The 144179-nt window shown below is 48.7% G+C and overlaps 1 pseudogene; it reads right to left on the bottom strand.

Moving 5' to 3' along the window:
* Positions 1-63874: 63874 nt before the first annotated feature.
* LOC140391322 (protein ZNRD2-like) lies at positions 63875-115640 on the bottom strand (annotated as a pseudogene).
* Between the last annotated feature and the right edge of the window lie 28539 nt (positions 115641-144179).

Genomic DNA, 144179 nt, shown 5'->3' with positions numbered 1-144179 from the left:
AAGCCCCTAGTCACCACACTCCGGCTCCTGTTCGGGTACACAGAGGGAGAATTCAGAATGTCCACATTACCTAACAGCCCATCTTTCGGGACTTATGGGTGGAAACCAGAGCATCCGGTGGAAACCCACACAGACACAGGGAGAACTTCCAGACTCCACATAGACAGTGAACCAAGGCGGGAATTGAACTTGGGACCCTGGAGCTGTGAAGAAACAGTGCGAACCACTGTGCTACCGTGCTGCCCACGGAAAATATACCTCCCCAGCCACTTCCAGCACCTGCTCCAGCCAGAATCAGTTCACCCAGAATGTTTTGCCATTAAACTGGTTACTGGAGGATCACGGAGCACAACAATCATTTGGGGTTTATACATTATTCCAGAAAATTCATGTGAGAAATGGTGCTTTCCAGAATATTATAGAATTCCTATGGACTTAGTAGGCATAATTTGAGGTCACCTGGCAGAAAGGTGGATTCTCCTCTCTGTCTGGAAAAACGCATAAATAGTCCCTAGAAATGTTCAGTTCCCCTGGTTCAAGCTTCCATGTTGACGTTCCTGGTTCAGTAGGATGTCACTTTGCACCCTCTTTTCTACACAAGTTCAGGAAGGTGGTGCTATACCAGCTTCTCAAGGGCATGAGTTAAAAACTGAGCATATGATAAAGTAAAAGATTCCCTCAGCCAAAGTGATGCATAAGGGCGAGGCGACCCCATCCCACCCAACACCTTGGGTTCCTGTCATGTGGACAAAGCTATTTCAACAAATGATTATTATCAGGTAAACAACCAGCCTCTAGAACGAAAGATTATTAATGCACGCACGGAGGCATGCGGCATTCCTCATCAGGCAGCTGCCTTCCTTAGATGCAAAAATCTTTGGGAAGATGGAGGAAGATTGGAGGGTAGAGTTTTCTAGTACTTTTGCTGGAGAGCAGAAGACTGCCACCACAAGCTGCAGAGATCAACGCTCAATCTGCACCAGCCGGTTCATCCTCTATGATCAATAAATTGGTCTCACCTGCCCCGGGCTTTTAATTTATTCATCATACCTAAACTTATGTTTATGACAAAACTTAATAAACAACTTAAAATCTTTTAGAAAACTATGTTGCTAATGAATCCATAGAATCCCTACAGTGCAGAAGGAGGCCATTCGGCCCATCGAGTGCACTGACCCTCTTAAAGAGCATCCTATCCAGGCCCAATCCCCTGCCCTATCCCATAACCCCACCTAACTTGCATATATGTGGACACTAAGGGGCAATTTAACACAGTCAATCCACCTAACCTGCACATCTTTGGACTGTGGGAGGACACCGGAACATCCAGAGGAAGCCAACGCAAATATGGGGAGAAAGTGCAAACTCCACACAGTCACCAAAGGCCGGAATTGAACCCTTGAGATAGCAGTGCTAACCAGTGTGCCGCCCTTATGTGTTCGGGCCGCTTATTTTGGATGGCTATGCCTCCTGAACCTTAAAGCTTACAATGAAGAATTGGGGCTTTTTTCATGAGAATAAATAAAGTCAGAGTCCTAATAAAGGTGTTCAAATTCATGAGAGGTTTTGATAAAGTAAGCCAGAAAAAGTAATTTCATGGGCTGATGATTGAGAACTTACAGGACATTAATTTTAAATCACCACAAAAAGAGTGAAGAGAAAGGTTAGAAACTGGGTTGGCAGGGAATGCCCTGTCAAAAACAACAGGGGAGCAGGATTTTTATAGGAGCCATCTGCTATGCCTAACCTCGACCGTGATTTCCCACCTACAGTTGTTGACAGGGCCCTCAACAGTGTGCGGTCCATCTCCCGCGCCACTACCCTCGCCCCCACCACTCCCTCCCAGAACAAGGATAGAGTCCCCCTCGTTCTCATATTTCATCCCACCAGCCTCCGTATGCAAAGTATAATCCTCCGCCATTTTCGCCAACTCCAGCATGATGCCACCACCAAACACATCTTCCCTTCACTCCCTCGGTCAGCATTCCGCAGAGACCGTTCCCTCCAAGATAATCTAGTCCACTCCTCCACCATACCCAGTACATCGCCCATCACCCATGGCACCTTCCCATGCAATCACAAGAAGGTGTAACACCTGCCCCTTTACCTCTTCCATGCTTAACATCCCAGGCCCAAAACACTCATTCCAGCTTAAGCAGCGTTTCACTTGCATCTCTTCCAATTTGGTCTACTGCATTCGTTGCTCCCAATGTGGTCTCCTCTATATCGGAGAGACCAAACGCAGACTGGGTGATCGCTTTTCTGAGCATCTTCGGTCTATGCGCATTCAGGACCCTGACCTTCCCGTTGCTTGCCATTTTAACAAAAGACCCTGCTCCCATGCCCACATGTCTGTTCTTGGCCTGCTGCAATGTTCCAGTGAAGCGCAATGCAAATTGGAGGAACAACATTTCATCTTCCGATTAGGCACGCTACAGCCTTCCGGCCTGAACATCAAATTCAACAACTTCAGATGATCAGTCGCACCTCGACCCATTTGTTTTCATTTCATTTAACTGTCTTTTACCATTTCTTTCTTTCTTAATATACATTTAATTTTTCTCCCCCAATCTTATCCACCTTTCCTGCACCTTTCTCCTCTTGCTTCCCCCTTCCCCTCCCCCCACACCTATAGTTCATCCTTTGATGTTAGTTTCCCTGCTGTTTGACCTTCATATCTGTTGTCCTCTCTGGGGACTGCCATTCGCACTCTTTCCCCTTTGTTTCTGTGGCCATTAGCACCCGGTTTCCCTGGGTTTCTGCGGCTATGACGCTTCTTTCATTCTCACTCCACAGTATAAATATTTCCCACTTTCTCCGTCTGTTAGCTTTGACAAAGAGTCATCGGACTCGAAACATTAGCTCTTTTTTCTCCCTACAGATGCTGCCAGACTTGCTGAGATTTTCCAGCATTTTCTCTTTCCTTGCTATGCCGAATCCCTTTCGCCATTAAATGTTATTTTTTATCCAATACTCATTTGAAAGCTATTAGCAATTCTGCTTTCACCATCATCTCCGATGAGGCATTCTAAGTTCTAACACAATATGGAGTATCTAACTTAATATTCTTCACATATTGATATATTAAAAAAAAGATTTAGATATACTCTATCTGGATACAGTGCACTTTACTGAATTAATTCATTTCATTTTTTTCCCCATGAACTTGGAAATCCCCTATCAATTCATTTCTAGATTATAAATATGGCTAATATTCTCTGGAGTGAGACTTATTATGAAAAAATAACACCTAAAAACTCTTTTGTACTCTCAGTCGCTATTTGATCTCTAACGGACTTGATGAGGTAGATTTTCAACTTGCTGCCCAGGGGTAAAACTGGCTAAATAATTGTCACCTGAGGAAGAAGCAGCGCTCCGAAAGCTAGTGATTCGAAACAAACCTATTGGACTTTAACCTGGTGTTGTAAGACTTCTTACTGTAAATAATTGGACACACTGAATAGGTCAGAAATTGTCTGCAAATATTACAGCAGAGCTAATATTCCAGGTCAATAAACTTTCATCAGAACAAGCCATTGCAGATAAGCTGCCCTTTATAGAAACTGCCCAAATGTCATTGATTTCAAAATACTAGTTTTCACTTTAACAGTAAATTGAGCATTTACCTCATAGTATTTATGATTCATTCACTGTCCAAATCCTGGAACTCTCGTCTGTAATATAAGGATCTGAAACATATACAGTTACTGTGGGACTGAATACAGTATTACCCACATGGTGATTTAAGGGAACAAATGCCCCACTCCTAGGGGTCAATCGATTGTTGGATAGAGTTGTATCTACCCACAAGCATGGAGACAGCTCTGAGCTTGAACCCGTTACTGTATATATGTCCATTTTTCTTGTAGTTAATAAATACTACTACAACCACATCTGATGATCCAGCCAGATCTCAGATTGAAATCCATTTTAGCTGATTATAATGGTCTGTTTTTTATTTTTGCAGAAACGAGAAGGGAGAGCGATAGAGTTCAAAAACACAGAACTTCACTGGTAACTTTTAAAATTTGAAGCATTAGAATATGAATTAAAATAAAATATAAACCATTATACACAAGATAAAAGATGCACAGTTAGACAAGATCTTACAAGATAATGTTTTATCTCCCCCTCCCCACCCGTGACGTGTTTTGCTGTGATGGAGGCAGCCCGCCACTGGATGTTCTGGTCCTGCAATTGTCAACAGGGTTTCCCATTGTTCACACCATTTGCCACCAGGCTACCCACAGCGGGGGCCCACCGTCAGCGGGAACGGAAGATCCCACCATCGGGAATAGCCGGAAAATCATGCCCAATGAAACTATCCTTTTGGCAACCGCCCTTATAGATTCCAGGGAGTGGTACCCAAATCATAGAATCATAGAATTTACATTGCAAAAGGAGGCCATTCAGCCCATCGAGTCTGCACCGGTCCTTGGAAAGAGCACCCTACTTAAACCCACACCTCACACTTCCACCCTGTCCGTAACCCAATAACCCCATCTAGAAATTGCCTTTCACTGCAAACAGAAATATAATCTACAATTTTTCAGAATTAAGCATGTTGATGTGGTTTTCCAAAGGCAGATTTAAACAAACTACTTCACAATGCAAAAGTCCTCTTGCCCAAGATTAAATTACTTTCTTTAGTGAAAAAAATTTCAGCTCCAAAACAAAGGAGCTGACCTTCAGTGAGACATACATCAGCGAGAGCAATTCACTCCAGCTGAAAATCTGTTTTCCGAAACGTTTTTTCCTTTTATCTTTGTTCTGCATTGTCTTCACAAACCCCTTTAAACTTAGGTTGCCCAAATATTAAAACATTTCATATTTCCATATCACCTCTATCTTTGATCAATACAATTTAAAATACCTGCCTCTGTTTACTCACAAATCTGTAAAATGCAAATGTTCCTTGTCACCTTGGAACCTCTTTTGAAATGCAAAAGTGCACAATAATTTCAACAATTAATCCCAAATATAAATTTTAAATCTACTCTGTTTACCTATACACTTAAACCCACCAGAAGGCCTCATTACAAATGTAAAGAGGAAATCTCTTTACTCTTTCGTCCCTTACACGCCACAGATAATTTGACTGCAGAAACCTCTATTTTAATTATCCTGGACACACACAAGGCCGGATTATATGCTCCTGTTCGCGTAAAGTGGGTTCGATGATGGCTCATGCCTGGGTATTGCCCTGGTAGTGCCCTGGCTACAAGCTGGTAGCCCTGGACTACCCAGACACTGCGCAGTTAGTGCCAGCTTGATGCCCAGGCACTTCCTGTGTAGGGTAGCGCTGGGGTGCCAACTTAATGCCAGGGTAGCGCCAGGGTGTGCCAGGAGGAATTCCATGGGGGTGTTCCTGGATGAACTGGTTTGCTCACTTTGTGTGGGGCGGCCTTTAAAAATGGCACCCTAGATCATCGAGTGTCTAAGTTGATGGCGAGGCAGGTGAATCAGAGACTGCCCCGTCAGCGATAAATTGTGGGACCTGTGACTTTAACGTTTTTTTCAAGGTGCTGCACTGCCGTTGGTAGCATTGACGCTGCTTTTCCCGCCCGACATCGGGCTTTGCCGATATCAAGGAAAATCCCGGCCACAGACGCAATTTTCTTTACCTGTACAGAATACTTACATAAACACACAAAAATTATACAAATATCATCATGATACATATAGTTAACTATGAAGAACTCATGAAGACCAACCGAGCAGTATCCAACACCCTACACACCTTCTGAACAACACGGTGAGTGTACCTATACCACATGGACTGCAACAGTTCAAAAAGCACTCACCGCCACCTTCTTAAGGGTAATTAGGGATGAGGAACAAGTGCTGGCCCTGCCAGAGATGCCATGAACATCCTGGGCGTGAATCCCGCCCCCGCCGGTTGGCGAATTCTCCGGCACCAGATATTCGGCGGGTGCGGGAATCACGCCGCGCCAGTCGGCGGGCCCCCCCCCCGGCGATTCTCCGGCCCCCGATGGGCCGCAGTCCCGCTGCTGGAATGCCTGTCCTGCTGGCGAGAATCAAACCACCTCTCTTACCGGCAGGACTAGGCGGTGCGGGCTTCGGGGACCTGAGGGGGGGCGGGGCGATCTGGCCCCGGGGGGTGCCCCCACGGTGGCCTGGCCCGCGATCGGGGCCCACCAATCCGCAGGCGGGCCTGTGCGGTGGGGGCACTCTTCCCTCCGCCTCGGCCACAGCCTTCACCATGGCCGACGCGTAAGAGACCCCCCCCCCAGCGCATGCGCGGGGATGACGTCAGCTGCCGCTGACACCCCTGCGCATGCGCGGACTTCCGCCGGCCGGCGAAGTCCTTCGGCCCCGGCTGGCGTGGTGCCAAAGTCCTTCCACGCCAGCCGGTGGAGTGTAAACCACTCCGGCGCGCGCCTAGCCCCTCATGGTGAGGGCTTGTCCCCTAAAGTTGTGGAGAAATCCTTTGGGGCGGCCCGACGCCGGAGTGATTCCCGCCACTCCATCCCGCCGGGACCCTCCGCCCCACCGGGTAGGGGAGAATCCCGGTCCCTATGAGCAAATAAAGACATTGATAACTGTTACTCTTCGCAAAAGTCTTTCTTCAATCCCCTGCTGACCAATGGTGTTCCAACAACCTCCTTTCCATCCCATAATGATCAAGTACACTACTTTAATGTGTTCCCAAGCTTTAACTCTACCTCAATACTCGCATCTTTGAACAGTTTTTTAAACTTACTTTAAAATGTGTGTTTGAACATTCAAGCCTGGGTTTTGAAATTAATCTTTTACTTGATATAAATTTAATTTGTGTACTAACTTTCTGCGATAAGCCTGCTATGTAAGAATTGATTCAAATGTTGTTATCCCATTAAAGTGGCATCCCTAGAAAAAACTAAAGCAATGACTTATTTTTCCTCCACCGACAATCTTTTCTTCATATACATTTAATTAAATAAGGAGGATATTGTCAATGGTCATTACTTCAGTTGGAGGAAAGAGTTTGACAATATGCATGCAAGTAATTTAATTAAGACCTTAATTCCTTGGCTCCGAGGAGAATTGCATAATTGAGTCAAAACAAGACAGAGCAACCTCTTGACATCAATTACAAAAAATGAGTTATTCTACTCTTAGAACATAGAACATAGAACATAGAACAATACAGCGCAGTACAGGCCCTTCGGCCCACGATGTTGCAACGAAACAAAAGCCATCTAACCTACACTATGCCATTATCATCCATATGTTTATCCAATAAACTTTTAAATGCCCTCAATGTTGGCGAGTTCACTACTGTAGCAGGTAGGGCATTCCACGGCCTCACTACTCTTTGCGTAAAGAACCTACCTCTGACCTCTGTCCTATATCTATTACCCCTCAGTTTAAAGCTATGTCCCCTCGTGCCAGTCATTTCCATCCGTGGGAGAAGGCTCTCACTGTCCACCCTATCCAACCCCCTGATCATTTTGTATGCCTCTATTAAGTCTCCTCTTAACCTTCTTCTCTACAACGAAAACAACTTCAAGTCCATCAACCTTTCCTCATAAGATTTTCCCTCCATACCAGGCAACATCCTGGTAAATCTCCTCTGCACCCGCTCCAAAGCCTCCACGTCCTTCCTATAATGCGGTGACCAGAACTGTACGCAATACTCCAAATGCGGCCGTACCAGAGTTCTGTACAGCTGCAACATGACCACCTGACTCCGGAACTCAATCCCTCTACCAATAAAGGCCAACACTCCATAGGCCTTCTTCACAACCCTATCAACCTGGGTGGCAACTTTCAGGGATCTATGTACATGGACACCTAGATCCCTCTGCTCATCCACACTTTCAAGAACATTACCATTAGCCAAATATTCCGCATTCCTGTTATTCCTTCCAAAGTGAATCACCTCACACTTCTCTACATTAAACTCCATTTGCCACCTCTCAGCCCAGCTCTGCAGCTTATCTATATCCCTCTGTAACCTGCTACATCCTTCCACACTATCGACAACACCACCGACTTTAGTATCGTCTGTAAATTTACTCACCCACCCTTCTGCGCCTTCCTCTGGGTCATTGATAAAAATGACAAACAGCAACGGCCCCAGAACAGATCCTTGTGGTACTCCACTTGTGACTGAACTCCATTCTGAACATTTCCCATCAACCACCACCCTCTGTCTTCTTTCAGCTAGCCAATTTCTGATCCACATCTCTAAATCACCCTCAATCCCCAGCCTCCGTATTTTCTGCAATATCCTACCGTGGGGAACCTTATCAAACGCTTTGCTGAAATCCATATACACCACATCAACTGCTCTACCCTCGTCTACCTGTTCAGTCACCTTCTTAAAGAACTCGATAAGGTTTGTGAGGCATGACCTACCCTTCACAAAGCCATGCTGACTATCCCTGATCATATTATTCCTATCTAGATGATTATAAATCTTGTCTCTTATAATCCCCTCCAAGACATTACCCACTACAGACGTGAGGCTCACCGGTCTATAGTTGCCGGGGTTGTCTCTGCTCCCCTTTTTGAACAAAGGGACCATGAGTTGCAGAGAGGCGTAAAGGATAGTTGCACATTGTTATTGGTTGTAATCTTTGAAATACTAGCTGAGGTATTGAAATATAAACCAGAGTTCCAGAGACAACATTATAGGAGTCACAGCGTATAGAATGGTACCTTTACCATCACTTTTCTCCTCCTCTCTTCTAAATGTGCTGACACGTAGTTCAATTGCACCATTAAGAAGAACACCCAAATTGGCCATTCTTAATGTATGAGTGCCAGCAGAATATTTGGCTATCAGAGTCATCACACCAAACCCTATCCAGTCCATGCCCAACATTCACACCTGCACAGTTTCTAACAAGTGTTACCAGATAGTTATTAGAAGAGAGAGAATGGCTGATTTGTTTCTTTCTCTTTCACCTGAAGTTACAACATAGTGAAGACCAATGCCATAGTGGTATTGTCACTGGACTAGTAAGCCAGAGACCCAGGGTAATGCTCTGGGGACCTGGGTTCGAATCCCACTATCACACATGATGAAATTTGAATTTAATAAAATATGGAATTAAATGCCTAATGAATCCATTGTCAATTGTCTGGTTTGCAAATTCCCTTTGGGGAAGGAAATCTACCATTCTTACCGGGTCTGGCCTACATGTGACTCCAGACTCACTGTGGTTGACTCTTAAGTGCTCTCTGAAATGGCCCAGCACTCAGTTGTCGGGTGATTGGACAATGATGCTGTCCCAGCTAGCGACACCCACATCCCCTGGATGAATAAAAAAAAATCTAATTTAATATATTTGAAGGAATGGAATGTCATATTTACTTTGAATGCAATATTCATATCTCTCCTTTATTTAGGGTACTGTTTTAAAAATGATTTTTTAAATCTATTACATCTTTTTTTTTAAATTGTAAAATCAGAACTCCAGTCCCACTTCAGGGGCGTCATTCTCCGACCCCCCGCCGGGTCGGAGAATGGCCGTTGGCCGCCGTGAATCCCGCCCCCGCCCCTGCCTAAGTCTCCGAAGGGAGAAAAGTCGGCGGGGCGTTAATGGCGCCGCTGCCGCGGAGAATGTCACGGGTCTGCGCAAGGCAGCCGATTTTCGGCCTGCCGATATTCTCCCTTCCGGATGGGCCGAAGTCCCGTCGACGTGATGACCGTTCACGTCGACGTGAATCAAACCTCCTTTTCATCGGCGTGACCCGGTGCTCCAGGCTCACGCCGACCAGCGTGGAGGTGAGTGACGGCCTGGGGGGTTGGCTCTGGGCAGGAAATGGCGTGGCCGCAGACTGATTGCCTGAGGAGAGGTGTGTCTCGGCTTGTGTGTGTGTGTGTGCGGCGGGGGGGGGGGGGGGGGGGTGGTTAGAGTAGGCTGGGCTCCGGGGGAGTGCCGGGAGGGGGTCCGTGCTGGGGTGGAGGTTGGGGGGGGGGTCCGTGCCGGGGTGGAGGTTGGGGGTTGGGGGGGGTCCGTGCTGGGGTGGAGGTTGGGGGGGGTCCGTGCCGGGGTGGAGGTTGGGGGTTGGGGGGGGGGGTCCGTGCTGGGGTGGAGGTTGGGGAGGGGGTCCGTGCTGGGGTGGAGGTTGGGGGGGGTCTGTGCTGGGGTGGAGGTTGGGGAGGGGGTCCGTGCTGGGGTGGAGGTTGGGGGTTGGGGGGGGTCCGTGCTGGGGTGGAGGTTGGGGAGGGGGTCCGTGCTGGGGTGGAGGTTGGGGAGGGGGTCCGTGCTGGGGTGGAGGTTGGGGGGGGGTCCGTGCCGGGGTGGAGGTTGGGGGTTGGGGGGGGGGGTCCGTGCTGGGGTGGAGGTTGGGGAGGGGGTCCGTGCTGGGGTGGAGGTTGGGGGGCGTCCGTGCCGGGGTGGAGGTTGGGGGTTGGGGGAGGGGTCCGTGCTGGGGTGGAGGTTGGGGGTTGGGGAGGGGGTCCGTGCCGGGGTGGAGGTTGGGGGTTGGGGGGGGGTCCCTGCTGGGGTGGAGGTTGGGGGTTGGGGAGGGGGTCCGTGCCGGGGTGGAGGTTGGGGGGGGGGTCCGTGCCGGGGTGGAGGTTGGGGGGGGGGGGTCCGTGCTGGGGTGGAGGTTGGGGGTTGGGGAGGGGGTCCGTGCCGGGGTGGAGGTTGGGGGGGGGGGTCCGTGCTGGGGTGGAGGTTGGGGGGGGATCCGTGCCAGGGTGGAGGTTGGGGGTTGGGGGGGGTCCGTGCTGGGGTGGAGGTTGGGGAGGGGGTCCGTGCCGGGGTGGGTGATGGGAGGGCAAATGAGTTGGTCCACCTGGCCAGGTGCCAGCCTCCAACAGTTGGACCCATGCGGTCCATGCCACCTGGCTGGGGGGAGGAGGGGATATGGGCAATGATGACATGTCGTCGTTCCCCTCCCCCCCACCAGGCCGTCATGTTTTCAGACCATCCAGCGATGTTGGCCGCCGTGGTGGCAGCCGCTCATGTCTATGTTGCCCTGGATGAGGAGGACGAGGAGGGGGAGGAGGACGTTTGGGGCAGCACGGTAGCCTTGTGGATAGCACAATTGCTTCACAGCTCCAGGGTCCCAGGTTCGATTCCGGCTTGGGTCACTGTCTGTGCGGAGTCTGCACATCCTCCCCGTGTCTGCGTGGGTTTTCTCCGGGTGCTCCGGTTTCCTCCCACAGTCCAAAGATGTGCAGGTTAGGTGGATTGGCCATGATCAATTGCCCTTAGTGTCCAAAATTGCCCTTAGTGTTGGATGGGGTTACTGGGTTATGGGGATAGGGTGGCGGTGTTGACCTTGGGTAGGGTGCTCTTTCCAAGAGCCGGTGCAGACTCGATGGGCCGAATGGCTTCCTTCTGCACTGTAAATTCTATGATCTATGACGTCGCGGCCCCACGGCAAAGGAGGCACCCGAGGGCGCCCCGTGTGTACCGGCCCCGGCAGTCATACCAGGACCTCACGGACCGGGAATGCAGGAGGAGACTCCGGATGAGCCGGGAAACCGTGGCACACATCTGCCACCTGCTGGCACACCTGTCACCGCGTGGCACTGGCGGGGGACACCCTCTCCCCGTGTCCGTCAAAGTTACGGTGGCCCTGAACTTTTATGCAACGGGGTCATTCCAGGCACCGAGTGGGGACCTGTCCGGCATATCGCAGACATCGGTGCATCGGTGCATCCGGGCAGTGACAGATGCCCTTTATGCCATGGCGCACCGCTACATCCGCTTCCTCGTGGACCGGGCCAGCCAAGATGCCCGGGCCGTGGGCTTCTCTGCCGTTGCCGGGTTCCCCATGGTCCAGGGCGCGATCGATGGGATGCACGTCGCCGTGCGGCCACCTGCAGAGAACAGGGCCGTGTTCACTAATAGGAAGGGGACCTATTCAATGAACGTACAGGTGGTCTGCGACCACCGCATGATGATCCTGCACGTCTGCGCCCGTCACCCAGGCAGTGTACACGACTCATTCGTGTTGTCGCGGTCATCCATCCCCGGCATGTACGAGGGACGCCATCCCCGGCTGAGGGGCTGGTTGCTGGGCGACAGGGGCTACCCATTGCGATCGTGGCTGATGACGCCTATACGGAGGCCACGCAATGAGGCGGAGAACCGCTACAATGATGCCCATGTAGCGACAAGGGGAGTGATAGAGAGGTGCTTTGGCGTGCTGAAGATGCGTTTCAGGTGCCTGGACCTCTCTGGGGGCGCCCTCCAGTATCGGTCAGATAGGGTCGGCCGCATCATTGTGGTGTGCTGCGTCCTGCACAACATAGCCCAGCAGAGGGGCGATGTGCCGCAGGCAGAGGAGGGCGGAGTGGAGGAGCAGCAGGAAGAGGCACAGTCCTCCCCAGATGAGGGGGATGGGGGCAATGGTCAGAGCAGACGGGGTAGACACAGGCGGGTGGCTGTCCACCGTTACCGGCTGGCCCAGCGGGCACGGGACAGACTGATAAACGCCCGCTTCACTGACTAGATGGGCGTGGGAATCGGGTAGTACGGCCACAGACCGCACACCATGACAACAGCCGACCACCCACACCCCCCACCCATCCACCCACCCAGCACCCTCACCCCCCTCCCCAACCCCACACACCCCACCCGCAAGCACACCACCCCCCCCCCAATTGCCGATCCACCGGCGGCACAACGGACCGGGCTCACCCAGTTGCGGGTGGACGCGTGTCTATCGCAGGCCATGGAGGATGATGACAACCCGCCTCCGATGAGCTCCTGGCTCTACATCGTTGGACTATGTCTGACCCATGGCCACAGTACCACCATCCACCCGGACCATCCCTGCATGCGGCTGTGACACTGCAGAGCACGGTCCCGTCCTCTGCCCGGGGGATGTTGATGGCGGCCCAGGGGGAAGGGGGAAGACTCACCTGGGGCTGAGGTAAGACCACCCGTCACACACACACTTGCGCTCAACGTACTTGACACGCCCGCACACTTTGGACAGAGCACAAAGGCAGCTTCGGTAGGTGTAACATTGACTTTAATAACCAAAGGAGTTCATGCATGTGCCCTAGCCCCTAAAACTCATCTGTGCCCTGCACCCGTGCCAACTTACTCAGTGTCTAATTGTTTGGCCTTACGGGCCCTTTGACTACGTCTACGTGGTTCCCCAGACGGTACAGCAGAACTGGAGGTGGACTCCTGTGATTCCTGCCCTCTGACACTGGATCCCTTTGGCGGCCGTTTCCTGGGGCGTCCTGGCCTAGATGGGCCAGGCTGCGGCCCGGGCGACTGGGATGGCGAGCTGCCAGCCTGTCCTGCCCGTTGCCCACCCGATGCACCTGGGACGGAAGGGGGGGAGTCCGAGGTGTCGCGGTGTACCGGGACCTCCCCTACAGAGGGAGCCGGGACTGACCACACCACCTCCTCCTCCCTCGGGGTGCCCGATGGCCCCCAGGCCTCTACATGGGTGGGGGATGCGAACGGACTGGCCATCCGACGCGCCCCCGACATCTGGCGCTGCCAGTACTGGAGGCCCGTGCTGGTATCGACAGGGGTCTGCAGGTTTGCAGCCATGGAGCCCAGGGGGTTGTCGAACCCTGTCTGTGACAGTGCGACGCCGGCTCGCACATGGCCACTGGCGCCGATGCCCTCAGCGATGGCCTGCTGAGACTGGGCCATGGCCTGCAGAGACTGGGCCATGGCCTGCAGAGACTGGGCTATGGCCTGCTGAGACTGGGCTATGGCCTGCTGAGACTGGGCCATGGCCTGCTGAGACTGGGCCATGGCCTGCTGAGACTGGGCTATGGCGTTGAGCGCCTCTGCCATCTGGCGCTGGCACTGGCTCATGGCCTCCTGTGAGAGGGCAGCCATTTCCTGGGCCACAGACGCCGCCTGCACGGAAGGCCCCAGGCCTCGCAAACCGTTCCCCATGTCTGACACCGTCGCACCCATTGCCTCCACCGCGGACGCCACCCGTGCGGTGTCAGCCTGGGTGGCACGCATGACCGGGACCACTCCCAGCTCCTGGACGCGGGTGGACTCCTCCACCTGCGACCGCAGCCGCCGCAAGCCACCCGTCACCCTATTCGCTCGTCTCCGTGTCGGTGGTTGCATCGGATCTATGTGTGGGTGTGGTGACTGCAGGAACCCGGGATCCATCTGGGCGGCAGATGTTCGCTTGGCCTGGGCTGCCCTCCGACCGCCCAGTCCCTCTGCTGCTCCTACCTCCACCTGCTGTACCAGGACGGCTGTATTGTGCGCACCAGTGAGTGTACCAGACGCCTCATCACTAAAGTGCCCAACCGTGGTGAGTGTTTCTGCGATGGTGGAGGGTGTTGGTGACAGCAGTGGCGTTGTGTCGTGCTCTTCGTCCCACTCTGAGTCCATGGCACTTTGGGGTGGGGGTTCGTCTCCACCCATCCACTCTGAGTCACTGTCCGGTATTTCGTCTTCCCGGGTAGGGGTGTCCTGGGTAGTGCTGTCCCGGGTAGTGCTGTCCCGTGTAGTGCTGTCCCAGGTAGTGCTGTCCCGGGTAGTGCTGTCCCGGGTAGGGGTGTCCTGGGTAGTGGTGTCCTGGGTAGGGGTGTCCTGGGTAGTGGTGTCCCGGGTAGGGGTGTCCTGGGTAGTGGTGTCCCGGGTAGGGGTGTCCTGGGTAGTGGTGTCCTGGCTCGGATGTGACGGGGGCCTGTGGCTGCCCCCCTCATCGCTGGGTGGTCGCTCCCGCACGTGACGGGGGTGTCGTCTCCCTGTTGCTCCAGGTCTCTCCATCTCCCGTGGTGTGCGAGGGGCATCCTGCGGGCGTCGCATGCTGGAGGGTCCGTGTCTCTCCGTCTCCCGTGGTCTCCGAGGGTCATCCTGCGGGCGTCGCATGCTGGAGGGTCCGGGTCTCTCCGTCTCCCGTGGTGTGCGAGGGGCATCCTGCGGGCGTCGCATGCTGGATGGTCCGGGTCTCTCCGTCTCCCGTGGTCTCCGAGGGGCATCCTGCGGGCGTCGCATGCTGGAGGGTCCGGGTCTCTCCGTCTCCCGTGGTCTCCGAGGGGCATCATGCGGGCGTCGCATGCTGGAGGGTCCGGGTCTCTCCGTCTCCTGTGGTCTCCGAGGGGCATCCTGCGGGCGGTGTGCATCTGCGGGGATGGGTGCCTGGACGTTTGGTCCTGCGATACACAATGAAGCATGCATGGTTAGACATCAGGCAGTGATCAGGTGATACGGGGGAGGGGGATATAGGGGAGGGGGATATGGGGACGGGCTGTTGGTGGCTCACTTGCTCGTGGGGCCCCGACCTCTGCATCAGCAACCTCCCGGTCCTCAGGTCCGCCAGCCAGTTCCAGGGCCCTTTCCTCGTGTACGGTCAGTGGCCTCTCATCAGCGGGCCCTCCTCCAGTCCTCACATGCTCCCTATTGTTGTGTGCGCGCTTCTCCTGTGGGGGGGGGGGTGGTGGCAGGGGTAAAAGGCAACAGTGTTAGGCAGGTATATGAATGCACGCCATCGGTTGCACGTGCATTGCAGAGGTTAAGGTTAGGGCTGGATTCACTTGGGGATATGGGGGATATGGGGGAGGGGGGATATGGGGGAGGGGGGATATGGGGGAGGGGGGGATATGGGGGAGGGGGGATATGTTGGATATGGGGGAGGGGGGATATGGGGGATATGGGGGAGGGGGGATATGGGGGAGGGGGGATATGGGGGAGGGGGATATGGGGGAGGGGGGATATGGGAGAGGGGGGGTATGGGGGAGGGGGGAGATGGGGGAGGGGGGGGATATGGGGAGGGGTGATATGGGGGATATGGGGGAGGGGGGTATGGGGAGGGGGGATATGGGGGAGGGGGGATGTGGGGGAGGGGGGATATGGGGGATATGGGGGAGGGGGTATATGGGGGAGGGGGGATATGGGGGAGGGGGGATATGGGGGAGGGGGGATATGGGGATGGGGATATGGGGCAGGGGGATATGGGGCAGGGGGGATATGGGGGAGGGGGGATATGGGGAGGGGGTATATGGGGGAGGGGGGATATGGGGGAGGGGGGATATGGGGGGGATATGGGGGAGGGAGGATATGGGGGATATGGGGAGGGTGATATGGGGAGGGGGGATATGGGGGATATGGGGGAGGAGGGATATGGGGGAGGGGGGATATGGGGGAGGGGGGATATGGGGGATATGGGGGAGGGGGGATATGGGGAGGGGGATATGGGGGAGGGGGGGATATGGGGGAGGGGGGATATGCGGGATATGGGGGATATGGGGGAGGGGGGATATTGTGGAGGGGGGATATGGGGGAGGGGGGATATGGGGGAGGGGGGATATGGGGGAGGGGGATATGGGGGAGGGGGGATATGGGGGAGGGGGAATATGGGGGATATGGGGGAGGGGGGATATGGGGAGGGGGATATGGGGGAGGGGGGATATGGGGGAGGGGGGATATGGGGGAGGGGGGTATGGGGGAGGGGGGATATGGGGAGGGGGAAATGTGGGGGAGGGGGGATATGGGGGAGGGGGGTATGGGGGAGGGGGCATATGGGGGAGGGGAGATATGGGGGAGGGGGGATATGGGGGATATGGGGGAGGGGGATATGGGGGAGGGGGGATATGGGGGATATGGGGGAGGGGGGATATGGGGGATATGGGGGAGGGGGGATATGGGGGAGGGGGGATATGGGGGAGGGGGGATATGGGGAGGGGGGATATGGGGGAGGTGGATATGGGGAGGGGGATATGGGGGATATGGGGGAGGGGGTATGGGGGAGGGGGGATATGGGGGAGGGGGGATATGGGGGAGGGGGGATATGGGGGAGGGGGGATATGGGGGATATGGGGGAGGGGTATATGGGGAGGGGGAGATATGGGGGATATGGGGGAGGGGGGATATGGGGGAGGGGGGATATGGGGGATATGGGGGAGGGGGGATATGGGGAGGGGGGATATGGGGGATATGGAGGAGGCTCACCCTGCCTGCTCTGACGAGGTCGTTCACCTTCTTGTGGCACCTGGTGCCTGTCCGTGGTGTTAGGGCCACAGCGGTGACGGCCTCTGCCACTTCCCTCCACAGACGCCGGCTGTGGCGTGGGGCAACTCTGCGGCCGTGCCCGGGATACAGGGCGTCCCTCCTCTGCTCCACCGCGTCCAGGAGCGCCTCCTCATCGCGTGACTCGAACCTCGGGATGAGCGACGGCTAGCCATCCAGTCGGGTGTTGCGGTCGGGTGTTCCGGTCGGGTGGGGGGGAGCTGCGCGGCCTTATGAGCCGTCACGCCGTGCAGCGCGTATGACGCTGCACGGCGTGAACCATTGCGCAAGCGCGGATCCCGTCACGTCGCTGCTAGCCCATTTCGGGCCGGAGACTATCGGCCCATTTTTATGACGTGACGCAAGTGGGATTTGCGCCGTTTTTTGCGCCGATCGGCGGACTTTCCGCCGTTAACGGAGAATTTCGCCCCAGATATCTGGGGCGAAATTCTCCTACCCGCCCCGCCACATTTTTGCGCTGACCGGCCGGCAGGAGTCTCCGTAACGCCGGCCGGTCAATGGGGTTTCCCATTGTGGGGCACCCCCACGCCGTCGGGAAACCCCCGAGCGCCGGCAGAACGGAGACTCCCGCCGGCGGAGAATGACGCCCCAGATTCTATATGACAGTCACATTAAAGATCTTTTAATCACCAAATTGTTGAAATTTCAAGAAAATGTTTTTGCCTTGATGAGCTGATAGATAGTGTTACGTTTTAAGGGGTTTTAATTTTAATTTGCAGTACAGACAAAGAATAACCAGGTTGTCACAACATAGGTTAGTTAACCAGACATCAGACTTTATTGCAGAGTTGTTGCTTACTCACAGTCCTAGGTGAAAGAGGGGGATAATCCTTCAAGTGCCTCTGGGGATGTCACATGTATCAGGCAGAATCCGTCGTTCAGTAGTCTCGCTAGTTTGTCCCACAATTGGCTCAGGCACATCATCTAATCAAGTTGGTTCTTCTTCAATTCTACAGATGCTGTTGCAGAATCAGAATGTGTGTCAATCGCAATCATAGGTCCAGGGATTTCCTAACCTTGAGTGTCAAGTGTTGGCCTTTCAGATACTGACTCTGCAAATTCTCTTATTGAAACAAGGATTTGATCGGTGTGTCTTCTCCAGACTCTCTTGCCATCAGTTTGCACTGTATAAGAACACTGTCTTTGAGAGTATTGTGGCAGGTGCTCACTTCTCACTTGAGGAGTAGTTTCTTGTTAAAACTCTTTCTCCTTGCTCAAAGCTTCTTGGTTTGAACGTCTGTTTACGGCAAGTAACTCGGTTTTGTTGTTATCGTTCTACTATGGTAGAAATGTTGGGCAGTAAGATCAAATAAATGTTGATTCTCCATAGAAGTACTCCGTTTTGTACCATCAGTTCAAGTTCCCTTATTCGGTACGGCTTGAATTCTGGATTCTTCCTCTGTTTATCCAGTGGTATACCTTTTAAGATCACGTCCATGATCTTCCCCGTCACCGGATCTGACCTTGTGTGATTTTGCACTTGAGATGCAGTCACAGGTACACTCTCCACCTGGGAAAAGTACACATGGTTTACATAGTTCTCCTGTGATTTGGCTTTGTCCCACATTGGTATTTACATGTTGGCCCGATCTTCTGCATTTAATCTCGAAATTATGCACTGATAAGAGAGAGACCATCTCTGCAAATAGTTTGCAGCCAGAGGCGGTATTCCTTTGTATGGACAAAAATTGTTGTCAAAGGCTATTGTCTGTTAACAAAGTAAAATGTCTTCCATGCAAGTTGTGTTGAAATTGTTTGACTCCAAAAATTATACTCAAAGCTTCTTTTTCCAATTGAGCATAATTTTGTTTTGCGCTGGTCAACGTTCTTGAAGTTGTAGCCATCTGGGATGGCCACTTCCACAATACAAAATTGATGTTTGCAAAGACTGTAGGGAACTATGGACAATGCTAAGAAAGCAGGCAGGCACAGAGCCTGTCTGCATATTGGAGAAACAGCTCCTAGACGAGACTGAAACTGTAGGCCCATTAGTATATGGATGGCCCATCTCCGGGAACAAAGGAAGATACTTAAGTAACCGATCTGGCCCCAGACCTCGCGGCGCCAGTTCCCCAAACCGAAAACAGAAAACAAAGCAGGTCAACGGCCACCTAGGACACGCCCAGCCATCAGGGCACCCACCCCTTTATTGGTCAGGATCAATACGAATGATCAAGAAATGGCCCAATTGATTGGGGCCAAGTTCGAGGCCCGCCCAAAAGCGGGCAAAGCCCCCTTCGGGTATAAGAAGAAGGCCCCAAGAGAGAATCGCTCTCTTGGACTTGGCTATCACAGCGGAGAGACCCGTCCACCAGCTACACCAGAAGCAAGTAGTCCAAGGTCAACGCTCGCTACCAGACAGACGACCTTAGCTGTTCCCCTCTACCACTTCGACCCCAACAGCCTCAGAACCGAACAACGCCATTGTTCCTCTGACTGAGTGGGTGCCCGAAGCTAAGTATAGGCTTTAGCAGTAGGGATAGTTTAGTCTGTAGTATTTTGTGCATGAGTAGGTATTGCTGTGTGTGTAAATAAATAGTATTGCCTTTGAACTAACTAACTGGTGTACCGACTCTTGATCAGTATTCGGGTTTGAACCTTGTGGCGGTATCGAGAGATACCTGGCGACTCTAAAGCAAACATAATTAGGATTAAGCAAGGCAACCATATTGACTGCCATATTTAGAAACAACCAAAGAGAGCAACATTCACTGGCGACTCTGGTGGGACTTGACCTAGAAGTGGCCTAGTCACTCCGAGAGAACCCAAATTTGAATTGGAATCCAATTGGAAACAGAAAAACCACAAGTGTGAGAATGATACTGATCAAACCTCCAAGACTCGGAAGTGTGTTAATGCATGCGTACTAACAGGGATATAAAGTAAACCTGAGAGATTTTGTTGCGTAAAACTGTTGTGAGTTTTGTAGGCCGGAAATTAGCGTAAGCCGTACCGTGTTTACATCACCACTTTATCACCCCCTGTTCCAAATTCGGTAGAGACCACAGTGATAGAGAATAATGGCAATGAAGGCAATAGGACGCCAGATGAACCCCCAGGAATTCGAGGTCGCAGCGACCAGTAGAGTAGGACAGTGTCCCGTATGGGAAGAAGAGATCAGAAAATATCTCAAAGGGAAAGGATGGCCCCTTTGGAGTGAATTCTGCGCCAATGATGAAACAGGTCCCGGAAGTATAGGGTATACTTGATGGGAGAACCTGACAGAGATCCATAAGAAGAGCATAGGGAAAGCTCGCAAGCTGATGGCAATCGTGTCCTGCTTGGCACAATTGCGAGCCACAGAGGAGATCGTTAGGATGCTCCGTAGAGAGATTGAGGAGAGAGAGAAGAGTAGTGAAGGAGATGTGAACGGTTATGAGACAGAGAACAAGAGAGCAGTTAGCGGCGAGGGACAAGGAGGTGGAGGATGCCAAGCGGGCACACCAGTCTTGTCCCTCCCATCTGAGCAGCTTTCAGTCCCAATATGACAAAGCCTACCAGGACACGCAACGCACAGTGTTGGTAAGACAGGAAACCGAACAACAGGCCGAGAAGTTACAGAAACAGTGCAACGACTTAAGAGAAGCCCTACGAGCACTCCACACTTCCACAACGGAACAAAGGCAGAGCTCGGTAGATCACGCAAAGTGCCGGAAGCAAATTGCAGAATTGCAATCTCTGCTTTCTGTTCAGAATGGGTTTCAGAGCACGTTTGGACCCCAGTTAGACCAGGAAAATGGCCCCGATTGGCAGGAGTTAAATGAGACTGCCCATAGATATGTACATGTGACATGTACACAGGGAAAATCCAGAAACGAAAAGCACCCCAACCCCGACTGCACAAGCAGAACACAACCCTTTGAACCCTGTAATCATACATCGCAGGGCCGCAGCAGAAGGAAACTCAGATTTCCTATACACTACCCCGTTAACCTTCACCCAATTAAGAGACGTGTGTGATAAAATAACACCGTTCCTACCTACATCGGACCCCCATCAGTTCTTTGCTAGAGTAAAATAGCAGGCGACCATGTACGGCCTGGACGAAAAGGAGCAAGTAAAGCTCAGTTTTAAGCCTCGACTCTTCAGTCGTGGCAGCCCTTCCCGACCCACAAAATTTAGGAGGCGGCACACAAGAGATGCACACAGCGATCCTAGATGTGATCGGCTATAACAAAGGAGACCCCATAGAAGGCCTAAACAAGTGTAGGCAGAAGAAGACAGAGCACCCCACAGCGTTTGCAGGATTCTTGTGGATACATTTTACTGCAGTGTTTGGAGAATTAGCCCGCGCCCATTTGTCCCCAGATAATATGACCAAATGGACCCGCATCCTAGTCTCTCATGCAACAGAGGCAGGACAGAGAGCTTGCGCAAATTACGACCCCTCAGACGAGGCCCACAATGAGAAATGGGTTTTAAAGAGATTGTCCCGCACTTGGGAACAGTCCATCCAAGGCAAAACCGCATTTGTTAAAGCAGAGGAAGAGCAGGCAGACATGCATCCAGTTAAAACGCACCAGAACCCCGCATGAGTAAATAAGGGAAGAAACAGCCCACAGCAAACCAAATCCCAGGAGTGTTCTAGTTGCGGCCAATTAGGACACTACACACGAGAATGTCAAGCGCCCCCCGAAACAGCAACGGAATCAGCACACCAATGCCCCCCGAACCAGCAACGACACCAACAGCACGAACCCCCCACCCAGGGAACCATACCCAAGGGAGCAATGCACCAGAGAGCCTGCTCCACCTTATGTGCCCCAGGCGTCATGTTACAACTGTGGGCAGTCAGGACACTTCACTCGAGATTGCAGGAGACCCCCACCACCAGCTAGACTAGCCCCCAGATATGAAAGAGAACACCACCCACAGTAGCTGCAAGGTCCCAGCTGCCCCATGCAAACTGTGAGCGCTTACCCACCATTTCTCATGGCAGGGATACTTCAGCAATGCCACTTCATTTTTGTTTCTCTCCTCCTTCCTCTCTTCTTCTTCCTCTCTTCTTCACACTACATTGACCCCATATGCTAGTTACACCACAAGCCAAATGTGATTTACGGTATCCTACTCTCTGATGGAACCTGCACGATTTTTGTTATGTTTGTGTGTTATGGTAAATGTTTGTTACTGTGTATGTTAAATGGTGTTTGTGCACTTGAAGTTTATCCATGGCGCCACGCCACATCTTGATGCAGTCAGAACTACCCTTTTGATGCCAAATGGCTGTTAAAGGAACAAGTTTGTCCGCAGACAACTGATCATAGCTACTCTTCTGCTTTGAAGGTAGAAGATGGCCACAATAGGCAACCCCCATGATGACCACAAATTCTTATCGTTCTTGACGGTCGCTCAGGCAGTGGAGAAGTGGCACTGGTCCCCGCCCTGCCTGAGGAACCCCCTCTCTGGTCAGCTACGCTCGGGTAGAGCACATACCGCACTGGTCACCATCCTACCCAGGGATTTCACCCATTCTTACCCGCCGCGGCCCATATGCACCCCATTTTGGCTCCTTTAGTTCAAAGCTCTTTTGTTTCTTTATGGCAACCCTTAGATTGCTTCCAGATGCTATTTACATCCTCAAACACTAGGATGATAGATCACACAGGCTGCGAGATGGCTCGCACTGTGTCAGTATTTTTCTCGGATGTCTTGTCCCCAAATATTTGGTTTAAAAAAAAATGAGGGAGTCACAGATGGTGACCAATTATAATGGGTAATTGGCAAGAAAAGGACAGACAGACAGACGAGATCTTAAACAAGATAATAACAGAAGTTATGCTTGTCCATAGAACTCAGGAACCTCAGGAACTTCAGAAAAAGAAAAGAAGATCTTAGCGGGATCCCTCCAGTTGCGCACGGACACTACCCCCCTGACCCATACCACACAGGCCGTGAATGTTTCCCACCCCTGCCATACACCGTACCCCGAGGTAGTTACCGATACACCGACCTGGTATGACAAGTTCATCACCTGGTATTCCCTGTCCTACGTTGTGGAAGCACGGTTAGTACTGGCGATACTCTGCAGTGTCATTCAGACCCTAAGACTCAGGAAATGGCGGAGGAAAGCCTCCCGCAACCCGGTATACACCTTCAGATCCCCTATTTTCAGACTTGAACAGACCCCCCCAACCCCTTTAATTGAATTAAAGTACATCCGTTTTTTGTGTGTGTTTGTTTCGTTCTAATAAAGACATGTAAAACTCTGTGCTTGACTGCCAAGCCAGAGAGACCAGTGTTGCTGCTATTGTACAGTTTAAAATGTTGTAAATTATTTTGATTGATTGAGGATAGTTTAGTTAAGGACAGTTAGAGGTTCCAGTATTTTGTATAAAAACATTTCTATTGGTCATGCATGCTTGAATGTCATAGCGCCCTGTAGAATTTTATAATAATGTGTGTACATAAAGTAAATTAGGTAAAAGTTTTGATTCATAGGACAGAGTAGTGTAGTGCCTGTCCTTGCTTATGGGTGCCCGACTTAGGAGGAGAACGAAGAAGATGAAGTAATTTGATCCTTCACACTTCGCGTTGAGGATCACAATGAGGGAGTGTAGCCATCTGGGATGGCCACTTCCACAATACAAAATGGATGTTTGCAAAGACTGTAGGGAACTACGGACAATGCTAAGAAAGCAGGCAGGCACAGAGCCTGTCTGCATATTGGAGAAACAGCTCCCAGACGAGACTTAAACTGTAGGCCCACTAGCATATGGATGGCCCATCTCCGGGAACAAAGGAAGATACTTAAGTAACCGATCTGGCCCCAGACCTCGCGGCTCCTGTTCCCCAAGCAGAAAGCAGAAAACAAAGCAAGCCAATGACCACCTAGGACACGCTCAGTCATCAGGGCACCCACCCCTTTATTGGTCAGGATCAATGCAAATGATCAAGAAATGGCCCAATAGATTGGGGCCAAGTTCAAGGCCCGCCCAAAAGCACGCGAAGCCCCCTTCGGGTATAAGAAGAAGGCCCTAAGAGATAATTGCTCTCTTGGACTTGGCTCTCACAGCGGAGAGACCCGTCCAACAGCTACACCAGAAGCAAGTAGTCCAAGGTCAATGCTCACTACCATTAGCTGTTCCCCTCTACCACTTCGACCCCAACAACCTCAGAACTGAACAACAGCCATTGTTCCTCTGACTGAGTGGGCACCCAAAGCTAAGTATAGGCTTTAGCAGTAGTGATAGTTTAGTCTGTAGTATTTCGTGCATGAGTAGGTATTGCTGTGTGTGTAAATAAATAGTATTGACTTTGAACTAACTAACTGGTGTAGCGACTCTTTATGAAAAGATTATAGGGGCCCTCGATGGATTGCAGAGAAGATTTACAAGGATGATACTATAAGTGCATGGAATTGATCGGCTGGGTCCGTTCTCTGTTGAAGAGAGTACATTGAGAGGTGAGCTAATCATGTTATTTAAAATTATGGAAGGTTTTGATACAATGAATATCGAGAGAATGCTTCTTCTTTTGGGGATGAGCAGGACTAGAAGCTATCAAGTATAAGAAAATCACCCGGAAATCCAATAGGAAATTAAGCTATCGCAGGGAGTGGTTCAAGTGAATAGGATAGATGCATTTAAGGGGAGGCTAGACAAGTATTTGAGGGAGAAGGAGAGGGTTATGATAGATTTAGATGAGGAAAGATTGGAAGAGATTTAAGTGGAGCATAAACAAAGGCATTGGCTGGTTAGGTGGATGGTCGGTTTCTGTGCCACATATCCTATATAATCCTGTGTAATTATTTTCCTCATGTTTCTGCTCCTTCTCCTCTTCCTCCTGTGTTACTCCTCAGCTGTTCAACCTATAACTGGTGTCAGGGCTGTCCCCTTATGATGGCGAGGTTGTGCGGCATGCAGCAAACCACCATGACTCCTAACACCTAATCTGCCAAGTGCTGCAGAACTCTTCCAGAGTGCTCCAAGTTGTGGAAACCTTGTGGCAGTCTGGCTTTTATGGTGTGCACACTATCCGTATGTGCAAGTGATATAAGCCACATTGTCAGCCCAATAGTCACCCATTAGGTCTGCCTGATGGCTCAAATGCAAATGGCAAAGCTGCAGAATGAAGGCATCATGGCTGTTGCCAGGATGTGGATATTAACCTTCATTAGAACCGACTTCCGGTGGTGTCTGCGAGCGGAGCGGCCATGTTTCATACTGTCGCATGCGAGTCGCAAAAAGTTGGTGTGCAGGTGCAACAGGTGATTAAGAAGGCTAATCGAGTTTTGTCTTTCATTGCTAGAGGGATGGAGTTCAAGAATAGGGAGGTTATGCTGCAATTGTATAGGGTGTTGGTGAGGCCGCATCAGGAGTATTGTGTTCAGTTTTGGTCTCCTTACCTGAGAAAGGACATATTGGCACTGGAGGGAGTGCAGAGGAGATTCACTAGGTTGATCCCAGAGTTGAGGGGATTAGATTATGACGAGAGGTTGAGTAGACTGGGACTGTACTCATTGGAGTTTAGAAGGATGCGGGGGGATCTTACTGAAACATATAAAATTATGAAGGGAATAGATAGGATAGATGCAGGCAGGTTGTTTCCACTGGTCGGGGAAAGCAGAACTAGGGGGCATAGCCTCAAAATAAGGGGAAGTAGATTTAGGACGGAGTATAGGAGGAACTTCTTCACCCAAAGGGGTGTGAATCTCTGGAATTCCTTGCCCAGTGAAGCAGTTGAGGCTCCTTCTTTAAACGTTTTTAAGAAAAAGATAGATACCTTTCTAAAGAATAAAGGGATTCGGGGATATGGTGTATGGGCCGGAGAGTGGAGCTGAGTCCACAAAGATCAGCCATGATCTCATTAAATGGCGGAGCAGGCTCGAGGGGCCAGATGGCCTACTCCTGTTCCTAGTTCTTATGTTCTTATGTTTAGAAGAAGCTCCCGCCGGTCCGCGATATTGTGGTCTTTTTTGGGGGTTCCCCGCAAATTTTTTGGGAAAGAATAAACCTCTCTGGGGTCGGCCCTGCCTCCCTCGCCCGGGGATAGCATCAAAGCTCCGTTTCATGGAGCGGGAGGGTTGAAAGGCCGGGAGGCGAGAGACTGTTCCCGGTGGGTTTGGCGGGGTGGCTGCAAGTGGAGGAGGAGCAGGGATCCCGACTTATTCCCCTGGGAGCATCCTGAAAGCCGAAGGGCTCAAAGAGCACGGAGAGGAAAGGAGAATTTTTATTTTTATTTTTCTGTTTTTTCTCTCTCCTGAAAACTTGATGGTAGCAGCGGGGCGGAGGCTGAGGCTGCAGGCCAGAAGCCAGGGCACGATGTAGGAGAGATGTCCCACATCGGATGGCTCCCGCCTAGAATGTGGTAAGAAGACTGAAGCCCGGTCCCAGGGAAATTCTGGAGGTATACAAAAAAAAAGAAGAGAAAGAAGTTTTAAAGAAATTTGAGATTGAAGAAGGAAGAAATGAAATGAAATGAAAATGAAAATGAAAATGAAATGAAAATGAAAATGAAAATGAAAATCGCTTATTGTCACAAATAGGCTTCAATGAAGTTACTGTGAAAAGCCCCTAGTTGCCACATTCCGGCACCTGTTCGAGGTGGAACTGGACTGAGCTCATCGGTCATTAAGGCCGAAGCCCAAGGTGAATGAGCCGCCAAGAGCAGTAATCATCTGTTTGCTTAAGTACTGCATGAAGGAGAAGGTGTTAAGCTGGGTGAAGCAGAAGCGCGAGGTGCAGTGGGATTGTGCCGGAGTTCGGATCTACCAGGACTTGACGGTGGAGTTGGCAAAAAGACGAGCGCCGTTTGGGCGAGTTAAGGTGGCACTGTACAAGAAGGGGGTGCAATTTGGTATGGTATACCCGGCGAAACTGAGGGTGATGTACGGTGCCAAAGACTTTTATTTCGAGACAGCGGATGCGGCTGAGGCGTTCGTGAGGGCAGAAGGCTTAGGACAGAGGTGAGAGGCGGAGCTGGAAGAGAGACTATGGACTGTGATTGGGGAGCTAGAAAATGTATAAATGTTATAACTTTCTTTTTACTGAAGAGTGTTGTAATTTACTTCTCTTCACATTGTTACAGAGTTCAAGTTATTAGTTGGGTTGATTGGCATTCTGTGTTGCGACGGTTCTATCTTAGTTTAATGAATTGTATGGGTTAGATTGTTGTTTTTGTTGTTTCTTTCTCTGGGACTGGGTGGGAGGGGACGGTATATCTTGGCGGGGGGAGCCACCCGCGCTAGCTAACTAAAGTCGGCTAGTGAATGGAGGTGAGGTGAGAGGACGGCTGCGGACATTGGGGGCTGGCTGGCAGGTTTCGATGGGCCTACGAGGCGAGCGAGGGCGGGGGAAGGAATTGATGCTGGGAGATGTTTTTTCGAGAGGAAATGTAGGGGGGGGGTTTTGGGAGGGGGGGGGGTTCGATGTTAATATTGAATAGGGGTGGGTCAGGCTTATGGGGCAGGGCCCGGAGGTATGATGATAGCGGATAAGAAGAGTTGAGGGGGTGAGAGACCCCCAGTTAGGATAGTCACGTGGAACGTGAGGGGGTTAGGAGATCCGGTCAAGAGGTCAAGGGTGCTTGCACATCTTAAAAGTTTGAAAGCAGATGTAGCAATGCTGCAGGAGACTCACTTGAGGGTGAAGGACCAGGTGAGACTTAAAAAGGAGTTAGTCAGGTGTTTCACTCTGGACTTGACGGAAGGGCTCGAGGAATAGCAGTAATGGTCAGCAAAAGAGTACGCTTCCGGATGGAGAAGGTGGTGGCAGATCAGGGGGGTAGATATGTGATTGTGACAGGGGCGCTGGAGGGGAGGTTAGTGGCACTGTTAACTGTATACGGTCCCAATTGGGACGATGTGGGATTCGCGAAGAAGGTCTTTGGGGCCATCCCCGACTTGGACACACACAAACTGATAGTGGGGGGGGGGGACTGGAACTTGGTGCAGGAGCCAAGGTTGGACAGATCATGGCTGCGCTCGCTGGTCCCATCAGGGGGGGGCGAAGGCGCTGGCTGGGCTAATGGTGGAAATGGGAGGGGTGGACCCTTGGAGGTTTCTGCACCCGAGGGAACGGGAGTACTCGTTTTTCTCAGCAGTCCATAAGGTATACTCACGGATCGACTTTTTTGTGGTGGGGAAGGCTTTGTTGGCTGGGGTTAAGGGGTCGGAATACTCAGCAATTGCAGGGTCAGATCACGCTCCGCATTGGGTTGATATGGTGCTGGAGAAGGGGGTAGCGCAGAGGCCGGGGTGGAAATTAGATGTGGAACTTTTGGGGGACCAAGTGTTCTGTGACAAAATTGAAAAGGTAATTAAGGAATATGTAGGTTTCAACTGTACGGGTGAGGTGTCGAAGGCGGTTGTCTGGGAGGCTCTAAAGGTGGTGGTGAGGGGAGAGGTGATCTCGTTTAAGGCCAGGGTGGACAAAGAGGAGAGGCTGGAGCGGCAGAGGGTAATAGATGAGATGTTGGAGGTAGATAGGAGTTATGCAAAGGATGGGGACCCAGCAAAGCTGGAAAAGAGGAAGGAACTACAGGCGAGCTTCGACCGACTGTCCACCAGGAAGGCGGTGCGCCAACTGAGACGAGCAAGGGGTGCAGTTTACGAACATGGAGATAAGGCGGGTGTCCTTAGCAGCTCAGCTCTGAAGGGAAGCAGCGGCAAGGGAAATTGTGCAGGTGAGGGATAGGGCAGGGAAGTTGATGGTGACTCCGGATCTGATTAACAAGGTTTTTGAGGAATTTTATGAGAGGTTGTACAGGTCAGAGCCACCTGGGGGAGATCGTGAGATGCAGGAATTTCTAGATAGGGTGGAGTACCCGAGGTTAGGGGAGGGGGACAGGGCTACATTAGAAGGAGCAATCGTGGAGCAGAAGATAAAGGATGCGATTGGGAGGATGCAGTTGGGGAAGGTGTCAGGGCCGGATGGGTTTCCGGTGGAATATTATAAAAACTTCAAGGATAAGCTAGCACCCCTGATGGTGGGGATGTTTGAAGAGGCGATAGGGAAGGGGGTGTTGCCACAAACCTTGGGGCAGGCATCGATTTCACTGTTGCTAAAAAAAGATAAGGATCCGACGGAGTGTGGGTCGTATCGGCCCATATCACTTCTGAATGTGGACGCAAAAGTATTGGCGAAGGTACTGGCGGGTAGGCTGGAGGAGTGCCTCCCGAAGGTAATAGGTGAGGATCAGACGGGGTTCGTGAAAGGGAGGCAGCTCTTTTCAAACATTAGGAGTGTATTGAACGTCATTATGGCACCGGCAGAGGGGAAGGAAACAGAGGTGGTTGTGGCATTGGACGCTGAGAAGGCGTTTGACGGGGTAGAATGGGGGTACTTGATGGCAGTGCTGCAGCGGTTTGGGATTGGACCAAGATTTGTGAACTGGGTAAAGCGACTATATAAGGAGCCGAGGGCGAGTGTCCGCACAAACAACATCAGCTCGAGATACTTTTCTCTCCACCTTGGGACTAGGCAGGGATGTCCTATGTCCCCCCTGCTGTTTGCACTCGCGATTGAGCCGTTGGCCATCGCATTAAGAAGTTTGGGGGTATGGAAAGGAATAGTGTGGGGGGGATAGAACATAGGGTGTCCTTATATGCCAATGACTTGCTGTTATACGTGTCGGAACCGAGTGTGTCGATAGGGGGAATATTGGAGCTGCTTCAAGTGTTTGGGTCTTTCTCGTACAAGCTGAATCTAGACAAGAGTGAGTATTTTGTGGTATCTCGGCCGGTTGTGGGGGCAGGGGTGGGGGGGGCAGGCAATCACTTTAGGTACCTGGGGGTGCAGGTTGCCTGGGAGTGGGGGGTGCTCCGCAGGTACAACATTTCTAGTTTGGTGGGGAGAGTGAAAGCTGATCTGGCAAGGTGGGACAGTCTCCCTCTGTCACCGGCGGGTCGGGTACAGGCGATTAAAATGAACATGTTGCCACGATTTCTGTTTATTTTTCAATGCCTGCTGATTTTCCTGCCAAAGACTTTTTTCAGAGCGATTGAGGGAAGGATTTTGTCATTCATATGGGGAGGAAAGGTGGCCAGAGTTAGAAAGGTGCTGCTACAGTGGGGAAGGCAGGCAGGGGGTTCTGAACCTGATATATTACTACTGGGCGGCGAATGTGGAGAAGGTGCGGAGTTGGTTCAGAGGGGTTGATTCCCAGTGGGTCAGAATGGAGGAGAGTTTGTGCAGGGGGTCGGGATTCAAAGCACTAGCAACAGCGCCGCTCCCGATAGCCCCGGGGAAATACTCAAGGAGTCCGGTAATAATAGCTTCATTGAGAATTTGGAGGCAGTTTCGCCAACACTTCGGGTTGGGGCAGGGTCAAGGGAAATGCCGATTCGGGAGAACCACAGATTTGAGCCAGGGAGGTGGGATGGAAATTTTCAGAAATGGGAGGAGAAGCGGATTAAGACACTGAAAGATTTGCTTCTTAGGGGTCGGTTTGCAGGATTGAAGGAGCTGGAAGCGAAGTATGGGCTGGAGCAGGGGGAAATGTTTAGACACATGCAGGTTCGAGATTTTGCCAGAAAGGAGGTACAGATCTTCCCGGAGGAGCCGGCCTCCACATTGCTGGAGGAGGTGCTGACGACAGGGGGACTGGAGAAGGGGGTAGTGTCAGCGGTCTACGGAGCTATTTTGGAGGAGGAGAAGGCACCGCTGGAAGGGATCAAAGCAAAGTGGGAGGGAGAGTTGGGAGAGGATATGGAGGAGGGGTTCTGGGGTGAGGTGCTCCAGAGAGTGAATACCTCCACCTCGTGCCGCGAGGTTGGGCTGATACAGCTGAAGGTGGTATGCAGAGCACACCTCAAGAGGGCGAGGATGAGCCGATTCTTTGAAGGAGTAGAAGATGTGCGTGAGCGTTGTGGGGGGGGGGGGGGGGGGGGGCGCTAATCACGTTCATATGTTTTGGTCCTGTCCAAAGCTACAGGATTAGTGGAAGGAGGTTTTTAGGGTAATTTCTAAAGTGGTGCACATGAAACTGCACCCGGGCCCCTGGGAGGCCATATTCGGGGTGTCGGACCAGCCAGGGTTGGAAACGGGTGCAGAGGCAGATGTTGTAGCCTTCTCCTCGTTGATCGCCTGAAGGCGGATCCTGATGGGATGGAGAGCAACCTCTCCACCCTGTGCCCTGGTGTGGTGGGGGGACCTGTTGGAATTCTTGACTCTTGAGAAGGTTAAGTTTGAACTGAGGGGAAGGATGGAGGGGTTCTACAATTCATGGGCATTATTCATTATGCACTTTTAAGAACTGGATAACATCGAACATTAGTTGGGGGGGTGGGTGGGAGGGTTGGGGGGGAGGGGGGCGATGGGTGTTAATGGTGGCCATGGGTGATTCCTGATTCCTTTTTGTCAGTTGTTTGTGTGAACATGTGTGTGGCCTGCATCCAGGTTCGCACGCGCGGGATTGCCGCTAGAGGAGCGCCTTCTGGACACCTGGGCCACCATTTTGACGGGCTCAACCTCGTGGTGAAGATCTTGGTCCTGGTAAGTAAACTCCTCATATTCTTCTTTACTTTTTTCATAAGTAGAGCACCTTTGCATGGCTGTTTCTAGGGTTAGGTCTTTTTGTTTAAGTAAGGATTTTCTAAGTCCCTCATCAGATATACCATTGACTATCTGGTCTCTATGAGGGAGTCACGGAGGTTTTCAAACTTGCAGGATTGAGCTAGTAATTTTGAATCAGTTACAAACCTGCTGAAAGATTCTCCCGGTTGTTGCAAGCGCCTGGAGGAATTGAATCTTTCAAATATCTCATTGCCTTCAGATTGACAGTGGGTTTCAAATTTTTTGATGATTATTTCCAGCTTGCCCTTGTCCTCCCCTGCCAGGTAGGTAAAGGAATTATGTATATCTAGTGCCTGCGACCCAGCCAGGGATAAGAGCAAGGCTATCTTCCTGGCATCAGACGCTGAGGTTAGATCCTTAGCTTCTAGATATATTTTGAACTGTTGTGTAAAAAGTTTCCAATTGGAATGCATATTACCAGTGGTCTGGAGCAGGCATGGAGGTTGGATTGGGTCCATCGTGCCGATTGGTATCTGAAGGGTCCGAATGTTGCGAGGCCTTCCGTGGTCGATTGTCTGGTTTAAGTCCTCTTTTCTTGCTGTTGTCTAGCTAGCTTGCTGAAATCACACCTGGTACCATTGTAGCCACCTGGGTTGGACAATTCCCGACTTAAAATGGAGGTCCGCAAAGACTACAGGGAAATTCAGCCAACACAGGGAAAAACTAGCAAGTGCAAAATCCTGTGTATTAGAACTTGCAAAAGCCCAGACAGCACTGAAACTCACAGCCATCTGCATACTAATGAGCGATCCCCGGGTACAATTGAAACATGTAAGGTGAATAAGGCCAAGCCAGACTCCTCGGCGCCAGCAGGAGCCAAGGCAAAGGAAGGCCAACGGACACTCAGGACCGCCCAGCGATCAGGGAACAACTCCAGTATTGGAGAAATCGATCCAAGTGATCAGAACGTAGTCCAATCACTTGGAACCAGATACGGGGTCCGCCCCGAACGGCGCGAAGCCCCTGGGGACTATAAAGTAGAGTCCCCAAGTTCAAATCTGTCTTCTTGGCAGGGTCACTCAGCAGCTCGAAACAACCCTTGACAGTGACCTGCCTAGCTGCCGTAAGTCTCCAGTCAACGCACGCAACGAGATAGGCACTCCTAGCTACCAGTCCATACCAGCTTTTGAATCCTGCAGACTCAGGATCAAACGAAAGGCCATTTGTTCCCCTGACCTGGTGGGCCATTTCCGAAGCTAAGTATAGGCCTTTTAGTGGTAGAGATAGTCTAGTAAGTAGAGTTTTATGCATGTGTAGTGATTTACTGTGTATAATAAATGTGTGTTGATTTGAATCTTACTAATTGTTGTGTTGAGTTATTGATCAGTACTTGAACTTGAACCTTGTGGCGGTATCATAAAGACACCTGGCGACTCGAGAGCAAAGGTTATAGAAACAGAGCAAATTCAGTAAAGATCCAACGGGCAACGAATTAAGAGCCAACCAAAGTTAGCAACACCATATGTTATTCTTTAAGTCTGAATGAAGGCTGAAGACTTACAGTTAACACAAGCTCTTTATTTAAAGAGTTTGTTCTGCTTCTAGAGCTCAACTAGATGTAAGACAGTCAAGAGGTATGACCAGTGAAACTAAGGTAAACTGCCTATGCTGAGCTGTCTCTGTCTGCTGCTGCTCCGTAGCTCTGTGCTTCTCAAAGAGGCGGATCCTACCTTGGGCTCGACCCTTTATACCCGTCTCTGATGCTGCCCTCTAGTGGTGCTGTGACTGTTACATCTGTGCTGCAGTCCCTGGTGTATGTGCAGATGTATGTACAGATGTACAGATCACTACACAGGTGGGCGAATGTTTTGGGGTTTGGTGGGAGGATGGGATCGTTGGTATTGTTATGGGGATTGACATATTTGTTACTGATTATTGTTTATTACTGATTATTGTTTACTGTTGGTGGGTGTAAATTTGGGAGAAAATGCGAAATATTTTTTTTTAAAAACCCTTCATTCGAACCTCTGAACATAAGAAATCGGAGCAGAGAAAGGGCATTTAGCGCTTCAAATCTGCTTGACCATTCACCAAGGTCATGGTTGACATTCTACCTCAATTCTACCTTCCCGAACTGTCCCAAATCTCTTCATACCTGAAAATCCATTGACTTATTTCTTGATTGTATTCAATGACTGAGCATACTGAGCTCTGTCATGTGGAGAATTCCAGAGATTCAGAACCATTTGAGTGAAGACATTCCTTATTTCAGCCCCAAATTGACTGATCTTTAATTCTGACACCATGATCCTGTATTCTAGCTTCCTCAGCCAAAGGAAATAGGATTGAATTTCCACAGATTGGCCATCAGAGTCAGATTGCCACTTTGCTCCGAGACTCCTACCTCAAAATCTAAACCTTTCTCGCCTGATCGTCTGACTCAGGCCTCTTCACCACTTACTCTCCCACATAGCTTTATATTGTCAGAAAACTTTCATACATTACTCAAAGTCCCCTCATCTAATTCATTAATATAGATTGCAAACAGCTGAGGTCCCAACCCCATGCGCTATTCTGCTAATTACAGCCTGCCAGCCCCAAATCACTCTTGCTCCGTTTTCTGTCCATAGCCGAATCCTCAATCCAAACCAATATATAACCCTAATCCCAAGAGTCCGAATTTTGTATAAAAACCTCTTGTGTTATCAAATGATTTTTGAAAATCCAAGTCTCCATCAACCAATGCCGGAATCGCGAACTGTGATTGGGCAGACAATCACCCGTGAGCAAAAGTCGAGTCCAGTGCCGGACACCCGACGGAATGCCATGCTCTGGAGCCTCAACAGCAGCGTGAATGCATTCTACGCCACACTCTGGTACGGATGCAAATCGTACGGTAGAGGCCGTTGCCATATCTTTAACAGGCCTGACCTGGCAATCTCCATTAGGTGTGTTCACTTGTGGTATGTAAAATCGGGAAACAGGCACCGTGACTGATGAGGGTAAGAGAGGAGGTAAGACATGGGGTGGGGTGCTCCTTGGGACAACTCCCAAATCCCAAAACACGATTGGACGGAGAACAGGGGCGTCATTCTCCGACCCCCCGCCGGGTCGGAGAATGGCCGTTGGCCGCCGTGAATCCCGCCCCCGCCGAAGTCTCCGCTCCCGGAGATTGGGCGGGGGCGGGAATCCGGCCGCGCCGGTTGGCGGGACCCCCCGCTGGATTCTCCGGCCCGGATGGGCCGAAGTCCCGACCAGGAATTGCCTGTCCCGCCGACGTAAATCAAACCTGGTATTTACCGGCGGGACCAGGCGGCGTGGGCGGGCTCCGGGGTCCTGGGGGGGGGGGGGCGCGGGGCGATCTGACCCCGGGGGGTGCCCCCACGGTGGCCTGGCCCGCGATCGGGGCCCACCGATCCGCGGGCGGGCCTGTGCCGTGGGGGCACTCTTTCCCTTCCACCTCCGCTACGGCCTCCACCATGGCGGAGGCGGAAGAGACTCTCCCCACTGCGCATGCGCGGGAAACTGACAGCGGCCGCTGACGCTCCCGCGCATGCGCTGGGAAACTGACAGCGGCCACTGACGCTCCCGCGCATGCGCCGCATTTCCGCGCCAGCTGGCGGGGCAACAAACGCCATTTCCGCCAGCTGGCGGGGCGGAAATCCCTCCGGCGTCGGCCTAGCCCCTCAATGTTGGGGCTAGGCCGCCAAAGATGCGGAGACTACCGCACCTTTGGGCCGGCGCGATGCCCGTCTGATTGGCGCCGGCTTTGGCGCCAGTCGGCGGGCATCCCGCCGTTGGGGGAGAATTTCGCCCCAGGTTCCAACGGCAAAATCGCGGCGGGAGACAATGTGAAGCCAAATCGCATTTGCCGTTACCTCAACAGCGGTGTCAATGTGGTCCGGAACGCACATACAGTAAACACCGTTTGCATATCATTAGCAAGCCTGACCCGGTATTCTCTGGGGCCTTCGCGATTCCCAGCCTCCGACGAGCCCAGTTCCCGATGGCGCGGTTCACTTGCGCTTTTAAAAATCATGAAACAGGCGTCACGACTGATGAGGGAGAGAGAGAGGAGGTAGGACACAGAGAGGCGCGACTGTGGCTTGCCGGGCCAGACACTGGCCAGACTTACTGGGGTGGGGGGAGGCCTTGCCAGTGCCAGGGGAGGGGGAGGGGGGTTGACGGGGGAACAGACTGCGTGGCTGGGGTCACCCCCCCACGGGACTGGGGCAGTGCCCAGACATGCATCACCATTACCGTGGCCATCTTGCTGTGCACCTCACTGACTGCCCACCTTGGCCCCTGGTTCTGCAGAGTGATACCGGCCGTATGGGTGCCCCCACCCCCTCAGCCTCGCACCCCACCTCTGGCACACACCCCCAACCTGGCCGCCACCCGCAGGCAGCCCACCCAGGGCAACACCCACAGAAGCCCCTATGGGGGCTGCAGTGCATACCCCTGGCGAGGGCAGTGCCAGCCGACAGTACCCTGGCATCAGGGACGGGCATTTACCGTGTACCGGCACTGTCTGTCATTGATGAGGGTAAGAGAGGAGGTGAGACATGGGGTGGGATGCTCCGTGGGACAACTCCCAAATCCCAAAACACGATTGGACGGAGAACAGGTTCCAACGGCAAAATCGCGGCGGGAGACAGGACCTGCTGGACTGGGTATGCCATTGAAGGCTCAGGCTGGGCAGAGAGACAGTACAACATATCTGCCAGATGATGACACACCTGGCACCACAGGGTATGGAGGAGGACACCCTCTCCCAGTGGCCGCCAAGGTGACGTTTCCCAGAACATTTACACAACGGGTTCCTTCCAGGTGCCAAGTGGGGATCTGTGCGAGATCTCACAGATCTCGGTGCACAGGTGCATCCGTGCCATCACAGAGGCTCTATATGCCCAGACGGCTTAATACATCCACTTCAATGTGGACCAAGCCCACCAGGCTGCGCAGGCAGCGGCGTACGCCGCCATCACCGACATGCTCCGTGTCCAGGGGTGATTGACGGGATGCATGTTACTCAACGAGCACCTGCAGACAGGCTGCTCTACACCAACCGAAAGGGGTTCAACTCGATGAATGTGTAGCTGATATGTGACCATCAGATGTGCATTATTCACCTCTGCGCACGGTACCCGGGAAGTGTGTGCAACGCCTTCATCCTGGCACACTCGATGAGTCCTGGCATGTTCGAGACGCTCCCCACCCCTCTCCGGCTGCGGGTTGGCTCGTGGGTGACAGGAGTTAGCCACTGCGGTCGAGGCTGATAACACCTATCTGGAGGCCACAGACCGAAGGCGAGACCCGCTACACCGATGCCCGTACATCAACCAGGGCGTGATTGAGCAGTGCTTCAGCCTCCTAAAGATGTGGTTCAGGTGCCTGGTCCGCTTTGGAGGGGCCTATCAGTATGATGCTGAGAGGGTCGCCCACATCGTGGTGGCCTGATGCATCCTCCACAACAGCGAGCAGCAGAGCGAACAAAGATGTGCTGGAGTAGGAGGAGGATCTCCGGGCCTCACCCGATGAGGAAATGCAGGGGAGGGGGAGGATGGGCAAGATATGGAGCCCAGGCAGGCATGGAAGGCTGTGCACGGGATGCTCTGATCACCTCCAGGTTAACCAACTGAGTGGAGGGAGGCGGAGACTGGCCAAGGGCACGGACACCACATACCACCCTTACACCCCCTGACTGCCCCCTCCCCCCCCTCCGTGATACATACCTGCCACACTACGGGGTGTGGGCCCTGGGTTAGCAGTAACACTGGGACTGCTCCATGGGATAGAGGATAATGACAACCTGCTTTGCGATAAGCTTTGGTGCTCCGCATTGTTTGACAACGTCTGACTCCTGCCCATGGTAGCACTTTCCACCTGGGTGATCCCTGCATGCAAGCTGGCCATTCCCTCTCATGGTGCCATCGAATCCCTGGTGTCATGTGAGTGTCCCTTTCAGAATGGTTTTGTTTTACCACATGACTCGTATCACGGCTTCAGTGATGTCATTTGTGGGTGGAGCTGGACTGCGGCTGTCAGGGAGAGGGGACTTAGTTTTTTGGTTTCATTTTCGGTTTGTTTGTTTGGACTGCAGGAGGTTTTCCCTGTTTTCTCTGCTTCATTTTCAAGCTGTTCCAGTGAACTGGAAGCACATTGGGTGTGGCAAACTGCCTTGGTAACCTTCAATCTAGGGTTGCTTTCATGAAAGAGTTTGAATCTGCTGGTTGGAGGCTGGACCAGAATCTCAGGGGAAGGACCAGTTCCATTCAAATGTGATTACAGTGTGCTGGGCCATGCTCTTGAAAGGGATTTTGGTTTTATTGGATTTTGTATTGAATTGGAACAGCTAAGAGGGATTCATTAAGAGTTATATACATAGATTACTGTAGCTGTTGTTGTTTTTTCATGTTTGTAATTGATAAATTCTTGATAAGTGTTTTATATATGTTAACTACATTCTTATAATAAACTTTGTTTTGATAAAATGGCCTCGGAAGTCTGATGAATCACACCTTCAGTGAAGGCTCTTGTGGTCATCCTAGCCAAATTTAACATCAAGGTTATAGGTCAGGTAATCTTCATAATGCACTTTGGAGTTTCCAAGCCCTGGCCCATAACACTAGGGTGATGGTGGTGGGGATGGGGAACGGGGTCGGGGAGCCCGGGCCACCCACAATGTCCGCCCATTTTCCCCCAATCCTCCTGCGCCCCCTCTCTAGCCAGTCCAGACCAGACCATCCCTCACACACATCTGACAGACCACCGAGACAGGTTGTAACAGTGTGAACAAGTGTTTAATATGACAACGTATGTACACATTTTTGCCCTAGCCTCTATAATTAAACTGTGACATGCACCTGTGCCAACTTAACTGGTGTCTAACTTTCTGGCCTCATGGGCCCTAATGCTGCGTCTTGGCGAATGCCCAGACGGTACAGCAGGAGTGGAGGTGGCCTACTGTGATTCCCACCCAGCAAACTGGGTCCCCATTGGCGGGCATCATCTGGGGCGACCGGGCCTAAATGCACCCACCTGTTGCTCGGGTGTCCCAGGTGGCATGGTGTTGCCCTGTTCTTCCCGCTGCCCACCTGATGTGCCAGAGACAGGAAGGGGGGAGTCAGTGGTGCTGCAGTATTCTGGCACCTCCCCTGCACCTCCGTCCCATGGAGTAGCCCAGAAGCTATCGGGCCCCATCACCTCCTCCTCTTTGGGGTGCCCGATAGCTCCTGGGCTACTCCATGGGACGGGGGTGCAAGCGGAGCTATCTGCTGAGGCTCCCAACCACGTGGTACTGCCTGGAGGCCCGCTCTGGTCTGAATGCTCGTTGCCATGGAGCACAGGAATGGACCATCTCTGTCCGGGACTGTGCTGCATCACCCATTCAATGTGTCATCACCTTCTGGATTTGTGTCAAATCAGCCAGTGACTGCGTCATCTCCCTCTGGGACTGGGCCACCTCTCTCTGTGTTGGCGCCATGTCGGTCAGTGCCTGGGCAATGTTGCCGTCATTCCCAGCCATGGCCTGCTGTGACTGGGGCATACTCAGGAGCACCACTGCGATTTCAAGGTGTCTTCTGCACATGGTTGCTTGTGAGGCAGCAACCCTGTTCTGTAGCCAAACCCATCGCCCCCAAGGCCTCCACTGTGGACTCCACCCATGCGATGTTGGCTTGGGTGGCATGCATGGTCGACACAACCTCCTGCTCCTGCACTCCTCCAACTGCACCTGCAGGACCCGGATGCTCGCCGACAACCCCTCATGTAGTCCCTGGTTCTGTGACTCTGGACCCGACCTACATCCAGCAGGTCCTGCAAGACATAAGACAAGATGCATGATTAGACGGCGGGCCGGAGGGGAGTGGAGGTGGTGGGGGTGAGGGTGAGATGGGGGTGATGGTGAGGTAGTGTGGAGGTGAAGGTGGTGTGAGGGTGATGTGGGAATGGTGTTGACACAGTGTCATCGCAACTCGGCAGGGTCTCACTTCCTCACCCATGACTGAAATCTGCCCCGGCGATCTCGCTTATCTCTGGGCCGCCGACCACGTCCAGGTTCCGTTGCTCTACCACGGTAAGCAGCCACAGGTCCGGTGGTCCCTCTCCAGTTTTCTCCCACACCTGACAGTTATGGGCAACCTTCTTCTGGGGGAGGAGGGAAACAGAAAATGGTAGTGTTAGACAGTCCAACGATGCAGCGCAGGGTGTGGGTAGTGTCATAATATCCACTCATGTATATAATGAAGTGCAGACAGGCAGTGACTGACACACATGATGACCAGTAAGCAGACAACACAGTGCAGCCAACCACCAGACAGGACACTACCACTATAAAGCCAGAGGGCACTAGGTTTCCCGCTGTCTCTGGACCCAGCCACTGAGACAGTCAGAGTCCACGAGCTAGCACAGTGCAAACACCATGCGGTAGCTAGTAAGTCTGGTCAGGCTACTGCAAGGCCTCCAATCAATTCAGTATAGTGTCGACCCACAGATGAATATGTATATCAGCTCTATCGTTGAATAAAACAGTGTTGGATCTTCTCCAGTGTTAGACGTCTGTTTCTAGCTTCCCTGCATCGAGTGCAGCCAACATCGAACCCACCTGCCTAACACATCATGGTACCAGAGTGATATTGATCTTGACGGACCAACCTTGAGTGAATCAGCGTTGACCAGCAAGCAGCCATCCAGTGAAATGGAAAACATCCAGCCTCCTCCGCAACTCCGCATCTCCGGCAACCTCGGCGCCAATTGGAAAATCTTCAAGCAAAAGTTCCCCTTGTACATTGAGGCCTCCGACCTCGAAGCAGTATTGGATGCCAGGAAGATCGCGCTATATCTCTCCACCGCGGGGGACCACACCATCCATATCTACAACTCCCTTACGTTCGCTGATGGCGAAGACAAAACAAAATTCAAAACAGTCCTGCTGAAGTTTGACAGCCACTGTGACATTGAGATGAATGAGAGCTTTGAACAGTACATTTTCCAGCAGAGGCTTCAGGGTAAAGATGAACCTTTTCAGTCCTTCGTTACCCATCTCCGCATCCTAGCGCAGTCATGTAACTATGACTCGACGGCTGATTCCATGATCCGGGATCAGATCGTTTTTGGGGTTCACTCCGACTCCTTCGGCAGCAGCTCCTGAAAGTCAAACAGTTGACCCTCTCTGTCGCTATCGAGACGTGCGTTGTCCATGAGCATGCTAAGAATCGTTACTCCCACATCAGGGCGGCAGAAACTGCAAAGCTGGCCTCCCACGAGGCGGAACGGGTGCAGGCCATTGCACAAATGCAGGGCCTGAGCATCGAGGAGAGTGGCCGTTTAACGTGCTTTTCCCGGGTCCCTGCGCATGCGCGCTACGACCGAGTGGACGACGAGCCCGACAACCCAACTGCGCAGGTGCGTACGTCGACCGACCGCACTGCGCAGGCGCGATGGCGCACGGAACGCGCTGACGTTAGCGTCATGACGTGTCCAAATTGAGGCTCCGCCCATTTAAAGCGGCAATGTCTGACAAAAGAAGCCGGTGTCTACAGTGTGGCAAGCTTGGCCACTACGCAGCCCTTTGCAGATCTGCTCCACTGCTCAGCAGCCAGCGATCCCAGCTGCGGCGCAGAAGTGTCCGCTCAATACAACAAGGCATGCCAGATTCCGATCCCGACAGCCCAACAGACCCTGATGCTGAGTGCCTCATCATAACTACACATGCGCTGCCTTCCACCACAACGGCAAAACGCCTCTCGTTCCTCAGTGTGGATCCCGACGACGAGTGGTGTGCTGTCCTCACAGTTAACAAGGCTCACATCCGATTTAAACTGGACACCGGCGCATCAGCGAACCTCATCTCAAAATCCGACCTTGACACCATCCGCGTCAGACCAAGCATTCTTCCACTGGCCTGCCAGCTCCTTGACTACAATGGCAATGCCATAGCTGCCAGTGGCTCCTGTCAACTAGGGGTATCCAACGAGGCGATCAAGGCAACACTGTGGTTTGAAATCGTCAGGCCTGACAGAGTGTCCCTGCTCGGTGCTCGACCCTGCAAGCTCCTGAACCTGGTTCAGTGAATCCACACCATGTCATCATCACCGGCGACGGCCTCGCCTGATGGAAACTTGCGAGCCGACAAAGATGACATTATTACGCAGTACCACAGCGTATTCGATGGGATGGGCACGCTCCCATACCGATATAAAATCCTGCTCAAGCCGAACGCCACCCCATAATTCATGCACCACGCCGGGTGTCGGCACCCCTCAAGGATCGTCTGAAGAAGCAAGTACAGGACCTCCAAGACCAGGGCATCATATCGAAGGTCACAGAGCCCACAGACTGGGTCAGCTCCATGGTCTGTGTTAAGAAGCCGTCAGGGGAGCTTTGCATTTGCATTGACCCTAAGGATCTAAACCGCAACATCGTGCGGGAGCATTACCCGATACCAAAACATGAAGAGTTGACCAGTGAGATGGCTCATGCCAGATTCTTTACTAAGCTCGGCGCCTCCAAGGGTTTTTGGCAAATACAACTGGACGCGTCCAGTCGCAAGCTGTGCACGTTCAACACCCCGTTCGGTCGCTACTGCTACAACTGGATGCCTTTTGGCATCATATCTGCCTCTGAAGTATTTCACCGCATCATGGAGCAGATGATGGAGGGCATCGAGGGGGTGCGAGTATACGTTGACGACGTAATTATCTGGTCCACAACGCCCTAGGAACACATCGCTCGCCTCAAGAAGGTATTCCAGAGAATTCATGAACATGGGCTCCAGCTCAACAGGGCCAAGTGTTCATTTGGTCAATCGGATATTAAGTTCCTGGGTGACCACATCTTGCAGCAGGGCGTGCGGCCAGATGCCGACAAGGTCTCGGCGATCAATGCCATGAAGACCCTGGAGGACAAGAAGGCGGTCCTCCACTTCCTCGGGATGGTCAACCTCCTCGGGAAATTCATTCCCAATATGGCACCCCACACCACGGCCCTCCGCCATCTCGTCAAGAAGTCGACAGAATTCCAGTGGCTGCTCATGCATGAAGAGGAATGGCATGAGCTGAAAGCAAAGCTCACCACAGCCCCGGTTCTAGCATTCTTCGACCCAACCAAGGAAACCAAGATATCGACTGATGTAAGCCAGGATGGCATTGGGGCGGTGCTCCTTCAGCGAGATGACTCCTCGTCCTGGGCTCCAGTGGCGTAGCCTCCAGGGCCATGACGCCCACTGAGCAACGGTTTGCTCAGATTGAGAAGGAGTGTCTGGGCCTCCTGACAGGGATAGTCAAGTTTCACGACTACGTTTTCGACCTGCCAAAATTTACGGTAGAAACGGACCACAGGCCTCTCGCCCATATAATCCAGAAGGATTTAAATGACAGGACACCTCAGTTGCCGCGAATTCTTCTTCAGCTACGACTTTGAATTTGTTTACACGCCAGGCAAAGAGCTGATCATTGCAGATGCCCTATCCAAGTCTGTTACCACACCGTGTGAACAAAGTGACTTCATCTGCCACATAGAAGCGCAAGTGCAGTTGTGTGCCACCAACCTTCCGGCCTCTGACGAACGGGTCGTCCAAATTCGTGAGGAGACAGCCTCGGATCCTCTGCTGCAGCGCGTGATGCAGCACCTTACCAATGGCTGACAGAAGGGACAATGTCCCCAGTTCTATAACGTAAAAGATGACCTGACGGTGGTGGAAGGAATCCTTCTGAAACTCGACACGATCGTAATTGCTCAGAGCATGCAGGCTATGGTGCTGGGCCAACTCCATGAGGGTCACCTTGGGGTTGAGAAATGCTGACGCAGAGCTCGGGAGGCGGTCTATTGGTCGGGCATCAGTCAGGACATTGCCGACACAGTCCTCAACTGCCCCACCTGTCAGAGATTTCAACCAGCTCAACCCAAGGAAACGCTGCAACAGCACAAGATCGTGACCTCTCCGTGGTCCAAAGTAGGTGTAGACCTTTTCCACGCCAAGGGGCATGACTATGTACCCCTGGTCGACTACTTCTCCAGTTACCCAGAAGTGGTGAAACTGTCCGAGGCGGTAATCAAAGCCTGCAAAGAAACGTTCGCCAGGCATGGGATTCCGCTTACGGTAATGAGTGACAATGGTCCTTGCTTTTACAGCCAGGTAAGGTCTGATTTTGCACAGCCCTACAACTTCCATCACGTAACCTTCAGTCCCCACTACCCGCAGTCAAACGGGAAGGCCGAGAAAGGGGTCCATATTGTAAAGCGGTTGCTCTGCAAAGCTGCAGACTCAGACTCCGACTTCAACCTGGCGATGCTGGCATACAGGGCAACCCCACTGTCCACTGGGTTGTCTCCAGCGCAGATGCTCATGAATCGCACTCTGAGGACCACAGTTCCAGCCATCCATGTTCCAGACCTTGACCACCTCATGGTCTTACAGAAAATGCAGCAGTCACGGGCCCAACAGAAGACCACATATGATGCTCATGCCATGGATCTATCCGAGCTGGCCCCAACTGATCATGTTCGTGTCCAGTTGCCTGAGGGCGGCTGGTCAGCCACAGCTATTGTGATCAAACAAGTGGCCCCAAGATCTTTCCTTGTCCACATGGCTGATGGCTCCCTGCTACGGCGCAACAGACGGGCACTGCGAAGAGTTCCATGCTCGCTACCTGACCGAAGTGCCCCGCTGCCTACGATGCTTCCTCCGGACATACGCTGCCACGAGGCTACCGATCTACCAGCAATCCTGCCGGCCCATGCGACCACCGTGATGGCAGCGATCCCGCCTATCCACGTGCAGGCGGCTCCTGATCCACCTCTGCGGCGATCGACAAGAATTCGTCGCCCACCACAAAGACTGAATCTGTAGACTGAACTTTTGTACATTTTGTGACTTCATCGATTGAACCTCTGTAAATATTGTTTCGTTTGCCATGTATCTGCACCATCGACACCTTCCTATGTATATCCGTTCATTTAGACACCTTTTGTATATAGTCAGGCATATATATATATATATATGCACGCATACCTTAGTATTTATTTATCTAAAAAAAAATGGGGGGAGCTGTAATAATATCCACTCATGTATATAATGAGATGCAGACAGGCAGTGATTGACACACAGGATGACCAGTAAGCACACAACACAGTGCAGCCAATCACCAGACAGGACACTACCACTATAAAGCCAGAGGGCACTAGGTTTCCCGCTCTCTCGGGACCTAGCCACTGAGACAGTCAGAGTCCACGAGCTAGCAAGTGCAAACACCATGCGGTAGCTAGTAAGTCTGGTCAGGCTACTACAAGGTCTCCAGTCAGTTCAGTATAGTGTCGACCCACAGCTGAACATGTATATCAGTTCTATCGTTGAATAAAACAGTGTTGGATCTTCACCAGTGTTAGACGTCTGTTTCTAGCTTCCCTGCATCGAGCGCAGTCCACATCGAACCTACCTGCCTAACGCATCAGGTAGCTGGTGGCTTCAGTGGCCAGGGCACCCGGCCATGGCACCCAGTATGGGTGCAGGTATGTGGTGCAGGATGGGGGTGCAGTTGCCCTCCGGCTTGGGGCAGGGTCAGGTTTCGAGTGTGTGGGACGCAGGTAAGTGGCACGGGCACAGTGCTGCCTACTCACCCTGGCCGCCCTGAGGAGGACGTGCAGTTTTTTCTGGCACGGCTAGCTGGTCTGGACAGTGTTCCCCATGGTGATGACTGCCTCTGCCACCTAGGCCCAGGCACGATGAATGGCGGTGGCTGGCAGACTCCTTCCCGGGCCGGGGTACAGGGTCATCCACCTCTGCTCCACCGCGTCCAGGAAAGTCTCCAGCTCGGTGTCGGTGAAGCGTGGAGCTGCTCTCCTCGCTGCCATCTTGTTGGCTGGGATGGTGTGTGGGGAGTGAAGTGTGCATATGTGGCGGCAGCTTGTCATCCTCCTGAGTGTCAATTGTTAAACCGGCAAATCCAGCCCCGTTTCTCATTGCAATCGATTGTGTTCCACGTGGCGCCGGCGCTAGCCCCGCAACAGTAGCAGAATCAGTCCACGTGCAGCACCGGTTTTGCTGTTGTAGAACTCCACGAATACTGCGCCGGCGTCAAAAATTAGGGCGTGGTCCTCCGTCCATGCTGCACCGGAAAAGCCGCTCGCGGCGGCGCAGCGTGGCCGCTGAAAGCCAGGAGAACCCGCTCGCAGGATCCACCCAGCTCGCATTACCTCGCGAGATTAAACCAATCTCACGAGACGTTGCAAGTAGATTCCTGCCCACAATAGGGGTCACTTTTCACCAAATCTGCATGTTAGAGCGAGGCATTAAGCCTTACTCTAATGTGCAGATTCCTGAGGTCCCTGAGGCTTTGGGATTCAATCTCTTCACCGCAGCAACTTCGGGCGAGCGCTATTTAGTACTGGTCCCCACAAATGGGGACCAGACAGAACGGAACTCATGGGGTCTCCAAGGGGATCGGATAACCCCAGCCGCATGCCATTTGGGGAGGGTGGAGCCCTGACATTGTTGGTACTACCTGGGTAGCCTGGCAGTGCCACCTGGGTGCCCAGGTGGCAATGGAATGGGCACTGCCAAGGTGCCAAGCTGGCATTTTCTGCACACGTTTGTGCCAGGGTTGCCTGGTGTGGGTGTTGGGTGGGTGTGGTGGGGGTCTGGGGACACCCCCCTCCTCCCATGTTGTGTTCAGGCTGCGGGGCAGGTCAGGCATTCCTTTGGGACTCTCGGAGATCGGGACGCCATTTTTAAATGACGTCCCGATCTCTCACTACAATGAGTTCCGGCGAGCGGAGCCCCCTGTTGTAAAAAACGGGGCTATGTGCGGCTTCAGCTGTATGTTCCTCGTTCAGGCCCCTTAATCAACGGCAGCCATGTTGAATAGCAATGTGCTTCTCGCCACTGCAAGTGCCGGGAATCACACTGCTAAATGCGCTCACTAGAAGACTTTGCTCCTTTTTGGGAAGATCGCGCCCTTAGTCTCAGAAATGGAGAATCCAGCCCCATGTAGATACCTGACTTGTAGCTGTGAATGATAATGTATGTAAGTTGTTTTCTTTCTATGAAAAGGGGGATATTTGGAGAAGTGCCTTTGTGCAATGTGGCTTGCCATCGACTTGCCCTAATTATGTGACCCCTCATCTTTATTTTCAAAAGCGTGAAAGCAGAGGCTATTGTCATAATAGCCACTCATGTCTATAATGAGATGCAGACAGGCAGTGATTGACACATAGGATGACCAGTAAGCACACAACACAGCACAGCCAATCACCAGACAGGACACTATCACTATAAAGCCAAAGGGCACTAGGTTTCCCGCTCTCTCGGGACCCAGCCACTGAGACAGTCAGAGTCCACGAGCTAGCAAGCACAAACACCATGCGGTAGCTAGTAAGTCTGGTCAGGCTACTACAAGGTCACTAGTCAGATCAGTATAGTGTCAACCCACAGCTGAATATGTACAGCAGTTCATCTAGTTCAATAAAACAGTGTTGGAGCTTCTCCTGTGTTAGACGTCTGTTTCTAACTTCCCTGCACCGAGTGCAGTCCACATTGAACCAACCTAACACATCAGCTATTTCATCCACAACTTGGAACAGTATGTGCACAAGTCTCAAAGTCAGCAAAAACTGCATCAGCACCTGCCTGATAAAGTGCAGAAATGCTTTCATTTTATTTTAAAATTGCTACTGTGCACTTAAAAATACTGTAATGTTGGATATATTCCTATAATCGCAGCTGACATATCAGTTTTATTATGTAAAAAATTGCAATCAGGGAAATTCAAAAGCCAAAGACTTAAATCAAATTTACCATTGAGCTTGCAGCATGTGAGAGCAGTCAGATTAAAATGCTGCTCATCCACTGAAGTTCTTCCAAATTATGTATCAGATTCCACTTATGTACACCTATATTTATTTGAGAAGTTTAAGTTACAGTAAAGGCACCATAATCTTCCCAAACTGTACTAAATTGTTTCAATGTAACATCTTGAATGGTAATAATCCTTATACTCTCCCAGCATACAAGGACCTGATTATACCAATGAACAAGCATTAGTGTCGAGTAATCCACTTCCCAATGACAGCAATATCAAAACCTATCACTTACAATTTAATACCTTTTAACCAGCAACTTTCCTTTGACACACATGTGACTGAAAAGCATTGTATCCACAATGTGATTTATTGCTGCAATCTAGTTTCAGTGTCAAGCTTCTTCCTAAATGTTTAATGTCAGCTAATTTAGTAAATAACCTTTCCTCCCTCACTCTCTGGCCTCTACCCTCCCCTATAGCAAGGGCATAAAATATATTCATTTTCTGACCAAAAGGTTTGGGAAAAGGATTCTAATGACAGCTATATGTTCTGTTTGTAGCTAGGGTCATGTATTGTCTGATGTGTCCTTTTCAAGCCCATTGGGAGCCAGTTCATAATAGAAATGCTGTTCTAACCTTGCACGTATGTGAGATTTTTGTACTTGTACATTATTCATTGCAACAGCCTTTTACATTGGGGAGTCTCTCTAGTGAATAACTAAAATCTTATAAAATAAAAATTTGCTATCCGACTTTGTATTAGATAATTACTGGAAGAGCTAGCTTGGCTCCTGAAGCATCTCATTGCATTATTTTCATTGTGCTACTGAATTGTTTTATTTCAGTATTAAAATTGATGCATTACATGAACCGAAAATGTCCGATGCCACCAGTTTTTGTTCACCTTTCAGGGCTCCACCATGCACTGCAGCTCTCTTATTTCAAAAATGTAGCAGAACGCTTTGTTGCATATTTCTTCAATGAGAAACAATAAACAGAAGCACAATGACCCCAGTAAAATGTGAGACTATAAAATCGCTTTACAAATTCTTATTCTGGTCATCTACAATTGGGCTACCACTCCCCTTCACACAGAAGTAGAGGCTTTAGCATACTTAGCATTCCATATCCATGAATCACATAGAGAATATAAAATTGGTTATTTGGATAAGCCAAGTAACTCAAGTTAAGATTTCAATGAGTAATTATTAGTTTGCAATATGATTAACTATCCTTTTTTTTATTTTCATACTTTATGTCATGGTGGGTGGTTGAACAGAAAATGCAAGCTATAGCTTTTCCTTAAAACTGTGGAAGATTCACAAAATGCTCTTCTGTTCAAAATCTGGGGCCTTTAAATGTTCCATCGAATGGATTCTGGTTTATTTTCTTTCATTTTGTGTATCATTTACTGTTTTTTCCAGCATTGGCAGCCTTTACTGGCTGGTAAAGAGGTTCAGTAGGGTTCAATTTACTTTTGAATATTTCTCTGAGTAAAACTACATCATATTGGAGTCACCCCTGTCACTGGCATACCATTTGTTTTTGAGCTTCTATGTTTACATTTGTTTGAGTGACTATGGCTACAATAATCAAAAGAGTCAAACACAATGGGACATGAATTCATCATGGCTGGTAACACAAAACGGATAATGAAAAATTGTTTATCCCTTTTGCACTCTTTTCGATTGGCTTCAATTGGAAAGGAAATCAGACAAGGCTCACAAGAGCACATCAATTCACTATTGCCCATTTTGGCTACTGACCAAGAAGATTTTATAACTCACTGTTTCTAATCTGGTTTTGTTTAAGGTCACCTGTGCACTGCAGCAACAACAGTTCCATTTGACATATACCCGATACAACGTGCAAGAAATCTGCCACTATACATGACAGGCTGTATGTTATTCAAGTCATTTTGCCACTCTTTGTATTTTATGTGCATTTTGTTTTTGTACTGTGTGACTAGTTATGGATATTATCCTTAGGGGCTTTTTTAAAGCAGCCGAATGGGAACGTTTTATTTTAGGCAGCACTCTGATTCTCATTTTCCACTTCTCATAGTGCTACTAAATAATGCCCTTTTGCCCTTTGTCATCATATTTAGCAGTAGTAGTCAGCGGAATTGCTTTCACGTACATGAAAAAAGTTGGGTCTGTGTCAGTTTTCCTTCCCTCTTTTCCTAAGATCATCACCTCCTTTTTAAAATGAAATATGTTATATATGCTTACATGGTTGCCATTCTATCTACCACTGCTTGAGATGAAATCAGAAAACAAATAGCTGCTGACTAGAACTATTACCTCAAGTGAACAAGCATCAAACACGAGTTCCATATTAATATTCAACCTCAATGATTTCTCTTCCTGCTTCTCATGAAGATGTTGGTTGCTGAGTTAGGCTGTCAGTCTCCTCCAGTACTTTACCGAAATAACTATTATTCATGTGCTAGTTCTGACAGTAAGTAGGTTTTCCAATCTGATAGATACCAAGCAATGAGTGGGCAGAACAATCACACTAACTGCCTGATTATGTAGGCAGAATGCTGATCTAATGTACAAGCACTGACTTACATACATATAGTTGAGGATGATGGATGAGTGGAAAGGCTCCACTAGCTGCATCTGCTTTACACTGCAGGAGATTTGCCAGGTTATACAGCGACCCTTGGAGATTGTTGAAGCCCATGAGATCTCTGGGGAAACACAGCACCATTAAAAAAAAGGTAGTCATTCGCAATATCAGTGTCCTTTTTCACCCTGCCGAGTTACGAATTTCCATCACAGGTTCACCCTTCGCTTCCCTGACTGTCACATTTCCCACATTTTTAATGTCAGCCAGATTTGCCACTGGGCCAGTCCATCTGCTGCTGAAACTGCCATCCAAGGCTGTGTGATCCTGAATATTCCAGTGGTATCTTGTGTGTCCTCCCATGCTCCACCTTCTAGAAACATCAGTTCATCCAAACATCTGCCGCCTGTACCCTCTCTGCCAACAAGTCCCATCAACCTACATTGGTTCCTGAGCACCAGGTGCAGCTAATTAAAATTTCCCGCAGTGTGATTATGGCACAGAAGGAGGGCATTCAGCCCATCAAGCCATCGAGTCCTTACCAGCTCTCCGATGAACAATCTAATCAGTCTTCTCTCCTGCTCTATCAGCCCTGTAAGTTTACTTCCTTTAAGTGCCTATGTCATTTACTTTGAATTAATTGATTTTCTCTGCTTCCCCACCTTCATAGGCGCGATTTCCAGACTTTCACCATTTCCTGTATAAAGAAATGCTTCTTCATATCTCTCCTGCATCTCTTGCCAAAACCTTAAATCTGTGCCCGTATTCCATGTGCCATTAATTAATGGGAGCAGCTTTTTCTTCTCTACCTTATCTAAGCTTGTCATGATCTTGTACACATAGAGCCATATCATAGAATTTACAGTGCACCTCTAAAAAAATCTTCCCTTAATCTCCTTTACTGCACGGAGAACAAACGCCAGCTTTTCCAACCCAACCTTGTAGTTAAAATCCCTCATCTCTACATCATCTCAATGAAATTCACATGAATCCCAAATTGTGGTGAACGGAAATGGATTCAATAATTAACCTGAGACTTAATCAGAGTTTTAAAACGGTTCAGCATAACTTCCCTGTTTTTACACTCAGTGCCTCTATTTATGCATGATGTGGAGATGCCGGCGTTGGACTGGTGTGAGCACAGTAAGAAGTCTTACAACACCAGGTTAAAGTCCAACAGGTTTGTTTCGATGTCACTAGCTTTCGGAGCGCTGCTCCTGCCTCAGGTGAATGAAGAGGTATGTTATAGAGCCAAATTCAAAGATGCAAGACAATGCTTGGAATGCGAGCATTTGCAGTTAATTAAGTGTTTACATATCCAGAGATAGGGGTAACCCCAGGTAAAAGAGGTGTGAATTGTCTCAAGCCAGGACAGATGGTAGGATTTTGCAAGCCCAGGCCAGATGGTGAGGGGTGAATGTAATGCAACATGAATCCCAGGTCCCGGTTGAGGCCGCACTCATGTGTGCGGAGCTTGGCTATAAGTTTCTGCTCGGCGATTCTGCGTTGTCGCGCGTCCTGAAGACCGCCTTGGAGAACGCTTACCCGGAGATCAGAGGCTGAATGCCCTTGACTGCTGAAGTGTTCCCCGACTGGAAGGGAACATTCCTGCCTGGTGATTGTCGCGCGATGTCCGTTTCTTTGGCACGCAGTCGTCCACACATTTGCTGATGAAATATGTGACTGTGGTGGCATTCTCATTTCAGCTGGCCGCTGAGTTCTTAAATATGGACCAGTCCACTGTCTCTAAGTAGTCACGTAGTAGCTCTTCTGTCTCCTCGGACCAGCACTGCACGACCTTCTTAGCTGGATTCTCCCGCTTGAGTTTTTGCTTGTATGTCGGGAGAAGGAGCACCGTCTTATGGTCTCTGATTTCCCAAAGTGCGGTCGGGAGATGGAACGGTTGGCGCCCTTGATTTTTGAGTAGCAGTGGTCAAGAGCGTTGTCGCCCCTGGTGGGACAGGGGATGTGCTGGTGGAATGTTGGAGGTACACTCTTGAAGTTGGCCCTTTTGAAGTCCCCGGCCACGATGAACAAGGCCTCCGGGTGTTCTGTTTCGTAGTTATTTATAACTGTGTACAGTTCATCCAGCGCCTTCCTCACTTCTGCCTGGGGTGGGATGTAGACCGCTGTGATAATGGCTCAAGTGAACTCACGTGAAAGATAGTATGGCCGGCACTTCACGGTCACGTATTCCAGGTCTGGGGAGCAGTAGGTCGTCAGGGTCACCACATCCAAGCACCAGGAGGAGTTGATGAGGAGGCAAACCCCTCCACCCTTTGCTTTGCCTGATGATGCCGTGCGGTCCGCCCGGTGAATTGAGAAGCCTTCAGGTTGTATGGCACAGTCCGGTGAGGCGGGGGTGAGCCATGTCTCTGTAAAACAGAGCTCACAGCAGTCTCTTACTTCCCTCTGAGAGGTAAGTCGAGCGTTAAGTTCATCCAGCTCGTTTTTGATCGCTTGGAGTTTGCCAGGTGTATGCTGGGGAGAGGAGTCTTGAGACCGCGTTGCTTCCTCAGTCTGCAGCTGCGGCTGGATGGTCCTGGGATGTGATGGGAGAAGTCAGCCCTTATGGAAGGTAGGTGATTGCATCTGGCAGGGGCCGGGGCGCTGGAGGGGACCAATGCGCTGGTTACATTTCCAGTGTCGCGTCTGGCAGTATCCCGGGCGCTGGTTGAGGTAGTGGGGTTACTGTGGGGGCATTTGTGCAATCTGGGTGGGTCCCAGCGTTCTGCAAGCACGGGAATACCTTACGGCACGTTCGGGTCCTCACGCGAGGTCTCTGCCGTTTCGGGTCTTGGCCTTGGTTTCCAACTTGGCCTTCCAATTCTGTCAAATATGGGCGGCACAGTAACACAGTGGTTAACACTGTTGCTTCACAGCACCAGGGACCCGGGTTTGATTCCCGACTGGGCCACTGTCTGTGCAGAGTCTGCGTGTTCCCCCGTGTCTGCGTGGGTTTCCTCCGGGCGCTCCGGTTTCCTCCCACAAGTCCCAAAAGACGTGCTTGTTAGGTGCATTGGACATTCTGAATTCTTCCTCCGTGTACCCAAACAGGCACCGTGGTGTAATGGATTGAGGCTTTTCACAGTAACCTCATTGCAATGCTAATGTAAGCCTACTTCTGACACTAATAAAGATTATTATTATCTTCCCTGTCGAGGGAAAGTTGAAAGATTGGCAAATCCTTCTGTTATCTCCGCTTTCCTCAGCAACCTGGCTAGCAAGGCAATCAAATCAGGCAACTTAGCCACTCTTAAGCGCAGCCAGTCTTTCCAGTATTTCTCGCTCATAATTTTCACCCCATTCATTGTTTCTACCATTTCAATTTCTACCAGCATTTTGTCAACAGCTCAAAATGCAAATGCAAAGTTCTCATTCAATTTTCCAGCCTTTCCATGCGCCTCTAAGCTTATGTACAACCCTCTCTGTTCCTTCTGTTATGGGCGAGGCCTTTTTAGAACCCCAAAATGTATCATGGAGTTCAACAAATCTCACCCTTTAATGTATTTGCTGCTTTTCCGAGCACACGGCTTTTTCCCTAGGTGTGGGATTACAATTATGGACACGTGGGTTTTTAAACACAAAACACTGTTTATTCCATGAACTCAACTTAACATCTTAAATAAACATTGGATCTCTTAACACCCCTTGCTTCAAAGATAACTTTGCAACAGTAAATAACTCTTTAAAATGTTCCTTCAAACTTCCAAGAGACTTAACACCTTTAAACAGTATCAGATCAGGTTAAAGGATATATATTTTTTCTGTAGAATGGCAGAGATATATTGGTTGATTTCAGCTCCAGCACCTTGCTTTCTTCTTGCAGCTCTCTGGGCACACACAAACACACGCCCACTGCTTTTTAAAGTGAAACTAAAAACCTGCAAAACTAAACTGCAAAATGGCTGACCTGACCTCAGCCCCACCTACACTCTGACATCACTGTTTTCTTAAAGGCACTTTACTTAAACATCCAGTTCTAAAAGGCATGACACCACCCCCAAGAAAAAAAAATAAACCATCAACTTCAAGATGGTTTCATTTTTCACTTTTGCACCATCCACTAAGAAATGCACACAGTAAAAATACTTTTACGTTTCACAAAAAAAAACACATGCAAACAGGTATAATAATATGGTCCATTTTTCTTTGTTCTTCTTCCTCCAACCGAAATCCTTCTCGATTGACAGTCTTTTTGAACAAAGTCTCTGCACGATCCATCCATTCCTCTACTCCTCGGCATTTCTCTTTAGAATCAGATACTTTAGTTCAATCTGACGACAGAGTCCCTTGCAATTCTCCAATACAGGAACATTGGTGATCACAGCTTTCAGGCAGTCAAATGCCTGTTGAAAGTCCGCTGTCCATTGAAATTTTTTGCGTTTCTTCAGCAATTCCATCAGTGGAGTAATCACGCCACAAAACTGTTGCACAATTGTTCGATCAAATTCATTCATGCGAGGAGATCGCATTATTTCCCTTCGTCTTGAGGGTATCGGAAACTCCGCAAGGAAAGTGATTTGGGCTTCCCCAAATTCACTTCCAGCTAGGTTCATCACCAAACCCGCCACCTGAAGTCGATCGAAGAACTCGATACGATGGTTTAAATGTTCTTTCCAGGTCTGTAAGTTGGAAATAAAAGCAGATTGTCCCACTTTCTCCATGCAATCCTTCAATGGTGGGACAGGATAAGAGTCCGTTCTTGTAACTGCATTCCCCTTTCGATAGTCCACACACAACCATTGGGTACCGTCTGGTATAGGTACCATCACTATGGGTGAGCTCCATTGGCTGCAACCCACTTCAATTATGCCATTCTTCAGCATACTCTCAATCTCTCTGTTAACCTGTGCCAATATTAAAGGATTAAGTCTATATGGATGTTGTTTGATAGGAACAGCATTTCCCACATCTGCATCATGTATAGCAATTTTAGTACTTCCCAATTTATCTCTACAAACTTGCCCATGTATTATCAATAACTCTTTCAGGTCAGTTCATTTCTCCTCTGGAAGGTAGCTTAACAATTCATCCCAATTTTTAAGAACATCCTCATTTTCCAATTTAATTTGAGGGATGTCAAATTCACAGTCAACTGGATTTGGTTCGTCACTTTGAGTTAGAATCATTAAAACCTCCTTTTTCCCTCCTTCCCTTTCAAAGTGCCTTTTAAGCATATTCACATGGCACACTCGGTGAGTCTTCCTTCTATCTGGCGTTTTACCACATAATTCACCTCACTTAATTTCCTTTCAATCTGATATGGTCCACAAAACCTAGCTATTAAAGGCTCCCCTACCACTGGTAACAACACTAAAACTTTATCCCCACTGGCAAAAGTACGAACTTTGGATTTCTTGTCCGCTACCCGTTTCATCACATTTTGTGCAACTTTCAAATGTTGTCTAGCCAATTCACCTGCTCTATTTAATCATTCCCTAAAATTTGACACGTAATCCAAAAGTGTAATTTCCTATTTCTCACCCACCAATTTTTCCTTAATCAATTTAAGTGGTCCTCTTACCCAAAAGTGGTCCTCTTACTCATGACCAAAAATTAGTTCAAAAGAACAAAATTTGGTAGACTCATTAGGTGCATCCCTAATTGCAAACAATACGAATGGGATTCCTTTACCCCAATCCTCTGGATAATCTTGACAATACGCCCTCAACATTGTCTTTAATGTCTGATGCCACCTTTATAATGCTCCCTGCGATTCTGGATGGTACACAGTTGATTTAAATTGTTTTATTCCTAAGCTATCCATAACATCTTTGAATAACTTTAAAGTAAAATTTGTCCCTTGATCCGATTGAATTTCTGTGGGTAGTCCATATCTAGTAAAGAATTTAAGTAACTCCTCCACAATCCTTTTAGCTGTAATATTACGTACTGGAATGGCCTCTGGAAACCTAGTAGTCACATCCATTACAGCCAAAAGATATTGATTCCCACTTTTTGTTTTAGGAAGCGGTCCTACACAATCGATTAGGACCCTTGTAAAAGGTTCCTCAAATGCTGGAATGGGTATTAAGGGCGCTGGTTTTATCACTGATTGTGGTTTTCCTATCACTTGACATGTGTGACATGATTGACAAAATTTAACTACATCTTTATGTAGTCCAGGCCAATAAAAATGTTTCTGGATTTTAGCTTGAGTTTTCCTTATTCACAAATGACCTCCCACTGGTACCTCATGTGCAACTCGTGCGACACCTCCTTTCGGTACCCTACCGGCAATACTACTTGATGAACTTCTGCCCACTTTTCATCTGCCTGCATATGTATAGGTCTCCATTTTCTCATCAAGACATCATTTTTACGGTAATAACACTCTGGTATACTCTCAGCTTCCTCTTCCATATTTGCTGTCTGATATATCCGTTTTATTTCTACATCTTTCTGTTGTAACTCCGCCAATTTTCCTGAACTAAAAATATCCACCTCATCCTCCACCTGTTCTTGTTCTCTTTCAACCATCTGATCAAAAATTGTTTTTGATAATTGCACTTCAACTTCATCTTCACTCTTTGATTTCTCCTCTTGTCTTAACCTGCGACTTTGCGACCTTGTTACTACACAATCCAGAAAAATCCCAGGATATTCAACCTTCAACACTTCAGTTGACTGATTTTCCACTGGCTTATGAACCACAGTAGGCATCACTCCCACCTGCGATCCAGCTATATCATTACCCAAGATAAATTGTACTCCTGGACAAGATAGTTTATCTATTACTCCTACTACCATTTAACCACTCTTCACTGGACTTTCCAACCTTACCTTATATAATGGAACGCTACTCCTCTCACCCTGAATTCCACATATCACCACCTTTTCTGGCAACATATTTCCCAAACTACATAATTCCTCATCTCTTACAATTAAATATTGACTAGCCCCTGTATCTCTTAAAACTGTGACTTCTTTACCTGCTCCTCCTGATACACATGAGTAAACTTTACCCACACAAGTAAATTCTTTAAAGACATCTGGCACCTTCTTAACAATTACTTCTTGAACAGGCTGTACAACCATTTGCACCTCCTTCGCTTCCCTTGGGCTTTCCTTTACCACTCTAACAAACCCACTGTCTTATCCTGTTTTACCACATCAGCCTTCCCAGTGCTTTTCTTCAACCACCAACACTGTGACTTTACATGGCCTAGTTTATTACAGTGAAAACATCTGAAACCTTTCATTTCTTTTCCACCCTCCTGGATTTCTTTTTTAATCTGAGGTACACTCTCTTTATTGTCTCCCATCAGATCACCTTTACCTTTACCACTTGAGTATTTCTCATGTCCCAGTTTCTATCCCTCACTGGCTGAAACTGATGTCGGAAACCAATCTTTGATTTATGAACTAATTCATAATCGTCTGCCATTTCCTTTGCTAATCTCGCAGTTTTAACCCTCTGTTCTTCCACATGAGTTCTCACTACATCAGGAATTGAATTTTTAAACTCCTCGAAAAGTATAATGTCTCTGAGAGCTTCATACGTTTGGTCTATTTTCAAAGCCCTTATCCACCTATCAAAATTACTCTGTTTGAGCCTTTCAAACTCCATGTATGTTTGACCAAATTATTTCCTTAAATTTCTAAACTTTTGGCTGTAAGCTTCAGGCACTAGCTCATATGCACTTAAGATGGATTTCTTCACCTCCTCATACGTTCCAGATACCTCCTCCGGTAGTGATGCAAACACTTCACTAGCTCTACCTACCAGCTTTGTTTGAATCAGTAACACCCACATGTCCTGTGGCCATTTCATTTGTTTAGCTACCTTCTCAAATGAAATGAAAAAGGCTTCCACTTCCTTCTCGTCAAACCTTGGCAATGCTTGGACATATTTAAATAGATCCTCACCACGTCTTCGACGATGACGCTCTGTCTCATTATCCTCATCCATCTGTACTTTTCCTGTTACGTCTGCCAATTTTAACTGATTGTCATGTTTCATGGCCATTTTCAGAATTTCAAATTCCCTCTCTTTATCTTTTTCCCTGATCTGTATCTCCCTTTCTTTTTCTTTTTGTTCTGCTGGGGCTATTCTTTCTTTTCTCCTTTCTTCTCTCTCCTTTTCTTTTTCCTCTCTCTCTCTTTCTCTTTCCTCTCTCTCTCTTTCTTTTTCTTTTTCCTCTCTCTCACTCTCGTATGCAAGCTGCTTTAATTCTTTCTCATGTTCCATTTGTTTAATTTGCAACTGAATTTTTGCCATTTCCAATGAATCAAACTCTATCTCAAGCAACTTTAAATGCTTAACCACCGCCATAATTACCTCATATTTTGTCAGGTAATGTTAACTGCAATGTTCTTGCCAAATCTAACAGTCTGCTTTTCATTTCTGTCTGTAAAGTACTACGTGTGACCTTCTCCACCCCCAAAAACTTCTGAGCCTCTGAAAGAGCCATTGTTCACAACACTCTCCCCACTTAAACTAAAATACCACACCGGAAAAGCAACAATCCTTCACTGTCTTTAAGTTCACAAAAGCCAATCCAATAGATAGACTTTTATCCCTCTCGAGCCCCCAATTGTTATGGGCGAGGCCTTTTTAGAACCCCAAAATGTATCATGGAGTTCAATCAACCTCTCCCTTTAATGTATTTGTTGCTTTTCCGAGCACACGGCTTTTTCCCTAGGTGTGGGATTACAATTATGGACACGTGGGTTTTAAAACACAAAACACTGTTTATTCCATGAACTCAACTTAACATCTTAAATAAACATCGGATCTCTTAACACCCCTTGCTTCAAAGATAACTCAGAAAATATTGCAACAGTAAATAACTCTTTAAAATGTTCCTTCAAACTTCCAAGAGACTTAACACCTTTAAACAGTATCAGATCAGGTTAAAGGATAGATATTTTTTCTGTAGAATGGCAGAGATATATTGGTTGATTTCAGCTCCAGAACCTTGCTTTCTTCTTGCAGCTCTCTGGACACACACAGCCACCCACCCACTGCTTTTTAAAGTGAAACTAAAAACCTGCAAAACTAAACTGCAAAATGGCTGACTGACATCAGCCCCACCCACTCTCTGACATCACTGTTTTCTTATCGGTACATTGCTTAAACATCCATTTCTTAAAGGCACTCTCGCATGACGTTTCATTGTCCCACCAATCTTTAACCCTTTAATCTCTGATAGGACAACTCCTTCCACAGTCTCACTCCAACTCTTCCACCTCATTCTCCCACCTCCAGTCTCTTGAACAATCCATTACTCCTTCCTACCTGAGCACCAACTCTAAAATTTCTTCTCTCAACGCCTCTGACTCTTCATGCCTTCTCTTTCTTTAAGGTCGCCCTTAAACTCATGATTTCTACTCAGCTTTTGGTTACCCATCCTCATAGGCCAGCATTTCTTTATTTTATTTCTCTTCTGTGATGTACCTTGGGGCAGTTTTTCTGTGTTATACAAATGTGACTTACTACTCTAACTGTTTTTCTATTCTTCTGAACTTTCAGGGAGTATGTCAGCTGGAAATAATTTTGTGTCCTCCCCGATTAGTGTCTCCTTGTTAATGGGAAATTGATAAAAATGTTCACCACCCACGGCATCAATCAATTATGGACTGATTTTTCGAGCCAACGTCCATGCTTTCATGAGTAAAAATGCCATTGCATTAAAGCTTGAGGCAGCATTACAGTTCTGAAACAACTATTCCTGTCATTGCGATTTCCCTCAGAAAACTTGCAGCAACTGGCTCATATTGGTCACTATATTTGTGTCAGAGAAAGCAGATGTCCTCAGGCACTCCAAGATAGGAGAATATTGCCTTTAAAGATTGATGCTCGAGTATTGACTTGAATGAACATGACTCCTCAGTACCTGAAGATTTTTGTCATCCAGGGGAAATTGTATTCATCTAATACAGACACAATGGCCGGGATTCTCCGATCCCACGGCCAAATTCTGACGCCAGCATCAAAAGCGGTGCGGGCCACTCCGACGTCAATGGGCCGCCAGGCCCGGGTATGCACCCCTTCCTAGGGGGTTAGTACGATGGCAGAATGGTGTCCGCTGCTCCGGCGCTCGAAAGCCGGCACGCCACGGCCGGCCCGGGTCCGCGCATGCGCACCACGGCTGGCACGGGCCCGCGTATGTGCGCCACGGCGGCCGCGAGGCCCCCCACGGAACTAGCCCACCCGCCGATCGGTAGGCCCCGGTCGCGGGCCAGGCCACCGTGGAACCCCCTCCCCAGAGTCGGATCCCCCACCAGCCAGAACTCCGAGGTCCCACCGGGTGGGACCATACGTAACCCACGCCGGCAGGACTCAGCCGAACTCGGCGGGTACTTGTTCCGACACTGGCACGGGGTCGGAGAATCCCGGCCATTGAGAGTGGTTTACAAAACTTTAAACTTTTGCAAAAAATACAGATATTCAGATAGTACAGAAGATATGTAAAATGTTAATTGTAGAAATAGCTAGATAATCATGGCCAACAAACTAGAGTTCACATTAACTCAAGCAACAAAAAACCCTCTTCCTGAATTGAACTAAACCAAACCAGATCTAATAGGGATTAGGAACTCCTGGGGATGAGTCTCATCCAGGGTTATGAATTTCGAAGCTAGATTTATATTCGGATCTGGAGTTGCTGCAGTGGATTTCCAAATGATCCTACCAAATATAACAATGTGTTTCTCTGTTTTCAGGCCATTTGTGAGGTTGGCTGATATAGTTTGGATAGAAAACTGGTTGGCAGCGAGGAAATTAAGAGTAGGAATTAATGGGTCCTTTCAAATTCACAATATATATTAATGATTTGGATGAGGAAATAAAATGTAACATCTCAAAGTTTGCAGATGATACCAAGTTGGGTAGGAGGGTGAACTGTGACGAGGATGCAGAGATCTTACAGCAAGATCTGGACAGTTGGGCAAGTCAATGGCAGATGCAGTATAATTTGGATAAGTATGAGGTTATTCACTTTGGAAGCAAAAACAGGAAGGCAGATTAGTACCTGAATGGTTGTAAATTGGGAGAGGTGAGTGTGCAGTGGGACCTGGGTGTCCTTGTGCACCAGTCGCTGAAGGTAAGCATGCAGGTGCAGCAGGCGGTAAAGAAGTATGTTGACCTTCATTGCTAGAGGTTTTGAGTACAGAAGCAGGGATGTGTTGCTGCAATTATACAGGGCTTTGGTGAGGCCACACCGAGAATATTGTGTGCAGTTTAGGTCTTCTTTTCTGAGGAAGGATGTTCTTGCTCTCGAGGGAGTGCAGCAAAGGTTTATTAGACTCATTTCAGGGATGGCGGGACTGTCATATGAGGAGAGATTGACTAGGTTAAGAATGTTCTTGCAGGAGTTCAGAAGAATGAGGGGGGGATCTCATTGAGACTTATAAAATTCTAACAGGACTAGACAGGATAGATGCAGGGAAGATGTTACCAATGATGGGTGTGTCCAGAACCAGGGGTCACAGTCTGAGGATTCAGGGTAAACCATTTCGGACAGAGATGAGGAGACATTTTTTCACCCAAAGAGTGGTGAGCCTGTGGAATTCATCACCACAGAAAGTAGTTGATGCTAAAACTTTGAATATATTCAAGAGGAGGCTGGATATAGCACATGGGGAGAATGGAATCAAAGGCTATGGGGAGAAAGCAAGATTAGGCTATTGAGTTGGATGATCAGCCATGATCGTGATGAATGGCGGAGCAGGCCCGAAGGGCCAAAAGACTACCTCCTGCTCCTATCTTCTATGTATCTAGATATGTATCTATGACAGTTAGGCAGGTAGGTCTTAGGCACCAGGCTACAGCTAGAGAACACAAAGAAGGGAAAGGGATCAGAGGCCTGGAGGATCAGAATTCTTCGGAGTGGGTAGGGATGTTGGAGATTGGAGGTTGAGGGCTGAAGGGTCAGAGGCAAGATGGTTTGCAAAGATTGGGAACCTCTAGGTGGGGTTGAGGGAAACTGGAGAGTTGGGGGGTGATGTCTGGTCCCAGTAGTTAGCATAGAAACATACAAACTTGTAGATTAGGAGCAGGGGTAGGCCATTCAGCTTGTAGGCTAGATCCAGCAGGTAAGTGGGAAGGCATGTGCCTCCTGGATTTAGCAGTGCTTGCCTTGCTTCAGGGTTGGGTTTCCTGAGGCCTGGGAAAGCTGGCCAACCAGAGATAAATTTGAAAATAGGTAGAATGACCGACAGCAAGTATTACATTTCATATTGGCTGGCAAGAAGCTACAAATTTTAGAAATGTTCAAAATATCATAGATGGATCATAAATCTTCCCCATTTCCCTGTGGGTGCTTGTATATATCTCTCAATAGTTCCAACTGGTATGAAATCAATTTATGACCACACGCAAATTCACTCAGACCACTCATTATTCTACATCTAAAAATCATTGTACACTTGAGACCGTGCTTTTAATCCAAAGAGCAATATTTTACCACTTGGAGCCTGAAAATGTCAAGTTCCAGTCAGTATTTATTTTAATACATCCTTGGGCTCCATAAACGAAAGATCCTGAGAAGCACTACAGTGAGGAAATAGTTTCTACTCTGTAACCATTACTGCATTTTGTTCTGAAGAATAATTGTCTTCCTTTGATTGTCTGTTGGGCAAACTGACTGAAAATGTAATGGGGTATACATTTGTCTTGGATGACATCCTAAGGGCAGCACGGTAGCACAGTGGTTAGCATTGTTGCTTCACAGCATCAGGGTCCCAGGTTCGATTCCCGGCTTGCGTCACTGTCTGTGTGGAGTTTGTACGTTCTCCCCCTGTCTGCGTGGGTTTCCTCTGGTTTTCTCCCACATGTCCAGAAAGACGTGTAGTTAGGTGAATTGGTCATTCTGAATTCTCCCCCTGTGTACCCGAACAGGTGCCAGAGTGTGGCGACTGGGAACTTTTCACAGTAATTTCATTGCAGTGTTAATGTGAGCCTACTTGTGACAATAATAAAGAATATTATTATTAAGAGTGATATATTCCATAGGCCACCTTTCATACCCTCAGCCCAGTATTTATTTCAATTAGAAACATAGAAAATAGGAGCAGAAGTAGGTCATTCGGCCCTTCGAGCCTGTTCCACCATTCAATATGAACATGGCTGATTCTCTGTCTCAGTACTATACTCCTGTGCTCTACTCGTGCATCTTGATGCCTTAAGGGTCCGGAAATTTATTTGCTTCTTAAATATATTCAATAACTTGGCCTTCACAGCTTTCTGTGGTCGCAATTCCAAAGGTTCACCACCCTCTGAATGAAGAAGTTTATCCTCATCTCAGTCCTAAATGGTCTACCCCGTATCCTGAGACTATGACCACTTGTTCTAGACCCCCAGCCAGAGGAAACATTGTCCTGCATCCAATCCACCAGCCCTGTTAGAACCTTATATGTTTCAACGAGATTCCCTCTCATTGTTCTAAGTTCCAGTGAATACAGGCCAAGCTGACCCAATCTCTCCTCACATGTCAATCCTGTCACCCCAGGAATCAGTCTGGTGAACCTTCATTGTACTTCCTTCATGGCAAGTATATCCTTTCTTATGTAAGGAGACCAAAACTGCACGCAATGGATTGGTCTCACCAAAACCCCGTATAGCTGCAGTAAGATATCCTTGCTCCTGTACTCCCGTCCTCTTGCAATGAAGACCATCATACCATTTGCCTTCTGAACTGCTTGCAGCACCTACATGCTTGCTTTAAGTGACTGGTGCACGAGGACACTTGGGTCTCTTTATACATCAACATTTCCAAATCTATCACCATTTAAATAATTCTCTGCCATTCCTTTTCTTTGTCTGAAGTGGATAACTTCACCTTTATCTACATTATACCACATCTGCCATGTATTTCACTCAACTTGCATAAATCACCTTGAAGCCTCTTAACATCCTCCTCACCACTCACATTCCCACCAAATTATGTGTCATCAGCAAACTTGGAAAGATTACATTTGATTCTCTTGCACTTGGAGGATGTGCCGGAGCCAATGTAAGAGAGAACTGTGCCTCCTGCAGTTCTGCTGTGGAATGCACTATTGTATTCAGGGCGGATCCACTGCGATGGAGACAAAGCCCTGAACAGAGACCATCCCCATCCCTCAACGCTCCCCCTGCCCTCATTGTGTGGAACTACATCAGCTACCTCAGGTTCTGCAGGGAGTTGACGCAGTTCCTGATCAAGGTGCAGAGCTGAGAGCGGTACTCTACAGACGAGGTCCGCTCCAACTCACTGCTGGCCCAGCCAGCTTCTGTCGGCAGGCTTGCTTGGCCTCCCTGAGGGTGAAGACCCGCAGGTCTCCCCCTGTGGGCAGGGAGGGGTTTGTGTCTCCCTCAGCATGGGGAGGGGCTGGTTCAGGGAGTTCATGAAAAGGGCATGCAGCCCTGGCATCAGTGGAAATATCCGGAGTGGAGTGGGAGGGGAGCGGCTTCTCGTGGCCATTGAAAACGTCACTCCCACACATGACAGGACCAAAAGTGGAATTTTCCTTGTCAATGTTAGAATCCAGCTCCTGACAGGTGACCCAGTAGTTTTTTTTCTATTTCTTGTATGTCAGCATTGTGTATCCTTTCAGCAGGTAATGACCCATCAGTTTGGAGACCTTGGCCTGGAGGTCATGACGGGCCTCAATCACCTTCATCTCCGGCTCAGACGGGCCTCAGATGTGGGGAGGGGGTGGTTGTGCAGGGTCCATGTAAACTCTTCATCCCCACTATTCAAAGCCATGCTGCTGCCGGAAATCATGGTGAGCACTCTTAAAATGTGATCACGGCTGTTGGGCATTCTCCTGCGATCGGGAATGCCGTGACCGATCGCTCCGTGACCCTCCCAACATCTGCCAGTGACCATCCCCATGTCATGACCTGCATTTTGAAAAACTCTGCCCAAAGGTCCCAGCCCAACTAGATTATTAATTCACCGCTTCTCATTGCACAATACCTTGCTACAGTAGTGAACTCGCCAACATTGAGGGCATTTAAAAGTTTATTGGATAAACATATGGATGATAATGGCATAGTGTAGGTTAGATGGCTTTTGTTTCGGTGCAACATCGTGGGCCGAAGGGCCTGTACTGCGCTGTATCGTTCTATGTTCTATGTTCTAATACCAAATCTAGGATAGCCTGTTCCTGAGTTGGATCCTTGGCACATTAGTCTAAATAACCATTTTGTACACACTCCAGGAATTAATTCACCACAGTTTTGTTGTTAATTTGGTTTGCCCAGTAGATTATGTCATATCCCTGTTATATGCCTCTCTAATTTCCTGTCAATGCCATCCCCTACCTTAGCACTACTATTTGGAGGCCAATAGCCAACTCCCACTAATGTTTTCTTCCCCCTGTTATTTCTTAAGACTAATTCTACATGTAGATTTTCTGAGCCAATATTCTCTCTGACTGTTGCACTGATTTCATCCTAAACCAACAACACCATCCCATCTCCTTTTGTTTTTTGCCTGTCCTTTCTAAATATCAAGTATCCTTAGATACTCAGTTCCCAGCCTTGGTCACCCTATAGCCAAATCCCAATAATCACAATCATATTGGAGATGTTTATATCCGTTCGCATTGTTAATTTGTCTACCTTATTGTCAATGTTCTGTGCATTCCGATACAGTGCATTTAGACTTGTTTTTGTGAAACATTTTTGGCATCGATTTATGTACTATGGCCCTAATTGCTGCTGGCTCTGGTTTCCTCTGCCGTCCACTTTTGCTTTCTACTTTTCTGTCTTTCATTTTGTTCTTTGTTTGCCTCTTTTTCCACTCAGGTTTCCAACCATGCCACTCTAGTTTAAACCCTCCCAACAATGCTAACAAATACCCCTACGAGGATATTGGTCCCAGTCCGATTGGCGTGCAACCCGCCCAGTTTGTGTAGGTTCCATCTTCCCCAGATTCGGCTCCAATGCTACATTAATCTAAGTTCGTCCCTCCTACACCATATCTCCAGCTATGCATTCATCTGGTCTATTTGATTACTGGTCCTGCTAAGGGGAGGTAGTGGAATAGTCACTAGACATGTAATCCAGAGACCCAGGGCATGATCTGCAGACCCGGGTTCAAATCCCACCATGGCAGATGGTGAAATAAAAAAATAAAAGTTTAACGATGACCATAAAACCATTGTCTATTGTCATAAAACCCCATCTGGTCAACTAATGTCCTTTGGGGTGAAATCTGCTGTCTTTACCTACATGTGGCTCCAGGTCCATAGCAATGTGGCGATTTTCCAATGCCCTCTGAAATGGTAGGCAACTAGGGATGAGCAATAAATGCTGATCCAATGAATTAAAAATACAACATGGCACTGGGAATAATCACAGCTCTGTATTTTCTGCTTTCAGGATCTCATCCCTTTTTTTACCTACATTGTTGGTACTGATATGCCCTCTGACTGTTCACCCTTCCCCTTCCGAATGTCCTGCAGCTGCTGTTCAGTGGCATCCTTGATCTTGACACTGGGAAGGAAATATCTATATGTTCCCCTCACAGTAGAATCTCCTATGACACCAACCCCCCCCCCCCCCCCCCCCCCCCGCCCCCCGCCCCCCCCACTCCCACCCAAAACCCCCACCCTCGCTGCTCAGTGCAGCTGAGCCACTCACGGTGCAATCTGGCTCTTGCTGCTTTCCCCTGAGAAACCATCTCTCCCATCAGTGTCCTCAATGGAAAATCTGTTAGAGAGGAAAATGGGCCGAGGGTATTCCTCACTCCCTGCCGAATTATTTTATATTTTCCAGCTCCGAAACCCAGATTTTGAGCAGCTGAAGCTGGAGACAAGTCCTGTGCCTGTGAGTGCCTTGGATACTGGAAGTGTTCCTGACTTCCTACATTGCACAGGAGAAGCATCCCATAAGGTCAAGCTGCCCTGCCATGATTTACCCTTAAATTACTCCCTTTACTTTTATTTCCTTTAGTTTAGAGAATATTGAGGACAGTAGAAATACTCACCAGGTCCGACTTGCCAAGGGTAGGAAAGGAAAGGAATACCTTGTTTCCTCTTCACTAAACTCACTCAGTAACCAAACTCCAATGTAAGCAATCTAGTGCAACCCAAAGCAGCACTCCAATGACTTTAATAGACTGAATATTGGGCAGGGTGTATGCGATATTTTCTGTTTTGTGCTACTACCTGAGACATATTTCTACTCTAGTCACAAATTACAGAAGTGTTACATTACAGAGAGTACACGGAGCATTCGTACAATTGGGACACAGTAAAAGAACCAAGAGTTAAGCCATGTTGAGTTCCAAGGGACTAAGGCAAACTTGGATGGCCTCTACTTTAATGCTAGGTGTATTACAGAAATCTGGTGAGTTAAGTGGGTGGATTGACATGTGGAATTGTGATATTGTTGCTATCACAGGGACGTGGTTGTGGGAGCGGCAGGACTGGCAACTCAACATTCTAGGGTGGAGAATCTTCAGGCGAGCCAGGGAAGGGGGTAAAAGTGAAGTTGCATATTAACTAAGGAGTCAGTTACTGCAGTCATGAAGGATGATATCCTGGAAGAGTCTTCAAATGAGGCTTTGTGGGTAGAGCCTAGAAATAACAAGGAAGCAGTCACGCTGCTGGGAGTGTATTATATGCCCCCAAACAGTCAGCAAGCAATAGAGGAGCAGATGTTTGGACAATTCATCTCCCAACATTAATTGGGATTGTCACAGTGTAAAGAGTTTAGAGGAGGCAGATTTATTGAAATATTTTCAAGAGAGCTTTTTATGTCAACATAAATGTTGATGGCACAACAAGGGATGGCGTAATGCAAGATCTAATTCTGGGAAGCGAAGCTGGACAGATGTTTGAGGTGGCAGTGGAGGAGCATTTAGTGATAGCGATTCACAACATATTACAATTTAAGTTTGTTATGGAAGAGGAAAAAGACGATCTTCAAAAAACAGTTTTGGGTTTGGGGAAGGCAGATTTTATTAAAATAAAGCAGAATCTGGCCAAAGCAGACTGGGAACAGTTTCTTTTTAGAAAATCTACGGAAGAGCAATGGGGTGCGTTCAAAAAGAAAATGGGGAGAGTACAGATCCAACATGTTCCCTTTAGGTTGAAATTTCAGAGCAACAAGCCCAGACAGTGGGGTCCTCCCCCACCGCACGCACCCATGAGGGTGACATGATCCCCCCAAACCGTCCCCCATCAGAACCCCCCCTCACAGACCCCCCATCAGAGATCCTCATCCATGATCCCCATCAGAGACTCCCATCAAAGACCCCCAACAGAGACCCCTAACAGAGACCCTGCCTGAAAGCTGCAGAGCAGTCCAGGCAGTAGAGTGATGAATCATTGCATTTCCGCCTAACATCTGCTGCCTCAGACAAAAGTGTTCAAAGCAGCACTTGTTACAAGTATCAGAGGCTTCCTCCAAAGCCAAGTACACTTCAAAGGGCTTCAAATCCCTTGACAGCCTTTCAAAAGGAAAACTTCCATTCAATTTGATACAGCAATACATTGCACTAGCCAGTGATCGACAATTTAAAATGTCCAGACACAGCTGCTTAGAAGGTATGTTTATTTTATTTCCCTTCGCACCTGAATGCATCTCAATTACCCTACTTTGATGCTAACTGCAATGTTTATAAACGCTCTTGCTATGATTGACAGCTCCTTACCACATCAATAAAAGTGAAATATTGTCTAATAAGTAAAAGAGGAAGTCTGACTCTGTGACTCCAGAACAGAAGGAGACCATTTGACCTATAGTGTTCGTGGTGGCTCTCTGATAGGGCAATTCACCTATAATAAAAGCAAAATACTATGGATGCTGAAAATCTGAAATCATTCTGTTGCGGTTCCATAATACACAATTGCAATAATAAACTGCCTTTCAACCAATTTCAGAAAATACTTGAACGACCAAATTAGATTAATATTTCCTGTCTGAGCTTTCATCAAGTAGTACCACTTACAAACTGAAATAAGTTTAAAATGTGTACAGTTGCTGACTGTGAACCAAATGAATTTATAATTAACAGACCTGATATTTGAGAATAGTGTAAGCTGTTGTGAAGTATATAAGGCTAGTTTTTGTGAGACTCCACTCCCAGGATATAACAGGGTGTGAATTGGACAGCCAGGATTGGAGATCAATATATCCAATTGGCAAAAATATGCTGATCCCTCCAATTCTCTGAAAACAAGACAGGAGCAAATTGCTTGCATTAAACTCCACAGCCAGGTCTCTAGACACTCTTGTAAATCGAGGCATCTCTGCAGCTAAGGCAAACAATTTCTTGTTCTATAAAGGTAACATTTTGGGCATTTACTGTTTGGAGAAAGAATGGGGCAGAAAATATGTGTTATCCTAAAAGTAATGATGGCACATGTAAGTGACAGGAAGAAGTTCAACATGATTTCCATTTTTATATCTTTGAACAAATGGGTAATAAACATCTACCAAGAACTTACGCGCATAAAGCGTCCTTTTAGTAAAAAAATGCATAAGTCTGGTAACCTTGTATTGCATATGCACGGTACTGCAAGCCAGAGTGAATCTAACCATCTCCCTTGACATTGAATGGCACTCCCATTGCTGAAACTCCCATTATTAACATCTTGGGGGTTGCCATTGACCAGGAACTGAACCGGACCAGCCATATAAACACTGTGGCTATCAGATTAAGTCAGAGGCTGGGGATTCTGTGGCGAGTAACTCACCTCTTGACTTGTTAAAGCCTAATCATCAACAAGGGACAAGTCACGGGTTTGATGGAATACCCTCCACCGGCCTGGATGAGTGTAACTTCAGCAAGGCTGAAGAAGCTCAACACCATCCAGGACAAAGCAGTCCTCTGGATCGATACCATATTCACCACCTTAAGAACTAATTCCCGCCCCCACCAGGCACAGTGACATAAAGATGCTATGCAGCAACCCACCAAGGCTCCTTCAACAGCACCTTCCAAACCTGTGACCTCGATCACTAGAGGGGCAAGTGCATCTGTTGCAAGGGAACTCCACCAGCTGCAAGATCCCCTTCAAGCTACACACTATCCTGACTTGGAAGGATATCACCAATTTTTCGCTGTCGCTGGATCAAAATCCTGAAACAATCTTTCTAACAGCACTATGGGTGTATACATACCGCATGGTTGCAATGGTTCAAGAAGACGCCCTTCCATCACCTTCCCAAGGATAATTAGGGATGAGTAACAAATGTTGGCTTTGCCAGCAACACCCACATCACATGAATGATGGAACAATAAAAAAAGGTTGTCTTCAATTGCACAGGAAATAGGTGTCAGCCACTCAGTCAGATCCTTGAAAGCATCCACCCAATATACGCCCTTGAAATACACGATAGCCTTTCCAGCTGCGAACTAAGCTGCTGCAAAACTAATGATGTAGCCAAATTCTTCTCCGACCCCCTTTCTAATTTCATATGACTCTTTGTCTATGATGAACAGGCAGGGTACAGTATTAGCAAATATTAAATTTAAATACATTGTCTTCCCCTAAAATCAGAAGTTTCAAATTTGAGCTCCAGATTTAATTGTGTTCATTTATCAGGTCACTGAATTTCACCAATGTGGGTGAAATATTATAACTGTTATCTGTTTCAGTTAAAGACATGCATGCACACATCCTCAGTTACACACCCACTCAAATGTAGACAGATGGACAGGGCGTCACAGCATTTTATTCTTTCTAGTCTTAAGCAAGTAAATCAGACAATGAACGAAGTTTGAGCCAACATTTTGCAGCAGTCAGAATGTCATATTATGGTGATACATTTTAATAAAACACTCAAAGACTGTGAAGGTCATTTTTTTTCCACTGTTCACAAAAAGTAACAAATACTTTGTGTGCTTTCTTTACAGCGATTCAATATGTATACCTATTTATTCAATGTCATTTGGAATAATCAGTCTGAACCATTTAATCACTAACAAGAAATGAAGTAAACTGAGTGCTGAGCCATTCCGTGAACTCACTTCTATAACATAGAAGACACACTTTCCAACTAGTCACGTAAGTGTAGAAACAGAGAGGCTATAAAAATATTGAATGTATCGGTAGTATACCCTTAACACCTACCACTTTGACCACGTTTTAGTCCCCTCTACTAATGTGCCAGCCATCTCAATTGCTATGCCTGGGCATATCTTGTCCCAACAGCAGAGGTAGTGGCACAGTGGTATACAGTCAGAAGTGGTCCTGAAAGTCCCCAATACTGACTGTAGGCCCCATGAAATCTTATCCCATCAGGTCCAAGACTGACAAGGAAATCGCCTGCTGATTACCACCCAGCAGCCTCCTCATCTGTTTAATTAGTGCTCCTCCACGTTGCACAGTATTTGGACCGAGGGTAGTAAAAGCCATTACGAAGAGCGGTTGGGTAGCACCGCTAGTGACCAAACTGGCCGAGACGGGAGGAGGTATCCACCAGACCGGTGTTATAATTCCTACAGAGATTGATAATTTTAAAAATATATTCAAATTTCCACTGGCTAACTGAAAGGATCCCATGACAAAGCTTTCTAGTTTTATGCCATTTACTATAAAAAACAACAGAAAGTAATTCTAGCCGTACGCTGGCGATGGGATCCTCAGGTTCTGCCAGTAGCACAGCGTGGAGTGGCGTCAATGGGAATTCCCACTGACAGCAATGGGAGCAGAGATTCCCACCACCAGCGAACAATGCGCTGCCTCCCGTCACCAGGGAACAAGCGGCTGGGAGGCCGGAGAATCACACTCAACATTGCCTAAACACCATTCAGTTGGCAACTTATGCTCTAAACTACAGAGAAATAAAGATCGGCTATTTAACATCATCAAATTATCCCACCACTATTGTACAGAACTCTGTCTATTAAATGAACACTTCTTCTCCAGGAAGCAGTCCAAAGCTATTCTCTGTTCCTGATGGCTTGCTCCCTTTTGCCTTTTCCAAATGGATAGGCTTGAACCCCTGAATTAACTTTCACAGCAAAGGTTACCTTGGCGATTCCACCCTTTAGCCAAACTAGGCAAATCTACCAATCTCAGTTAAATCCTTATGAACCTGATGTTGGATTTGATGGGTTCTAACAACTTAATTTTAATGAGAATGTACTGTCAAAACGTTCAGTTGTGAAACTACTTTAAAGGTCCTGGTAATGTTGCTTGTCATTATTTTATTAACTCAACATCATCACCTCTTCTATACATTGCCCATTGGCATGTTTTCCCACTTTACTATTATAAAAGAAGACTATCTAACAAAGTTATGCTGGTTCTTAATAATGTTTCTTAGTTTCTAAGATGTTAGCTTCTTATTAGCAATATGGTTAGAACCTAAAAATCTTACACTGGTCTCCTCAATTCAAGTGTGATGTCCCACTCATATTCTGTGTGGGGAACATTAAAGATAAGTTGCCTCTATCTCTCTGAATTTTTTCTCTCTCAGATTCTTGCTGACTGATTTGTCTGTGAGGTTCAGGGATATTTCAAAAAAGCCAATACTACAATGGCTTTTTATGGATCCATCCCCTTTCAAAGCCTATCTTCAAGAATCACAGGGCCTTGTATCCAGGTAGAAATGCTGATTAGCTATCCTCTGATCCCAAACTCTATTCTACCTTGCAATTAAATGGACAGGTTACAGCATAATACTTTTAAAAACCTGACAGTCGTCACACCTCCCTGTGAGACTTGGAGACGCTACCCATCAGCACAACAGTGCTGGTTTTTGTTTACAGGTATGAAGATCATGCACCTTTTTCCCAGTAAGACAACTGCACTACCTATCCCCACCCTCCTGCTTAACCATTAATAACTAAACCACCCAAGCTTGCTGTCAGGAAGAATTCAGAATGGTCACATGAAATCACTGCTTCATCCTTCCATTTTAATCTTGAATAAAAAGGCAGACCTAACACATAATCTTACAAACTTTATATTTGTAACACAGGGCCTATGGCAGGTAGTGAGAGAACCAACATGAGGAAAAATCTTACTTGACCTGACCCTCAGCAATCTACCTGTAGCAAATGCATTTGCCCATGACAGCATTGGTCGGAGTGACCACTATCCATGTTGAGAAAAAGATCTGTCTTCACACATAGAACACCCTTTATTGTGTTTTGTGGCATTGCTACTGTGATAAATGTGAGATGCAGTCGGCCATCCACAGAGCAGATTAATCTTCCACCACACTCTGTAATTTCATGACCTGGCATACCATTGCTATCAAGCTGGGGGACTAACCTTGGTTCAATGAAGAGTGCAGGAGAGCACATCAGATACAGCACCAGACATACCAAAAATTAAGGCCAACCTGGTGAAGTTACTACACAGGACTATATGCATGTTATACAGCAGAAGTAGCGTGGTCTAGACAAAGCTAAGCAATCCCACAATCAATGCATTAGTTCAAAGCTCTACAGTATTGTCACATCCATTAGGAATGGCGGTGGATAATTAAACAAACCAGAGGAAGAAACTCGATGAAACTCCTCATCCTCAACGATGAGGAGCCCAGAACCTAACAGCAAAATGAAATACTGAAGCATTTGCAACCACCTTCAGCAACAAATGTCAAGTGAATGATCCAAGGTTGGCCCAATTCTAAGGTCCGCAGCATCACAGATGTCAGTCTTTAGCCAATTCAATTCAACCCACATGATATCATGAAATAGCTGATACAGAAAAAGCTAAGGGCAGCTTCCTGGCTTAACTACTGAAGGCTTGAAACCATAGAACCACAGAATTCCTACAGTGCAGAAAGATGCCATACGGCCCACCAAATCTGCACCAAACCTCTGAAAAAGCAACCCACTTCTTGGCCCTAGCTGCGTGACCCCACAGCCCCACCTAACTTGCAAATCTTTGGGCACTGAAGGGCGATTTAGCATGACCAATCCACTTAACCTGCATCTCTTAGGACTGTGGGAGGAAACCAGTGCACCCGGAGGAAATCCACACAGACACGGGGAGAACGTGCAGACTCCAAACAGTCACACAAGACTGGAATTGAACCTGGGACCCTGGTGCTGTGAGGCAGCAGTGCTAATCACTGTCCACCATACTGCTTGTGTTCCAGGAATAGCCATGCCTTTGGTCAAGCCACTCTAGTCCAGTTACAACACTAAGATCTACCCAAAAATGGACAAATCACATTCAGCCAATTACTACCCTATTCGTCTACTCTCAAACATCAGCAAAGAGATGGAAGGTGTCGTGGACTTTGCTGTCAGGTGACTTTTGCTCAACAAAAATCTGCTCATCGATACTCAGTTTGGGTTCAGCCAGGGCCATTTCAGCGATTCAAGAAGGCAACTCACTATCACCTTCTGAAGGGCAATTAGGGATGGGCAATAAATGCTGGCCCAGCCAGCGACATCCACAATCTGTCAATGAATGAAAAAGGCCACAGACATGCAGAATATAAAAACACATAAGTGAGCAAACAAAGCAGGATTTTGGGTTTTGGACATGAGTGATTTTTAAGTCTTTATGTGCAGTATACGCAATTGTCAAATGAAGAGTATTTAAGGATCTTAGGATTGTAAAAAAATCTTGAATTGCTGTTTGTCTTGATATTCTTAGTTACATAAGGGCAAAACCAAATTGAGGGCATTCAGAGGACTGGGTGATGTCAGTGGAGTGTGTCATGATATGCAGACATTCACATAATAAGATACAAACAGGCAGCTAATGAATACAGAGAACAGGACATAACCAATCAGCAGGCAGAACACTTGGAGGTGGTTTCCCATTATAAAAGGCACGAGGCAGTCACACTCCGCCTACTTCCACTGGTGACATCTACAGTGTGAGTCAGGGTGTACATACCATATAACTCCTACAGCACGTGGCTAAGAGCTAGTCTGGTTCAGTCAGACAGATTAACCACACTAGGTTAGCAGAGAATTGAACTCACAGAGGATTGAGCTAACTGTGTGACAGGTTCAATAAATCATATTGAACTAACTTCAAGGTGTGGAGTATCTCTCGGGTAAAGCTGCATCCAGTTGCAGCCCGTGTTATCTTACTGTGCTTAACACGACAGAGTGTTTGTTGGTGTATTGGAGAAGGGAGGGAATGTTCCTGAACATCTTTAATCAATGCATTGTTCCTAAAATCTTACACAGTGCCACTGAGCCCTGCTGATCCTCTATAGCCTCAGCCTTATGATACACTCATAGGGCATAGAAACATAGGAGTGGAAAAGGCCATTCAGCTTTTGGAGTCTGTTCCATCATTCAATAGATCGTGGTTGATCTGGTTCTGTCTCAACTCTGCTTTGTTGTCTGCCCCCCATAACCCTTGACTCCCTTGCCTGTCAATAATCTGTCTAAATGTTTCTTGAATAAATTCAATGACCCAACTTCCACTGCTTTATGACGAAGAGATTTCCACACACCAATGTCCCTTAAAAATGAAAACAAAATCTCATCATCTCTTTTTAAATGGTAGAACTTTTTATTCAGCATGTGCCATCTGGTTTTAGTCTCTTCCACAAGTGGAACCTGTGGTAGTATGTATTAGGGGTCATGTGGGACTGGAAGCCCTAATGTCATTGGCTGACAGATCCCGGGTCCTGGTTGGCCGTTGACCTCTAGCTCCGCCCTGAAGGCGGAGTATAAGAAGCCGGAGTCCTCCCCCGCAGGCCATTCTACTATCGAGCTGCGGGGGAACAGACACGCTTAATAAAGCCTCATCGACTTCACTCTATTCGTCTCACGGAGTCTTTGTGCACTACAATTTATTAAGCGTGCCTAAAAAGGACTATGGAGCTCAGGATCATCCCGGAATGCCTGAGGATCAGCCCCCACGCAGTGAACGCGGCAGCAGCCTTCAAGCACTGGCAGACTTGTTTCGAGGCCTACCTCAGAACGGCCACCGGCCGGGTCACAGAAGACCAAAAACTACAGGTCCTGCACTCGAGGGTGAGCACGGAGATTTTCTCCCTCATCGAAGACATGGAGGGATTCCAGATGGCGTTCGCAGCACTGAAAAGTCTCTATGTCCGCCCAGTTAACCAAATCTACGCTCGCTACCAGCTCGCGACGAGACGGCAAGGTCCCGGAGAATCGATGGACGAATTCTACGCCGCGCTGCTGATTTTGGGACGAGCCTGCAGCTGCCCTTCGGTGAACGCAAATGAACACACGGACATGTTAATGCGCGATGATTTTGTGGCAGGTACGAATTCCTCCCAAATCCGGCAAAGACTTCTAGAAAGAGAGTCGCTAGGACTCTCAGAGGCCCGGGCCCTAGTAGCCTCCCTAGACGTGGCCGCGCGTAATACCCGCGCCTACGGCCCCGACCGCGCGGCAGCCCATTACGTACCCGTCGTGACAAACCCACCCCCCCCCCCCCCGGACACCCCACAGGCATGCGCGGTCCAAACGGCAAGTCGCACCGGGGGCGCCCGCTGCTATTTCTGCGGCCAGGCGAAACACCCCCGGCAGCGCTGCCCGGCCCGCGCAGCGATCTGCAAGAGCTGCGGGAAAAAGGGCCATTTCGCGGTTGTGTGCCGGTCCCGCGAGGTCGCCGCTGTCCCGGGAGAACAGGGAGCACTGCAAGCCGTTTACGCTCCCCAACCCCCCCAGCGCCCGATGTACGACCCGCAGGCGCAGCCGCTCTGGGTCCCGACCACCGCGGTCCCGGGAGAACAGGGAGCCCTGCACGCCGCTTACGCTCCCCAACACCCCCCCCCCCCCGCCCGTCCCCACGTATGACCCGCCGGCGCTTCCACTTTGGGTCCCGACCACCGCTCTCCCCGGAGAAGAGGGAGTTCTGCACGTCTCTAACGCCCCCCAAACCCCCCCTCCGCGCCCCACTTCTGCCCCGCCGGCGCTACCAACTTGGGTCCCGACCACCGCTGTCCCCAGAGATGAGGGAGCCCCGCGCGGTCCTAACGCTCCCCAACCCCCCCAGCGCCCCATGTGCGACCCGCAGGCGCCGCCATTTTGGGTCCCGGCCACCACGAGGGGAGGAAGGGCGCCGCCATCTTGGACCACCCCAGACCTGTACGATGCATGGGGGCGGCCATTTTGTCCACCCCCGCCGCCATCTTGTGACCCCCCAGCCATGTGCGATGTATGGGGGCAGCCATTTTGTTCATCACCGACGCCATCTTGGATGGCAACAACGGACCCCACTCCACTACTACAACCACGTCTCGCTTCAATTACGCTCGATCAAGCTCGGCCCCGGACACTCCAGACGACGACTACAACGGTGCTAATAAACGAGACACCATGCCTAGTCGACTCCGGGAGCACGGAGAGCTTTATCCACCCCGACACGGTAAGATGCTGTTCCTTGACCACCTATCCCAGCGCACAAAAGATTTCCCTAGCTGCAGGATCCCACTCCGTACAGATCCAAGGATTCTGCATAGTTACCCTAACGGTGCAGGGGAGGGAGTTCAAAAACTACAAACTAAACGTCCTTCCCCAACTCTGCGCCCCCACTTTACTGGGATTAGATTTCCAGTGCAATCTACAGAGCCTTACGTTCAAATTCGGCGGCCCAATACCCCCACTCACTATCTGCGGCCTCGCAACCCTCAAGGTGCAACCCCGTCCTTGTTTGCGAACCTCACCCCGGATTGCAAACCCGTCGCCACTAGGAGCAGACGGTACAGCGCCCAGGACCGGACCTTCATTCGGTCCGAAGTCCAGCGGCTACTAAAGGAAGGCATAATCCAGGCCAGCAATAGTCCCTGGAGAGCGCAGGTGGTAGCAGTGAAGACAGTGGAGAAACAAAGGATGGTCATAGACTATAGCCAGACTATCAACAGGAACACACAACTAGACGCGTACCCTCTCCCCCGCATATCCGACATGGTCAATCGGATTGCCCAATATAAAGTCTTCTCCACCGTGGACCTCAAGTCCGCCTACCATCAGCTCCCCCTTCTGCCCAAGTGACCGCAAGTACACAGCCTTCGCGGCAGACGGGCGATTATACCATTTCCTAAGGGTCCCATTTGGCGTCACAAACGGGGTCTCGGTCTTCCAACGGGAGATGGACCGAATGGTTGATCAACATGGGTTGCAGGCCACGTTCCCATATCTCGACAATGTAACCATCTGCGGCCACGACCAGCAGGACCACGACGCCAACCTCCAAAAATTCCTCCAGACCGCCAAAGCCTTGAACCTCACGTACAACGAGGACAAGTGCGTTTTTAGCACCAACCGGCTAGCCATTCTGGGCTACGTAGTGCGCAATGGGATAATAGGCCCCGACCCCGAACGTATGCGCGCCCTCATGGAATTTCCCCTCCCGCAATGCCCAAAAGCCCTGAAACGCTGCCTGGGGTTTTTTTCATACTACGCCCAGTGGGTCCCCCAGTACGCAGACAAGGCCCGCCCCCTAATACAGACCACGGCCTTCCCTCTGTCGACAGAGGCTTGCCAGGCCTTCAGCCGCATCAAAGCGGATATCGCAAAGGCCACGATGCGCGCCATCGACGAGTCCCTCCCCTTCCAGGTCGAGAGCGACGCCTCCGACGTAGCTCTAGCGGCCACACTTAACCAAGCGGGCAGACCCGTGGCCTTTTTCTCCCGGACCCTCCACGCTTCAGAAATCCGCCACTCCTCAGTGGAAAAGGAAGCCCAAGCCATAGTGGAAGCTGTACGACATTGGAGGCATTACCTGGCCGGCAGGAGATTCACTCTCCTCACCAACCAACGGTCGGTAGCCTTCATGTTCGATAATGCACGGCGGGGCAAAATCAAAAACGACAAGATCTTAAGGTGGAGGATCGAGCTCTCCACCTTCAACTACGAGATTTTGTATCGTCCCGGAAAGCTGAACGAGCCGTCCGATGCCCTATCCCGCGGCACATGTGCCAACGCACAAATTAACCGCCTCCAAACCCTCCACGAGGACCTCTGCCACCCTGGGGTCACTTGGTTTTTCCACTTTATCAAGTCCCGCAATCTCCCATACTCTGTAGAGGAGGTCCGTACAGTCACAAGGGACTGCCACATCTACGCGGAATGCAAACCGCATTTTTTCAGGCCGGATGGTGCGCACCTGATTAAGGCTTCCCGCCCCTTTGAACGCCTTTGTCTCGATTTCAAAGGGCCCCTCCCCTCCACCGACCGCAACACATACTTTCTTAATGTGGTGGACGAATACTCCCGCTTCCCATTCGCCATTCTCTGCTCTGACATGACCGCGGCCACAGTCATTAAAGCCCTGAACACCATCTTCACACTGTTCGGTTGCCCCGCATACATCCACAGCGACAGGGGGTCCTCTTTCATGAGTGACGAGCTGCGCCAGTTCCTGCTCAGCAAGGGCATAGCCTCAAGCAGGACGACCAGCTACAACCCCCGGGGGAACGGGCAAGTAGAGAGGGAGAACGGCACGGTCTGGAAGACTGTCCTACTGGCCCTACGGTCCAGGGACCTCCCAGTTTCCCGGTGGCAGGAGGTCCTCCCGGACGCTCTCCACTCCATCCGGTCGCTATTATGTACGAGCACTAATCAAACGCCTCATGAGCGTCTCCTTGTCTTCCCTAGGAGGTCCTCCTCTGGAACGTCGCTGCCGACCTGGCTGGCGGCCCCAGGACCCATCTTGCTCCGAAAGCATGTGCGGGCCCACAAGGCGGACCCGTTGGTCGAAAGGGTTCACCTCCTCCACGCGAACCCGCAGTACGCTTACGTGGAGTACCCCGACGGCCGACAGGACACGGTCTCCCTGCGGGATCTGGCGCCCGCCGGCAACACACACCCCCCCCGACACCATTCACCCAACCCCCCCCCCTTCCTGCCACCGCCGCACTCCGCGACCGCCCCCTTCCCAGGAGGATCGGTTCCCCTCCCCTCAGGCCCGACCAAGAATAAAGCCCAAGCTGAAACCGTAAGGCTCCCGGAGACGACAACACCGGTACAACCACCACCACCACCACCGGGGCCGAGGCGATCGACACGGACGACCAGACCGCCCGACCGACTCGTGGCGTCGATCTAAATCAATATATGGACTTTTCACAAGAACATTTTGCTTTTCTCCCGATGCCTTCTGTAAATAGTTGAAACAGGACAAAATTGTACAATACTGTATTGCCATGTGAATGTTTTCCTCCCAGGACCAGCCCTGTAAACCCTTACCACCATACGAAGCATCACCCCGCCGGGTTCATTTTTGACAAGGGGTGAATGTGGTAGTATGTATTCGGGGTCATGTGGGACTGGAAGCCCTAATGTCATTGGCTGACAGATCCCGGGTCCTGGTTGGCCGTTGACCTCTAGCTCCGCCCTGAAGGCGGAGTATAAGAAGCCGGAGTCCTCCCCCGCAGGCCATTCTACTATCGAGCTGCGGGGGAACAGACACGCTTAATAAAGCCTCATCGACTTCACTCTATTCGTCTCACGGGGTCTTTGTGCGCTACAGAACCATACTCTCGGTATCTACCCTATCATATCCCCTCAGTGTCATATTATACACATCAGTATATGATGGTGCAGAGAAACACACTGACTGACACACTGCAAGACCAATCAGCACACACAACACAGCAGCCAATCATCAGTTAGGGCACGGTCACTATAAAGACAGAGGGCACTAGATTTCCCGCTCATTCGGGATGCAGCCTCTGAGACAGACAGAGCCCGCAGTCAGTAGCACAAACATCCACCATGTGCTAGCAGTATAGGCTGGTCAGGTCGGCATAGGTCTTCAGTCAATCTAATATAGTGTCAACCCACAGTGCAAGTATGTTAAATAAAATAGAGTTGTACTATTACAAGTGTTGGTAGCCTGTCTATGTTACTGCTAAGGTAAACGCAGTCTCCACAGATCCAGAGTACCCAACACATCATGGTACCAGTATGTGATGTTCAAGTTTAATAGACCTACCTTCAAGTGATCTGCCTTCGACCAGCAATCAGCCATCCGGTAGTATGGACAGCATCCGCCCTCCCCCACCACTCTGCATCACCGGCAACCTCCGTGCGAACTGGAAAATCTTTAAACAACGATTCCAGCTACACCTCGAAGCTACAGACCTGGAAGCTGCCTCAGACGCCAGGAAGATTGCTCTCTTCCTTTCCACGGCTGGGGGGACCACGCCATCCATATCTTCAACTCTCTCACTTTCGCTGAAGGTGAAGACAAGTCCAAGTTCAAGACAGTCCTGCTCAAATTCGACAGTCACTGTGACATCGAAGCTAATTAAAGTTTTGAGCGCTATGTCTTTCAACAGCGTCTTCAGGGTAAGGATGAACCTTTTCTATCTTTCCTCACCCACCTTCGCATCCTCGCGCAGCCCTGTAATTACGGCCCCACCTCCGACTCCATGATCCGTGACCAAATCGTTTTTGGTGTGCAATCGGACCCCCTACGCCAGCAGCTCCTCAAGGTTAAACAGCTCACCCTTGCGACAGCCATCGAGACCTGCATTCTGCATGAACACGTCACTAACCGATACTCGCACATTCAAGCAGCTGAAACGGCGTGGCAAGGTCCCCACGAGGCAGAGCGGGTGCAAGCCATCAAACAACTCCAGGGCCTAAGCCTGGATGAGTGTGGCCATTTCACGCGCTTTTCGCGGGCTCCCGCGCATGTGCACACTGACCGAGGGGACGGCGAGGCCGACCACCGCACTGCGCAGGTGCGCACTACATACAACCGCACCGCGCATGTGCAGTGGCGGACCGAACGTTCTGACGTCACGATGTGTGGCAACTGTGGCTCCTCCCACTTAAAGCAGCAATGTCCTGCAAAATCCCGACGCTGTCTCCAATGTGGCAAGCTTGGCCACTATGCAGCCCAATGCAGGTCTGCTCAACCTACTACCTCTCGTCGCGCCAACCACCCATGCAGGGATGTCCGAACCATCCAGCCACCGGTCACCGATTCCGACTCCGACTTGATTTCGGACCTTGACACCAAGGACCCTAAAGCACCATTTCGGGTGGGCATCATCACCAAACACAAGATGCACCAGAAAGCAAAAGCCAAGTCTCTCCCAATATTCAGCATTGATCCGGATGACGAGCGGTGTCGGTCAACCGATCCCGCATCTGATTCCGCCTGGACACTGGCGCTTCAGCCAACCTCATTACGCGGTCTGACCTCAAAAGCCTCCATGTCAAGCCAACCATCCTGCCATCCGCCTGCCAGCTTCTGGACTATAATGGTAACGCCATTGCTGCCAGTGGCTCTTGCCAGCTTGAAGCTTTGCACCGGTCATCAAAGGCTAACCTGCCATTCGAAATAGTGGGATCCACTAAAGCCTCCCTGCTTGGTGCTCAGGCGTGCAAACTTCTAAACCTTGTCCAAAGGGTTCACTCCCTGTCACCCGCTGATGCTTCCGCATCTCAGGACGCTGACTTTCGAACACAGCTGAACGCCATCATCACCCGATACCATGGTGTATTCGAGGGCATGGGCACACTCCCATACACTTATAAAATCTTGTTAAAACCAAATTCCACGCCTGTGGTGCACGCACCTCACAGGGTACCAGCACCCCTCAAGGACCGCCTCAAGCAGCAGCTGCAGGACCTCCAGGACCAGGGCGTAATTTCGAAAGTTACAGAATCGACTGACTGGGTCAACTCTATCGTTTGCGTGAAAAAAATCATCTGGCGAATTACGCATATGTATTGATCCCAAGGACCTCAACCGCAATATTATGAGAGAACACTATCCCATTCCAAAGCACGAAGAACTCACCTGCACGATGGCTCGCGCCAAATTTGTCACCAAGCTAGACGCATACGAGGGATTCTGGAAGATCCAAGTCGACACATCCAGTCGGAAGCTCTGCACCTTTAACACCCCATTTGGCCGATATTGCTACAACCGGATGCCGTTTGGCATCATTTCTGCATCGGAAGTGTTCCACAGAATAATGGAGCATATGGTGGAAGGTATCGAAGGGGTTCGCGTGTATGTGGACAACATCATCGTCTGATCTACCACCCCACAGGAGCACATTGATCGCCTCCAACGCGTCTTCCGACGAATCCATGAGCATGGCCTCCGCCTCAACAGGGCCAAATGCTCCTTTGGTCAAACAGAACTTAAATTCCTCGGAGACCACATTTCACAGTTTGGCGTGCAGCTGGATGCTGACAAGGTATCTGCCATTAAGGCCATGAAGACACCGGAGGACAAGAAGGCGGTCCTCCGCTTCCTGGGCATGGTGAATTTCCTGGGGAAATTCATCCCTAACCTCGCCTCCCACACCACGGCTCTCAGGAACATGGTGAAGAAGATGACCGAGTTCCAATGGCTCCCCACCCACTAACAAGAATGGCGGGAACTGAAAGAGCTCATCGTCGCCGATGCACTCTCCCGATCTGTCATCACACCCTGCGACCCAGCGGGCTTCGTGTGCCAAATTGATGCTCAGTTGGCATTTGCCGCATCCAATCTGCCCGCCACAGACGAACAACTCATCCATATTCGTCGTGAGACGGTCAACGATCCCCTGCTCCAACGTGTCATGCGCCACCTGACAGACGGGTGGCTCAAGGACCAATGCCCTCAATTCTGTAACATTAAAGATTACCTGGCGGTGGTAGATGGAATTCTACTAAAGCTGGACAGGATCGTCATTCCATACAGCATGCGGAACCTCGCCCTTGAGCAGCTCCATGAGGACCACCTGGGAGTGGAGAAATGCCGCCGACGGGCCCGTGAGGCAGTGTACTGGCCTGGAATCAATGAGGACATTGCCAACACCGTTCTTAAATGCCCAACATGCCAGCGTTTCCAGTCTGCTCAGCCAAGGGAGACCTTGCAACCCCATGAGTTGGTCACGACTCCCTGGACCAAAGTGGGCATGGACCTGTTCCATGCACTTGGCCGGGACTACATCCTCATAGTGGACTATTTCTCAAACTACCCAGAGGTAGTTAGGCTACACGACCTCACCTCAACTGTGGTAATACGTGCGTGCAAGGAAACCTTCGCTCGTTATGGCATCCCGTTCATGGTCATGTCCGACAATGGCCCGTATTTTGCCAGTCAGGAGTGGTCCAATTTTGCCAAATGATACAACTTCACACATGTCACGTCCAGTCCCCATTACCCCCAATCCAATGGCAAAGCTGAAAAGGGGGTGCACATTGTCAAACGACTCCTGTGCAAGGCGGCCGATGCAGATTCCGATTTTTACCTCGCCCTGCTTGCTTACAGATCAGCTCCATTGTCCACCGGCCTGTCACCGGCTCAATTGTTGATGAATCGCACGCTGTGGACGACGGTGCCGGCCATTCATGTCCCAGACTTAGACAACCTTCCGGTCCTTCATCGAATGCAGTTGGCTCAGGCCCAACATAAATCGGCATACGACGCCCGCGCCAAGGATCTCCCTGCTCTGGCTCTTGCTGACGAGGTCCGTGTCCAACTTCCCGATGGTGGTTGGTCCACCACCGCTGTGGTGCTCAGACAAGTGGCCCCCAGGTCATTTTTGTTTCGTCTGCAAGACAGCTCTCTTCTTCGCCGAAATAGGCGGGCACTACGACTCCTTCCTCGCTCGCCACCAGATCATAATGTCCTGCCTCGCCGTCACAATGAACCCATCACGGACTTTGCAGATCTCCCTTTCGCTCGGCCACCCTCTGAGTCTGACACAGTGCCGCCCATTCCAGAACAGACGGCCCCTGACCCACCCTTGAGGTGGTCAACTGGAATTTGTCGCTCATCTCAGAGACTGAATTTATGAACTGCCTGAATTCATGGACTCTTTGAACTCATGAACTGATTGTTTCGTTACCCTGTTTGATTAACTCACTGGTTTGTACATACTGTTGTTAAAGTTATTTTTTGTGTTGCATGCTGTCCATCTGCACTGGACACCTTCCAATGTAAATATCTTAGAGTTTCTGTACATATTCCTGTAAATATGCTCGCATGTGCCACACATAGTTAGGAACATTCACACACTACATTATTTATGGCCACGAACACACATTTGTTTTAGAAAGGGGGGAATGTCATAATATACATATCAGTATATGATGGTGCAGAGACACACACTGACTGACACACTGCAAGACCAATCAGCACACACAACACAGCAGCCAATCACCAGTTAGGGCACGGTCACTATAAAGACAGAGGGCACTAGATTTCCCGCTCATTCGGGATTCAGCCTCTGAGACAGACAGAGCCCGCAGTCAGTAGCACAAACATCCACCATGTGCTGGCAGTATAGGCTGGTCAGGTTAGACATAGGTCTTCAGTCAATCTAACATAGTGTCGACCCACAGTGCAAGTATGTTTCACAGCTCTTAGTTAAATAAAATAGAGCTGTACTATTACAAGTGTTGGTAACCTGTTTATGTTACTGCTAAGGTAAACACAGTCTCCACAGATTCAGAGTATCCAACACATCACTCAGGATCTAATATTTTCAATAAGATAAACTCTCATTCTGCTAAACTCCAATGGGAAAGGCACAATTTACCCAAAAGTTTCTTATCCCAGGACTGAGTCCATACTTCTTTCCTGTTCTTATGACTCCCAGTGCTTGCCTCCCCTTACCAACCTTTAGAGGGGTGTACTTGTCAGCATGCAGTAACAAATCTTGACTACATTGAAATATGTCTCTGGATCTATTAGACCATAAGACATAGGAGCATAATTAGGCCATTCGGCCCATCGAGTCTGCTCTGCCATTCAATCATGTCTGATATGTTTCTCTCCCCCATTCTCCTGCCTTCTCCTTATAATCCTTGATCCCCTTATTAATTAAGAACCTATCTATCTCTGTCTTAAATACACTCAGTGACTTGGACTTTGATTCCGTAGCCTTCTGTGGCAATGAGTTCCACAGATTCATCACCCTGTGGCTGAAGAAGTTCCTCCTCATCTCTGTTTTAAAGGATTGTCCCTTCAGTCAGATTCTAGTTTCTCCTACTAGTGGAAATCTTCACTCTGTCTCGGCCTCGATTGAGATATTTTAAATGAGATGCTGGATGGTCTGCTCAGAGAGATTTCTAGTTCTTATGTGCCTCTCATTGTACGTATGCTGTTCATCTGTGCCTGTGACCTTGACAGAAGTAATGAACCAATGGTTTGGAGGTTAGTCCTTGCCATCAAGCAGCTAGCCTGACATTTGTGTAGGAGAGTGGACTGATGCAAACTCCAAGGAGCTGCCACGATACTTAGCATGGCTAGCATAGTGTAGTACCTAATGTCGCAGAAGTGTAGTACCTAAGATCACATTTAAACAATAGCGACCCTTTCTATTGTAACCAATGGCTTTGTTTTTGCAGGAGTACAAATGGCCACATGGATACAGTCCACCTGCACTCAAAGAAATTCAACAATTCTTGCAAAGCCAGTGAACATTCTTCTTCTGTGTTAAAAGTAGTGCTTTTACTGCAAGTTGTTGGAAAATTATTTTCCATTCTGAGAAGCAATATAATTTCTGGGAGATGATCCAGGAATATTTCCTCACATGAGATATTTTTTAATTCAAACACCAGTTCTGTTTATTTCATCTTAGCTAAACAGGGTGGGGGAGGGAGGGGGGGGGGGGGGTGATTGGAGTATATTCAGAGCCTTTTGCATGCACACATATATACAGTAAGCAGCGGGACAGAAAATAGGACAATTTACAACCCCAGGCAACAATAATAAAAGAGCAACAGATATGAATATTATTTCACGTGATTTCCAAAGTACAAGTCAAAGGCGTAAGAATGTTTCTTTCAGGGCCCAGTCCAGGTGAGTTCCTGGTTGGTAGCAGCAAACAAAAAAACCCTTGGAATGAAGTATGTTGCAGAATGATTCACGTGTGTTTAGACTGCCTGACAGGTGGTGATCAGAAACTTTGGAACTCAACCAGAGTTGGTGACTGACTGCTTGGTTCGCTGGATTGCTGGAGGTCTTTCCAGTTGTTTTTAAAAGAGCAATCTGAGGGTTTCTCGGTTCTCAATGGAATATAGAGATTTCAAAATGGTCACTCGAGTGACCATTTCTCCACAATGATGTATAAAGGGATCTTTATCCATTGTCTGCAAATGGCTTTTGGCTTCACAACTGATAATGCCCCAGCCATTAGCTTTTTGAAAGAGTTAACATCTATACGGATGTCCTTGTATCAGGAAGCCATTGTCTAGGCAGACCCTCTGACTCTGCTGAAGGTGTAAGCTTATCAAGATGCAAATGACATCTATTGTCCACTCAGTGGCCCACTTTTGAAATTGACATGGAGAATCCCAGGTGTGAGATGGGCCTGTTAATAGCTCTGCAGACATAACGAGTTTTGATCTGAGTCCCCTGGTTGCATGCTTATAATGTTCCCACAATTGGGTTTGAGATGCCACAGTGATGAGAGGAGGATTTTGTTCTTGAAGCACCTGCTGGTACTTTCCAAAACTAGCGCCCAATCCTGTCGTCATGTGACTTGCAGCAGCCAGTTTTTTGGTTCACCAGAAAATCCATTTTATAGAAAGCAAAAAAGAATCGAGTTTTAACGCACCTATTTCTTTTCCTGTCTTATTGGCATAATAAAGGTTAATACTCTCAGCTAAAGCTGATGGACTGTACTGAATGTTGTCACCATTAGTTTCTGTGGTGTTTTTCTGGGATTTCTGCAAACACATTTATCGCAGGTGAACAGGAGAAACCCACAGAAATTCACCCCCTATGTACCTGCTGTTTCTCAGGGTTGTGTTTCAAGCATTGCAGGCTCACACTGCACTACTTAAAAGGCTTTCTTTTTTAAATTCTACAAGCAATTAACAATCATCCAAATACTACGGGGAGGTAACATTCTGGTAGGTTTTGAAAACATATGTAACTCTTTAATCCAAATATCTTCAAACTATAACTTATTTCAGTCCTTGTACCTCAAATTTTCATTCCATAATTTCAATCTAAAACATTTTTTAAAGCAGAAATCACACATCAGAAACAAGATTGGTCTGGTGGTGGATTAGTTTGCTAAGTACTGAAGTTAGAAATGATAGGGGACATCAAACAAACATAGCTCAAATAAACATTGGCATTTAATTGTCATGCATCAATGATCAGAAATTCTGTACAAAGGAATTGAATGGGAAAATATTTGGTTCAAAATAATTCTATGATTGGATTGGAACTATGAATACATGATGAACATATTGATCTGTATTCAACTATATAAATAGTTTGTTCATTGGGAAACTAAAATATTTATTGTTTGTAGTGAACTGAAGCTCTGGTGTTCAATATAATATCCATGCTGGTAACATTATGGAACTAGGGTTCATGGTATCAGAGCAAGCAATATTACATGATTGCCTATTAATGCACTTTTGAAGTTGTAACTAGTAGGTGTTACTTAACATTTATTTTTTGACAATTTATTTCATGATGCTTAAGTTAATCGTCTCAGGCTAACAATTTTCTGCTTTCAAAGATAATTTAGTATAGCAGAGGCAAGTTCTACATGTATACTTAACCGATCAAGGGTGGGCGTAGCCTCAAAATAAGGGGAAGTAGATTTGGGACTGAGTTTAGGAGGAACTTCTTCACCCAAAGGGTTGTGAATCTATGGAATTCCTTGCCTAGTGAAGCAGTAGAGGCTCCTTCATTAAATGTTTTTAAGATAAAGATAGATATTTTTTTGAAGAATAAAGGGATTAAGGGTTATGGTGTTCGGGCCGGAAAGTGGAGCTGAGTCCACAAAAGATCAGCCATGATCTCATTGAATGGTGGAGCAGGCTCGAGGGGCCAGATGGCCTACTCCTGCTCCTAGTTCTTATGTTCTTATGTTCTTATGAATCTTACCATATTTTTTTCAAGTATCAGGCTAAGACTGAAAACTGGTGTGTAGCTCTCTAGTTGCATAGACCAGTTTCCTCTCCAGATCTTCAGCCTCTTTAAAGAGCTAAAATTAGTGGGTGTGGCTTATGCCTCACTCTGGCACGGCAGAGCCTGATAGAGCCAGCACCCAGCTCCACAGAGATTGGTGCGCCATCTTTAAAGGACACCTCAATCAGAACAGAAGTGTTAATCCACAATCCTCCTCCACCACTATGGAAGTATTGGGGGCTACACACCCCCTTACAATCATCGGGGGATTCCCCCACAAGGGCTCCGCTAGACAATCATTGGGCCCACCCCCTGCCTACCCCCAGGGCAATCATTGGTGGCTCCCTGGCACTGCCTGGCACAAGTTGGAGCTGCCAGGTTGGCACTGCCATTGACAAAGCAATGTACCAGAGTGCCGTGCCAGGACAGGGTATGTTCCTCTTCCCTGTACTTACCTTTGCATCTCCGGATGGATTCCCTCAACTGACTCAAGTTTTTAAAAACCTGTTGTACACTTCACCGACAGGATGTCATGTCGGCGAGGTATGAATATTTATTGAGGGGTATAATGTGCTGGAGAGGCCCATTAGTAATAGTGTAATTTATTATAATTAATTTAAATGAGGTTCCTGCCCTTTGTGGGCCAGAACACGGTGACGCCGTGAGGTACCCTCAATAATGATGCTTAGAGATTAAACTGTAAAGAAGGCTTTATTAGGCTAATAACTATGCTACAGATTTGGACGAGAGCTGACTGCTTGCTATACAGACCATGAGGCAGGCCTTTATGTATGGCGCCCAGATGGGCGGAGCCAGAGGCAGAGTCCCCAGGGTTCCAAGCCTGGTCTTAAAGGGGACATCACCTTACATGATGATAAGGCAGTAACCGTTCATCACATTCACCCCCTGTTTAAAAAGGAGTCCGGCGGGGGTGAAGTGCCATCATAGGTCCATCCGTCTTGGCGGCCGGGTCGTCCTCCTCGATCTCCTCAGTTCGGGCGGTGGTGCGGCGGGCACGGATGTCCCGGTTGAGGGCACATCCGGGAGCACAGCGGTCGGAGCTTCGGTCCGGGTCGGGGTAGAGGAACTAGGCAGGGCCGGGGGTAGCGGAGCCGGTGCCAGCGGGGTGTGTAAAGGGGCGCAAGGGGGGGCGCACGGTAGGAGCTCACCAACGGGTGGTAGGGCCGGAAGGGGGTATGTTGTAGGGGGCGACGGGTCCTGCAGGGGAGCGGCGCGGGAAGGGGCGTCTGTGGTGGAGGATCCAGCGGGCGCCAGATCCCGGAGGGAAACCGTATCTTGCCTGCCGTCGGAGTACTCCACGTAGGCGTAACTGAGGTTGGCGTGGAGCAGTCGGACCTTTTCAACTAGGGGGTCCGTTTTATGGCTCCTCGCGTGCCTCCGGAGAAGAACAGGTCCCGGAGCCGTCAGCCAATGTGGAAGCGAGACCCCGGAGGTAGACTTCCTGGGGAAGAGAAACAATCGCTCATGAGGGGTCCCATTTGTGGCCGTGCAGAGGAGTGACCTAATGGAGTGTAGGGCATCGGGTAGGACCTCCTGCCAGCGGGTGGTTGGGAGATTTCTCGACCGCAGGGCCAGAAGGACAGCCTTCCACACGGTCGCGTTCTCCCTCTCTACCTGCCCGTTTCCCCGTGGGTTATAGCTGGTCGTTCTGCTCGAGGCGATGCCTTTGCTGAGCAGATACTGACGCAGTTCATCGCTCATGAACGATGTACCCCGGTCGCTGTGGATATAAGCAGGGAAACCGAACAGGGTGAAGATGCTGTGCAGTGCCTTAATCACCGTGGCTGAGGTCATGTCGGTGCAGGGAATGGCGAATGGGAAACGGGAGAACTCATCGATCACGGTGAGGAAATCGGCATTACGATTGGTGGACGGGAGGGGCCCCTTGAAGTCCACGCTCAGTCGCTCAAAGGGGCCCGAGGCCTTCACGAGCCGAACCTTGTCTGGCCGATAGAAGTGCGGTTTGCACTCCGCACAGACCTGGCAGGCCCTGACCATAGCCTTGACCTCCTTGGTTGAGCAAGGTAGGTTGCGGGACTTGATGAAATGGACGAGCCGGGTAACTCCCGGGTGGCAGAGGTCACTGTGGATGGCTTGCAGGCGGTCCTCCTGCGCATTGGCGCATGTGCCGCGGGACAGGGCATCTGGGGGCTCGTTGAGCTCCCCTGGATGATACTTGATATCATACGAGTAGGTGGAGAGTTCGATCCTCCACCTCAAAATTTTATCGTTTTTTATTTTGCCCCGTTGCGTGTTATCGAACATATAGGCGACCGACCGTTGGTCGGTGACGAGGGTAAACCTCCTACCGGCGAGGTAGTGTCTCCAGCGCCGCACAGCCTCCACAATGGCTTGTGCCTCCTTTTCGACTGCAGAGTGCCGAATCTCGGAGGCGGCGAGGGTTCGGGAGAAGAACGCTACTGGTCTGCCTCCTTGATTGAGGGTAGCAGCCAGGGCGATGTCTGATGCATCGCTCTCTTACCTGGAAAGGGATGGTTTCGTCCACTGCGTGCATGGCGGCCTTGATGATGTCGGCCTTGATGCGGTTGAAGGCCAATTGAGCCTCAGCCGAGAGGGGAAAAGTGGTGGTCTTTAGGAGTGGGCGGGCTTTGTCCGCATACTTGGAGACCCACTGGGCGTAATAGGAGAAAAGCCCCAAGCACCGTTTGAGGGCCTTGAGGCTGCGGGGGAGAGGGAGTTCCTTAAGGGGGCGCATGCGGTCGGAGTCGGGACCTAGGACCCCGTCTTCCATGACATAGCCGAGGATGGCCAGCCGGTTGGTGTGGAAAACGCATTTGCCCTCGTTATAGGTGAGGTTAAGGGCTCGGGCGGTCTGGAGGAACTTTTTGAGGTTAGCGTCATGGTCCTGCTGATCATGGCCGCAGATGGTGACATTGTCCAAGTACGGGTATGTAGCCCGCAAACCGTACTGGTCCACCATTTGGTCCATCGCCCTTTGAAAGACGGAGACCCCATTTGTGACACCAAAGGGGACCCTGAGGAAGTGGAAGAGCCGGCCGGCTGCTTCGAAGGCAGTATAGAGGCGGTCTTTTGGTCGGATGGGGAGCTGGTGGTAGGCGGATTTGAGGTCGACCGTGGAAAAGACTCGGTATTGGGCGATCCGATTTACCATTTCCGCGATGCGAGGAAGGGGGTACGCATCAAGCTGCGTGAATCGGTTTATGGTCTGGCTATAATCCACGACCATCCGTTTCTTCTCCCCGGACCGGACTACCACCACTTGCGCTCTCCAAGGGCTGTTGCTAGCCTCGATGACCCCCTCTCCCAGTAAACGCTGGACCTCTGACTTGATAAAAGCCATATCTTGGGCACTGTAGCGCCGGCTCCTGGTGGCGACGGGCTTACAGTCGGGAGTGAGGTTAGCGAATAGCGAGGGGGGTGCGACTTTCAGTGTCGCAAGGCAGCACACCGTGAGGGGGGCAAGGGTCCGCCGAACTTCAGTGTCAGGCTTCGGTGGCTGCACTGGAAATCCAGTCCGAGCAGCAGGGGGGCACAGAGGTGAGGGAGGATATAAAATTTGAAACGGGTGTATTTGGCACCCTGGATCGAGAGATCCGCAATACAGTACCCCTTGATTTGTACCGAGTGGGACCCAGATGTGAGGGCTATGGTTTGGGATGTGGGATGGGTGCGTAGGGAGCAGCGCCTTACTGTTTCAGGGTGGATAAAGCTCTCCGTGCTCCCGGAGTCGAAGAGGCATGCAGTGTCGTGCCCGTTGACCTGGACCTGCATCATGGAGTTCTGCAGGTGTTTTGGCCGAGTTTGATCGAGGGTGATCGCACCCAGTCGCGGGTCGTCGGAGTCGTAAAATGGCCGCTGCCGTTGGTCGCACGTGTCGGGTCGAGAAGATGGCCGCCGACCAGATGGCCGCTCCCATGATTCGCACAAGGCTGATGACGCGTCAGAAGAGGACGTGTCGGGTCGGTGCGCAGCAGCATTGCGAGGCCTGCGGGCCTGAGAGCCTGATTTTCGGGCTGGCTGTTCTTTGTTTGTTCTGGCCCCTGGGTCTGGCCAGGCAGACCCTCGCAAAGTGCCCTTTCTTCCCGCAGTCGCTGCAGATCGCGGAGCGGGCTGGGCAGCGTGGGCGTGGGTGCTGGCCCTGCCCGCAGAAGTAGCAAGGTGTGCCCCCATGGTGAGCGGGTCGCCGCGTGGCGCAGGCCTGTAATACGGGCGAGTCTGAGGAAGTCCGGGGGGGGCTGGCAGAGTCCGCGGAGTACGTACCCAAGTTATGTCGGGCCACCTCCAGCGAGGAGGCAAGCGTTAGCGTCTCCTGGAGGTCTTTTGCCCCGTTTTCGAGCAGTCGCTGCTGGATGTAGGTCGAGCGGATGCCGGACACGAAAGAATCTCTGATGTGCAGGTTCATATGGACTTCCCCTGTCACATCCTGATGGTCACAGTCCCTGGCCAGCGCGGTGGGTTTCTCAACAAACTCGTCGAGCGATTCCCCCGAGCACTGCCGGCAGGTAGAGAGCAGATGCCGGGCGTGCACCTCATTGACGGGTTTGACAAACCGCTTGCGGAGCAACTCAATCGCTTCCTCATAAGTCGTCGCCTTTTCGAGCGTGGCGGAGATTCTGTGACTCTCCCGGGCGTGGAGTAGACGCAGTTTGCGTGGCCCCAGGATGGGAGTCTCTGCGGAGTCCAGGTAGGCCTCGAAGCACCGCAGCCAGTATTTAAAAATTTCCTTTGCCTCCGGCGTGCGTGCTTCCAGATTGAGCTTCTCTGGTTTTAGGCCTGCGTCCATCCTGAATCTAGTTTAGCCTAATAAATTGAGGTACCCTCAATAATGATGCTTAGAGATTAAACTGTAAAGAAGGCTTTATTAGGCTAATAACTATGCTACAGATTTGGACGAGAGCTGACTGCTATACAGACCATGAGGCAGGCCTTTACGGTATGGCTCCCAGATGGGCGGAGCCAGAGGCGGAGTCCCCAGGGTTCCAAGCCTGGTCTTAAAGGGGACATCACCTTACATGATGATAAGGCAGTAACCGTTCATCACACGCCGCCAGCGGGGAAAATCAGGAAACGCGATTCTCTCCGGACTTTCTGCCAACATCGCCGTTCTCTCCGACGACAATTGTGGGCTGAAAATTGCCCCCAATAAGTCTCATTTTCCACTCACATTTTCCCACTTTCTTCACCCCCACCATTGCAAACCCTGTTCAATACCCCAACACCAAACTCCCCAAACAACTTGGAACTTGGTCGCAGATTCCCAGGTTTACAGTGGAAACACTTCACAGATTATCTCAAAGCATCCCTGAAGAAGTCAAACGTAACTGCCAACTCATGGAAGATCCTGGCTTGTGACAGACCAAAATGGAGAAGGCTCATTTAGGAAGGCACCAAACACACCAAGACACTTTGTCAGGAACCTGCAGTGGCAGAGATGAAGTTTCCGAGGGAGAGCGCAAAGCTCCAATCAACCCTTCTACTCTCGAGTTCAAGCACCACCTGCCATTTGTAACAGAGTGTGCAGATCATGCATTGCACCTATCAGCCATCTTAGAACACATTAAACCAGAGTGGAAGCAAATCGTCCTCAATGCCAAGGGGCCAACTATGAAGAAGTCACCGTAAATCACCATCTTTATTGTCTGCTCAACCTTCAGCCAACATATCACTGCTCTGTCTGAAGGTAGGACAACAAAATTTGCACATTTTCCAAATATGGGCTCAGTGTTGATCAATTTCAATGTAAAATAACTCATTTTGACTTACAATCAAATTACTGAAGTTCCCAAGTATTGTAGTGTGTTTGATGGAAGCTTTATTGAGGATAGATAATAACATCCATATTATTTTCATTTTCTAGCTTTTCTCATAGTTTCCTTGATGTTTCCTCTTCCAATGTGTATTTAGTCACTCACCATCCTGACTCAGAAATATATCACCGTGCCTTCACTGTCACTGGGTCGAAATCTTGAAACTCCCTCCCTCACATCACTGTGGGTGCACCTACATCTCAGGGACTGCAGCAGTTCAAGAAGGCAGCTTACCATTGCCTTCCCAAGGGCAATTAGAAATGGACAATAAATGGTTAACAATGCCCACATCATAAATGAATTGAAAAAAACCCTACATTCATAAGGTCACAAAACAATCAGGACATTGATTGTTGAGTGGCATGGCGGCACAGTGGTTAGCACTGCTACCTGACAAATCCAGGGACCCGGGTTCGATTCCGGTCTTGGGTGACTGTGTGGAGTTTGTATGTTCTCCACATGTCTGCGTGAGTTTTCTCCGGGTGCTCCAGTTTCCTCTCTCAGTCCAAAGATGTGCAGGTTGGTGGATTGGCCATGCTAAATTGCCCCTTAGTGTCCAAAGATGTGCAGGTTAGGTGGGGTTACGGAGATAGTACAGCAGAGTGGGCCTAGCTAGGGTGCTCTTTCAGAGGGCCAGTGCAGACTCGAGGGGCTGAATTGCCTCCTTTGGCACTATAGGAACACTATGGCACCTGATTGTTTCCTGAATGATTGCTGGGTTTTTAACCTCCCATTCAAAGTTTATTCTACAAGCTTATTATTCTTTAAGCAACAAAGAATTTCCTGATATCTACTTTTAAGGTGCTCTTCTCTAATTTAAGCCTATGTTCTCTAATTTGACACCAATAGTTTAATGAAAGCAAGCGGTGGTGCAAGCGAAGGTGATGATGTAGTGGTATTGTGACTGGATTAGTGATCCAAAGACCCAGGGTATTGATTTGGGGAGCTGGGTTTGAATCCCACCATGGCAGGTGGTGGAACTTGAATTCAATTAAATATCTGGACTTTAAAGTCTGATGATGACCATGAAGCCACTGTTGTAAACATCCATTTGGTTCACTAATGGTGCATTCCTGCACAAAAATATAGGGTGCAATAGGTTTTCAGCTATTTTTGTCACTCTAAGGATTACTGGCCAGTTCACTCAATACCAATACAAATCAGTTCAGGTTGCTTATCTCAAAATTTGCAAATGCTGTTCTATCTCGTATAGCGTCTCGTAGGTATCCTTTCAGGTTCAACCTTATCTATTTCAAGACTATTCATGGAACAATTGCATTGTCTATTCCTTTTTCCCATGTGTAGCTCCATATATTCACCTGCATTAATCTGTTCTTTCATTGTTCTGCATAAATCAGTGTGTCGTCCAACTCATTTCTGCTCTGCTTCTTAGAATTCCATACATTTCGCTACATTAAATCCCACCCATCACTGCTTATGCCATCGTCTTAATTGATGCAAATCCCTTTGTATACTATTTGTCTTATTCATAATCTTGGGCAAATGCTTCTGGATTCTGTAATTTAAACCGATTTTATCGAAGAATACAAATTATTCTAAATATCTTATTGCCTTTAAAATCCTTGTTAATTTAAAATTTATCTGCAACTTAAAAAGAAACATATTTGTAAATCATTTATTATTAAACTGAGTAATGTCTGGAGGATAGGATATTAGTCTCATGAGTTTTATGTAAAGACAGGTATAATTTTAGATAAAGCACAATGGAATTTTCAGTAATGTTTTTGCCTATGTGCAGCTGATGTTAGAATCTGCAGATAAGTGATCAGGGCCATTTCTGTAGTGTGCTGTAAATGTTTAAAAAGCTGACCTACAACTAAAGCTACTTAACTTAAAAAACCCCCTCAGCATGAAGTCTCTCAGAGCTAAAATATTTAAATTGCTCAGACTAAATGGCAAAATAGCAATTATAAAGGCCACTGGGGAGAAAGAGATTCCTACTATCAAATCAGGATGCTTATTGTCTAAGATCTCTCTTCAATTTTAATGAAATGGCACTGCCAGCCTAATGATCTGAAGGAGAAGCTGTGAATGGAAGGCGATGAGTATAGCCTATTGTGATGTGCTTGATTAAAGGTGAAAATCAGAGGATCCTTAATTGTAATCTTGGTTTGAAAGTATGAAAGCACTAGTGGGAAAGGAGTTGTCTTCTTTTTTTGGTTAAATGATCGAGAACAAGTCTTAATAAAATGGCAAATGAAATCTGTGGCCACTGCTATTATTTCAGTACTTCTCATCAAAAGAAAAGGATAATTCTGCTGTATACACTGTACACTGCAGGAGTTAACTATGCTCCAGTTTGGAATGTGTATCTTAATCAGTTTCGTGCAGAAAAGCACAACATTTCCTGGCACCATAAACTCTATCGAGAATGAGGCCACCAATACCATCACCCCCAAGTCTTACGGCATACTCTCCTGAATAAATATTCCTTCATCATCACTAGGATTGCATAAGTGAGACTTCCGGTTGCGGCTATGCTGAGCTAAGTTGCACGTTCGGCAGCTTCCACCAGAAACGGACTTTTGGGCTCTTTTTAGGGGCCCCAGCAGCATTTGTTCGACGGTTCCCAGTGTGGGAAGGTGACAGTACGATTTCCCCGGCACTGTATGGATTGGACCAGGAGTGGAGCGGTGAACAAAAGTAATTTTGGTGTAGCGAAAAGTGCAAGGGAGGAAAACCAAGATGGCGGCGGGTGGTGACCAGGCAGCATGGGCGCAGTGGTCGCAAGAGCAGCAGGAGTTTCTCAAGCGCTGCTTCACGGAATTGAAAGCAGAGCTGCTGGAGCCGATGAAGGCTTCGATCGACAAGCTGGTCGAGACCCAGAAGGCCCAAGGGGCGGTGATCCGGGAGGTGCGGCAGAAGGCCTCGGAGAATGAGGACGAAATATTGGGCATGGCGGTGAAGGTGGAGGCGCACGAGGCGCTGCATAAGAAATGGAAGGAGAAGTTCGAGGACATGGAGAATCGGTCAAGGAGGAAGAACTTGCGGATTCTGAATCTCCCAGAGGGATTGGAGGGGTCGGATGCTGGAGCATATGTGTTCACGGTGCTGAACATGTTGATGGACGCGGGTGCCTTCCCGAGGCCCCTGGAGCTGGATGGGGCCTACCGAGTCCTGGCAAGGAGGCCCAAGTCTAACGAGCCGCCGCGGGCGGTATTGGTACGGTTCCACTGCTTGGTGCACAGGGAGTGTGTCCTAAGATGGGCAAAAAAGGAACGGAGCAGCAGGTGGGAGAATGCAGAGGTCCGTATATACCAGGACTGGAGCGCGGAGGTGGCCAAGAAGAGGGCCGGGTATCATAGCATTTACAGTGAAGAAGGAGGCCATTCGGCCCATCGTGTCTGCACGGTTCTTGGAAAGAGCACCCTACCCAAGGTCAACACTTCCACCCTATCCCCATAACCCAGTAACCCCACCCAATACTAAGGGCAATTTTAGACACGGGGGGGCTACTGTGGTTACTGTGCTTTGGGGGATGTTGGGGGATGTTCTGTTCTGTTTTGTATTGTTTCCTTGGGTGCTGGGTGGGGTAGGGTGAAATGTTTCGAAGTGGGGGTTTTGTGAGAGTGTGGGCGTCGGTGGTTGGAAGTACGGGGCCCCGTTGGAGGGGGAGGGGAGATGGGAGGCCCGAGGTGGGGTAGCTGGGATTAGGCCGCAAAAGGAATCTGCGCCAGTGAGGGCGGGGCCGGTTTGATGGAAAGCGCGGGCTTTTTCCCGCGCTAGGGAAGGAAGGGGGTGGGGCCAGGGGGAAGGGCAGTGTTGGAGAGGAGCGCCTGCTGATGGACAGGAGGGGGGGGACTACCACACTGGGGGGTCGATGGAGTGGCGGGAGTGGCTGGGGTCAGCAGGAGTCAGCTGACTTACGGGAGCGCTATGGGGGGAGCAACGCAGCTAGTGGGCGGCCTAGCCGGGGGGGGGATGGGGGAACTGGGTTGCTGCTGCATTGGCCAAAAGGGAGCTGAAGCTCGGAGAGAGAGTCGGGGCGGGGGTCTGCCGCTGGGGGGAACGGAGAGTGCGGGAGGCGCGGGCACGTGGCTGGCCTAGAAAAGGGGATGGCTAATCGGCCGGGGGTGGGGGGGGTTGGGCAGGAAGTCCCCTGATCCCGCTGATAACTTGGAATGTGAGAGGCCTGAACGGGCCGGTCAAGAGGGCATGTATGTTCCCGCACCTGAAAGGACTGAAGGCAGATGTGGTTGTGCCCCAGGAGACGCATTTGAGGGTGGCAGATCAGGTTAAGCTGAAAAAGGGGTGGGGCAGGTTTTCCACCCAGGGTTGGACGCAAAGAATCGAGGGGTGGCGATTTTGGTGGGGAAGCGGGTGTCGTTTGAGGCGCTGAACATCGTGGCAGACAATGGAGGTAGGCATGTGATGGTGAGTGGTAAGTTGCAGGGGGTGCGGGTGGTATTAGTGAATGTATATGCCCCGAATTGGGACGATGCCGGATTTATGCGGCGCTTGTTGGGCCGGATTCTGGACCTGGAGGCAGGGAGCTTGATAATGGGGGGGGACTTCAACACGGTACTGGATCCAGCATTGGACTGCTCCAGGTCCAGGACGGGTAAGAGGCCGGCGGCGGCCAAGGGGTTTATGGATCAGATGGGAGGAGTGGACCCATGGAAGTTTGTCAGGTCGGGGGCCAGGGAATTTTCTTTTTTTTCCCACGTCCATAAAGCCTACTCCCGGATAGACTTCTTTGTTATGAGCAGGGCACTAATCACGAGGGTGGAGGACACGGAATATTCGGCCGTAGCCATCTCAGACCATGCCCCACATTGGGTGGAGCTGGAGCTAGGGGAGGAGAGGGACCAGCGCCCGCTGTGGCGCCTGGATGTGGGCTTGCTGGCGGATGAGGAGGTGAGCGGGCGGATCTGGGGGTGCATTGAAAGCTATCTAGAGGCTAACAATAATGGGGAGGTGCAGGTGGGGATGGTCTGGGAGATGCTGAAGGCGGTGATTAGGGGAGAGCAAATCTCCACTGGGGCCCACAAGGAGAAGAAGGAGAGGAGGGAGAGGGAGAGATTGGTGGGGGAGATTTTAAGGGTGGATAGGAGGTATGCAGATGTTCCCGAGGAGGGACTACTCAAGGAGCGACGAAGCCTCCAGGCCGAGTTCGACCTGTTGACCACCAAGAAGGCAGAAGTGCAGTGGAGGAAAGCGCAAGGGGCGGTGTATGAGTACGGGGAGAAGGCAAGCCGGATGTTGGCACACCAGCTTCGGAAGCGGGAGGCAGCGAGGGAGATTGGGGGAGTTAGGGATAAGGGGGGAACACGGTGCGGAGTGCGGTGGGAATAAATGGGGTATTTAGAGACTTTTATGAGGGGCTGTATAGGTCTGAGCCCCCGACGGAGGAGGGGGGGATGCGTCGATTTTTGGATCGGCTGAGGTTCCCGTGGGTGGAGGAGGAGCAGGGGCTGGGCTTGGGGCACCGGTAGGGCTGGAGGAGCTGATTAAGGGGCTGGGGAGTATGCAGGCGGGGAAGGCACCGGGGCCAGATGGGTTCCCGGTGGAATTTTACCGGAAGTACATGGACCTAGTGGGCCCTCTATTAGTGAGGACTTTCAATGAGGCGAGGGAGGGGGGAGGGGGGGCACTACCCCCGACGATGTCCAGGGAGGGGGGGGTCTACCCCCGACGATGTCCAGGGTGCTGATCTAGCTGATCTTGAAGCGGGACAAGGACCCATTCCAGTATGGGTCGTATAGGCCAATCTCTCTCCTCAACGTGGACGCGAAGCTGTTAGCGAAGGTGTTGGCTACCAGAATTGAGGACTGTGTCCCGGGGGTGATTCATGAGGACCAGACAGGTTTTGTGAAGGGAAGGCAGCTGAATACCAATGTGCGGAGGCTCCTTAACGTAATCATGATGCTTGCAGTGGAGGGGGAAGCGGAGATAGTGGCGGCGATGGACGCGGAGAAGGCCTTTGATAGGGTGGAGTGGGGGTACCTTTGGGAAGTGTTGAGGAGGGTTAGGTTCGGGGAGGGGTTCATTAGTTGGGATAGGCTACTTTACGGAGCCCTGGTGGCGAGTGTGGCCACGAATCGGAGGAGGACGGAATACTTTTGGCTGTACCGGGGGACGAGGCAGGGGTGCTCCCTACCGCCCCCCCCCCCCCCTTGCTATTTGCATTGGCAATTGAGTCTTTGGCTATGGCTCTCAGGGAGTCCAGGAACTGGAGGGTGCTGGTACGGGGGGGAGGAGTGGGGGGGGGAGGAACACCGGGTATCGTTGTATGCCGATGACCTGTTAGTGTATGTGGCGGACCTAGCGGGGGGGGGGGGGGGGATGCCGGAGGTGATGTGGATCCTCAGGAAGTTTGGGGACTTTTCCGGGTGTAAGCTCAACGTGGGGAAGAGTGAGCTCTTCGTGATACACCCAGGGGACCAGGGGAGGGGGATAGACGAGCTTCCATTTAAGAGGGCGGAAAGGAGTTTTCGGTACCTGGGGATCCAGGTGGCCAGGAGCTAGGGGGCCCTCCACAAGCTCAACTTGACGCGACTGGTTGAGCAGATGGAGGAGGAGTTTAAAAGGTGGGATATGCTGCCACTCTCCCTGGCGGGTAGGGTGGAGTCGGTGTAAATGACGGTGTTCCCGAGGTTCCTTTTTATATTCCAGTGCTTCCCCATCCTGATCCCTAAGGCCTTTTTTAAGCGGGTCAGCAGGAGCATCATGGGATTTGTGTGGGTGAAAAAGACCCTGAGGGTGAGAAGGGTGTTTCTGGAATGGAGTAGGGACAGAGGAGGGTTAGCGTTGCCTAATCTGTGTGGGTATTACTGTGCTGCCAATGTGGCGATGATACGCAAGTGGGTAATGGAGGGGGAGGGGGCGGCGTGGAAGAGGCTGTAGATGGCGTCCTGTGTGGGCACGAGTCTGGGAGCGCTGATGACAGCACCGCTGCCGCTCCCGCCGACAAGGTACACCACGAGTCCGGTGGTGGCGGTGACTTTGAAAATTTGGGGGCAGTGGAGACGCCACAGGGGTGAGGTAGAGGCTTCGGTTTAGTCCCCAATCCGGGAGAACCATCCATTCGTCCCGGGGAGAATGGATGGAGGGTTCCTGAGCTGGCACAGGGCAGGAATTAGAAGGATGGGGGACCTGTTTTTAGATGGGACGTTTGCGAGCCTTGGGGCGCTGGAGGAAAAATTCGGGCTTCCCCCGGAAATGCCTTCAGGTACATGCAGGTAAGGGTGTTTGTAAGACGGCAGGTAAGGGAGTTCCCGCTGCTTCCAGCACGCAGGATCCAGGGTAGGGTGCTCTCGGGGGTGTGGGTTGGAGAGGGCAGGATCTCGGCGATCTACCAGGAGATGCAGGAAGAGGAGGAGACCTCGGTGGAGGAGCTAAAGGGTAAATGGGAGGAGGAGCTTGGGGAGGAGATAGACGAGGGTTTATGGGCAGACGCCCTGGGTAGGGTTAATTCTTCCTCCTCTTGTGCCAGGCTTAACCTGATACAATTTAAGGTTCTTCACAGAGCGCATATGACAGGGGCGAGGCTGAGCAGGTTCTTTGGGGTGGAAGACAGGTGTGTGAGGTGCTCGGGGAGCCCAGCAAATTACACCCACATGTTCTGGGTGTGCCTGGCGCTGGATGGGTTCTGAAGGGGCATTGCGAGGACGGTGTCTTCGGTTGTGAACACCCGGGTTAAGCCGAGCTGGGGGTTAGCACTATTTGGGGTATCGGACGAGCCGGGAGTGCAGGAGGCGAAAGAGGCCGCTATTCTGGCCTTTGCGTCCCTGGTAGCCCGGCGGAGGATTCTGCTACAGTGGAAAGATGCGAGGCCCCCAAGCGTGGGAGCCTGGATCAGCGACATGGCAGGATTCATTAAATTGGGGAGGGTAACATTTCCCTTGAGAGGGTCTGTGCAAGGGTTCTTCAGGTGGTGGTAACCGTTCCTAGACTTTCTAGTGGAGCATTAGGAGGTGGTCAGCAGCAGCAGCAACCCAGAGGGGGAGGAGGGGGGGGGGGTGTACTTTGTGTTTTCTGCTGTGTTTATTATTGCTTAATGGGGGGTTTGTATATTGGGGGAATTCGGGATGTAGTTGTAAGATGTTTCTTTATGTGTTCTTTGTTTTTCTTTTTTCTGTAAGGGGGGGTTGTTGAAAATATGTAAACATTTGAATAAAAATATATTTTTTAAAAGATTACAGAAGTGAAGTTAAATATTCTTTATCAGAGAGGAACAACATTTCATTTAAGATCTTCCAAAGCGCTTGACATCTGGGAGACTACAATATTCTTTCCTTCTCACTTTTCCACTCTTTCTCTCTTGTCAGGCGGCACTGAGGTCCGATCAATCTGTACAAAGTTGTTAAATTATTCAATAGTTGCTTTAGAAAATGGAAGAGTGGCCTCACAACACACAATAATCATCCAGCATTGGTTAAATGTCATGGCATAGAGTGCAACCTGAACAGAATGCAGGGACTAAACAATGGGGATCAAAATTTGGAAGATGTGGGGCGCGATATAATGAAAAATAAAACAGTCCTGTCTTGGGCACGTGCAGCCTGCAACACCAAGAACAAACCCACTATCAAACGGGATTCTTATTTTGGCCTCATTGCACTTCATGAATTCATTTTTCCCGCTAACTTTTGCTGTCCTGTTGATGAATAAACTGAAGGATGAAGGCCTATAACAGTGCTATTTTCTTCTTCAGCCTCTGAATGTTTAAGATGGGGAAGTGGGAGAGGCCCAAGATCTGTAATGAGGGTTTTTTGAGGTTTTTGTCAATGCCCTCACGCTGTCTCCTTAGGGATCTTTCGTGAGACCTGTCATAATATACACCAGTATATCATGGTGCAGACACACACTGATGGACACACAGTGGGACCAATCAACATACACAACACCGCAGCCAATCACCAGTGAGAGCACATGCACTATAAAGACAGGGGGCATCAGAGTTCCCGCTCATTCGAGTAGCAGCTAGCTAGGAGCACAGAGGTCTTTAGTTAAAGCTAGTATCGTATTTACCCACAGTTCAAGTATGTTTAAATAGTTAACCTTTCAATAAAATAGTGTTGCACTACTTCAAGTGTTGGTGACTTGTATGTGATCCAGAACACCCAACACATCAAGACCTGTGACACCCTTACCTCCCTGGCTCCAAGAATCTCGTGCCATGCCAGTTCCTCCAAATAACCCTGTGGCTAACTAGATTCATAATCTAGGACTTGGAAATATATCGCCATTCCTTCACTGCCGCTGGGGCAAAATCCTGGAACTCTCTCTCTACCAGCACTGTGGATTTACCTACACCTCATGACTGCAGCGATTCAAGAAGGCAACTCACCACCACCTTCTGAAGGGCAACTAGGGATGGGCAATAAATGCTGGCCTAACCAGCGACGGCCACATCCCATAAATTTTTTTAAAAAAAATCGGTGCCACTGTTAGATTCCTCCTCTGATTTTCATTCTTCCAAGTCATCTTCCTCCAACTCCTCATCCCAGGAAATAACGAGAAAATACAACAGCTATCAGTGAACCAGTGGATGCTGCAGAGAGTCTGCAGACTGGTCCAGGCACCAGAATCTCACCTTAAGGAGACCAACCACCCTTTCAATAGTGCCCCTCTCGTCAGCAGGGGATTGTGGAAAGCTAATTGTTAACCTTTTCCCCTAGCTGCCAATTGAGCAGGGGGTTAAAATGCCTTGGAACTCAGAGGTGCGAAAATGCACAGGTATCATGGAAACTCCCAGGTTAGTGTGTACAAACCTGGAGAATTTGTGATCATAATCAATCTCCAAATTCAGGGAATGATGGTCCTTCACACTACACATGACTGTACACACACGACTGCGTGGCAAAATTTGGTTCCAACTCCATCTACAAGTTTGCTGACGATACAACCATAGAGGACCGGATCTCGACTAACGACAAGTCAGAATATAGGAGGGAGATTGAAAACCTAGTGGAGTGGTGCAGCGACAACAATCTCTCCCTCAATGCCATCAAAACTAAAGAACTGGTCATTGACTTCAGGAAGCAAAGTACTGTACACACCCCTGTCAGCATCAACGGGGCCGAGGTGGCGATGGTTAGCAGTTTCAAATTCCTAGGGGTGCACATCTCCAAAAATCTGTCCTGGTCTACCCACGTCGACGCTACCACCAAGAAAGCACAACAGCGCCTAGACTTCCTCAGGAAACTAAGGAAATTTGGCATGTCCACATTAACCCTTACCAGCTTTTACAGATGCACCATAGAAAGCGTCCTATCTGGCTGCATCACAGCCTGGTATGGCAACTACTCTGCCCAGGACCGCAAGAAACTTCAGAGAGTCGTGAACACCGCCCAGTCCATCACACAAATCTGCCTCCCATCCATTGACTCCATCTACACCTCCTGCTGCCTGGGGAAAGTGGGCAGCATAATCAAAGACCCCTCCCACTCGGCTTACTCACTCTTCCAACTTCTCCCATCGGGCAGGAGATACAAAAGTCTGAGAACACGCACGAACAGACTCAAAAACAGCTTCTTCCCCACTGTTACCAGACTCCTAAATGACCCTCTTATGGACTGACCTCATTAACACTACACACTGTATGCTTCATCCGATGCCGGTGCTTATGTAGTTACAATGTATATCTTGTGTTGCCCTATTATGTATTTTCTTTTCTTCCCATGTACTTAATGATCTGTTGAGCTGCTCGCAGTAAAATACTTTTCACTGTACCTCGGTACACGTGACAATAAACAAATCCAATCCAATCCAATCATTCACAGAAGTCCCTGACTGGCCAGTGAATGTCATGATTTCCACATGTATACAATCAATGGTGCCCTATACCTCCTATATCTTGGAGGGCCGAAGGGCCTGTCCTGTGCTGTACCTTTGGGAAGCCAAAGATTGCCCCCAAAGTCTCTCTCTTGCTCTGCTTGGCTTTCCTCATCAGGGTTAAATTGGACTGGATGGAGGCGCTATTATTCTGTGAAATGTATCGGTCACACTTTTTATGCAGTTGTGGGCAGTGGGTTTGACACTCCAAAGAGATCCCTGGCAGAACTCTGGAATGAGTCAGAATTGTATAAGGGTGGTAGTCACTTTCAAAGCATTTGTCATTAGGTGTCTCCCAACAGAGTTTGAAGCTCTCTTTGTGCAAATTATATTACAAATGGAGGTGGCTGCCTCCCTAGAAAGGCAAAGCCTTCTTCTACTTTGCATCTCACTTGTGTCCAGGTAGATAGAGCTGACTCTGTAGATTCTGCCAGCAGCTTTGTGTCACCTCCACTGGCCTCTCCCCTGACACAACTCTCGCTGGTCTCCAGCCCCTTCAGCATTTGTTACTTTTTCTTGTTGGCTGCTGCTCTCCTCCTCTCCCTCCTTCGCATCTCCTCCTCCTGATAAAAATGAGCAAAAATTGAAGGTAACCAAACCCGTAACCTATGATGCAAACTTCTGCCTCCAGACTGTTCCAACACTCTATGGCCTTTTACCCTGCCCTGTTTGTAGAAAATTACACCTGAGGACATTGTTTCCCAACCATGCTGCCCATGCACTGACTGTAAAAGCACAGGTTTTGTAAGGGCCACGAAGAATCCAGCACGAGTTTTAAGGATACAAAGTAATAAAATTTATTTACAATAACATATATATATAACAGCAGCAGCAACTTCCCTTGCTGCACACTTCTTCCTGCTGGTTCCAAACGGGCCAGCTTTATTTATACATGGAGTTTACGAATGGTTTCTCCGCCCTCCTCATTGGGGAAGCTCATACTCCCACAGGATTGTGGGATTGTCATTAGTCCCCAGCCAATGGTAAGCAGGCAGGTTATAACATCCCTCCCACGCAAAGTCCAAAGAATCCACCGAAGACCCTGGCGAAGGAGGGCGTCGGACTCGTTTTGCCGCAGGCTGGACACCATTTGCACGCGGCGCTGGATCAGGCGGCGTGTAACGAGACGGAGACCCACGCTTCCATGATGAACGGCGTAATGGTTGGACATCCACGGCCCGTGGACCCGAGGATTCCCCCTCTGATGCGTCCTGTGTCTCCATCTCGGAGTCAGAGTCTGCTGCCTCCGTCATGTCAGCGTCTCTATCTCCATTTGGTTCTGTAACGACCTGCGCAGGCTTTGAGTGAGGCACCAGAGGAAGATTGTGAGGACTACCTTCCATTGTCTCTGGTCTCTGCGGCTGTAGAAATGAGCTCCGGGGGTGGGGAATCTTTGGATGGGATAGTCCTCTGGACCGAACGTGGTCTACATGTTTGCGCTGGAGACGACCCTGGGCTTGCACCTGGTAAGATATAGGGCGCGTTTGGCGAAAGATTACGCCAGGAACCCACTGGGCACCACCAGCAAAATTCCGAACGAACACTGGGTCACCGGGCGCAAACTGCCGAATCGGCCGATGCTGAGAAAATCCCTGTCCCTGCCGTTCTTGTGTGTGGCGTACTTTTGCGCCAATGTCCGGGAAAACCATACTAAGGCGGGTGCGAAGTCTCCAGCCCATTAGTAGTTCTGCGGGAGCTACCCCAGTCACTGCATGGGGGGTGGTCCTATACGTAAACAAAAAGCGAGCCAGTTTCATGTCCATTGATCCGGAAGACTGCTTCTTTAGGCCTCTTTTGAATGTCTGCACTGCGCGCTCTGCCAACCCATTCGAAGCCGGGTGGTAAGGGGAAGTGCGGATATGGCGTATGCCGTTCATCTTCATGAACCTCGCAAACTCCTCACTCGTGAATGGAGTGCCGTAATCCGTGACCAGCACCTCGGGGAGGCCATGCGTACTAAAAGACAAATGCATCTTTTCAATTGTTGCGCAGGACGTTGTCCCCTGCATCTTATGCACCTCTAGCCATTTAGACTGGGCGTCAATTAATAGAAGGAACATGGATCCTTGAAAAGGGCCTGCGAAATCTGCATGCAAGCGTGCCCAAGGCCGCCCTGGCCATTCCCAGTGATGTAGGGGCGCGGCCGGCGGAAGCTTCTGATGATCCTGGCAAATGGAGCAGTTTTGGGCCACCTTCTCAATGTCGGTGTCGAGGCCTGGCCACCAGACATAACTCCGGGCCAACATTTTCATTTTGGTCACACCTGGATGCCCATTGTGCAAGTCTCTTAGTATCAGCTCCTGTCCTTTTTCCGGGACAATCACACGCGTCCCCCACAAGAGGATGCCGTCTTCCACGCTGAATTCTGACAGCTTGGAGGAAAATGCCCGCATCTCGCCTGGGAGCTGTCGATGCTGCCCACCATACAGGACTATGTGCCGAATCTTTGACAGGACTGGCTCCGTCTGGGTCCACTCACGGATCTGTGATGCCGTGACAGGCAAGGTGTCCATAAAATTTAGGGTTGCAACCACCTCACCGGTCGTGGGGGTCGACATGGGGCCGGTCGATAAAGGCAATCGGCTCAGTGCGTCGGCATTTGCTATCTGCGTACCTGGTTTGTGCTCCAGAGAATACTCGTATGCAGCGAGCAACAAAGCCCAGCGCTGGATCCGTGCGGAAGCAATGGGCGGTATTGGTTTATCCTCTCAGAAAAGTCCCAACAGAGGCTTATGATCAGTCACGATAGTGAAATGGCGGCCATACACGTACTGGTGGAAGTGTTTCACCGCAAAACCCACTGCCAGGCCCTCCTTCTCGATCTGCGCGTACTTTTTCTCCGCTGCAGTCAAAGTGCGGGAGGCGAAAGCTATCGGTCGCTCGGCCCCGTCCTCCATCTTGTGGGACAGGACGGCCCCAATACCATACGGGGATGCATCACATGTGACGAGCAAAGGCTTTCCAGGATCATAGTGGGTTATTAACCCAGACGACGACAATTGTTGCTTTACCCGCCGGAAAGCGGTTTCTTGCGGCTGACCCCAAACACAGGTGTGATTTTTCTTTAGCAGAAGGTGTAACGGGGCCAGCGTAGTTGCCAGATTGGGGAGGAACTTCCCGTAATAGTTTACGAGACCGAGAAAAGAACGAAGATGCGAAGTGTCAGTCGGGGTGGGGGCCTGTTGAATCGCACGCACCTTCTCTGCGACGGGGTGCAAACCTTCGCGGTCCACCCGATAACCTAGGTAGACTACTTCCTTTGCCTGAAATACGCACTTTGTGCGACGTAAACGGACTCCAACCTCCGAAAAGCATCTAAGGACAGCCTCCAGATTTTCCAAATGTTCCTGCTCCGACGTCCCTGTAATCAAAACGCCATCTAAGTCGACAGCGATGCGTGGTAAACCTCTCAAAATGCCCTCTATAACACGTTGAAAAATAACGCAGGCAGAGGATACTCCAAAAGGCAACCGTGTATATTCATACAGGCCCCGGTGTGTATTAATCGTTACATATGGTCGGGAGGCAAGGTCCAGCTCCAGCTGTAGGTAGGCGTGACTCATATCTAATTTTGTGTACGAGAGTCCGCCTGCAAGCTTCGCGTAGAGATCCTCTATGAAAGGCATTGGATATCGGTCGAGTCGGGAAGCCGTATTCACTGTAAGTTTATAGTCGGCACACAAGCGAACTGTGGCATCTGGCTTCATTACAGGTACAATTGGTGCTGCCCAGTCAGTAAAACGGACGGGCCTGTTAATACCCAAACTCTCCAAACGAGTGAGCTCCCGTTCTACCTTCTCGAGCAAGGCATAAGGCACCGGGCGCGCCCGGAAATAACGTGGCGTGGCTCCTGGTTCGACTTGGATATGGGCTACGACCCCTTTTATTTTCCCCAAATCAGGCTGGAATATATCTGGGTATCATCCTAGCACCTCAGTCAACCCTCCAGAAACTGTTTGGAGGATGTGCTGCCATTGCAACTGCAAATGGCGCAACCAGTCCCGACCCAACAGGCCGGGCCCCTGGCCGCGCTCCACGATCAGTGGGAAACGCCCCTCCTAGCGTCCATAAACAACAGGGGTCATTGTAGTTCCTGCAATGTCCAGTAGTTCCCCCATGTAGGTGGCCAACCTGGCCTGTGAGTCGGTTAATGTAAGGGTCTGTATACCCTGCTTGATGCGGTCAAATGTCCTCTGGGTGATCACGGAGACCGCTGCGCCAGTGTCCAACTCCATCTCAAGCGGGTGACCATTGACCCGTACGGTCACCGTAATGGGGGCCAGACGGGGAGCTGCCACACAATGCAGCTGCAGGCAGTCGTCCTCCGTCTCCACGTCCTCAGGAGTAGTTGCCGCAGGTTCATCCACATGGAAGGTATGGCCACTGGGCTGGTCCCAGTTTCGGTCCGAACGACGGCGCCTCTGGCGCCCCAGGACCGGCGTCCGCGACGGGGTCGGCGCCTACAAGTCTGACACGGACATGGCTCCTCGTCCATTGGTTCTGGAGAAGGCTCCCTTCGGGGAGGAATGTCCGACGGCCACTGGCGTCGGTCCGGACGTCTCCTCGCCCAAGGTACCGCAGGAGTGCGGGGGGACGTTTTCGGACGGAAGGGGTTGCGCCCCAAGGCATGCACTTCCATTCCCTGTAGCTCCTGCACTCCTCGTTCTGCGCTCTCTCGGGACAATACTATTTGAATGGCCTGTTGAAAAGTCAATGTTGGCTCAGCTAACAACTTTCTCTGGGTGGCCTCATTGTTAATACCGCAAACCAAACGGTCGTGTAACATTTCTGACAAGGTCTCACCATAGTCACAGTACTCCGCAATCCTGCGTAGCCTGGATAGAAAGTCGGCACGGGATTCTCCAGGGGTCCTCTCAGCGGTATTAAACCGGTAACGCTGGACTATCGTGGACGGGGTTGGGTTAAAATGTTGCCCCACTACATTCACAAGTTCATCAAGCGTTTTGGTGTCCGGCGCAGCTGGGTACGTAAGGCTCCTAATCACCCCAAACGTATGCGGGCCGCAGGTGGTGAGCAATATGACCACCTGGCACTCGTTTTCGGTGATATTGTTTGCCCGGAAATAGTAACGCATCCATTGTGCGTACTGGTTCCAGCTTTCCAGCGGAGCATCAAAAACATCCAAACGTCCGTACAGAGGCATGGTATAATAGAAAACAACTTCCAACCTGTATCCAACAAAAATCCAGGGAGGTGGCTTCAGCAGTGTAGACAGCTATTCACTTTAACCCTCGTCACCAGGTTTGTAAGGGCCACGAAGAATCCAGCACGAGTTTAAGGATACAAAGTAATAACATTGTATTAGCAGAATGTCTCTTGGTGTCCCCAGGCATGTTTACTTGATCTCAGATTTTTAGCATTTACAGCAATGACTTAATTAAAGAAATAGAGAGTTGCTCCAAATTTGCAAATGACATGACGTTAAGAGGTATAATAAGTTGTTGCGAAGGAGAGGGGGTAAGTATTAAGACCCAGGAAGCCAAGCGGTAGGGTGAACGCCAATTTATTTAAGGTCACAAAATGTCTGCTTAAGGCAGTAAATATATATACAGAGTACAGTCCCTTTGAGACCACCAACATGCTGGTCCCTCTCCGGGCCAGACTTTACACTGTGTTCTTATGAGCTCCAGCTGGACGGACCTCTGTCCACTTGGGGGGAAGCTGGTACTATACGAGTCCCGTGGGGAGACCCATCAGGGTATCCCCATGGGCCTCGTGGAGGTTATTACAGTAAGTCACAAAGGGATATAGACATGTCGAAAGCAGGTGAAAAGCTCAAGGGTCCAGACTACATAAAGCAACCAACAGAAGGCGACGGCAATACAAGGGACATTTTAAATACATGGCCTACTTGCCAGTGAACCTATGCACAATTTAGATTGTGTGCCATTAAAAAGTATTATTTTAATCATGGATTGCATAGCTTTCATGTGAGAAATAGAAATGAGATCTAGCGTGCAATTTAGCAGACAAAAGTTTGCTTTTGGGCGCATTTGACAGGATTTTTCACGGTGGCTGAAACGTTGAGAATCACCCCATTATTCAAGGGCACTTTGCCGGTTCTTTTGTCCATGGGGAGTTTTTTGCAGCTGAAAACACACTCGGAGAGATTTCCTGCTGGCGAGCTGATTTCGCCAGCAGAAAGGATTCCTCACAGATCAAGGTGCCATTTTAGACTACAGCCGCGATCATCCCCCTCTCCTCAGCTTAATTGACTGCCTCTTCATGCCCCCAATCTTGTCAAGGCCCCTGGGAACCCCCCTCACCCCCCTCCAATGGGCAAGGCTCCCCTGGGCCTGAACACTGGCACTGCCAGCCTGGTACACTAGCAGTGCCCCTCACACCCTAGCAGTGCTCCATTGGCAACCTGGCAGCATCTCCCTAGTGTCCGGGTAGCAATGGCAGGGTGTCAAGCTGGCAATGCCAAAGTGCCCAGGTTCCACTGAGAGTGCCAAGGTACTACCCTTCCCTGTACCGACCACCGGGGGCGGGAGGGGAGTCTCCTATTGGTATGAGAGATCCCCCAAGATGCGGTCATGCCTGGTCCATGTTGGGTAGACCAGTACTAAATGGTGCCCTGGCGAGGTCCTGCAGGCATGGCCGTTGACTGCTGGACACCAATGAATACGATATCCGGGTATTTAAGTGAGCCTAATGGCTCAGATAAATATGCAGATCGGGATCACACCCAGCAAGAGCAAGATCCAGATCGCGGCGGGCACAGTGAGTCCCCACCCAGCACAGAGCCCGATTTGGGGCGATTGTGCGATTCACCCATTGCGCCCACATCCATGCCGGGCCACTGAATCGCACCCCTCAGCTTTAAAATTTGAGTTTTAAAGTTGCCCAAATCCAATGACCTGGATCAAAGAAGGGTAGCTTTTAGAATTTAACGTTCCTGGCTATGACATATTCAGGACAGGTAAGGAGGGAAGGAAAAATAGGATGGCATAGCAGTATTGATCAAATGCTCTGTTATAGTACTAAAAAGGAATGATACAGCTGAAGGGTCAAAGACAGATTGATTAGAATTAAGGAATAATAGAGGAGCTATTTCATTACTCGGTGTACAATAAAATCCAGCAAAGAGGGAGAAGCAGATAAAGGAGAAAATTTATAGGTAATTTGGCTTATGTGTAACAAGCATCTTGGGTTATCCTTAGAAATCTGTATATATATGTAAAAGTGTTGCTGGGGTGAAGGAGTAGAGTATTATAGTTAATCTTTCCTTGTTCAATAAATGTTTATTTCTTTTGTTAAAAGTGATTTGACAGCCCTGTGATTCTGTTCATCCACGTCCTTAAAGAAAAAGAAAAATTAGGATCTATCGAGAAAAGTTCCACTCTGAGGCCTGCCTTGGCACTCTCCCTGAAACCTCGGCACCAATAGTGACATCAGCTGGGATTGTAATAGGCCCACTTACGAGGTTGCTGACGAGTCTAATCCTGAAAGACGTGCTGTTAGGTGAATTGGACATTCTGAATTCTCCTTCAGTCTACCCGAACAGGCACCGGAATATGGCGACTGGGGGATTTTCACAGTAACCTCATTGCAGTGTTAATGTAAGTCTACTTGTGACACTAATAAAGATTATTATTATTATTATAATTTTATATCACATGGAACTATAGGAATCCTGACGTGCGTATTAACCAGTAAAGGTAACTTGTGGGCAGTCGTAGAGAATCCACTGGCAAATGTCTCAATTAATATCTGCTCAGAATTAGTTGTTGCAACTCGTCCAACTATTTAACCAATTCATGCTGTGCAGAACTAATCATAAATAAGATATGGTGTAAAGGGATATCACTTTTGTGCATCTTGGACAGCCCAGCCATACACGGGTGCAGTGAGCCGTGAGGACAAATCTTACCCTATATATTGAAAGTCACCATAGTCCCAGAGGACCATTGGCTGCTCTCCCCTTTGAGGGGGAGCTGACTGCTGTTGATTTAACCTGAGGAACACCACACCTCAGGTGATGTACAATGTTGAGAAGGTGGGGCCTTCATGGTAACCTCTGCTGGTACAGCAATTGAACCCGCACTGTTGGCATCACTCTGCATCACAAACTAATCATCCATCCAACTGAGCTAACACCTCAATTATTACTGCTAGCTAAGTGCATAAATCATGATAATGAGCAGGCAACACATAAAAGCCATGCTGGGGAATCCTGTGGTGCAGTGGGTAGCATTCCCAACTCTGCCTGGAAACTCCAGGTTCAAGTTCCCATCAAGGCTTGTTCACCATGGAAGGAGTGTCCATGGCATGGTTCAATGGACTGATAATCAGCCCAGCAATCCTTTGACCATTTCTCCATTCTTCACCAGGAGGGAAAAAAGTTGTGTGTGAAGATATGATTTAAAAAGATCCTCCTCTCGCCATAGCCGTACGCGGTTAATTGGATGGGAGCAGGGAGTTTGTAAGGGATATTATAAAGCGTTAGAAGCCATGCTGTTTGAAATACATTTAATAGACATAGTGTAATCCCATATTATCATCCACATTTTTGAAGGCTATCCAATCTAGCACCCATTAATTCAGGACAATATTTAGGCATTTGGAAAACTATTGGATAAGAAAGTCAACATGTCTATGTGGAATGACAATTGTGTTTGACTGGCTTGATTAAATAATTTGATGATGTAACAGAGAGGTAGTACAGTTGATGGTATACCTGGACTCTCACCTGGCCTGGGACAACTTGCAAAAGGGCAGGGACGATCACCCCTGAGGTCTCAAATGACACTCTTAACGTAGTGTCACTTTATTAAACTTTGTTGTTGAAATTTAGGTATATTCTTCCAAAACTGTACAAACTATTCCAGGTGTGGTCTCAGCAAAGTCCTAAATAATTGCAACTTCCATATGCATATTCCAACTCCTTTCAATAAAGGCTAACATAGCGTTTTCTTTCCAAATTGCTTGCTGTTCATGCACATTAACTTTCAGTTATTAGTGTTGAATGTCCCCCAAATAACTCTGAATACCATTTAGTTTGACCTTTTAAAAGTCATTCTGTTCTTTCGTTCTTCCTCCCAAAGTGGTAATTTTATATTTTCACATATTATACTCCATTTGACACTTTCTCACCCAATCTTAGCCAATTTATATTCCTTTGCAATTTCTTTGCATTCTTCTGACAGCTTAATTTCCCAAACACTTTTCTATTGTCAGCAAACCTGCCCTCATCTAAGTCATTGATACAGGCTGTCACTGGTGAGGGTCAAGCACTGACTCTCATTTATCATCCAAAAAATGATCTGTTTGTTCTCACTCTTTCACCCGCAAATTCCTGGCTCCTCAGTGTCGGATTTGGGAGGTATCCCAATGAAGTCCTGGGGAATCCCTCTCAGAGGTTCCCAGGTAAGGGTTCACATGGCAATTGTCCAGAAGCACTAACTTCCCCTGGACAATTGTGTTGTGCTGGGAACCATCTGACAAAATGATTTAAATTATTAACTTCAGATGGTTCTTCTGGTTTTACCCTCATAGTTACTCTGAAAGAATTAGAAAGAGAAAAAGCACTTCTAACATCAGAGTAACTGCTTTAAAGACCCTGACAATATCTCGCACAGGACACCCCTCCACATCCCTGACTCCGCAGGGTACCTCCCACCTCCTGCCCCCAACTAAGTACTCCACCCCACATAGAATTCCCCACCCGCACGGGATTCCATACGCCACCCCCCTCGACCTGATCTGACCAGGCCCGACCCCACATTGGACTGGCCACCTCCCTGACATGAATGACAAGCCCCGCCCCTGATCGGACTCCCCCCCCATGACCCAACCTGGCCCATTGCCTCTCAGTCTTACCACCCGATGTCCGGCTAAGTCCCACTATAGTCTGACTCACTCCCGAGATGTGCAACTCTGTAGCACCCAGAAGCCCAAACCTCCAACCTCCTTGATGTCTGTACCCTTAACCCTGAGGTACAAACCGCCGACACCCCCCCCCCATGTTTGAACCCCCCGACCACCCCGATGCCCAACTCCTCAACTGCAATGTCCAAATACCCTGCACTCGGAAGTCTGAACCCCTCACCCCTCGATGTGCAACCCCTCACCCTCTGATGTCAGAAACTCCCGCCCTCCAATGACCGAAGCCCCCACTTCCAATGTCTGAATCCCCCACCCCTTCAGATGTCCAAATCCCCTTGATGTCTGAATCCCCATCCCACCGACATCCAGCTTCACCCCCCCCCATTTCTGACCCCTGATGTCTGAATCCCCCACCCACTGATGTCAGAATCCCCCACCCCACTGACATCAAGCTTCACCCCATGTTCGACACCCCCAATCTCCAAACCATCCAGGTTCCCCAAATGTCTTAAATCCCCAGCCTCATGCCTCGATCCCTTCACTCACCCGCCGATATCTGAATCCCCACCCCCGACATCCGATTCACTTACCTTCGAAACTTACCTTCTCCCTTTCAATGGGATCTTTGAACTCACCTGTTTTACAGTAGCTGGTGCTGTAAAAAGGAGGCGTGTCCTCCTTCACTTTGCTCCTTTTATACTTGGCCGCTGGAGCCAAGGACATGGTTCGCTGCCTATCTCACTCAGCCTGAATCAGGAAGGTCGGGCGAGGCAGGCTGAGTGAGATAATTGTAGATAACTTTGTAATTGAAGTGCAGGTAAGTCAGTATAGAGTGGCAGTCTGTCGCTGATTCCCACTCCAAGGATGTAATGGCTCTTGAATTTCTGTGATTAACCAAACCTCAATCCATGAGAGTAAATAACCCCCAGAGCCGGATTCTCTGGACCCCCAGCCACATGTTTCCTGGTGGCACGCCATTCGCTGGCGGCGGGATTCTCTGTTCCCGATGTTGGGTTTTCCCATTGAAGCCTCCCCACGCTGCCGGGAATCTTGCAGACAAGATCCAGATCTCAATATTTAAATTAGTCATATTGTTCTTTAAAGTCCCTGGAAGTCGGATTCATGTGGCGCCCAGGACACATCAGCCATGCCTGGGAGACTTTGCCGGGGCACTGTAAAGTACTGGTCCACAAAAATGTTGATAAGTCGTAACGGCACCTGGAGGGGGAGCGTCTCCCAGGTCATTGGAGACCCCTGGGTTGTTGCGACAGGACTGCGTGGTATCCTGGCACTCCCCGGCAGCTGGGCATCTTGGCACTGCCATGGCTCTGTCAAGATCCCAGGGTGATAGTGCTTGGGTACCTGAGCGCCAGGTTGGCACTGCCAGGCTGTGGACCCAAGGGGGCCTTGCCAGGTCGAGTGTGGTTCCAAGGGACCTCCCCAATGTTGGGGGGTGAGGGGGGTCACAAAAAGGGGGGACCCTGAAAGAGCTGGGAAGGTGGAATCAGGGCTGCCTTCCAAAGTGGAGCCCGATTTCTGAGGAGCCTTTCCTTTAACTTGAGTCTGTAGAATCCCCCCCCCCCCCCTCCCAGTTTTTTCTTTATAATACCATAATTACTTTACCTATTCATTTTGGCCCATGTTTCCTGGTCAGCGGTGAAGCAGAGACAAATGCTGCTGACCATGTATGAAGATGCGCTTTTACCTTTTTTGCGCTAGAGTAGCCAATACTTCCTCTCTCAGCTGCAGCACAGAGCAATTGACAAAGGAACTCTGCAAGAGGCACTGATGTGGCAAGGCCATACCCCCTTTGTTGTTCTTGGTGAAAACTGCGTCCATTGAGGTCTAGCGGTGTTCCAGTATTCCGGTTAGAAATGTTTGCAAGCATTTCAGTGTTTTAACTGTTTACATGGGAAGTGTTCTCATATGTTCACAAGTGCCATTAAGGGAGTTAAGTGCTTTCCAATTTGCTTAAAGTGTTTAAAACCTTGTCAGGGATTTTCAGTGTACTCGGCTGAGAACAAATGTTATTAAGGATTTTGAAGTGCTTTCAATATTTCCTTTTTCACTTGTAATTCTCCCTGGCCCTGCTCAACCTGTTACCATTCTCCATCCCTGCACACCAGTTTCTCAAAGGAAAAATCCAGCCCAACTATTTGTTGAATGTCTTGACCGTTACTTTATTTTCCAATATAATTTCTCCTGTATCTGCATTCAAGGGACCCCCATTTACCTTCACTAATGTCTTTTATTTTACATGCTTATAAAATCTAACACAATCTATTTCTTCGGAGCTTACACATATGTTCTATTTTCTCGCTCTTTAATAATAATAATAAGAATCTTTATTGTCACAAGTAGGCTTACATTAACACTGCAATAAAGTTACTGTGAAAAGCCCCTATTTGCCACATTCCGGCGCCTGTTTGGGTACACGGAGGGAGAATTCAGAATGTCCAAATTACCTAACAGCACGTCTTTTGGGACTTGTGAGAGGAAATCGGAGCACCCGGAAGAAACCCACGCAGACACGGAGAGAACGTGCAGATTCCGCACTCAGAGTAACCCAAGCTGGGAATCGAACCTGGGACCCTGGTGCTGTGAAACAACAGTACTAACCACTGTGCTCCCGTGCTGCTTTATCAATTCCTCAGCCATCTTTTGCTGATTTAAACAAAAACTTTAGATCCTCACTAGTCTTACACATTGTAAACTTTCTTCAATCTAATACTGATTAGGTTGTCATTAACTGCTCCCATTTGCCGTAGCTGTACCAATTCATGCCTTTGTAATTAGTTTTGTTTAAATTTAAGACTGTAGTTTCAGATTAACCACATCATTCTTAAACTGAACATTGAGGCACGATCAATTGGACAAAGATGATAGTTGAATCCAACTGAGGCTTTATTGCTATCAGATGTGTGGCCTCCCACAGCAGCTGGTGAAATGGCTGCTGGCTGGAGGACATGCATATTTATACCCCGCCTCCTGGGTGGAGCCAGCAGGCAGGAACTACCGGCAAACCTGTAGTACAGGTCCTACCGTACATCATCTAATAATGGTGCAACAGTGGTTTACCACAAACATGAAATACTTGTTCGTGTATGATGCTCATTCCTGTGCAGTGGTTTCTTTTTAACTATGTTTAACAAGTGACATTGTCCAATTACATAATGCTAGATTGGAAATAATGTGTTTCCTTTTTAGTTCTTTGAAATATTGGGCGAAATTCTTAGCCTCGCGACGCTGCAAACACGAACTATGATCAGGCGGAGAATTTGGCGTCCGACCAAAATCAAACTCGGCTACCAGTGCCAATTTGGACACCCTGCTCCGGTCCCTCACCGGTGGTAATAACAAAGTTTATGCCCCGTGTCAGCAGCGGCAGGCAAAACCAGCATTTGCAAGTATTTAAAAGTGATTAGTGGGTTGAATGCAGTGTGCTCCGCCCTTCCATGATGCTGCGCTCCTCGCAGGCAGAATTCGTGCAGGCGTGAATTACTACAAGTATTTACAAATGTGGACTGGGCACCATGGCTGTGAAGGGGAGCGGGAGGCTAATAAAACACTGAAAATCCATCAAAAACCTTTGAGCCTGCTGGGGGATGGCGGCCCAGGTCAGGGGCAGCAGCGGGTAGTGATTTGGTGCTAAGTACATGGCCTTGAGGTGCCCCCTTGGGCTGAGGGTGGCCTGGCTCAGACTTACATTGCCGCAGTCTGTCTTTTAAATACACCTCTTTGGTACAATGCACAAGCTCCTGACTGCCCACACTGCTGAGTGCTGCCTGTATACTTTTAAATGTTCAGAAAGCCACGGGTCATCTGGGAGCCCAACCATGCTGCCCATCTGGACACACTCATACCCCAGCTGTATCTTCAAGGGTCAAGTTCAACCAAGAGTCCATCAGGTGTTGGCACTCCTCATGAAGCATTGTCCCCTCCCCCCAGGGCGGCATGATGACACCGTGGGTAGCACTGCTGCCTAACGACACTGAAGAGTCGGGTTTGACCCAGGCCCCCAGGTCACTGTCCGTGTGGAGTTTGCACATTCTCCCCCTGTCTGCATGGGTCTCACCCCCACAACCTGATATATTACTACTTCTGATCGTAAGGTTATATTGCTTTGTGCAATATATGTTCTCATTTGCTTCTTGCCAGGATGATCTTTAACTTGATGTTGATTAACACTCGTTGTCTTCCAATTAGGGCAAATACTTCATTGAGTAATGTTGACAAATTAACTGTGAGTTCATTCTCTCTCCAATGCTTAAACTAGATGTTACATGTACAAGATTGAATAAGAAATACTTATAATTAGCTGCCTCTGCGCTGATCTGTCTTTGTCCACCTGTGGTCACTAGTTCCTGTCCTTGCGAAGAGGCACATCTTGGGTTGAGTCTGTCTTTTATACCCATCTCTAGTGCTGCCCTCTAGTGATATTTGGTTGTTATGTCTGTACATTAACCCCTTTGTGTACATACAGATATGCAGATCACTACATCCCCCCTTTTTTCTTTTACATATTTTCTGTACTGTTTTCAGGAAAATTGTACAAAACAGGTAGATAAATGATAATATGAATATCTGTACAAGTTGTAATGATATTGATAATTTTACAAAGCCAATTAATATTTATGACTCCAATCTTTTTAAATTTCATCAGTCAAGTTTCTTTCATCTTCTGTTGGATCTTCTTAACTGTTGAAGTGGTGATGTTTATATTTTAATGGCTTTGTGAACGTTGTCAGTTTTCTTGTGTTTAAGTGCCAACAAGTCATGATGAGGTGTTTGAATGGTTGAATCACTTTTGTTTTTGACCTGGACATTTTTCTGTGCTTGCGGTATGGATTCTGTATGTCATCTGCCTTGAAAACTGGTTTGCTCGTTTGTTTTGGAGCAAATATGAATTTGTGAGATTCGTTGTCATGCCATGCTGTTTGTACTCTTGCTATTGTTTTAGACTGTGCTGTTACAGTGTCCTACATGTGCAGAGTTGTACCATGTTGTACAGATTGTTGTTTCATTGTTTTTTCTGTTGTTGTCTTTGTTGTTGTTTTCGTTGTTGCACTTGTTGTTGTTGTTTTTGTTGTGCTCAATGATTGTTCCTTGTGGAAAATGTGAGTCATTCTCAAAGTTATTGGTATCAGTGTCCTTTGTGGTATCTGATGTTTCATTGAGATTTGCGACTTGAGGTTTGTGTGAATGATCTGATGTTGCATTGATCTTGGTGACCTCAGTCATTCCTGGTTGATTTTATTCCCCTTTGCTTCCTTGGTGCTCCTCTTCTGGAGTCATTTTTGGTTGATTTGCTTCACCTTTGATCTCTTTGTGCTTCTTTTCTGGATTTAACATTTTCAAGATTTCAGTTTCTTGTAGGTTGTCAAGAGTAGATGAGGTTTTAATTGACATGGTCTCACAGGACTCATGTGTAGTTTTACTTTGATTGACAAGTTCTTTTGCACAGACGAGCTGAGATCTGTCAGTCTCGCTGTGATATTGCACATCTTGTATGCTGATTGTGATCACTGTGTAACAATTCTTACTTTTTTAAAAAATGTAGAGTACCCAATTATTTTTTTCCAATTGAGGGACAATTTAGTGTGGCCAATCTACCTAAACTGCACATCTTTGGGTTGTGGAGGTGAAACCCATGCAAACATGGGGAGAATGTGCAAACTCCAGACGGACAGTGACCCAGGGCCGGGATTTGAACCAGGGCCCTTAGCGCCGCAGTCCCAGTGCTATCCACTGAGCCACATGCCGCCCCCACTATTCTTGCATACAGTGGTTGGACATTCAGTGTCTTCTTGTTGTTCATCAAATAAGGTAGATAGATCTTAATAGTCTTCCATTTTATGTTCCAATGAGCTGGGTAGACTTTCATAGTCTGCTTCTGGTTGCTTAAATAAGGTGGATAGACTTCATAGTCTTCTTCATGCATGGTTATCGCTCTGGGGTCTTTAATTGCTTCCATTCTGGAGCCGGTCAATGATCTCTCTGTGGAGTCTTTCATCGCTCTCTATGTGGTGTCATGCAGTGTTCTCTCGGTGGAGACAATCAGCGCTCTCTCAACAGAGTCGGTCAGTACTCTCTCTGTGGTGTCTTTTTTTTCTGGGCTGTTTGACAGGTTGCTGTCATCCAATGTATCGACGATCTGCCATTGCATCATGGTATTGAATTCATCTACCATGAGTAGAGTCGTATTGAGCTTTTCAACCGTGTTGCTGATGCTATGATCATCAGATCCAAATAACTCAGCCATGTCTGAGCAGTATTCTTCAATAAACAAATCATCTTCTTTGGTTTCGGATTTGTTGTGGTGCTCTTCACTTTTAATTAACAAATCATCTTCTTTAGTTTTGGATTTGTTCATGTGCTCTTCACTTTGGATGCTGCAAACTGTTTCTCCAGGGTACTGCAAAAGTTATTTTCAACTGCTGGTTGAAATTCCGGCAATGTTGCACCTTTTGAGGTAAAAAGTTTGTTTTTTTGTACCTTTAATAATCTTATTTGTGATTTTCTGGCAGTTTCCCTTTAAGTGGGCATGGTCTGAGTCTTCTGACGTCATTGTGCTCGTGATGTCATGTGTAATAATCAATCGCGCACGCTCAAATCGGTTTTCGGACGGTGTGCGATCTTTTTTCAGTTGCTCATGCGCAGAACGGAATTTGGCCAGTTCGTATCTATCCTGGCTGCGTTCTGGTTTGAATGCGAGCTGCCGCCATGAAGAAGCTGTTTTGAATGCTGAGGCACCATTTTAACTTCCTCAGCATCGTGGAGGATTTTCACGCCGTTCTTTCTTTGTCGAAACTCAAGGTACTTTTTTTTTTCTTACGATATGCACTTTTCAATCGCGATTTCCAGCGTTAAATCTTGCTGTTTTAATAATGATTCTCTTAAGCGTTCATCACATAGTCAAATCAACTAATTGATCCCTTATCATGGAATCTTTTAAAGCAGCAAAATTAGAGATTTGTGCCAGTAACTTAAGGTCCATGACAAAGCTGATGAATGATTCTCCATGTTTTTGCAAACATCTGTTGAACCTGAATCTCTCAAAAATGTCATTTTTCTGCGTTTTGCAATGGTCTTCAAATTTTTTAATTACTACATCAAGTTTTCTTTTGTCCTCCCTTTCAGAATAAGCAAAAGAGTTATATATTTCTACAGCCTGCTTTCCTGCCATGGATAAAAACAGATCTATTTTTCTAGCTTCAGAAGTGGTGGTCAGATCCTTAGCTTCCAGAAAGATATGGAATTGCTGTATAAAAAGTTTCCAATTAGAGTTAAGATTACCGGTAGTTTTGAATTGACGTGGAACTTGAACTTGGTCCATCGAGCCGATTGTTTGTCGAGGGATCCGAGTGCTGTGAAGCCTTCGAAAGTCAAATGTCCGGTACAAATTTTCTTTTTTTTTCTTTCTTTCTAGTTTTTATCTAATCTATCTAGTATCTTGAAGTCAACCCTGGTACCATATTATATTACTACTTCTGATAGTAATGTTGTATTGCTTTGTGCAATATATGTTACTCATTTGCTTCGTGTCAGGATGATCCTTAACTCGATATTGATTAACACTCGTAGTCTTCCAATTAGAGAAAATACTTAATTGAATAACATTAACAAATTAACTGTGAGTTTGTTCTCTCTCCAATGTTTAAACTAGATGTAACATGGACAAGATTAAATAAGAAATACTTATAATTAGTTGCCTCTGTGCTGAGCTGTCTTTGTCTACCTGTGGTTACAAGTCTCTGTCCTTGCGAAGAGGCGCATCTTGGCTTGAGTCTGTCTTTTTCCCCCATCTCTAGTGCTGCCCTCTAGTGATATTTGGTTGTTATGTCTATACATTAACCCCTTTGTGTACATACAGATATGCAGATCACTACACAACCCACAGATGTGCAGGGTAGGTGGATTGGTGAAAGATTCCTCTTATCTCTTGCTCATGGATAAGATATTCAGTGCAGTTGAAGAGGTGTATAGAGCGCTCTTTATTTCTTGAAGAATTCATTTGGTACATTTGCACAAAATTAAACAGACAAACTTTCTGTGAGTACTTTTCCATGAGACACTGAAGAGTGAAAGCAAAAAACTTCAAAATAATAGTGACTCCAGATTTATAAATTAAAAGTCATTTCAGCAAAAGACCTTTTTAAAAGTAATTTTCACAAATGCTTCAAGGATCTTGGACAGCTAAAAAAAATTCTCTCTGATCAGTCATACAGATCACATTCTTAAGGGAATCCTTATCGGGTTTAGCCCCTTGCTTAGTTTCATTCGTTCTAATTCTCAGCTGAGTCTTTCTGATTTATTCGAATGTTATCAGGCATTGGTCATAACTTAAAATTCACCAATATCCATCAAATTAATTCAATGTCTAAGTGCATCTGCCATGTATCCCATTTCTACACAGATAAGGTGCGAGCACTAACCTTGCTTTTAATACATTTTTATTACGAATGTATTGTGGAACAATGACCTATTCATTACGAAGGTCTTATGAAAGTGTCTTTTGAAACAATGTTGTATAGGGCATTGGTGAGGCCACACCTGGAGTATTGTGTGCAGTTTTGGTCTCCTTTTCTGAGGAAGGATGTTCTTGCTACGGAAGGAGTGCAGCAAAAGTTTACCATGTTGATTCCTAGGATGGCGGCAATGCCATATGAGGAGAGACTAAATCGGTTATAATTATATTCATTGGAGTTTAGAAGAATGAGAGGGGATCTCGTAGAAACTTACAAACTCCGAACAGGATTAGACTGGGTAGATTCAGAAAGAATGTTTACGATGGTGGGGGAGTCCAGAACGAGGGGTCATTGTTTGAGGATAGGGGGTAAACCTTTTAGGACTGAGGGGCGGGATTCTCCCCTACTCAGCGGGGCAGGGGGTCCTGGAGTAGTTTCCGCTCCACCGGCTGGCGTGGAAGGCCTTTGGCGCCACGCCAGACAGGGCCGAAAGGTCTTCGCCGGGTGTCGCGGTTCCGCACACGCGCGGGAGCGTCAGCGGCTGCTGATGTCATCCCCACGCATGAGCAGGGGAGGGGAAGACCATGGCGAAGGCGGAAGAAAAAGAGTGCCCCCCCGGCACAGGCCCGCCCGCGGATCGGTGGGCCCCAATCGGGGGCCAGGCCACTGTGGGGGCACCCCCCCGGGGCCAGATCGCCCCGCTCCCCCCCCAGGACCCCGGAGCCCCCCCCGCGCTGCCTTGTCCCGCCGTTCAAAAGGTGGTTTAATCCACGCTGGCGGGACAGGCATTCCAGCAGCGGGACTTCGGCCCATCGCGGGCCGGAGAATCAGCTGGGGTGGGCCCGCCGACTGGCGCGGCGCGATTCCCACTCCCGCCAAATCTCTGGTGGTGGAGACTTCGGGACACGGTGGGGGCGGGATTCACGCCACCCCCCGGCAATTCTCCGACCCGTCGCGGGGTGGGGGGGGGGGGGGGTCGGAGAATCCCGCCCGAGGTGAGGAGAAATGTCTTCACCCAGATAGTGGTGGATCTATGGAATTCGTTACCACAGAGAGTAGTTGAGGCCAAAAAGTTGTGTAATTTCAAGAAGGAATTAGATATAGCTCTTGGGGCTAAAGTGATCAAGGGAAAGTGGGGGAAGGCAGGATCAGGGGATTGAACTTGATGATCAGCCAAGATCATAATGAATGGCAGAGCCGGCTCAAATGGCCTCCTCCAGCATCCATTTTCTATGTTTCTATGGCTGGGTAGGCAGTGCTGATGAGGATGGACAATCCCCCTGGCCAGACATGGAGTGTCATCAGCTCCGTGCCCCTGGCACCACCCCCGTCCCACTCACCCCACCCCACACCCCTCACCCCCCACCTCCGCCCCTACCCTAAGAGGGTGATTGCACCCCACCTATAACGACAGACCCCTCACACCCCACCCTGCACGACATGCCACACCGTACTGCCCCACATACACAGACCACCAGCTGCGGACTCCTGCGCTGCCCGCGTCTGAGAGTCTCACACTGTGCATTATCTGCGATCCAGGAGAAAACAGCTCAAAACCGCAAGGAGCGGGAGAAGACTGGAGGGGGCCCTCACCATCTTGGAGAAGAAGGCATTGGATCTAGTTGGCGGTGTGGATAAGCGGGCAGACGCAGAGCCATAGGGTGGCATGAGACAACCAAGTGAGCCCCCAATGCATTGCTATGCCCGTGTGGCAGGTGGGTCATGTCACCCTCCGACCCACCACACCCACCTGTGATCTAACCACACATCTTGTCTTGCAGGGTCACCACCAGGCGATGAGGAATTGGACAGTGTGTTCCCGCCCCCCCCCCCCCGCCCACCATTGCAACCTCGCGACAACCCGAAGCCCATGTCCGGGAATGACACCGACATCTTGTTACTGCTATCATCGACGCCCTCCACCATCCCAGAAACACTCACCTCGGTTTGGCATTTTAGTGAAGAGGCCACACACATGCAGCGATATATCAGGTGGAAGTAGGGATCCCTGAGGCAGCATACAGTCGGTGGGTGGCCCGACCCAGGGACTAGCTGCCATCCAGACAGGTCTTGTGCTTCTGGAAAGGGCGGTCCCATCAATGTTGGATATGCAGGTGCAGAACTGGGGACTACAGGAGGGGGTGTTTGCAATCATCCAGCGCCTTCCACCCTTGCTTGAACGGCCTGGCTGAGCGGATGGTGCAAACCTTAAAAAGTGGTCTGATGAAGCAGACCACGGAATCCATGGATACACAACTGGCTTGGTGTTTATTTTGTTATCGCACCACACCACATGCCAGTGTAGCACCGGCAGAACTGTTCATGGGCCAATGACTCAGGACACACCTCAGCCTCGTGTTCCCCGATATTGGAGTGAAAGTACAACGGAGCCATGAACAGCAGAGGCATGACTCAGCTAGATGAATGCGGACCAGACAGTTCCAACCAGGAGAGGCAGTTCACATCCGGAAGTTTGGGATGGCACCAAATGGGTTCCTGGGATGGTGGTGCAACTGAAGGGATCATTTTCGTACCAAGTACGGGCTCAAGAACGTGGAATGGGGAGGCAACTGGACCACCTCTGAGGCAGGGGGCCAGCATTGTGTGTTCCAGTCATATCACTTCAACGAATGGGTACTCTGGGACGTCACCTTCTGAGGGTCCTGATACCGAGATGTGGGAGATAATCAACTCCGACTCAGACATGGAGACCCAGGCATCAGAGATTTCAGAGGATGAAGTGGTTGAGGATCAGCCACCAGTGGCAGTATCCCCCAGGTGGTCATCCAGAAAACGGCATTCTCCGACACGCTACATGGCCCCTGACCTGATCCCACAGCCGCTGGAAGCGCAGCGGTGGGCAAAGACAAGCAGGCGCCCTCCCGCTCCACCTTTCGCAGAAGGGCCTACGGTCTTTGTGAGGGAGGGATGTTATAACCGTCATGAGACCCATTGGCATGAATCGATTAATCTCTCTGTGAGTTTGTGGAGTACAAGCTCCCCCACTGAGGGTTGAAGACCCATCAGCGGGATATAGGACTCGGGACTTAAACGCCGACCCAAGTAGGAGCCGTGCGTGCAGTTCCGGCTGGGACTTGATTTGTGCTTATTACTTTGACTAAAAACCTTTCCATTGAACTGTCTTAGCAAACTCTTCTGTGACCACTAAACACAGGGAGTAGTTGAAATGAATGTGGGTTCAGTATCATTTATTGGATTTTGGATACAGTATGTAGGCCGAGGCCTATTAACATTACAATAGTCAAAGCCTAGGCTAGTTGTCGTCTAACGTAAATAAAATGGCTAGAAAAGTAAGATAAGCCACTGAATAATAAATACCTGTAATAAGTTCCCACCCATGGTGCCATCTGCCTTTTTGCTTGTAGTGTTGATATGCAGGAAAGCAATTCCCACATTAAATGTTGGATGTAGTCAGTGATGTTTGTGTTGGTTCAGATCACAGACTTCCTGTGCTAAAGGTCAATGAGGTTCAAAAAAAGTGCAGTTTTTGGATGTGTTTGGTTTATGGATTTGTGGATAAATTATTCTCAGCCTGTAGGTACATTTAAGAGGAAGCCAGAGAATCATCTGGGGGAGAAAGTGAATCCAGGGTTATGATGATAAATTTAGATAACGAAAGATAGAACGAGATTTGTGTGGGGCATAAAATGGGGCATGGATTGATTGGGCCGAAGAGTCTGTTTCTGTGTCACATATCCTGTGTAATCCTATGTATTGAATGTAGCCTCCTGTTCAGTGTCCTCCTCTTCCACTCCGTCTGACAGACAGCACAGAGCAAGAGCAGATTTCTTGTAGGCTCTCCTTGTTGACCAGCATTAAAGAGAACCTCATGATATCCTCCATGTCTGTAACCAGATTGTTTATAAGACACAGACAACAATAGTGTTGGAGCAGACCAACTGTCCTTGTGCAGACGTAGTGAACTATGCAGTTATACATCACACAAAAAGTCCTGGAAGCTAGAAATTCTAAATGAACAGCTGTCTTGTCAATACGGTATGGATCGTCTAAATAACAATTGTGAGGGTGTCTTCTTACAGATTAGCAGGTATAAATGGGGTGGCAGTAGGAAGCAAATAAGCTCCAGAATTTGGGCGAAAATCAATTATGAATATCTATTTTATATATTTTTTATTTTCCTTTTAAAATTAATATTAAAACATTGCAGCTACAAAATTATTCAGTAAAATAAATCACACAGATTCAACTGAAATTCAACAATATCAACTATTATACTTATATAACACTTTTAATGTAATGAGATGCCCTAAGGCCTTTCAGCAGAGCATTATAAAGTGTAATATTGAGCCACTTTAGGAGACATTAGATCAAATGATCAAAAGATTGGTCAAAGAAGGAAAGTTTTAAAGTGCGTCGAGGAAGGCACGTTAGAGAGGTGGAGAGATGCAGGGAAGGAATTCCAGAGCTTTGGAGCCAGGCACCTGAAGGCACAGGCACCAATGCTTTCTTTTCATTTCTGGCTAGGCCAATGTTTATTGCCTGTTCCTAACTCCCCTTGAAAAGGTCGTGGTGAGCTGTCTTCTTGAAACTCTGTAGTTACACCCGCAAGGCTGTTCGAATTTTGACCTAAAGATGGTGGGCGGGTTTCTCCGATCCCCCGCCGGGTCGGAGAATCGCTGGGGGTCGGCGTGAATCCCGCCCCCGCCGTCCTCCTAATTCTCCGGCCCCCCAAAAATCGGCACGGTGTAAGTCGCGCCGCCTGCCTCGGAGAATGGCGGGGTCCAACGCAACTCAATGGATCCCGGGGCTGCCCGAATTCTCCGGCCCATGATGGGCCGAAGTCCCGCCCATCTTTTGCCAGTCCCGCCGGCGTAAATTGGAGTAGGTCCCTTACCGGCGGGACTTGGCGGCGTGAGCGGGCTCCGGGGTTCTTGGCCCCGGGAGGTGCCCCCACGGTGGCCTGACCAACGATCGGGGTCCACCGATCCGCAGGCGGGCCTGTGCCATGGGGGCACTCTATCCTTCCGCACCGAAGGCTGTACCGGTCCGCCATTCCCAGTGCAGAAACAAAGCCCTCTGCGCATGCGTGGGGATGACGCCAGCACGCGCTAGCGCTCCCACGCATGCGCCAACTTCGCCGCCGGTTGGCATGGCGCCAAGCCCCTATCTCGTCGGCCGGCGGGGCGCAAACCATTCTGGGGTGAGCCTAGCCCCTGAAGGTGCGGAAATGGGGCGGCCCAACGCCGGAGTGGTTCACGCCACTCCGTCCTGTCGGGACCCCCCGCCCCGCCGGGTAGGGGAGAATCCTGCCCGGTGTGTTACTCGGAGGCAAACCTGTAGGTGGTGGTGTTCCCACATAGATCTGCAAGCCCTTCTAGATGGCAGTGGCCATGGGTTTGGATGGTGTTGTCTAGAGAGCCTTGATGAATTCCTACAATGCATCTTGTCGATGGTACATTCTGCTGCCGTTGTGCATCAATCGTGGAGGTAGTGGATGTTGAAGGTGCTAGAAGGAGTATCAATCAAGTGGGATGTTTTGTCCTGGATGGTGGCAAGCTTCTTTCATGTTGTTGGAGCTGTACTCTTCTAAGCAAGTGGAAAGTATTACTGCACACTCCTGATTTGTGCCTTGTAGATGGTGGCCAGGCTTTGAGGAAACCAGATCACCTCCACAGAATTCTCAGCCTCTGACCTGTGCTTGTAGCCACAGTATTTATATGGCTCGTCCATTTCAGCTTCCGATCAATGGTTTCCCTCAGGATGTTGACAGAGGAGGATTCAGCAATGATAATCCCAGTTGATGTCAACGGGAGATGGTTATATTCTCTCTTGTTGGAAATGTCATTGCCTGGTACTTGTGTGACACAAATGTAACTTGCCACTTGTCAGCCCAAACCTGAATGTTTGGGATGCTTATGCACACAGTCCACTTTAATATCTGAGGAGTCGCTAATGGTGCTGAACATTGTGCAGCCATCAGAGAACATCCCCATTTCTGACCTTATGATGGGAGGAAGGTCATTAATGCAACAACTGAAGGTGGTTGGGCCTCGGAGAAAGTGAAGCAATTCGAATTGGGGATGCAGAAGAGACCAGAATTAGAGCAGTCTATATATATTGGAGGGTTGTGGGTTTGGCGGTGATTACAAAGATTGGAAGGGGAAAAGCCTTGGAACGATTTGAAAATAAGGATGAGAATTTTTAAATCAAGACATTGCTTGATGAGAAGCCAATGTAGCTCAAAGAGAATAGGAATGATAGGGGAATGGGGCTTGCTGTCAGTTACGAAATGGGCAGCAGAACTTTGGATGACCTCATGTTTACAGAGGGTAGAATGTGGAAATCCAGCCAAGTGTGCATTTAGATAGTAACATTTTGCAGTAACAAAGATAAGAATGATTCAGAACTCAATACATTAACAACAAAGTAAGGTGTAAAGCTGTCATTCATTTTTACTGAATATATTGAGGTTCTGTTTCTTATAACAGCCTCAAACTGTACTCAAGAAAGAATAATACAAAACATTTCCAAGTGCTTGTCTTTCTGTAGTTTTATGGGTACATTTGAATGGTAATAAGTATTGAGCTGTAAGTTTGCATAATACTTTGTAATTGAAATGTAACAGTCTGATATTACTTCATCTTTTTTGAATAGGGGTCATGTTTGACACAGTAGATTATAAAAATTGTCTCTTAATTCATTGAACTATGATTATGCTGAACCAAAAACATATTTTTGTAATGTTTTACAAAGTGTTCTGTCCTCTGAGGTTAGATTGGAAATGAATTTATCTCAAACATTATTTGCTTCTATCACTCAGATTTTATTTTGCAAGTTTGTCCTCGTTGTGTTTTTTCCCAATATAATTAACAGTCTGTACCTTAACACGAGATGTTATTAATACATTAGTAAGTATACTCAAAGGCTTGAGATGTTGATTAGAATCATTAATTACTTTGCAAGACTATGGATAAAGAATAATTTATCAATTATGGTGAAATTTGTACAGAATAAAATCATTTGTATTCATAACTGTCACAAAGTTAAAATCCAAACATGATACTTATCGATTAAAAAAAAAAAATTAGCGGAACCATGGATTGTTATCTATAGTAAGTGACCTAGTAGACGAATGCCTGTGCACATGCAACACACCCCTAGTCTCCCCAAAAATATCATCATGAAAAAATAACAAGTCACATTTATAAGACAGTAAAATGTCACAATGCGCTTATAAGGAAAAATCTGACACTGAACCACATAAGGAGATATTAGAATCATTGCATGGTTGCAGCATGCTGGGGGCCATTTAACCTGTCCTTTTGGTATTGGCCCCCTGCAAGAGCAACTCAGCTACAGTACTCAGCCCACCCCCTACTCTTTTTCTATTACTCTGTAATTTCTTTTCTCTTGGTGTTTACCCAATTCCGTTTTGGAAGCAATGTTTGAATCTTCTCTCAGTACTCTCTTTTTAAAAAATATATATTTATTAAAGTTTTTTAACACAATTTTTCTCCCTTACAAACAATAACCCCCCCCCCCCCCCCTCGTAACAAAAAAAACGAGAAATCGCGCAGAGCATGGCAAAATGATATATTTCCACAGCTTTGTGCACTGGCCCTCACCCGTTTCTCTCAGTACTCTCAGGCAGTGCATTCCAGTTCATAACCACCTCCTAATTAAAATATTTGTCACCGCCAATTCTTTGGCCAATCATCATAAATCAGTGTCCTCTGGTTCTCAACCCACCCACCAATGAAAACAGTCTCTATTGACTTGTGTCCAGACCTCTCATAGTTATGAACCCATCTACACATCTCTCTACTTTCTTTTCTCAACTGAGCTTTTCCAATCTACTCACATGACCGAAGCCCCTCATCCCTGCAACCAACTTTGTAAATCTGTTTTGCACACTCTATAAGCCCTCTTAAAATGCAATGCCTGGAATTGAGCACGACTCCACTTCAGACCAAACCAGTTTTTATAAAGGTTCATCATAACTTCTTAAGCTGTTCTTAGCCACTTCTTAACCACTTCTTAGCTGTTAAATGATTGGGGCTGCACTGGGGCTGACGGAGTTCCCCTCATGTGGACACACCCACCAACACCCTCACTCAACCTTTTGACTGGGGTGTGGGGGCGCGGGTGGGGGTAGAGTTGCAGGATCTAACACCACATATAATTCAGCGCCAAGGATTGTTTGCAAGGGTGTAGAATTGCACAGAAAGTCTGGAAAGTTTTTGTCAGGACAGAATGTGAATCAAATTCAGAACAAAGATAAATTAATCTCCCATCACTCTAATATCTCAATTGGGAGACAGAGTTCACTCTTCTTGCATGATTTTTGTGATGTTTTGTTCTTGGCAGAACATTATCATGATTTCTTTTCCTAAGCTGCAGTCTGAAAGTTAACAGGTACGGAGTAAAACTCAGAAAAAGGGAACATTCTGGAAGTAAAATGGTATCACAGTGGCAGGGAGGATGATTTTTCTCAATGGATACAGACAAGTAAAGCGTTAAAATGCAGCAAAATTCACATAGTGGTAGAACACTGTGGTGAAAACCAAAGCAGAATATATTGCAGAAGTCAGCCAGACTCAAATAATTGAGCCGAAAATTTAATGAGAGCTGAGAATGAAGGAAGAATGAAAAGGAATAGGATTCCAATGATTAAACAGAAACAGATGAATTGGGGCATGAGTAGACTGAATAATACTTCCAAGTAATTGTGTTTTTATTGTAATAATGACCCTGAAATGAACAGGATTCATAATATAGATATGAATTAATGTCTGTCTATAATAAATAAAATAATTAAAGAATCTTTTTGAAAGAATAAAGACACCATTGAAGAAAAATATTCTGAATTCTCACCAAGAGAGGAGCACAATTTGTAATTTGTACATTAGTTTCACATTGAAATTGAAGATGGGAAAATAATTGCAATCCAATTCTTGGATATGTACATTTTGCATGCATGGCTCACCACTAGAGAGAGAAATACAAAAAAAACTCCTCCTGCAATTGGTGGAAAATGCTTTATGAAAGAAATGAGCAGGAGCTCACCACATTTATGCTGAGATTTGACTAGTTGAGCTGAAATAACACCGAATTTGCAATATTTTATTGACAATATATTGCCAAATTCCAATACTGAAGATAATTATTTGTTCAGTAAAATGTTTTTCATGTTACATCATGTAGACCACTCACACCGCCAGGTATCCTGATTCAGTTCCTGTCTTGCATGATTGTATGTGTGGAGTTTGCACTTTCTCCCTGTGTCTGCATGGGTTTCCTTCGAATGCTCCGGTTTCCTCCTGCAGTCTAAAGATGTGCAGGTTAAGTGGATTGGCCATGATTAATACGTGGGCTATGAGGATAGGCCTAGGTGAAGTGCTCTTTTGGAGGATCGGTGTAGACTCAATGAGCTGAATGGCCTCCTTCTGTACTGCAGGGATTCTATGGATCAATTTTTATAAACAAACACGACAGATTGAGTTGGCAATTAAACTGTTCCTATTAATCATTAGCACAACTGGGATAGTAAACTGCTCTGTCCTTCCACTCATTCTTCTATTACTGGATCTTACAGAAGCTCCCTACAGTTTCCATGTCTGTATCCTCCCCTTTGCTAGATTCCTCCTTGACTCTCATTAGCTGAACCACTTCAGTACATTAATTTGTTCCACTTTATAATTGCATTGTCTGTTCTTTGATGGATCACAAAACCTTGATGTCTATGCCCAACCTTCTGCTTGTACTTTACCAGCTTGATACTATCGACCTACTTTGAACAATTTTACGTACTAACCTTAACCTAATGTAATATCTCAATACTTACCTATTTCCCCTTAGAATTCAACAGAGAGCAGTGTATGCACATAGTTTCAATTATATTCAAAAGCTCTAGAATTTATCTGAAAGTACAGTAAGATGTACAAAAAAACCTTTATCCCAGTTTCTTTTATCTAACCAAGTTTATACTGAGAATAAAATACTACCCTCCTCAAGGATTTCTGTACATTTATCTTCGCAAAGTACAACAATAATTATTGCCTAAGACTTGTGCTATTCAGCGTAATAATTGAGAACTTATTTTAAACTGAAGATCTCAAATTAGTATTTGTTCCAGCAGTCTTATAAACTTGTTTCAAACGATGAGAGAAAATGTTGATTTTGTGTGTTAGTGTAACTTTGGTGATATGAAGTTGACGTCCTGTTTCACATCTCACCTGATTATCATCATCATCGAAGTCAATGCGAATAAAAATTGGGAGAGATATAAAATTGGTTGCTGACTCACAATCACCCATTTCACAGTGCCACACATAAGCAAAATCACAGCAATATATTCTATTATTTAAATTACCCGAGGGAATTTAAATGTCCAACGGTTCCTTGACCATTTGTACCCATTTTTAAATTGTGTGCAAAACATTTTAAAAAATTTAAAGAAAGACCAGTCTTTCATTGGGAACAGGATTGGATTTTCATCAGTTACTGATGTAGATTTTGACTTTTGGAAATTAAATTGGCGGAGACCTGGCTGTTGACTCACTTTTACCTATTTGACACTATTGCGGTCACAATCTACTCCGCTGTCTCAGCATTAAATTAAGTGTGGTGATGAGAATTACTTACTATTTTTTATTTGTCGTTGAAAACAGACGTAGAAACTGTAGGGAGTTTCTGTAAGATCCAATAAGAGAAGAATGAGTGAAAGGACAGAGAAGCCAGTTGCCTCAGCTGTGCTAATATTTAATAGGAACAGTTTCATTGACAACTCGTTCTGTAGTGTAGTGTCATCAGAAATGATGTAAAATTAAAAACATTTCACTGATCAAATAATTACCTTTACCCGAACAGGTGCCGGAATGTGGCGACTAGGGGCTTTTCACAGTAACTTCATTGCAGTGTTAATGTAAGCCTACTTGTGACAATAAAGATTATTTACATTTACATTTCATTATTGGAATTTGGCAATATATTGTCAATAAAATGTGCTAAATTTGCTATTATTTCTGCTAAATTAGACAAGTTATTATATTTGTACCTTAATTGATCAAATCTCAGGCTATCATTTCAGCATAAACATGGTGACCTTCTTATTTCTTTCCAAAGCCATTTTCCATCCATTTCAGGAGGAGTTTTTTTTTGTACTTCTCTCTCTAATGGTGACAGGCAGTACATAGCCAAGAATTGGGTGGCAATTATTTTCTCACCTTCAATTTCAATGTGAAACTAATGTACAAATTACAAATTGTGCTCCTATATTGGTGAGAAGTCTGAACATCCTTCTTCAATGATGCCTTTATTCTTTCAAAAAGATTCTTTGATTATTTTATTTGCTCCAGACAGACGTTAATCCGTATCTACCTAACGTAGGCTGTTCATTTTCAGGGTCATTATGAAAATAAAAAATCCAATTACTTGGAAGTATTATTCAGTCCACTAATGCCCAATTCATTCATTTCTGTTTAATCATTGCAATCCTATTCCTTTTAATTCTTCCTTTATTCTCAACTCTCATTTAATTTTCGGCTCAATATTCCTGCTATCTTTACAATATTACCAACCCATAGCAGTCAGAGAGATCTTTTTTCTTATGATGTTGTTTCCTTCAGGAAGAGATTTTCCACCAAGGCAAAACAGTACACACAAACAGTTAAACTGTGTCCCACCTGCCAGAGTAGCATCTGCTCAAAATCTCCAATCCACTTTTATGAGCTGACAACTCCAAGTATTCTGCTCCATAATTTTAAATTAATGTACAGCATGACTTTCAACTTAATGGCCCATACCATTAAAATATAGTTAGAAATGCATTTATGGAGCAGCTCGTTCAGCTGTAAACTTGATGACATCTTTGTCCTTCATGGAAATATGAGAATTTTGTAATTCTGTACAATAATGTGCCTTTAGCTTTATTTCACATCCATTGTCTACTTTTAATCAAAACCCTTTTTTTGCAAAGGAGCTCTGAAGAATACCTTCACTAAACACCCTGTATTCAATGGAAAAATGGATCTTTCCAACACAAAATACTTTTTGCGTTATTTTTCCATCCTTGTGTAGCATCAAGTGAGTATAACCCTTTCTTATGAGAGATGGGGAAATATTTTTATTTCCATCTGACAGACCTTTTTCCACACATAAAGAACATACGAACTAGGAGCAGGAGGCCCCTCGAGACTGCTCTGCCATTCAATAAGATCATGGCTGATCTTTTTGTGGACTCAGCTCCACTTACCTGCCCGCTCACCATAACCCTTAATTCTTTTACTGTTGACTTCCGGGTGCGGCGATGACCAGCTGAGTCGCACGTTTCGGCAGCTCCCGGTGAAACGGACTTTTGGGCTCTTGATAGGAGCCCCAACGGCAATTTTGACGGCTAAAAACACTGTGCGGTAAACCAGAAGGGAATCCCCCCTGGATACGGATGGAAAAAGGAGGAGAAAGTGGACGGATTGCAGTGGATCCTTTAGAACAGCGGCAAGGAAGGCAAGCAAAAACCAAGATGGCGTCGGAAGGTGGCAGTTTAACATGGGGCCCTGAACAACAAGAGTTCTTGAAATGCTGTGTGGAAGAGCTCAAAAAGGAAATGAAGAAAGAGCTGTTGGCCCCGATACTACAGGCGATCGAAGGGCTAAAGGAGGAACAAAAGACCCAGGAGCGGGAGTTCGGGTCGTGAAGGCAAAGGCAGCCGAGAATGAGGACGACATACAGGGCCTGGTGGTGAAGACGGAGACGCATGAGGCACATCAGAAACGATGTTGGATTTCGGCGGGAACCGGAAGTTCGACCTCTGGCAAGTCCCCCCCCCCCCCCCCCCCCCCCCAATAAATTCTGGTGGAGAGGAAACCCGAGACCCATTGGTGTAAGGTAAGTGCCATATTATATTATATATTATTAGCATTGTGCAGGCCAAGGATTGGAGGTGGAGGAGCAGTCTCTGTCAGCGAGAGAACCTGAGAACATCTCAGAAGGTAAGCAAGTGATTTTTACTTTTATACCTTTTTTCAAATTGTGTGTGTCGGGGGGGACAGAAAAGCTGTGACCTGAGTGGCTGGTTGGGATTCTAACCTAATTTTTTTTTTTTTTTGACTATTTGGGAACTAATTAAACATAATAACTTAATTATAATTTAGAGGATATCTAAGCCAGAGATCGGAGGATATTATAGTTAGCTATCGCATTTCTATTAGAAATCTAGTGCTAGGAAACAGATAGTTGACAGTAACTTTGTAATTTAAAAAAAAAGTATTTATTAAAAAAAAAAAAGACAAATTTTAATTTTAATTAATTGACGCAATGTCAGTTAGAGGGGTGCTGTGCTCTGACTGTGAGATGTGGCAGGTCCGGGAGGCTTCCAGCGTCCTGGATGGCTTCATCTGCAGAAAGTGCACCCAACTGCAGCTCCTCACAGACCGCATGGTTCGGTTGGAGCAGCAATTGGATGCACTTAGGAGCATGCAGGTGGCGGAAAGCGTCATAGATCGCAGTTATGTAAGTGTGGTCACACCCAAGGTGCAGGCAGAGAAATGGGTGACCACCAGAAAGGGCAGGCAGTCAGTGCAGGAATCCCCTGTGGTTGTCCCCCTCTCGAACAGATATACCCCTTTGGATACTGTCGGGGGGGATAGCCTATCAGGGGAAAACAGCAGCAGCCAGAGCAGTGGCACCACGGCTGGCTCTGATGTTCAGAAGGGAGGGTCAAAGCGCAGAAGAGTAATAGTTATAGGGGACTCTATAGTCAGGGGAACAGATAGGCGCTTCTGTGGACGTGAAAGAGACTCCAGGATGGTATGTTGCCTCCCTGGTGCCAGGGTCCAGGATGTCTCCGAACGGGTAGAGGGAATCCTGAAGGGGGAGGGCAAACAGGTAGAGGTCGTTGTACATATTGGTACTAACGACATAGGCAGGAAGAGGCATGAGGTCCTGCAGCAGGAGTTCAGGGAGCTAGGCAGAAAGTTAAAAGACAGGACCTCGAGGGTTGTAATCTCGGGATTACTCCCTGTGCCACGTGCCAGTGAGGCTAGAAATAGGAAGATAGAGCAGACAAACACGTGGCTAAACAGCTGGTGTAGGAGGGAGGGTTTCGGTTATCTGGACCACTGGGAGCTCTTCCGGGGCAGGTGTGACCTGTATAAGATGGACGGGTTGCATCTAAACCGGAGAGGCATAAATATCCTGGCCGCGAGATTTGCTAGTGTCACACGGGAGGGTTTAAACTAGTATGGCAGGGGGGTGGGCACGGGAGCAATAGGTCAGAAGGTGAGAGCGTTGAGGGAGAACTAGGGAATATGGACAGTGTGGCTCTGAGGCAGAGCAGACGGGGAGAAGTTGCTGAACACAGCGGGTCTGGTGGCCTGAAGTGCATATGTTTTAATGCAAGGAGCATTACGGGTAAGGCAGATGAACTTAGAGCTTGGATTACTACTTGGAACTATGATGTTGTTGCCATTACAGAGACCTGGTTGAGGGAAGGGCAGGATTGGCAGCTAAACGTTCCAGGTTTTAGATGTTTCAGGCGGGATAGAGGGGGATGTAAAAGGGGAGGCGGAGTTGCGCTACTTGTTCAGGAGAGTATCACAGCTATACAGCGAGAGGACACCTCAGAGGGCAGTGAGGCTATATGGGTAGAGATCAGGAATAAGAAGGGTGCAGTCACAATGTTGGGGGTATACTACAGGCCTCCCAACAGCCAGCGGGAGATAGAGGAGCAGATAGGTAGACAGATTTTGGAAAAGAGTAAAAACAACAGGGTTGTGGTGATGGGAGACTTCAACTTCCCCAATATTGACTGGGACTCACTTAGTGCCAGGGGCTTAGACGGGGCAGAGTTTGTAAGGAGCATCCAGGAGGGCTTCTTAAAACAATATGTAAACAGTCCAACTAGGGAAGAGGCGGTACTGGACCTGGTATTGGGGAATGAGCCCGGCCAGGTGGTAGATGTTTCAGTAGGGGAGCATTTCGGTAACAGTGACCACAATTCAGTAAGTTTTAAAGTACTGGTGGACAAGGATAAGAGTGGTCCGAGGATGAATGTGCTAAATTGGGGGAAGGCTAATTATAACAATATTAGGCGGGAACTGAAGAGCATAGATTGGGGGCGGATGTTTGAGGGCAAATCAACATCTGACATGTGGGAGGCTTTCAAGTGTCAGTTGATAGGAATACAGGACAGGCATGTTCCTGTGAGGAAGAAAGACAAATACGGCAATTTTCGGGAACCTTGGATGACGAATGATATTGTAGGCCTCGTCAAAAAGAAAAAGGAGGCATTTGTCAGGGCTAAAAGGCTGGGAACAGACGAAGCCTGTGTGGCATATAAGGAAAGTAGGAAGGAACTTAAGCAGGGAGTCAGGAGGGCTAGAAGGGGTCATGAAAAGTCATTGGCAAATAGGGTTAAGGAAAATCCCAAGGCTTTTTACACTTACATAAAAAGCAAGAGGGTAGCCAGGGAAAGGGTTGGCCCACTGAAGGATAGGCAAGGGAATCTATGTGTGGAGCCAGAGGAAATGGGCGAGGTACTAAATGAATACTTTGCATCAGTATTCACCAAAGAGAAGGAATTGGTAGATGTTGAGTCTGGAGAAGGGGGTGTAGATAGCCTGGGTCACATTGTGATCCAAAAAGACGAGGTGTTGGGTGTCTTAAAAAATATTAAGGTAGATAAGTCCCCAGGGCCGGATGGGATCTACCCCAGAATACTGAAGGAGGCTGGAGAGGAAATTGCTGAGGCCTTGACAGAAATCTTTGGATCCTCGCTGTCTTCAGGGGATGTCCCGGAGGACTGGAGAATAGCCAATGTTGTTCCTCTGTTTAAGAAGGGTGGCAGGGATAATCCCGGGAACTACAGGCCGGTGAGCCTTACTTCAGTGGTAGGGAAATTACTGGAGAGAATTCTTCGAGACAGGATCTACTCCCATTTGGAAGCAAATGGACGTATTAGTGAGAGGCAGCACGGTTTTGTGAAGGGGAGGTCGTGTCTCACTAACTTGATAGAGTTTTTCGAGGAGGTCACTAAGATGATTGATGCAGGTAGGGCAGTAGATGTTGTCTATATGGACTTCAGTAAGGCCTTTGACAAGGTCCCTCATGGTAGACTAGTACAAAAGGTGAAGTCACACGGGATCAGGGGTGAACTGGCAAGGTGGATACAGAACTGGCTAGGCCATAGAAGGCAGAGAGTAGCAATGGAGGGATGCTTTTCTAATTGGAGGGCTGTGACCAGTGGTGTTCCACAGGGATCAGTGCTGGGACCTTTGCTCTTTGTAGTATATATAAATGATTTGGAGGAAAATGTAACTGGTCTGATTAGTAAGTTTGCAGACGACACAAAGGTTGGTGGAATTGCGGATAGCGATGAGGACTGTCTGAGGATACAGCAGGATTTAGATTGTCTGGAGACTTGGGCGGAGAGATGGCAGATGGAGTTTAACCTGGACAAATGTGAGGTAATGCATTTTGGAAGGGCTAATGCAGGTAGGGAATATACAGTGAATGGTAGAACCCTCAAGAGTATTGAAAGTCAAAGAGATCTAGGAGTACAGGTCCACAGATCACTGAAAGGGGCTACACAGGTGGAGAAGGTAGTCAAGAAGGCATACGGCATGCTTGCCTTCATTGGCCGGGGCATTGAGTATAAGAATTGGCAAGTCATGTTGCAGCTGTATAGAACCTTAGTTAGGCCACACTTGGAGTATAGTGTTCAATTCTGGTCGCCACACTACCAGAAGGATGTGGAGGCTTTAGAGAGGGTGCAGAAGAGATTTACCAGAATGTTGCCTGGTATGGAGGGCATAAGCTATGAGGAGCGATTGAATAAACTCGGTTTGTTCTCACTGGAACGAAGGAGGTTGAGGGGCGACCTGATAGAGGTATACAAAATTATGAGGGGCATAGACAGAGTGGATAGTCAGAGGCTTTTCCCCAGGGTAGAGGGGTCAATTACTAGGGGGCATAGGTTTAAGGTGAGAGGGGCAAAGTTTAGAGTAGATGTACGAGGCAAGTTTTTTACGCAGAGGGTAGTGGGTGCCTGGAACTCACTACCGGAGGAGGTAGTGGAGGCAGGGACGATAGGGACATTTAAGGGGCATCTTGACAAATATATGAATAGGATGGGAATAGAAGGATACGGACCCAGGAAGTGTAGAAGATTGTAGTTTAGTCGGGCAGTATGGTCGGCACGGGCTTGGAGGGCCGAAGGGCCTGTTCCTGTGCTGTACATTTCTTTGTTGTTCTTTGATGTGTGGAAAGGTTGGAGGCACTGGAGAAAAACGCAAGGAGGAACAACCTGAGGATTCTTGGTCTTCCTGAAGGTGTGGAGGGAGCGGACGTCGGGGCATATGTGAGCACGATGCTGCACTCGTTAATGGGAGCGGAGGCCCCGGCGGGTCCGTTGGAGGTGGAGGGAGCATACCGAGTGATGGCGCGAGGGCCGAGAGCAGGAGAAATTCCCAGAGCCATAGTGGTGAGATTCCTCTGTTTTAAGGATAGAGAAATGGTCCTTAGATGGGCAAAGAAAACTCGGAGCAGTAAATGGGAGAACGCGGTGATCCGCGTTTATCAAGACTGGAGTGCGGAGGTGGCGAGAAGGAGGGCGCGCTTTAATCGGGCCAAGGCGGCGCTTCATAAAAAGAAGATAAAATTTGGAATGCTGCAACCGGCAAGACTGTGGGTCACATATCGAGGGAGGCACCACTACTTTGAGACGGCGGATGAAGCGTGGACTTTTATTGTGGAAGAAAAACTGGAATGAGCGGGTTATTAAAAAGAACGTTTGAACAGAGTGGTGGGGCGAATGTGGGGGGCAAAGAGGGGGGTTAAAAAGGGGGGAAAGAGGAGTTTTATGTACTAATCCTGCGATGTGGTAACTTTTCTCTCTCCCACAGGTGGTGATGGGGGGAGGAGGGGAGGTGGAGGAGATGGGGCATTGGCATTGGGGGCGGGGCCAAGGGAGAAGCGCGGGCTTGGTTCCCGCGCTATGATAATCATGGCGGGAATAGAGAAGCAGGAAGGAGGGGGCGTCGCACGGTGCGAGCCGAGGTCACGGGGGGAAGCCGAGGTCGGCCAGAGTTTGCTGACTTCTGGGAGCAACATGGGGGGAGTAATTACGCTAGCGGGGGATCTAGCGGGGGGGGGGTGGGAGGGGGGAATTACTGGGTTGCTGCTGCTGGGGAGAGGGGGGAGCTGGTATGGGAGGGGATGGGCGGGGGGGCACCGCCTGGGGGAGATACAGCTGCGTGGGAACCGGGTGAGGAGCTGGAAAAAGGTGATGGCTAATCGACAAGGGGGGGGTAGGAAGCCCCCCAACCCGGCTGATCATGTGGAACGTGAGAGGGCTGAACGGGCCGATAAAGAGGGCACTTGTACTCGCACACCTTAAGAAACTTAAGGCAGATGTGGTTATGTTACAGGAAACGCACCTGAAACTGATAGACCAGGTTAGGCTACGCAAAGGATGGGTGGGGCAGGTGTTCCATTCGGGGCTAGATGCGAAAAACAGGGGGGTGGCTATATTAGTGGGGAAGCGGGTAATGTTCGAGGCAAAGACTATAGTGGCGGATAACAAGGGCAGATACGTGATGGTGAGTGGCAAACTACAGGGGGAGACGGTGGCTTTGGTAAACGTATATGCCCCGAACTGGGATGATGCCAATTTTATGAGGCGGATGCTAGGATGCATTCCGGACCTAGAGATGGGAAAGTTGATAATGGGGGGAGATTTTAATACGGTGTTGGAACCAGGGCTGGATAGGTCGAAGTCCAGGACTGGAAGGAGGCCGGCAGCAGCCAAGGTACTTAAAGATTTTATGGAGCAAATGGGAGGTGTAGACCCATGGAGATTTAGCAGACCTAGGAGTAAGGAGTTCTCGTTTTTCTCCTATGTCCATAAAGTCTACTCGCGAATAGACTTTTTTGTGCTGGGAAGGGCGTTGATCCCGAAGGTGAGGGGAACGGAGTATACGGCTATAGCCATTTCGGATCACGCTCCACACTGGGTAGACTTGGAGATAGGGGAGGAAACAGGAGGGCGCCCACCCTGGAGAATGGACATGGGACTAATGGCAGATGAGGGGGTGTGTCTAAGGGTGAGAGGGTGCATTGAAAAGTACTTGGAACTCAATGATAATGGGGAGGTCCAGGTGGGAGTGGTCTGGGAGGCGTTGAAGGCGGTGGTTAGAGGGGAGCTGATATCAATAAGGGCACATAAAGGGAAGCAGGAGAGTAAGGAACAGGAGCGGTTGCTGCAAGAACTTTTGAGGGTGGACAGACAATATGCGGAAGCACCGGAGGAGGGACTGTACAGGGAAAGGCAAAATGTAGAATTTGACTTGCTGACTACGGGCACTGCAGAGGCACAATGGAGGAAGGCACAGGGTGTACAGTACGAATATGGGGAGAAGGCGAGCAGGTTGCTGGCACACCAATTGAGGAAAAGGGGAGCAGCGAGGGAAATAGGGGGAGTGAGGGATGAGGAAGGAGAGATGGAGCGGGGAGCGGAGAGAGTGAATGGAGTGTTCAAGACATTTTATAAAAAATTATATGAAGCTCAACCCCCGGATGGGAGGGAGAGAATGATGGGCTTTTTGGATCGGCTGGAATTTCCCAAGGTGGAAGAGCAGGAAAGGGTGGGACTGGGAGCACAGATCGAGGTAGAAGAAGTGGTGAAAGGAATTAGGAGCATGCAGGCGGGAAAGGCCCCGGGACCGGATGGATTCCCAGTCGAATTCTATAGAAAATATGTGGACTTGCTCGCCCCGGTATTGACGAGGACCTTTAATGAGGCAAAGGAAAGGGGACAACTGCCCCCGACTATGTCTGAAGCAACGATATCGCTTCTCTTAAAGAAGGAAAAGGACCCGCTACAATGCGGGTCCTATAGACCTATTTCCCTCCTAAATGTAGATGCCAAGATCCTGGCCAAGGTAATGGCAATGAGAATAGAGGAATGTGTCCCGGGGGTGGTCCACGAGGACCAAACTGGGTTTGTGAAGGGGAGACAGCTGAACACGAATATACGGAGGCTGTTAGGGGTAATGATGATGGCTCCACCAGAGGGGGAAACGGAGATAGTAGTGGCGATGGATGCCGAGAAAGCATTTGATAGAGTGGAGTGGGATTATTTGTGGGAGGTGTTGAGGAGATTTGGTTTTGGAGAGGGGTATGTTAGATGGGTGCAGCTGTTGTATAGGGCCCCAGTGGCGAGCGTGGTCATGAATGAACGGGGATCTGCATATTTTCGGCTCCATAGAGGGACAAGGCAGGGATGCCCTCTGTCCCCATTATTGTTTGCACTGGCGATTGAGCCCCTGGCGATAGCGTTGAGGGGTTCCAAGAAGTGGAGGGGAGTACTTAGAGGAGGAGAAGAACACCGGGTATCTTTGTATGCGGACGATTTGCTACTGTACGTGGCAGACCCGGTGGAGGAGATGCCAGAAATAATGCGGATACTTGGGGAGTTTGGGGATTTTTCAGGGTATAAATTGAACATGGGGAAAAGTGAGTTGTTTGTGGTGCATCCAGGGGAGCAGAGTAGAGAAATAGAGGACCTACCGTTGAGGAAGGTAACAAGGGACTTTCGTTACCTGGGGATCCAGATAGCCAAGAATTGGGGCACATTGCATAGATTAAATTTAACGCGGTTCGTGGAACAAATGGAGGAGGATTTCAAGAGATGGGATATGGTATCCCTGTCACTGGCAGGGAGGGTGCAGGCGGTTAAGATGGTGGTCCTCCCGAGATTCCTCTTTGTGTTTCAGTGCCTCCCGGTGGTGATCACGAAGGCTTTTTTTAAAAGGAT

The sequence above is a fragment of the Scyliorhinus torazame genome, chromosome 15 (genome assembly GCF_047496885.1).
Source record: "Scyliorhinus torazame isolate Kashiwa2021f chromosome 15, sScyTor2.1, whole genome shotgun sequence".
NCBI classification, from domain to species: domain Eukaryota; kingdom Metazoa; phylum Chordata; class Chondrichthyes; order Carcharhiniformes; family Scyliorhinidae; genus Scyliorhinus; species Scyliorhinus torazame.
Note: the sequence above shows the minus strand (reverse complement) of the source record. Positions and strands in the feature narration are given on the sequence as shown.